The sequence below is a fragment of the Amia ocellicauda genome, chromosome 4, assembly GCF_036373705.1.
Source record: "Amia ocellicauda isolate fAmiCal2 chromosome 4, fAmiCal2.hap1, whole genome shotgun sequence".
Taxonomy (NCBI): Eukaryota; Metazoa; Chordata; class Actinopteri; order Amiiformes; family Amiidae; genus Amia; species Amia ocellicauda.
The window spans coordinates 2,471,162-2,603,738 of NC_089853.1; the positions used below are offsets into that span (position 1 = coordinate 2,471,162).

The following is a 132,577-nucleotide window of genomic DNA, read 5'->3' on the forward strand; positions in this document are numbered from 1 at the left end:
AACACACAGCACACTACAGCACAGCACACTACAGCACAGCACAGCACACAACACACTACAGCACAGCACACTACAGCACAGCACACTACAGCACAGCACAGCACAGCACACAACACAGCACAGCACACTACAGCACAGCACACAACACACAGCACACTACAGCACAGCACACATCAGCACAGCACAGCACACTACAGCACAGCACACAACACAGCACAGCACACTACAGCACACAACACAGCACAGCACACCACACTACAGCACAGCACAGCACACAACACAGCACAGCACAGCACAGCACACAACACACAGCACACTACAGCACAGCACAGCACAGCACACTACAGCACAGCACACTACAGCACACAACACAGCACAGCACACATCAGCACAGCACAGCACACTACAGCACAGCACACTACAGCACACAACACACTACAGCACAGCACAGCACACAACACACAGCACAGCACACTACAGCACACAACATAGCACAGCACAGCACAGCACACAGCAGCACAGCACAGCACACTACAGCACACCGCACACAGCACAGCACACTACAGCACAGCACAGAGCACAGCACACTACAGCACAGCACACAACACACAGCACAGCACAGCACACTACAGCACAGCACACAGCACAGCACACTACAGCACAGCACAGCACACAACACACTACAGCACAGCACAGCACACTACAGCACAGCACAGCACAGCACACAACACAGCACAGCACACTACAGCACAGCACACAACACAGCACAGCACACAACACACAGCACACTACAGCACAGCACACATCAGCACAGCACAGCACACTACAGCACAGCACACAACACAGCACAGCACACTACAGCACACAACACAGCACAGCACACCACACTACAGCACAGCACAGCACACAACACAGCACAGCACAGCACAGCACACAACACACAGCACACTACAGCACAGCACAGCACACTACAGCACAGCACACTACAGCACACAACACAGCACAGCACACATCAGCACAGCACAGCACACTACAGCACACAACACAGTACAGCACAGCACAGCACAGCACACAACACACATCACAGCACACTACAGCACACAACATAGCACAGCACAGCACAGCACACAGCAGCACAGCACAGCACACTACAGCACACCGCACACAGCACAGCACACTACAGCACAGCACAGAGCACAGCACACTACAGCACAGCACACAACACACAGCACAGCACACAACACACAGCACAGCACAGCACAGCACACTACAGCACAGCACACAGCACAGCACACTACAGCACAGCACAGCACACAACACACTACAGCACAGCACAGCACACTACAGCACAGCACACTACAGCACAGCACAGCACAGCACACAACACAGCACAGCACACTACAGCACAGCACACAACACAGCACAGCACACAACACACAGCACACAACACAGCACAGCACACAACACACAGCACAGCACAGCACAGCACACAGCAGCACAGCACAGCACAGCACAGCACACTACAGCACAGCACACAGCACAGCACACTACAGCACAGCACAGCACACAACACACTACAGCACAGCACAGCACACTACAGCACAGCACAGCACAGCACAGCACACTACAGCACACAACACAGCACAGCACACAACACAGCACAGCACACTACAGCACAGCACAGCACAGCACAGCACACTACAGCACACAACACAGCACAGCACACTACAGCACAGCACACTACAGCACACAACACAGCACAGCACACATCAGCACAGCACACTACAGCACACAACACAGCACAGCACAGCACAGCACAGCACACAGCAGCACACAACACACAGCACACCGCACACCGCACACCGCATCCCTGCTCTCATCCCTCAGAGCGGGTGTGTAGGTCTATCAGTGAAGCGTCCTGCGGGAAACCAGCTCTTCCCTCATTACTCGCTTTCTTAGCGCCTGTGTGAAGGACACGCAGTGTCTCACAAGAACTAACAGCGTTTCTGAAATGTACTAAATTAAAGTGCAGTTCATTTGAACTTTTCTGGACACACAGTGAAATGGGTCCCGGCCCGGTGCATCTGCAGTGCTGCTGTAACAGTAACTTCTGTACTGATATCATTCTCAATCAAAAATCATCATCATCATCACCACCACCATCAGTTTTTTCTGTTCGTGAATGTGTTATAGGCTACTGATGTTTGAGGTGTATTTGTTCAGATTTTTGGGCTATTTTAATTGATTCACTCTTCTTCATGCGGAAAAATCAACAAATGCATGAAGGTCAGTTGAACCTGCGGAGCCCATGCGAGCTGCGTGTTTGTGCTGGAGGTGTTCGCCCTGTGAAGGCTGCTCTCCCGAGAGGCTCCCATGCACAGAGACGCCGATCACATGCATGACGGATCGCACAGCTCTTACCCTCGGTGGCCCGAACCGGCTGCAACACAAATAAAAGCATCCCTAAGGACAGGAGACACTTCGTGCGCATCCTGGGACAGACAGGTGCCTCCCCGGTCCTCCGACAGGGACATGCTGGGGCTCTCCGTCCGCGGGCAGGGGCCGGGCAGCGGCGGTGCCAGGAGCAGGGGTAGTTATGCCCACTCCTCAAACTAGAAGCCATTTGTGTATCCAAGAGAGAGAGCGCAGTCCTGGTCCTGAAAAAGGCATGGGCTCAGCCCGCACAGGGACACTGCAGCCAGGCTCCCGGCGCGGCGCGGCGCTTCAGCACAGGCATCGGGGCGGCGGCGCTGACCGCGGGCCGCAGCGCGTCGCTCCGTGTGGCCGCAGCATCGCGCCGGACGAGAAACACTCGCAGAGCTATGGATGCTCCTGCTCTCTGTCCCGGGATTTCTAATGGAGGTGTGGTCAGCCAGTGTTATTGCAGTTAAGAGACGTCATTTCATTAAAAAGAAATCACGTAGCCGACTCCAGGCTTTACTGCGAAAAGAGAGCAGCTAAGGTAGCAGCCGAGGTGCGTTGGACGACCCCTGGTGGGCGCAGGTGCAGCTCCTGAGGTATAATAATTAGATCTACGGATACTTGAAGAAGTCAACAGTAATGTCTACCTTGGACAACAAATCAAGGCAGCCATAACTTTTGACTTCTTCATGTATCCGTTTATCTACTTATTATATCTCAGTATATTTTATTTCAGGAGATGCATCTGCGCCCACCAGGGGCCGATATTATGGAAGAAATCAAAAGAACAGAAAAAATGGGATGGAGAGAATTTACACGAGACAGGAAATCTACCCATGGATCAATGCACACTGATCACTTAATGCAAAAACGCTACAGAAACTGCAGGTGACAAAAAGAAGCATGGAAAGATGTCTGCTTGGAATAACAAGAGTTTGAAAAAGAAAGGAATGGATCCGAGAACAAATTAAAATACGTAGCATCAGTGAAAGAGTAAACCTGTTAGAATGGCAATGGGCCGGACACACACCGCAAGATGGACAGATCAAAGTTGGACCACAGAGGCTACTGAATGAATCCCAAGGGATGAAAAAAGTACCTGTGCAAACTAGATGGCTAAGATGGCAACAGAGCTGGTTTAGTCATTCAGTCCAACGCCTGACACAAGCTAACCCAACAAGTCAGTCACTGGCCGGGCAGGATGCGCTGCAGCTTGGTAAAAAGCTCTTGTTTCGATCAGATCAAATGATGGGAAACAAGAAGTGCCTAAAGACCTTAAGACCTACAGATCTTAAATGTGCCTTTTTAGCCGATACCAGAACGCAGTAGGTGCCTGTGACAGTGAAGAGAAGTGATTTATGATGCCATAGCAGTTTGAAACAAAATGACATCCAGATAACTGATAGGAAATAATATTCTTTAGCTGGAATTAACATTCAGTGTCCTGTGTGCAGAAGACACTCCTATCATATAACATGCTTTACAGTAATAGGAGAGTCCACAACCCAAACTAGCAAATCTGAATCAGACTGTCACCATGGAAAATTGTAATCATATCCTTTGAGATCCACCATTAATACTGAAGGGGACAGATAAGTCCCTGTTATACATGGGACGAGATTCAGCCGCGTGCCTCTCCAGTGTTTCCAGTGTTGTACCAGTGTTTCAGTTTGAATGGTAAACCTGCTCCGAGAGAGAACAGGCACTGTGCTATTTACCTGGAGATGCAGATACATCTCTCGGACTGAGCTCTGGAAGCAGGTCTCACGCATCAACAGCAGAAGGACATTTGGACTTGTGCAGTGAACTGGATGCGCACAGGCCCTGGATTACTGCGGTGGGCTCGGGCGGAGAACAGAAGAGGATTAAGGCGAGCAGATGGGGGTGCTGAGAGTAGGAACAGCACCATCCTCGAGGGTACAGAGCAGAGGACGGGGGAGGCCGCGATCTCAATCTGCAGCATCTCGGAAAGCGCCCAAGAGCCAGGGAGGGGATTGCAACAGACCCCTCACCCCACCCGAAAAGCAAAAATAAAACTTCAGCCGCTGCAGGCAAAAGTGTCCCAAAGAGATGCTTCTGAGTGAAAGACAGCCTAGCATTGATCTGAAATGAGCCTTGTGCCAGAGAGAGGCTCACATCATTCTGGGATCGCAGAGATGAACTCTCGAGAGCATCGAACGCTTGTCCTAGCCCAGGCGACCTGCAGAGGCTGGCTGATATTGTAACTGTGCGGTTAATTTGCTGTGCAAATGGGTTTTACATTGAAATGAATAAATAAATCAGTGATTTGAGAGTCAATAGCAAGACCATCCATATTCAAAACGTGTCTGAAAAACTCCTGCGGCCAATCTTTAGACTTGGAATCTTTTTGGATTTATATAAATGATTAAATAATCCCTGAACAAAAAACATCAGCCTGAGGTGTTGAGAGAAAAATGTGTAACGGGATGCAGGTTGGTACACGTCATTTAAAACAAAAAGGAAATCTTCATTTTGAAATGCTTATTCTATTCTAACACAAATGTTTTCACCACAATATCCACATGATGGCAGTGTTATGTGGAATGGGAGCTCACTATGAATGCAGATTGAGGAGTTGAAAACAAACCAAAAACAACCTCGGCAATATTTCCTGATAAAAGATCAATAAAAACAGCACAATATATATATATATATATATATATATATATATATATATATATATATATATATATATATATATACACACATATATACATACATACATACACACCAATAATTGATTAGAAACAGTTACAGCTAAAAATACAAGACTCTCTTGAACGTAATGAAGCTCCAGCGCTGCCTCCAGCTGTTCCCTCTGTTCTGCTCCATTATGGTTTTAACACTTAGAAAGGGTTATTTGAGGTCATCCCTGAATGGTAACTTATTAATCTAAATGTCAGGCTCTCAAAGCGCTTTAAAGGAATCAGTCAGCATTCTTATCATCTGGACGGAATGTAATTTTGGTTCATTTGTAAGAAACACTTCAGTAACTGCATAATAGGAAGGGATTCATTAAACTTCTGAGATTTTCTACCAGAATATTGGGTTACATGATAAGAGACCGCAATATATGTGTGTCATGTACTGTCCACACACAAAGGAGTACTGGAATCCTTCAACAGCTTTTGTTAAAATAATATAAATGAACTCAATTAGAAATTTCGTATACATAATTTAGAATTACTGACATTAAAACCAGTTTTAATTTGGAGAGGGTGAGTAGAAGGTCAGTCTGTGGGAAACAATCCAGACAAAATGTAATACATATTGGTCACAGTAAGAACTGCATTGTGTATCACATGAAATCAAAAATTGATAAATACAGTACAATTTTCAGTAAAAAAAATATTTAATTCCTATGTTTTGTAAATATTGCGATGATTATTGGCCCTTTACATGTATTACGCTTTAAGATTGCACATTGTAGCTGAATGGAGGCGATTTAAAAATCATTGCATCTATTATATCGAAAATAACGACAATTATTCAGAAAATAATCACAAGCCAATTGCTGCAGCAATAGATATTTTTAATTCAAAGTGAATCTTGACAATAATACACCATAAATTCTTATTTTGACACTCACCAAAATAGTCACCTGGAAAACCCGCTTTTTGTGACAAAGTACAGAAGGCTTGGTCACATTTAAATCACTGAGAACTAGAGAGAAATACTATCGCAAACTGTAAGAGACATTACATCCATAAAATTTAATTTCCCAGTCCTCATATTGTAAATATTGCACAGTGCAATTGCTACATGGCAAACTAGTGTAGCATAAAATCAAAAGCAAAAAAAAGAAAAAGCCACAAAAATCTACAAATATTAAAACAGTAACAGTTCAAACTTATCAAGTCTATTTGCTGTGTAATCTAAACAGATTATTCCATAACTTGCAGCGTGAATTAACTTTTACAAACACAGCTAATTTGAAAATAAAAGGGAAATAATAATAATAATAATAATAATAAAAAAAATCTAAAGCAATCAAACCAAGTAGTTAGGATTTAAGATTAATACAGTAGCACATTGGATTAATACAAAGACCCTGAATTAACTTCTTAAGCATCTCTAAAAGAGTAATACCAATCAGATATATATATATATAAAATAATTTGCAAAATTTAAAATTAAATATTATAATGGAAGTTTAAAAACTGCAGTGTTTGGTTTATTTTTTTATTTTACAAAACTTCACTATGCTTCAAAATAGAAATGTTTAAAAAAATCATTTTTTTTAGATGGTAAAACCGGTAGATTGATGGATTTGTCTGTGCAATCTGAATTATTGACAATTGAACCCACTGCAATCTATATTTCGTTTTGGCTAACATGGAGATTTTGTGCAGGCATATTTGCTGGTAAACACCATTACACAGGAATCGAAATACAGTTAAAATTCCACATGCTTTTTAGACAAGATTGAAAGAAAAAACCCATCGTGTGTCACTACATCATGGTCATGCACTTTTAGATGTGAAATGCCTACATTCAACCGAGACCTCCATTTCTGTTGTTTGGTATGAAGAGCAAGCAGTCATAAACTGAAATGCAATGGTTTTAGAAATAGCAACAGACTGCTTGCTTCCAGTTACAGCTTTGGCCCTTTTTTGATTTAGGCAACAAATGTGGCTTATTAATTACAAACCAGTAAGGTACAACACATCAGTTACAGCCATTCATGTTGTTAGTTTCTATACAGGCGAACGGGTGGGCTTTTTCCTGCAACTACTGTGATCTTAGAAGCACTTTCTGCATGGCAATACACCTCATACGAGCATTTCACCAAATTACCACAGAGCATCCCCCTCCCCCAGAAGTGTTTGGATAATGTTCCTCTATGTTAAGCACTGAGAACAAGTCCACAGACTGTTCTGCATATCTACTTACTTTGCTAGTCATGACAGACCAGAGGAACATTTTTGTTTATTGGTTTGTTTGTTTGCTTTGAGATATCGATTTGGTTCTGCATGTTCAAATTAAGGATAAAATTAGCTCTGGGCACCTACAGGTTCTTTGCTCCAGCAGTAACTAGAAGCATCTCTTGGGAAAGATTTCAGCACAGGCTCTAGAGTGCAGAAATAGTTTGATCAAATGAAGCAAATTTTGTACCTTCCTGTTATTCCAAGAGGCAAAGATGAACCGAGCGAGTGGTGAAAGCAGTTCTTGGTGGGAGGCCATGGTGTAACATGCTGATGGTTTGTGGGTGGGCGATACATTGTGAAACAACAGAGGAAACTGACAATTCCTCAGTGGCAGCATCTTGAGAAGTAGCGTGCTCTTCTCCTACTATAGCTCGGACTGCAGTATTTCGATCCCCGGAATGACTATGAGAAGCATGAAACGGTCATTTTTGGTCAAGCTGCCACTTCCAAGTGGCTGAATACATCACTGTTAATCTCATTAGGTTTCTCTTGCAGACCTTTGATTTTTTTTTCTTTTTTTAGATTTGTGATTTTTAATAATATCCCCTTCTCAAACAATACCACACTGTCAGTGGGGGAGAACAGGCAAGCATCAATTCAGTCATCTGAACCACAGATTCTCAAGGCACAATCGCAGTGTTATACACACTGTCCTCAATGAAATAAGGAGTTGGAGTGGTTAAGAAATCAAACTTACAAAGTTGGGTCGGATATGAAAGCTCTGCACGAACGATCCTTCAACTCTCTATTCAGCAAAGTATGGAGTTGCAATCTGACTGACCAAAAGCATTGTTCCTCACATTTAGTCTTCTGAACAACCTATAGATCAGCAATTACATTAGACAGGTAAAATGGGGTTGTAGAAATGTGCAATATTCTATTGGGATAATAATAAATAATAAAAAGGGGGAAATACAATAGTTAATAAACTTTTCAAGATTGAAACAAACTGCTAGCACAAAATTCATGTCACTGACAATGGGTTTTAACAGAACACTGCAATTTCATTTCCAAGAGGAAAAAAAGGCATTTTATCTTCCCCAAACCCATTCCCCAATTAGCTTATTGACAGTTATACAAGTGCTGTTTAGTGGTGCGTAATATAAAGAAATGTAATATAATGCGTTGGCATTTTATTTTTCTTTACAACTGTACTAGAGTGATATCCATAGTACTGTGTTGCAATAAAACATATCTGCATGTTAGTACATAACTGCCTTACTGAAAAAGTTAACTCAATCCTGCAAGCTACAGCATTACATGTCTACAAAATGCCAATATGAAAACATAAAAAAATTAAGTTACATCAATACATCCATTTATATGCAGTGATGAGCCCAAAAGTTAATGAAGATAGAATACTGATGCAAAAAAACAAAACAAAAAACACCCCCAAAACATAACAAATGCAACTAACTTCCATCATTTGCAATACAGTAGTTACAATGACACTCCAAACATTAAAGCAAAAAATTAAAATCAAAACCCCACTTCTATTTCAGGTAATTAGACCTATACAAAAATAAGAACGCTAAGTAAGAACTAAGTTAATCACCTAATTTCACAGCTATCTGAAGTGGCAATCATTATATAGCAGCTTATCTATGATACATTCAAGATAAATGATACAAATTATTACTCGCCCAAAAGCTAAACATAGCCTCAACCATTTTTTTCTTTTTTAAATACATTTTTAAATTTACCCCCTCGCTATAACTACAGTATACTTGAGGTCTATGCAAGAAAAGTAGCTACCTTGCTCAGGAAATGGATTACAGTCTTTGGTGCTGCAAAAGCAACTTCATTTGAAATTAAAAACAAGAACTTTACGCACATACTAGCAAACAAACAGAAAAAATGCACACAGCATATATATTTTCTCCCTGACGGAATGTATAAAATAAGCAGTCGACACCAACAAGCTTAAACAAATGATATAATAAAAGTAAAAAGAGTAAAATTTGTCACATGCATAAATGAGAAAATTGCACACAAATAACTCACACCTCGTCAAGCTTCTGCACTAAATAGTCTATTTCTATAATATATATCAAATACTGCATGGTTTGCTCAAGCTAAGATGAATCCATATCGTGAATCAAAGAGCGATTTGCATTTTTTTGTCTTTATCTAGTCAAAGCCATGCCCACCACATTTCTAAATATTTCATAAAACCCAACTGATCAAATTTTAAAATAAAATTACAAAACAAATCAACAACTATTTAGATTGTATTGCAGTTTCATTAAACAGTATAAATACTGTTAGTAATAAGTGTATCCTAAATAGAAATTGATTATCAAATATTAAGCAATATTCAACGTTTGCTTTTTATACACTAGTTCATTCGGAAAAAACCTGAACAGCAAACATTTGCTACAGCAACGCATGCCGTCCTTCGCTTAGGAAAAACTCGCCATTTCTCAAATTTACACTGAATCCAAAATAAGCATTGCTCTACCTTTAATTATATATATATATATATATATATATATATATATATATATATATATATATATATATATATATATATATATATATATACACACATACACACACACACACACGTGTGTGTGCGTTTATGTATGTATGTATGTATGTGTGTGTATATATACATATATATATATACACACACACACACACACACACACATTATATATTTAAATATACACACACACACACACACACACACACTTATATATACACATTTATGTCCACACACTGTATATAAACACATACACACACACACACACACGTATATATATGTGTGTGCATCTGTGTGTGCATACATATACACACTCACACAAATACAAACACGCACGCACACTCACGTATGTATATATAAATAATTCAGCAGATTTGAATTTCAAGTGCTGCAGTCCAGTACATCAATATATAAGTAGTAACATTAACAACCTCAAATATTTAAGGCACTATGTGTGGGAACGAGTTACAATGCAGCTGAGATTCTTAGGACAAGAACAATAAGAGCAACGTCTAGGCTTCTCTCCGTTGTTTTTTTTCCCATGCAAGGAGAAGACATGCAGCGTGAAGAACAACCTTTCAGATAAGTGACTCGACACTGAAAACACCAAAGACACAGGAAAAGTACAAATAGTTAACAAGTACACTGCACCGTGGACACATGTGCATCTGTTGCCCTATACTCTTATACTGTATGGCTTTACAAATGTAGACGTGTCTTGCACAAGTTAGAAGGCAATATATAAAAATAGTAGGAGCAAAACTAGACTTCCACTCCCGTTATTCACCTGTGTTTTTTTAAGAGTAACCATATAAGATCCAATGAGAAGATGTATCAAATGTGCAAAACACATTAAAAGTGAGTTTATTTTTATATTTTTTTAAAGCTCAGAGTTTTAATTGCACCCAAGTCTACATGATTCAATTTTTTTATTTCTGTTGTGCCATGGCTAAAATTATAATAATGTTTGTTTTCATTTTTTGTTGTTGTTTGTTTGTTTCGTCTCACACTATTCTGTTTCCTCTCTTCTATACCAATCGTTTGTGAGCCTGAGCGCTCGGCCCGGGCTCAGATGTAAGGGTACTGGCTGAGTTTGGTGGGACTGAGCGGGAATCCGGCATAAGCAGGTGATGCGGCGATGTACGAATGGGTGGGGAATACTGGTTTGAACTGGTTCTGGTGGATGGTGGGGGAAGGCAGCAGGCGGTGGTTGATGCCCACGGTTACTTGATGCACGATGCCGCCGGGGTGAGAGATGCTGTAGGCAGACTGCATGACGGGCCTGGTAGTACATGGGGACGCCAGAATGTGCGCAACGGGCGCGGCGGTGCCCAGCGTGGCAGACGGGGGGTAGGACAAGAGAGCCGGCTGCCCCCCGAGGTGAGTGTTGCCGGGCAGGTGGGGGTGCGCTGTAGTGTGATTGGGGCTCCCGTGGGGCAGGGTGAAGGTGTGCCCGTGGACCGTGGGGGGGATGTAGGCCTGCTGCCGCCGGTGACCGTAGTTCCCGTTCCACTCCTGATGGCAGGATCCGTAGTGCTGGACCTGTTCAACAAAGCCAGGACAGGGGTGTTAAAACCCTTCAAGAGTACTTATCGGCGCAGGCGTGTCAGGGGCACTGTGGCAACAGAACGTACCTGTCCGAAGCCGAGGTGCTGGGGCTGGAATGCGGCGGCCATCTTCTGCTGGCGAGCGATCGGGCCCGAGTGGTGGTTTGGCCTGCCGTGTCCAGAGCGGCCCTTGAACAGCGACTGACATGAGGCATCTAAGACTAGGAAGAGAGCTGGGTTCAGTGTGGAAACGAAGGATCAATCGCTGACTCCCACTCTCTCTTCCTTATGTTGCTGTAGTCAAATTCATAATAAACTACATTCACAACCATTAGAAGCCATTACAAAATGAAGAAAAAAAAAAAAAGTTTAATTTATTAAACTATGATATCTTTTCCCAGAACAACCCTTGAGTGCCAAGTGAAGAGGGTTTGAAATAAACTAAGAAACCAGCTGTCAGCACAAGGCCACAGCTACAGACAGGATTCAGATTCACAGAACAGAATTACTTCATTAAATCAGCTGGCATTTTATTTTTAGATTTAGGTGGCTGTTTTCTATGAATAAGGAACTCCTAAAATAGTTTCACGGGGCATGTATATTCATTTCAGCTGTATCAGAGGGGGCTTGGAGCAGTAGGGTGCAGGGAGGCTTTCCTGAAAATAATATCAGACCCTATCAATTATGAAACACTAGATCTATATCTTTCCTGCAATTCTGAAGCCTTATCTGATGCATCTCAACCTCCCCCAAAGTCAATACCACGAGGAATAAGACGATACCATCAGGTGACTCTCCTCCAGCCGCACTCAAAATGATACACTCCTCACACGGAAACCGCAGTCTCTAAAGAAGTAGTCACCTGTGTTGGCCATCTGGTCCTCAGCCACGGAGTTGTTGTTTCGCACTCTCATCGGTGGCACCACCATGGTGCGCACCACGGGCTTGCTGGGCTCCGTCACCGGCGGCACTCGGGTCTCTCGGTTCTGGTTGGTGTCTGGGAGAAACCTGCTCTCCATGAAAGGACTATCGTTCTGTCCGGAGGAGTCGGACGCCGGCGAGCCATCCACTGTGTCACAGCCGCTCTCTTGCTCGTCGTCCGACATGCTGAGGGAAGAAAAGACAAACACGGTCAAGCTGGTAATTACATCCCTGTGCATCATGTGTAACAAATGTGTGTATATATCATTTCCAGGATTGGTTTCTGATTAGGCTAGGGACAGCTTTCAAATTGAAATTCAGTAGTTATTATTTTTCAGCAATCAGCGATTTAACAGTTTTTGGTATCTGGTTCTTGAGTCAAGTTCACTTGAATTGCATGGTTTTTAGAACTGCACATGTTCGCTGGATATTGAAGAGCCACGTGACTGTTCAAGTGCTCTCACTCATAAACCCAGCAAACAATCAAACACTGTCCTACTGGGCGAGACGGACATCGCACAGGCAGCCTGAAGAGAAACGACGAGGCGTGAACATGACCACGTTAAACCATTGCCAGATTCCACTAAAGCCATGAACCTTTAGAGAGTCTACCTGTTGGGTCTTTTACAGGGGGATGGGCTGGACTGCACAGAGTTGGAGGAGCTGGTGCTGAGAGTGCTGTCAGGACTGCTCAACGAACACACGCGGTCAATGTTCAGCGTGCTCTGACAGGCTTCGCAATCTGGACTGCCCTCACATCTGCAACAAGACAGACAGACATCGTCACGACCTAGTGCTCACATCAGGTACTGGATGCGCATGAAACCCAAGTGAACACCTAGCGTGCTGGCGACTAGATCAGTTCTGCTTCATGAAGATGCGACGTCCTCTGCGAGTCAGATGCTGCCGTAAAGAGTCAAGAGGTGGGGATACTTACTCTCCCAGCGAGTGTCTCTGGGTCGTCTCCTCGTCGTCCGTGTCGCTGCTGATGGTGATGACGCTGACCGCGGGACTGGGGGAGTCTGCGATGATGATGGTGTGGCGCTGCTTGTTGGAAATGGCCAGGTCGCCAGGGTCCTGCCCTGCCTTGCAGCAGCTCCGTGTCTCTCTCTCAGGGTTGCGATTGTCCTGCGTCCTCGCGACGCAGCTCTGCTCCTGCGCGTTTTTAGCATTATCGGCTATCTTTGGGGACATGCGTATCTGGTTCTGCGTGTTGGTGTTGTGTAGGATGTTGTTACTCCTGTTGGGGAAACGCATTCAAAGTTGAACGTAAGCAAAGAAAAAGCATCTGAATAAGGAATGGCGGAGCTTGAAGAATGATTAGGATTTCAGCCATAACTATTTCAGAAATGTTCAAGAAGATGGAACTGTGCAAATCTACATACATTTTAAAATGACTTTAATAATTGAGATGAACTTAAATATCTCTGGCAATGCCAATATATACATGTCAAAACAAACGCAAGCATTTGAACACTGTCAACAAACACACTGTACTTCATGGTGCAGAAAATTAATGTCTAAAGCATAAATTATGGATCTCTTGCAGAGCAGGATTTCTGCAAATACATAATTGTCTTGAAATATTCAAGACCCTCGGGTCGAATCTCACCTGTTCTGGCAGGGCTTGTTTCTCTTGTTAGCAGCTGGCTGGGGCCACACTACATGGGCGATACCTATGCTTATGGGCTGGTGTGCTGACATGGTCATTTGGTTGGTTAGAAGAGGCTGTGGCATCATGGAGCCGTAATGGTTGCCATGTGGCTGCACTTTCCTGCAATCGAGAGTTCTTCTGTCAAAAACACTATAGTGTTAAAAAGGGAAATGGGCGTGTTACAATCCTCTACAAGCAGCAGGGTATCAAAAGTATTCAATATATATTCATTGTATTAGGGAAATAAAGAATGATATACTACATAAACACACACACTCACTAAGTTAACCTAATAGTTGGCAGGTTTCGACTAATATGTACTGTACATGTATGTACTGCTTACCCCCAATCTCCCAGTCTCTGTGGGACGGCCACGGTGTCGGCGGCCAGCGCTGTGGTAGACGGGGCCATGGGAGTTACCTGCTGCCAGGCCGGGACCAGGATCTGCTGGGTCCTGTTTGACCAGGTCTGCTACACAAATTGACAAGAAATACAACAATAAGCGTTACTGAAAAGTCACTAGGAGAACATATATTCTGATCCCAAATAAATATCAGAAAGCATTTTCAAACTCTTTAAAACGTAACAAAAAATCATGGCAGAGCACAAGCTGAGGAGTCTTATTCGAACACCACACAGTAACGCCAGCCCTAATGAGAGGCTGAAAAGCATCCTAGGTGGAAAAAGAGGGAACGTACTCTTACCTGGGTTATAACACCTGGTCGAATCTGCAATGGCTGCATGGGGGGCGCTTGGGTTACTAAAGGCATGGTATTGTCCATTCTTACGGAGTAACCAGCAGGCTTGCTGGGATTAGTGGGAATTCCTGCTTCAACAAGAAAAAATGATCAATGCAGTATTAACTTATCAGCAGTGCTAATTTCACCATACACTCGAGTTGCGTTATTCACTATTAAATAATTTGTGTAAAGTTTAAACAGATCTTTTCCAATTTTTCCTACAAAAATCCTAGAATGCTCCTTATTTTCATAATGATGGAAATCAACTGAAGCTGCTCCATATAAATGTCAATACTATGTAGATGTTAACAGGTATATTAAAATACAGGCTTTTTAACATGCAAGATTAAGTGACCCGGGGAGGCACAGAAAACATCTGATTATGTACACAACATTTTATATGATATCAACAGGAAGAATTTCAATCCAATGATGGCTTTACCTTGAATAGCTGGGGGGCAGAGGATCAATGCTTGCTGAAAAGAATCATTACAACCAAACTGAGCACTTCCTGTCTGCAGTGGTATCCCATGGTGCATCACAGATGGACCAGATGGTGCTAAAGCCTGGAGTTAAAAAAAAAAAAAAAAAAAAAAAAGCAAAATAGATAGTGGTGACTGTGACGGTCTTGGGAACAAGCAGAAAAATGCATCTGCAAGAAATTCCTTATATCTAATAATTTAAAATATTAAAACATTTCTCAATGTACATTCAGTACCACTCAAAACAAGCACACTAATATGAATTTACCTGTAGGGGGCAACATTGTTTCAGTTGAATTAGATTCCATTTCTAAAGCAGCAACAAGCAAATAATAAAAAAACAAACTGATAGGTATTTTGTATAGATCAAAGTTTATCTATACTTGCTTTATGAACTAATAACAGTTGTAAAAGCATGCAAATTACACCTTAGAGCCTAATTAGTTTATACAATCAAAGGTGCGTCTGGTTTTCCCCACCCCCACCTCCCACAAAGAAAAAAGCATGCTTGCAAGATGTTGCCATGGTGTCGAGTTATTTAATTTTCTAACTGGTTGTTTGTTTTCAGCGGCCTTTGTACACTGGAAAAATCCAAGGTGAAAACACACGAGTACGTCTGCTGCTTAAGAAAGTAATAGCAAACCTTTCTTGTACAACAAGCGGACTGTGCTGAATATCCACAGCAACAATACATCAAGAGGGTTTAAGATCTAAAATATTTCAAATAGGTACTAAAATCAAAACCCCAGTCTAACCATGATATTCGTCAACAAAATATAGCCTTTAAAATAAAACAAAATACCTTACAAATACTAATACCACAGTATGTACAAACAATTGTAACTTTCAATGAGGTGAGGATGAAAAATCATTCTAATGTTGGATTGGATACATGTCTTAATGCAGTACCAATTGTCCCATACAGCAATACCCATTGTTGAATAAACAAACATGAACAAACAGATGAAAACTCATAACCCTCCCCCCCAAAAAACTAACACACAAAAAAAAGACAACAGACTCTAATGGATAACACTGCATAGGATATAAAATAGTCTGAAAAACATCTGAACACCTTGTTCTGAACTGAATGATTATAATGAAATTAAACAAATGATGAAAATGGTCAATTATTTTAGTTGAAGAAAATAAATTCCCTGATCTCAAATGTCTTACAAGGCAAATTTAAACCAGAGTAAGAGCTGAGAAATGCTTGGACCTTTTTCTGAACCAAAGTGTGGTATTAAGACATGATCTTCATCAAAAGCATCTCCTAAGGAGTCTGGGATAAAAAAAATCTCCATGATTTTCTACATTTTTGATTTAATGTAAACATCCTAGTTATTTTAATGAGATGTGTAGTGAATGGCAATGTAACATAAAAATGAATTAGAGGTATTTACATTACAGTTTCTGCCTTTAAATTAAGAGCTATGCCATCTGGTGTTCGCATTGTGCTGTAGTGTAAAACAAAACAGAAAATTTAAGAAAACATTTGAGTATTGTTAATGATTCATGTGTTCACAGAGCTGAGTTATTGTATGTTTGCAACATCGTTTCATTCAGTGACAGGTTTGTACCATTTAATTTACCTTAACCTTACTAGTCTGAGCTGAGCTGGTATGAAAATAAAGTACATAAACAATCCCTTTAAATGCAATCACATCATGTAAATTTCCACACAAAGGTAATAAAATCACACAAAAGTGAATAGAAATAACACAAAAGGAGGTGGTTGTAATGTAACCGGTGTTTTGTTAATTCTGTCTCGGCTCTAAAAGTTAAGAAACGCCGCTCTACGGTTTCCATCAACCACTCTAAGCAGGAGATGCATTTTCCCTCTCAGTAGTGTAATTAAACAATCAATGCTTACTTGAGTGTGAACGGTGCCCATCTTATTAAAAGCCACCGTCAGATTCGCTGCATTGCTTGAGGTGACGGGTCTCATGAATGGAGTCTTATTGCGATTGCTTACATCGTAGGTGTTTGACCGTGATCTGCAAACATCCATTATGTGGAAACAGGATTTCACACTGGGGGGGGGGGGAAAATAAGCATCACTTGAGTAAAACAACAAAATGGGGGAAAAAGGGAACAATTTAAAGAAGTTGCCTTAGTCTCATGAATTCAGATATCAACTGTTTGGTCTTGAACAGCAATGTTTTAACCTACCTGAGGAAGGCACTTGGTAAATTGCATCAATACAGGGAGGAAATATTATCTTTCCCTTTTAAATTATGTCATGCATCTTACTGTGCTTTTCTTGCAAATAATACATATCTTGTATTCACAAAACGAGAGAATCCTTTTCCCTTACATTTAATTTCCCATATAGTAATTTATAAAGGTGTTAATCTGTGATTGCAGTTAAATTACTACTTTACATATTAAACACAAATTAATCAAAATCACTGGTAGCCAAAAAGCTAGAAATAACAGTCCTGATTAAAGCTCAGTGGACAGGAGGACAGTTGCACAGCAGAAACGTACTGGTTGCTGTGAGGAAAGTCGAGGAGGTGCTGCATGGTGACAAAGGGATGGCTCATGGTCTCTGCTGGGGTGATTCTTTTATCAGCATCGATCAATAACATTTTCTTCAACAAACTGACAAACTCTCTGCGATCTGCCTTCTCTGCTAACAAGTCACTTCCTTCCAAATCCATTACCATGTTCACCTGGGGGGAAAAAACATGTTCAAACTTCGACAAAGTAGGCTTGGTTTCTCTTCCCTCTTTAGACTTAATGGATTCCAACGCATGTGAAAAACATTTAAAAGAAGTAGGAATGGATACGAACTTCAACGTTAGAGACCCCCAAATTGGCAAACAAACTTAATGCATTTAACAGGAGTAGAACATGGTACCAAATGTAAAATTATTGATTTTAAAAATGTGCCTAGTGAGGGCCTGGAGTAAATCTGAGGGATAAGTGGGAACACTGCCAAAATTTTTACTTACGTGCGCTATATCATCCAAACAGCCGAAGATGTACTTCCTGGCTTCCTTTGACTTCATCCCTGTCTCCGTTTCATGTTCCTCTGTTGTCTAAAGAAACAGGAAAAAAAACAGTTTAACAAGGGAACCTGACAGGCTTTCCTGGAAGAGAACGTATTTTGTAACACCCTGTAGGAAATTGGAAGAAAGTTAGGACTACTTCTTGAGCTCAAATAACTGGAGCTAAAAGCATGAATATATTGTAAGAAGGTGAGTCAAGACCAGCTGTATCATTTTAGATTCCAGCTCTTGCCATTTAAATCAGAAACGATACCAAAGTGTAGATTGTTTTGGATAGAGAAATGCTGTGGAAGTTAAATATGCTTACCTTCAGTCTCCACCCTGCATAGGGGGAATCAGAATCCTTGCAAAAAAACCTTGCAGTTTTTGTCCCCACATTCAGCAAATGCTCCCCAGGTGACCCTTGTGTTTGAGATATGTATCTAATCTGTGAAGGAAGAGAAATAAAAAGGCAAATTATTAAGGGGGACGAGTGTGAGTTTCACAGTATAATCTGTAATATTCTTTTATGATAGTGTAATATAAAGTAATTTCTGCAGGAATTTCTTATTGTGCGGGTCTTTCCACTTCATCTACAGGGTTCATGATGTAACCGTGAAGCCATATGGAAGTAAAGCTTCTAAGTGGGTATGCTAGTGATGTGAAAATAGCAGCTCTGGGTTTATGAGCCAAGCTTAGGGAGTTGTGCCATTTTGACATTTGTTATACTGAAGTGTTAGAATGAACTTCCATTAGCAACATAATGTGAGTGAGGTAACAGTTTTGGTATTCAAGGACTCCTAGCTATCTCGCTGGGACAGAGTCCTCATTTCAACGAATAGTTTTTACAGGTTATCAGTACTGTTTAACAAAACTAGTCAGACTAACTACTTATGAGGATTTCAAACACAAACACACACCAATTAACCATTGCTGCTTCTTTCCATTAATAAGACAAATTTAGAGACATTAAATTTCCCCTTTCCTTGAGCATGCATGTTATACCGCAAGGCACCAACACCAGACAAGGCCTTTATTACTTGACTGGATTCAACTGGGTGAATTCCAGCATTTGAACAAATCGACCGTCCTGAAGTGAGTCAGACAGTTTCTAATGCACATATTCAAATGTTAGAGGAGAATGCTCAGAACTCTGTCTTGAGCACTTTATTATTATTTTTTTCTTTTAAAGAGGACACTTTATATTCAGGTTAATAGAAACAAAATGATAACTTAAGTCATTTAGGAATTGTGGAAGAAGGCCTCAAAGCCAATATTTACTTTTAAAATACTTGACTTGTAAGTCTCTACTAGTCAGCAAATGATGCAATGACTGAACAATTCTGGTATTTCCACAATCTTAAGCGATTATATATCTGTGTTGCCTCTTTCTCCATTACAGCAACAGTTTTCTTGTTTGTTTGCATTTCAAATAATGTGTAGATGTTCTAAATTAGACTTATCAAATTAATGTCAGTTCAAACAACTAAATACTGGGATAATTCACAAAATAGAGCAGATAATATGGAATATGTAGATAAATATTATTAAACCAATAACTGCACGTGGGGTGTGTTCAATGTGTTCTTAAAACTGCTTGTGATGGCAGTAAAACAATCACAAGATCACAGGTTCACTCAGAGGAAACATCTAAAGAGTTAATTTTAACATCTAATGGCACCTGTGGCCCCAGAGCTGAAAGAAAATCTGAAATGACAAACAGTGCATCTTCTGGAAGAATCTTTTAAATCTCTGCTAGAGGGCTCAGCAGGATTTAATGATGACAAAGGTCAAAGTTTAAATATCAGCTGTGCCATTAAGCCTCTTCTGGAGATGAAATGAAAAATCAAAGACGTTAAATGTATGTTAAAGCAACATAATAAGATAACTGGTGGGAGGAGGTTATTTCACTTTGCTGTAAGTGAATCGAACATGCACTCGGATACATTATTCGTCACTTCACATGGTAGTACCCCTTGCTAGCTTTAACATAAAGATGACTATGGAAATCCAAGCCAAGCCTTTAAGGTTAATATAACAGTATTTGATTGCCTATTCAAAGAGGGCTTTGTATTTCAGCGGTTAACGGCAGTGACATTTTTTTTACTTTCGTCTCTAAAGGTTAATACAAATTGGATTAAATAAATATTCTGTAACTGACATTCCTAACTTTTAACTCGCATCAAACACACACTGATGTCACTCCACGTTCAGATCACAATTCAGCATTAAGTGTTAGCAGAGTGTAGTCAACTACTTCTGTTGCTTTTTAAATGCATGACATATATCATTATAGATTGAGAAATCAATAGTTATCTATAGCTTAATTGAGAACTACAATAGCGGAGATAAATGTAATACAGAGCGCACACAAGACTACATGGTAAGATCAGAACAAACCGGAGTGTTTTGCACTGAAACAAAAGTGGGTGCAAACGTCCGGCCACAGCTATAATCCCATTACCTTCAGAAAAGCATGTCATTGCACCACTCGACCAAATTAAACATGTTCTAATGTTCAAAGCAATAAATCAATACTCGGTTAAGCGAGCCGACAAATGAAGAGTCTGCTGCGTTGTTTTTTCTCGGGAACACACCTAGCTTCCATGGCTGCTTTTTAATGCCTTTTAGCCAGTCGGTAATAAGTTTTCATTTATCTGTAAATGAGATCCTGCTGATGAAAGTAGGGCACAACAAGCAAAGCCCTGCTTTGATTTAAAAATATATTCTGCTGGTGTGATGTAATAAGAACCTGTTCTGGCATATGAGTGCCTCGCGGTCAGCAGACCCCAGGTCACTGCACACTTTGCATAGTTCAACTGATGAGAGAAGGGGACACAGAAATGGCATCTCAAACTGATATCGTTGTTGTTTGTTTGTTTTAATCAGACCATTCAGACTCATACATGTGTTTATACATATACACACACACAAAACCATACAAAATATTCAAATATGCACATCAGGACATTTCCAAACAAAGGTACAGCAGGGGTGTTTTGGCGTCAATGGCTTTAGTTAACATTCTCTTCCGTTGCATAATGTATGGCCTGTAAGCAGTAACAGCTAAGCTTTTCAATTGAATTTTAAATTGGGAGCCAGATTTACAGCCCTGGTGTCAAATCTAATAAAGGTAGCAGAGCTAATACACAAGCAGCTGCCTGTCAGATTAGACCCAGCACTGCCCATCCAGACAGACATGCAGCTCTTGCACTATTAGGGGGACAATAAGCTTGAATCTCAACTAATCTCGGGCAGTGTGTGGCGATGTGTCATCAGCACTGTGCTCCCCTGCATCTGCACCGCCAGCACGGGGGCACGGCCAGCTCCATTTTGCACCCGAGCCCGATGTTCAGATCAACCCAGGGAGGTTAGCAGGTAGACGTGGCTCTTATTTGGAAAAGCCTCAGCTGGGATCCCATATTAATTTTGCCGCTTGCAGTCAGAAATTGAAAGATCACTTATTTATTTATTGATACACATGTCTCTGAACGTAACAATCACTCTGGGTCACGTTGTCCCAATCCCAAAGGGAGTCTCACTTTGAGGGCTTTCAACAAAGTACATTCAAAGAAGCTTTTCAGAACAAACTGTCGCTGCTCCCAGTGTCCTTGTCAACTAACAAGAAATCCCCCTGAACAGAGTCGTGCCGTACAAAGTCCCAAGGGAAAAGGCAATCACCCTCCAGTACCTAAACATTTCCAACAATCAGCACCCACGGGGAATTGTGCAAATAAATGGCACACAATCTACTGCTGCTGCTGCCAATCATGGCAACCTACCCCTACAACAAATTCCTCAGGACATTTAAGAAAAATAAATCTGCTTTGGAAACTTACTTGCATTTTTATTTTTTTTATTTTTTTTACAGCACAGCAGGAGAGAAGCAGATGACCCAAAAATCACTCAAAGGGATGGCGTTATTTAGAGCCCGACCGATACAGGTTTTTTGGGTCCGATACCGATAATTGGGAAGCAAATTCCTTGATCACTGATATATCTGCCGATATTTACTTTTTTTTGGTTAGCTTGCAAAACAGACCTTTTCGAACATGGATTTAACATTAATTTTCATCATAAATAACTACAAATCAAACATTGTAAAAATGTATTAAATTACAATAACGGAGAATAAAGGAAAAATATAAAAATATGCATGTTCTATACATTAGAGCAAATAAGATAGTGTTAAGTGCTGGTCTAGATTATATTTGCATTTTACAGGCGTCAGGTTCTCTCAGGTTCACAGTCCTGCTCAGTGCTCAACACTGCCGCTCACACAGGGCAGCACAGCACAGCTGCACGCGTTTTAAAAAATGTTTTTAAAAATGCCCTTGAAAGCGTAACTTATTTAATACGTATGTTAAACGTATTGCAATACAAATCACAGCCAAAACACGACGTAGGATTTGAAATAGTTTTATAAATATAATGTATAGTTTCAGTTTTATAAATACATTGTCTGAGAGATGCATTTTTCACTATTTTTTTATTTTACTGTGATCTGAGCTTCTTCAGCGAACATTTACTGTTTTTCTTTATTTTAATTCCTATTGTGAACTTTTCAGTAAAATGTGCCTCTATGTCATAGTATACAGTAATCTTCAGTCATGATGAAAACAATCAAAACCATGGACACTCAACTGCAGCGCAGCTTTCAAAAACACTTTCTATTGGTTATGAGTGTTTTAGTAAAACACGTGTATTGGTTATGAGCCCTGTGTTTCTCGGTGTGTGTGTGTTTGTTTCAGTAGTGTGCACGGCGCCGCTGTGCATGAGAGTCAGAGCTTCCAGTGCCAACTAAAGCACCATAACTATGATAACATAATGGTAAATTATAATAACGACTGTAAAACCAAATAAACGTATTTATTTGTCTGAAGTCTCACAGGATTTTATGGAAATTTGAAAGAAATATTTAGCCAATAGTTTGAGAAAATAAATTGGTGGAATATGTGCCGATACAGATATTTCTGTAAAAGGCCGATATCGGCCGATAATATCGGTGCTCCGATATATCTGTCGGGCCCTAGTGTTATTTTAGGCTTACAGCAGAACTGCAAAATAAGGATTTTCAGTGTGAAAATCCTTAACTGGGCTCGATGACAATTTATGTCTATTGTTTATGTGGGAAAAATGATACAGCACCATACAGCTCAAAGGGGAACCAAACTCTGACCAGATTTAGCAATTATTACAGGCCAGGAGGAGCCAAGGAGTTGTGAGGAGAGTTTCATTTCAAATGTGAAAATCCCAAAGGTCAGAAACGGTCTTGTGCAGGAATCTAAATACCAGTTTACTAACCAGCTTCCCTGGGAAACAGCGGGGTTAGCGGTGTTATTCTGGGGGGACAACAGCAGTAGGCAGACTTAATCTGTCTGAACAGCAGCTGCCGGTTTACCAAGCCGCTCTAACTGTGGAGGAGAGAGGAAGCGGCCTCACTGCTGTCTGTCTGTGGATTGTAGGCTTGGAGTGATTTACCGTAAGTGGATTATTACCTGATCATACTCCAGAGCCCCAGGGTACAGCGGCCATCCGAGGAACAGCTCTGCAATCACACAGCCCAGTGACCACATGTCTATGGCTTCGCAAAACGGCAACCCCAAAATAATCTCCGGCGCTCTGAAAAATGGAGATGGGAAAAAAAAAAAAAAAAAAAAAAAAAAAAAAAATCAATGAAACAATTCACTCCCTTAGGAAAAAGTACAACAGCAGCCCAAATAGTTACACAGTCAGGACCTAGTTATAATGAACACAAAATACTAAGCTTGCATTATCATTCAAAATCACCAATTCAGTTATTTTTGTGAGTTTCTAGACTTAATTCTAGGTGAACAAAAGGAAGTAACAGAATACGGAGATATATATTTTAATGGGAATAATTAAGTTTATATTTATTTTGTTGGCCAAGAGAATGTGGATTTTGAAAACCATAAATTCTATGTGCAGTACAGTCTTCCAAGATGTTTATTGCAGGTGGTTTTAAAATAAATAAATATTCCTGTGCTAACTAGTGCTACAGTCTAGATAAGTGCTACCTTGGAAACTTCTAAAACACCCTGTGCTTAGCCAAGGATGAATGTAACACCTTGTTGATCAAATTGAGAAGCACTACAGCACAGCATAGGCAAATGCTACAATTAATATAATAAATGAGTTCACCTACTGTACTCGACTACTTCTTAAAGAAAATATCTCTATATATTTTGCTGTATGACGGTAGCTTTTAACAGCAAAGAAAAAATATGCAGAACCCACCTCTTTATACATATATATATATATATATATATATATATATATATATATATATATATATATATATAATTGATTTTAAATTTGAAGTAGTGCCAATTTTGTCTAAATAAAATCTCTCAAGGATACTTTCAGCAACATTTACACCTCATTCAGACTTCTAGGGAATACTGTTTAGCATTCGTCACAATATAAGATTGTGAAAGTTGACATGCTCAACATTTCATTAATCTAAAAATGATGCATCCTCTCAATTTCATTGACAAGATTAAATCATCTAATGCACCAGAAGTACGGCAGCTCTCTGGCGTTAAACACCTGTGCGTTAATGACAACAGCATGTATACCTTGGGGCAGACAACACTGCCTTATAGGCCCAGCTAACCCTGGCAGAGAAAGGAGACCCCTTGAAACAAGATGCTTGAAGTGCAAACAGATGGAGAGCAGAAGAGCAGAAACTTAAACCCTCTCCAGCCCCGCACTGGCTGCCACTGTGCTCAGAGGAAACAGGAATGAAAGAGGTGAAAATGTGGAAAGTCTCTAATCTATTACTCTGGTGCAGACAGTGCCCAGAATAAATTATCAACAGCTGAAGTATCATATACATATATATATAGGGGTCCTAACTGCTATGTGTTATGTTGTATGTCCTTACTTTTGCACAGAAAACAATCAATTAAAATATACAGGCTCAAGGAAGTCAATGGGTTCTTGCTAGACTATAACCACATAATTGCTGTGTGTTTCACGCAGCCTGGATAACTACACCCCTCAGTAACTACTCGGCAGGGAAACATTTCTGGTTTTAAAAAGACTTGAAAAAGGCAGCAAAAGAGAGGAAACAACTGAACTATCAAATCACTCTTAATTTGGGGGGGAATTAACAAGAGATTGAAGGACATCAAACAACTTCAATATGTACCTTTTTCCAGAACACAAAAGAGGGCATCATATTGCAGATGTAAATAAAACTAAAAAAAAATATTTTGCAAACCACCATCTTTTGGGAGTGGACATTTAAATGTAAATGTCCCAGAGCTCCTAACAAATGGAAAACTGTAGCTATCAATCAAGAAGAGGGTTCGTATCTGGTTAAAAACAAAACTGGATCCCACGTCATACTGCACGCAATGTTTACTTTGTGTGAAGTCTTATTCTTTCAGCCACATTAAAAGGCTGTCGCTGGCAGAGGCATTTATACTGCGCAATGGACGAAAAGGGAGTGCATTACCACGAGAAAGAAACATGCGATCACAGACAGGTCTGTTTATGCAACGGGCCACACAAACTTAAACACTACCCCTTCGACTCGGTTTTTATGCAGCATAAAAAAATGTTTCCTCTGAAAGTTCACCTGCCTTTTTTAATTTTCTGTTCCTGACCTTAGAAGGTTAGGAATCATAAATGGCAGTACTTGAAGAGCAGATTTTCAATACCGTGCTAAACAGAAACGTTTACTCCAGCTGCCCTAGGGCAAAAAAAAGACATTCCAGGGTGAACTTGAACATGCCTTACTGTGCTCTCTAAGCTAAACATCTCCATGCTATGTAGTTACAACCAAGAGCCTGAAAGGATAGTGGCCTTGCACTTGTGGCCTGTTAATTATTAAAGGCATAATTCCGTTCACGCACTGAAGGCCAGATATAAATGGTCTCTTAAAAGTGCTGATACACACAGAGCTCGAGGCATGCCTGGCTATGTGCTCACATCTAACGTTCAACAAATAGATTTTTGTGTGTGTGATGCAATACTCCCTGAACAGCATATCATACGTTATGTTCTGCCTGTCTGCACATCTAGGTCTTCAATTGATCATGCTTTCAATATGACAATAAGTGAAGGATCTTGCATTTACTCTCAAGCTGTGAAATTATCAGAACACCACAGGGAAAATTATTTTTATTTTAATATCAGAATTGCCGAGTCTGCAGATAAGATTCTGTCGGGTTGATTTTTATTTACAAGACGTGAGTCGACAAGGAAAGCCATTAACCAGATTGTTTTCCACAATTACAGAGGGATATTGGATAGATTTGTTACACTGATGCTAGCCCATCATATCATGATAGCAGTTCAGGTGAGACACGTTCGTTAGGTCACACAAATTCCTTGCAAGTTACGCTACGCTTCACACAAGAGAAATACCATTAAGTTCTATAGTTGGGAGCTTTTGGTGCTGAAGTCTTATATGGCCTGCTGGTTAGTTTATTCCTCCCCAGGGAAGGGGGAGGCAACAGGAAGACTTGCTGCAATACATAAGGTAAAATCTCAGTAGAGCAAGTGATCACCAGAAAAGATGGAATAACACTGACTACAAAGCAGCTTCAATGGGAGTTAAGCAACAGGAAACAAGCATGTCAGGGGAAAAGGAATTAGCAAAATAAACTGAAAGGGGTCATATTTCAAATCAAGTCAGCTGGCCATACCACAAATGGACTATCCACATGTTTCCCAACGTGCAGCAGAGACCAGCTCGAATTTTCTCACGCAGTCCCTGCAAGCGGCAATGACTCACAAACAAGTGCAACCTACTGCTACTGTGCTCAGCGTAAGCCTGAAATATCATCATCTGCTCAACAAGGTGCAAGTAAATGTCATGTGTAAATATCTGACCATCGAAAAATTCCCTACACAAGTTATGAAGCTTAACATTACAATTTAGTGTCCGTTAGTACGTCTCTCTCACTCGTATCTGTACTAGAAGGAGGCACCCAGTTTCTGAATAAGTTACACCCAAGACCTGGTTATCTTATCCCTTAAAGCAGAATGTACAGTTGTGGACAAACGTTTTCACAACCTCCCATCTGCTAAATGCCAAATGCTTTTACTCACACTTACATTGATTGTCACTATGGAAATGTGGTTATGTATACAGCAATAGCCAGTGGGAAACACATTCAGAAACACCTGTAGTTTGTCATTAAGAGCAATTAAAAATAATTGTCATATAGTAGTTTCCTACATTTCATGTTTACTTTTAGATTAGAAATTATAATTTTTAAATGCATAACTATCTTTGGTGCTCGTTCACCCCTTCCTCTAAACCCCTAAACAACGGAAGTTCAAAATATGAAATGACTGCATACTCTTGATCACAATCATCAATATCAGAAAATTATATCCGGTAGCAAGCAGCATGCAAACCGTCATCAGAGAGAAGGGTGCTTATCCAAAAAGCCAGTCTGCATTAATTGTGTGTTTGGTGGGGCAGCTTGTCTGTAATATTCTCCAGAAAGTTTACAAATAAGCTTCAAAAACAACACAAAGCATTATATTTCACCAGCCAAATTTCCAAGACACATTTAGCTATGTCAATATTTACATTAAAAGCCACTGGATGTTATCATCTCAACGTACCCCCTTGAAAATCATTTAAACAGTTTCATAATGCTGATCTGTACTCTAAATAAATTGTGCTCACTTTAGGCTCATATTTTCAAGTTTAAACTAAATACTAAAAAAAGAGAACTCAATTTCTGGCAAGGCAGAGCATCTGGTAGGCCTATATTTAAAGTGACAAAATCAACCATGTCATTAGATTACAAAATGCCAAAATATCACCGTAACATCATAAACTAAGTAAAGTATCTGAGGGTACTTTGTACTGGCAAACCAAATACCATTATATATATATATATATATATATATATATATATATATATATATATATATATATATAAGCTTTGCAGGCCTATACTCTCTTGCAATCTGCCGTACAATCTACACTACTTTACAACTTATTGAACTTTTATTTTCTTTAATATAAAAAGATTTGATATTATACAGACACATAACCTTAATATTTACAGATATAAAATACTTTAGAAAAGGTTTTCAGTCGACTAAAGTTGGGTTTATATAGTAATGTACTTTACATAGATTCACCTTACGTGCCAGCCTTGCTAAACACAACCGTTACAAAATAATGGCTATGAATGCAGAGCTAACGCTACAAGTATTTAGCTGGCATGTAGCCATGTCCTAATGACAGCAGTGTTAACAGTGAACATTACTCCTTGCCATCGGCGCACTCTCATGTACGCACAGCGCCCAAAGTCCAGCAACACCCAGACTTCCAGACCACAGCAGCGCCTCGAAGCAGGAACCTGTAATGTCAGATTGTTTTCAAACTACCGCCATTCGCAAGGCTTTCAAAACACAGGCTTTCATTTACTGGAGGGACTCAGAGGTGACTAAGAAGGATGTGACAGAAGCAAAACTCACTCTGAATGGTCTCTGCCGAAAATATCTGATCCTTGGCAGACTATTTAAAATAAAATACAAAAAAAAAGAAACTGGCTACTTCCATATTAGTATCATCCATGTATTACTCATTCTACAGTGTGGTTCAGCCTAAAACATTAAGCAAGGACATTCATAAGACTATGAGATTAAGCTCATATCCTGTAGAGCTCTCCTAAATGACTGGAGATTAACAATCCTTAAAGGGAACCGTAATGGACATGTGGAACACACTAAATGTGTTAACTACATATATGCACAGTCTTAATCATGTGGCCAACAAGTCACCATTTTCCACATCATTTCCTATGTAATTACTCATGTGGCATTTTTCAGTTTGTCACGTTTTGTTCATAAAAGAGAAGGGTCATTGACCAGCTACTTCCACATGGTTCTCTGGAGGACTTCACAGTACCGATGTCCCTCGTCCTCGTCCACATAGACATCTCATACTGGGGCCAAGCAATGTCCACACTGTAACAGACTAGCCCTCCTTCTCCATGTGCAGCGCCTGACTCTGAGGAGCCATTCACGGGTAACAATAACCTCGACAACCTCACCTTCATGTTGTAAAATACATGCATTAAAAATACACATTTAATATATTTAATAAATAAACAAAAATCATGACACTACAGGGAGGGAACGGTACTGAATACCAACCTGATCTTTCAGCATTTTGCAGCAACCAAGTAATTAAATGCTCTGTCTTCGGCTTCAGAGAGCTGTGTACATAAAGGATTACAATCCCCAGTCTCTACCATTTAAGCATTTACTTAACTCGGCGCACTGCGAGCGGTACATATTAATGTCAGCTCTGACGGAAGTCTCGGTCACATTACAGAGAGAACACCTGCAATTACTTTATGCATCTGCATTCAACAAATCGAAGCAAGAGCAAGTTTTGTGTTGCTACGGTTTTAGCTGCCCTCGAATCTGACTTGCCAGCAAAAAATATATATTAAAGTGCAGTGAACAAACTAAAAAGGACTCTGCAAGGAATTAAAGTGTATAGATATGAAAATGAGAAATAGCCACTGGGAGACATTTATACATGCAAAACACGTTCTGCTTCTGTTCCCTTTTTCTCTCAGCTTACTCATTTGGCAGTACAATGACAAGGAAGTGAGGAGAAACACGGTCAAAACGATAAGGCGCTGAAGCCATACTTTTACAAAGGCAGTCTACTCGGTTTAGAAAAATAACACCTATAAAAAGTAGTGGAAAAGACCAGCAGGACTGTGTGTAAAACAAATGTCTGCAAGCTCACGAGTCCATGTTGGGGCCTACACAGACATGTGACTTGTGTATTTCTCTCTGACAGGCTCCACACCCTGCAAGGACAGCCTGCCATTCATAACAACATTCCAGCACGAGAATAAAGCCTTCGACAACAGGACTCTGTTTCCAGAACAAGCCCGTAGCGGGACACCACAATATATTTTGATGTAACACAGCACTTTGCAGCGTTGTGAGCGACTATTTACAGCATTAAAATACACTACCCTTTCACAGGGGAACGTTTTATTTAAGGGGGACAAAACACCAGCACTGTTACATGACAAGTTTCACAATCAAAATCGACAAATTCTTCATCCTAAAACAGGGGGGATTTTTTTTTCCTTCTTGAACCAATGTAAATTTAAAGCCAAGTACCCCAGACTGTTTCTACAAACTGGTTTTAACCGACTTTACAGCTTTCACAGTACACAGTGTCCGACCCATTGCAAGTAAGAAGCACTTAATCTTAAAATGTGTGTAAATCAGCACATTCACGATTAAGCAAAGAAATTGCTTGCTTTAGTTTTGTCGTCACTTTGTCAGCCAAGAAACCTAGAAGGGCAGCTAAGGCAATACAAACAACCATATCTGTGACAAAGAACACAAGACAAAAGGTGATGCTTCCATTAGGTTAGGTTACTGTTCTGCACATAATCAGTGTAATCAGGTAACTGGTTTCACCTGGTTATGAACAAAACTTTAAACATTCATGAGAACCCTCGTGGCAATTAAGCACACATTGTTAGATGATGCCTTTTAAAGTTAAAGCGACAAACTAGAGATGTGGTGAGAGGCCAATGTATTCAAAAGGCTCCCAGCAAAAACACTATGACCACGTGACTTGCACACCCTTTTTTGGCACCTCCCTTTCATCCATCTAATATCCAATCAAATCACATTTAAACTCTCCTATTGAAACCAGATGACAAGAGCAAACCTTAGTGGACACGTGAAACCCATTAAAGATATTAATGACATGATCGAATGTTAGTTATCACCGAGCTCACAATTCATTATATATATATTTTTATCAATAAATAAATTGCATACTGTACAAACCAATATATGGGCAATTATTTTACACCAGTTTTGAATTGGCTATTATTAATTGATATTAATCTGCAACCACTAAAGTGAACATGAACATTTCCTTTAAAGCCAACATACACTTTCTGCTGTGTACCAGAAATCATTTAATGGAGGGTTATATACCAGCGTTGCATGAGAACTGGCTCCCCATGTGTGTGTGAGGACACTGCCGAGCTCAATCTCCAGGCTGAAGAATCTGCTATATCATTTGTTTTCTGCTGGCTGACAAACACGGCTGCTCAGGGTTTTTGTGGATTCTCTACAGCCTCTCTTTCCTCATCTTGTCCCATGAGGCCATTTTTTTATGATATGAAAATTGGAGGATAGATAGTTAAAGTAAAAGCACACCCCTGAAAGGAGAGCAAATCTCACACCGACTTGAGTCAGAGATGCAAATTAGGTTGTTTGGTGTAAATTCGTTCTTACTGAGTCACAGACATCATAAAATGAAATTCATATTAAAAAGCATCAAATCGCCTTCAGACATGTAAGACAGTTATTAAATAAAACGTATCCCCTAAAAGTGCACTAGAGGCTCCCAAGTGGATCCCTTGATATAAACCTTTGTCTATAGTGTAAGATGAATCCTAAAATAACTGTAAACAGGTCAAACCTCAGTGTGTTAAGATTACCATCCCAGGTAAAAAAAAAAAAACACAACACTAACAACAGACCATGTAATAGAATAGGCATTTACATGTTAAAATGTCTGAGACCTTTTCATTTTCGCTAAGGTCAATTAAGCAGTAAATGCTCTCAAGCAATCCACTGAAGTGATGTAACGTTTCTCTGCTTCGAAAAATATTGCCCCCACCCACCATGAAAAAAAAGGGGGTAAGGTAAACAAGAACCTGCTACTATGCCTCTTACACACACGCGTGCTGAGATTCTTATCAGTTACGTAAATCCAAAGTACAAATGTACAGGCTAAAGTTTGGCCACTGCATTGATGGTATAGCTTTGTTTTTCTCATTCTCGTGGAAATGTCAAAGTAACGATTAGACCGGCTCTTCAATGGTTGACAGCATGTTAAAGTGGTGCCCTTACGCAACCGAATCCCAGGTTTCAGGTACTATCATTCGTAATCGCATCGCAATTAAAGGTAATGCATACCTCCAGTCAGTCATGTAGCAACCCAATTCAGAGGTCTATTGCTAGGTGTACAAGACAAATATAAAACTCAGGTGACAGCATTACCAAATCGTGCTTGTGAGTGGAAACCCCAGAGATGTCAGGGTCTGTAAATAACAGCAGCCACAACTTTCAACGTGAATGTCAAATATACCACGCAATAGCATTGGTGTGTATGCATTACAAAACACAGTCATTGATTATTTTTTACCATTCTACAATTTTACCACAATTTATATATTACCCTGTTGAGCACCCAGACATTAGACAATGATGTTATCGCAGACAAAACACGGCTCAACATCACAGACTCGGGAGCGATTGGGCTTTCAGACACAATTTGTAATGGATCTGATACAGAGGGTCTGAAGCTGCACGGGCTTTTTCCACCCGCACCAAGAGCAGTGCAGTACATACCGCTGCATGCGTCTCTCTCGACTCAGATTAACTAATGGCACCCTAATGTTATTAACCTTCTATTTGGCACAGTCAGTGCATCAAAGTCAGGACTAATAGGCACTCACTAGCACCCATAACAACATCTTCTCCTCGGGCTGTTCATTACTGAAAAATCCACCCAATTACATTGCCTGAGAGTGACAAAAACAAGCCTCTTATCATAAGCGATCCTGGCTCTCACAGTAGGATGCTTGACTTATGCTTGATTTATTAATCCCTTTATCATGCAGCAAGATCTAGGTATCCATGGCATCTTGAATGGTCAGTAATACAATGTCTTTGGATATCAACAACATCTTTTAAAATGCTACAGCTAACTGTACAGTTAAATGGTGTGACTATCATATCACAATATTTTAAATGTATTTTTTTAAATATGAGTAAGAAAATCAGGTCATATTTTATTATTAATAGATTGGGAACTGTATTCTGAAATCACAATGCACGGCAGATAAAATTACTATAAGCACCTACAGTATAAGACAATAAAACATGCACGGTTAGTAGAGTACTTTAAATTCAAAGCAAACAGCCATTTCAAAATATAAACACTGAGGAAATGTGAAAACAAAGGAAATCTAATGTCATCTTAAATAATGAGATCCTTTATTCTTAGATCAAGTAGGCTATAAAAAGTGTTCTTAATCTACCCATCTCTTCCAAAAACTGTTACAGTAAACAGCATGCAGGAACTTCTGTGTTCGTCATCTGAGTTTTCTATGCCTGTTGCACAAGAAAAATCACTGACCTAGTAGAAAAATAAGTAAGAATTTAAATTTAGGCAACAAAATAACACAATCATCTATTGCTCAGTTGTATTGCACTTCATGCAGCTACAAGCTAGATAAACCTTGGGGAACATTTCATAAGGAGTCCTTGGGAGGAAAAAAACTTTTTTAATTCTTGACAACAGGATCAAAAGGTTCCTCCAAGTAAACTCCAGGCAATAGCGAAACATTGGCATGAAATGAAAATGTAAGTTTCAAGATCCAACTGGAAAAACAAGCACACCTATTGGCTCCTCCCTACAGTTATTTTCAGGTCAAATCAATTTGAGCTTTTCTTTCCCTGTAATTTCGTGTTGAAAAGCACCATGCAAACTTGGGTGCCTTTCTGCCTCTGCATCTGTCTCTTCTGATTGAAATGACAGCATGAGCAACTTAGCATCAGCACAGAATCACTGTCCTTTAGATAGCAGTGCAATCTGCCTAGCAACAAGACTAACATTATGGTCTGAAGACTGTCAGGCCTCATTTAGTGGCAATGACCTGAACAGTTTTATTGTCAGAAAGAGGCAGTCACATAGCGGACTACAACCCAGAGTAAAAGGAGCATTTATATCTGTTCTGTAATGAGAAGTGTGTGGATATCTCCCATCCCCAGAGGAAATCTCCTCCCATCTCTCAGAACGTCTTCGGCCATGGCTAGGCAGTGGTTTATCTTTACAGTGATGAAAAAAGCGCTACAGCATGGCTTTACTAAGCTGGAAATCATTATGCAGGGCTTGCGCGCCGTTCTAAAAATACTGTGATTAAAATATACTGGCCATGCGTTTCTGCAAGGGCAATGAATACTCTGAGCATGCCCAGCAACACAGCAATGACAAGCAAAGCCTACAAATAGACCCAAACTGCTGAGCACAGCACTGGCACATTGATTGTTTGGGGGAGATGTAATAAAGTTTGAGTCCTCAAACCATTGCAACCAGTATGTACCAGATATGTCTTAAACACATGCAATTTTATATGCATGAAGCATACCCTGGCAATTGAAAGATATACAGATTTCCCTGTTGCCAAAAATAATACTCTAAATCAGTAAATGAGGTGCCAACAACACTGTCCAGCCTTTTTCAAAAGACCCGGGAATATAACTGGCAACAACTGGGCAGCTCAGCAGTCCTCTCTAACCTCTAAGGTTACACGGCATTTTTGCAGTCTGGTTTAAGCAATCTGCGTGACACAGAAACTCTCTCATGAGATATTAAAACTTTGATTAGTTATATCACCCATAGTCATCCTTCTTTGTAGTTCAATCCATTTAGATAAAAAAAAAAAATCAGACTTTTTAATCTTTGTTACACTGTTGCTTCACAATCTTGTGCTGATATTACTCCTCAGAACACAGCATTTTAGATGTTCTGATGAGAGTGGACTTCAGTAGTGCATTATACTGTACCCCCCTCAGGGCTTCTCTTGTCTACAGTTACAATTGCTTTCAATCTCCTACATAAAAAGTTAAGCAAACGCAGTTTTAACAAAGTAACAGAGTTATTCCTTAGTCATACCTAGATATTACCTGCATAAGAAACCTCTTGAACATGTTGCAAACTACCCCATAAGAGTATGGATATGAATCTGACCATGTAACTACAGGGAGATCTGAAACTGCATCTCTGTGGAGTTTCTTTCCACAATCACTACGCCATTGCCACTAGAACCAAATACTATTTAATGCAATACCGTCATTCTAGAATGGTGGATAGAAAGAGTCAGTAAGACACATAGAAACATTTTGTTCTCAAAGCAGAGAATTATAAAGAGAATATGTAAGAAAAGACAACATAAAATGGGCATGCTGAGATTGAAAACTATATGGAAGGCATTTTAAAACAAAAGTTTTAACTGTGAAAGAACTTTATAAGCAACTTCTCAAAACCTGTAGATTGATTCTCATTGACCTTATTTTTAGGACAGCCTATAAAAGCCAGGAAGCACAGCACATGGTAACAGGGCAGTATTTTTGCAATGTGCTAGAGGAATGACCCCACTTGATTGCTATTTTGAAACGCCATTAGATAAGCAGTTGACGTGTCAGAATTTCTTCAGTGCGGTGAAGATCAAACAGCGACATCCTTCATTAAATGTGGTAATGTAGCTATCAGAAAGGCATTTTTAAGGGTGATTTAAGCTGTATTTTTTTTTTATTATTAGTTCAATTTCAGGTCATGTATTCTTGTCAAAATACAATTCTAATTTCTGCTTTTGAAACAATTCCACGAAAACATGCGAGGTAAGACTGAGACCTTTGATATTCCTCAGGTCAATTGCATTGGAATGCCCACCCCCCCCCCCAACCAAGATAACCTTATCAAGTGGAAATCGTACAGATCCAGTAGCCTCTCTTTCTCTCCGGATGGATGAAATCATGCAACTACAGCCATCAGTAATGGAATCAATTACATTATGCCCCGTTTCCACTGGCAGACGCGACCGGCCACGGACGCTTAAACGGGTGTTTCCACTGGCTAAGCATCCGGACGCGCCGTGTTTTGTGGCCGGTTAAGTGCTGGACGTGTCCGTAAGCGTCCGTCCCACTGAGGACATGGCTATCAGCAGCGGAGGTGTGTGTTTGACTTGTACAGGGAAGAGATCAAATACATTGTGTCGGAAGATATAATCTCAAGTGCCGAGTGCGATCAAGAAGAAATTACAAGTTTATTAGCAGCATGGAGTGAAATCCACGTACAGAGACAATGAAATGTTTTACTGCTTACAGTTAATATCCGAGTGCATTAAACACTTGGATTTCACAGGACCAGTGCAGTGCCTGACTAGTTACAATAAACTGAAGGATAATAATCAGATCGTAGCAGCCGATGTTATTAATATTGTATGATCAGCTGGCCGGTGTTTCAGGCTGTGTTGTGTGAATGTGTGCAGGACAATCCGCAGAGACAGTCAGTATGAAGGTAAACACGATTCAGTTAACGTGTGTCCATTTACAAGTTATATGAATGTATAAATAAATACAGCAGATCTGGGTTTCCCTCTAAAACATTAAGGACTGGATTAATAAATGCATCCATAAACGCCATGACTAAGACGCGCACTTTGGTTCAATTATAACTGCTATATTGTATCTGGATGATTAATCGTGAAACGTGTGTATTTTGTTTCAACTGTAACTTGCCCTGGTTAAGGACGTCTGATAAGTACATTATAAATAATACGGCAAAAAGTATTGTTTGCAGTTACAAATCTGTAGTAAGTAATAAATTAAGGGAGTCACGCTATGCCTTTTAAAATACATATATACTAGCACAAATGATGACGATAATAATATCAGTACATATTTGCTATTTATTTTATTGTTGCACATGGAACCGTATTCTTATGGGAAAATGCTTGTCTGAATATAATGTTGTCTATACACATTCAGCTCTTCCTAATATCTCTGAACAGAAACGTGCATTTATTACGCTGTTTAAAATCATGTAAAGCACAAATAATAAAACGCACACAAGTCCTCTCCACGTCAGGCTGTGTCACTCGTACTGTTGTTCTCCGTCTCTGTTTTTAACACGAACACAAACCAAACCCACAGTCGCTGCTCCTTCATCAGAGGGATGGACTTCACAGCGGCCTGGTTTTGCAAAAAAAACCTCTGGGACGCGTCTGAGGACGGCATGGTACGACACGGACGCTTAAGCCAGTGAAACCGAGGCATTACAGTCTAGGGTCAGCTGTGGTCTTCAGCATCGAGATAAATATTTCCAAACCACCAGTTATCCCAAGCAGATAGCTTGACAATGGGCAGTCAAACACGTAGGACAGTGGCGATCACACAATGCAACTGCTAAACTGCATAGAGCTCCAACAGGTCAGCTTTCAAGGACAAAGCAGTTTCGCACAGACAAATGCTTAATTAAGGAAAGGCAGATTACCTCTTTCATACAAACCTGACACGCTTAGGTTGTCAATTTATACACATTAAAGCCCATCATGTACGTGGCAGGGGCACCACCCTGTCTCTATTGACATCTTATTGCAATATAAATTGCTGGTTTCTGGAGGACGGTATAGCAGTTAATAAGGAAATGTTGTGGTCAGTGTTGGTCAACATAATTGTGAAACTCTGGTGCTTTGAGCTGAAACTATTGAAGAAGAAAACTAAATAAAGAAACCCAGCTGGAGAACTCATTCACCCCCTGAATGTATAATAAGGCGTATATGCAGAACAAAAAAACAACAGACAAACTTCACTGTCACTTGGAACGCATGGCCTTGCTTTCAGGATCAGCACATAGAGCTTGTTCATTTCAAACAGCTGTCACAATCCTCATCTGATTGGCAACTTGTTTTATTTATTTTTTGACAATTTCATGGCACAAAAAGCAATTTCAATGAAATTATACAATATATAGGCCTATCCATAATATATTGATTATTCAGGGCTAATAACATTAAAGCAATTTTAAGCCGGCATGTTTACATAATTAAATCTGAATTTGTTTTCTTGGAACCTAAATGTAAAACTCATTACACGCTTACACATGAGACTGATTAACCGGTTTTATTGTTTTGTGGCCTCAAGGTAATGCCAACAATATGTGAATCAGATATTTTGTACAAAACATCAGCCCATCCTGATCAAAAGATTGTTTGTCCCCAACAAATACTGCAAAGCTAATTTTAAAAGCCTTAGAAATGGCTTTAAACATACTGGTAAACTCAAGTATTCTATTATTTATAGAGCATTTGTCTTTAGTATAAATATAATAATTTGTTTAAAATTAATTTTATATATGAAAAACATTACAAGGGATTCAGTTCTGTCTACTCTTCTGATAATTACAAAGTGCTAAACATTAAATACTCTGTAACTATTCAATGTGTTGGGAATCTCATTATATAATTGCCAAGAATACTATACATTCAACATAATTATTGTAGTATATGGAAAAGGGATTCTAAAGAGTATACTATACTCTTACACACACACACACAAAGAAACTGACCAAGTTTTGTGTATCTCTTTACAACAGAATATTTATAATATTTAAGACTTCCAAAACTTGAGTCAGTTGTCATGCCAGGCTGAAGCTGAGGTGAAACAAAGCTGGGATTGGGAGGGGACAAGACTTGGATCTAGTACACAAGACATCCTGGAAAACATTTCTTATGTCAAGAAGTTTAAGAACAGCATGTACGCCTTTCTATCCAACTCTGTTGCCAACCAATGTACTTCACAGTGGAAACTGTGGTCATCGAAATATTTTCCTCAAAAACTGAAAATCTTGTATTAAAAAGTGCCTGCCTTGTACAAAGGTACTGATATATAAATACATAAGAACTTTTTGTTGATAGCAACAATAAACCTTGTTTGAAAACCATGTTTAAATGACTACTATAGAAGTATTACAAATATTTATGTAAAACTCATGTCACTATGTTCCAATTACAATGCTAAATGAGCACATATCATTTATGAAGATGAGCTCATGCTCCAAAAATATACTGCTTATGTACATGAAGTACTCAGCAAACTGCAACACAGTTTTAAAGACCATTTAGGTGGTAAGGCATCAGTATTCCAAGATTCCAGTAGACCACAGAATGTCATTTCACAATAGGAAGGCCTTAGCATCACTAATCCAGGCTTGATACTATACAATCAATAGTCAGAGTGCATACACCCTCTTTTGTCATTATCAAACTGTTTGATTCTGTACAGATTCATAATATCTTTGAATAACCCTTTGATAATTTAAAAAAGAGGGTTCTAATTCAAGAGAAGTCTAAACAAAGTATTCTCTACAGCAGGGGCAGAGACTGGTCTATTTTACTGTAGTTCTTTCAGGTCAACATTTTAGTCCACATCACAATATCGTCTATTTAAGGAAAAATAAGTTCCCATGCACCTGAAAGATCACAAACACACATGAATCAAAATCTATGAATTTTCATTGAGTAGAAAATAATGGAAATTAAAGAGCATTCTTTCACTGTATATCACATTAAAGGAAGAGACCCAACATGCATTTCATGGATTAAAGTTTTAAACTTTCTCCACCCCCTTACAAATATCTGGGTAGTGCACACAAACACCTAGACAGGAAAACTGCCCGCAACCCTCTCCCCTCCTGGAAATCTAATCCACACATCCAAGCTACGACCTAAATTATTCACAGGCCATTGTGCTGGCTGAGGCCTGCAGTGTTACACAGTCTCACTCCACTAACAGCATGGAGCGCAGACCAGTGCCAAATGCTAATGAAAACGCTGAACTGTAGACGAAAAAAAAAAAATATATATATATATATATATATATATATATGCACAGTGAACTGAAAAGAGCAGGTGACGACCTGCACCCGAAGCAGTTCTGTGCACAGTGCATGCCAGAGCTACCTTTTCACTTTATTTATGATGTGAGAGTACTGCAAAGCTTCCAGAAATTAATGACATCTTTCAGGCTGATAATGGTTCTAAAGTGCGTCTGAAACCGAATCCTTCAAAACGGCCTAGAAAGAATAAATAAATAAATCTGCCAGAGAGGTTAATTATCTGCATTCTACACAGACATTTTATTTGACTATGTAAGACTAACAGTGCAGATAGTGGACAGAAAATGTAAATTATAAATTTTCTACACTCGCAAGAGTGCAGTGTGTGCCAGCTGTCGTTCTATTCTCATGAACACCTGCCTTCGGTCGATTAACTTGAAAAACAGGGTGACTAGTATGCACCTGCATCACACTCCATCACATCACAGATCTGGTCTCATCTCTGTCGTGCAGTACACTTGCCTTCTAAAAACAAAATAAGGGTGTTCGCAAACTGCCGTATCAGGGAAAAGAGATTGATACTGCATATGTTCTTCAGACACTGGGGGTAGTATATGGACACTAAAGCCATATTTCATTAACTCAAAGCTGTCTCTTGTAACCATGGGTCTCAACCTGCCCAACACACCCCTCCTCAAATAATTTTTGATTTTAGATTTAGGGGAGAAAAGGGGGCAGAAGATCTTCTGACATCTGCCTGCTGTTAGCACTGACACCAGTCATGTGGTTGGAAGGGTATTCTGTCCACTCCAAACACCAAAACTGTAAAGCTAAAACTCCTTTAGGTTGTCCTCTTTCTCTGGGGTTCACCCCGGCATCCAGTTTTTTAATCTTACTTGAGCAAACTGAAGTTTAAATAGAGTTTAAAGAAATAAAAAGGTTTTATGCTTGGCCAGCTTCATAGCCGCAAATGCATGCAAGAAATGCGTAGAACATACTTTCACATGTGCGTTCATCTCATAGTTTTCTACATAACGAGAATACCTTTGCATTAAATATCACTCAATTTGCATAACACAATAAAGATTGTACTGTACTGTGAGTGTTGATCTGAAAATACACAATACAAACACGATGTATAATTCTGAAGTCAAGAGGGAACAGCCACATTCCTATTGTGTAACGCAGTCACAGCTCTGAATATTCCCAGAACACCAAATACAATTGCCATAAAATATGAAAACTTGTGTAAGTGTAAGCAATGTAAGTGATAACATCCTGCAAATACTCCCCAAAAATATCTTCTTGTATCATAAATCTACATTTTTTGAAAATGTATCATGACCAAAAGAACAGAACATAGGCACTACTACTATAGTCTGACAGGGAAACCAAATCACAATAACCCGTTTCAAATCATGTGCCTCAAGATGCAAGTTTCTGTGTTTTCCCCTGTTGTTAATGTGGGGGTATTTTCAAATAAAATAGTCTGTGTTTATTGAAAAAGGCACTCTTCTTGCTTAAAAACAAAAAACAAAACACCTAAAAACAAATGCTTTCCTGTGGCTTTGGAAGTTTTTGGTTTCAGATGTTCTGTATTTTTGAGACAATCACTTCCAACTTATTAAGAAAATCAGTTCCAGATAAAAGACACTTATATGCCGATATTAAACACTTAAAAGGTGACAAAACTAAAGCAAGCATTAAACTTCAATCCTGCTGCAATGACCTGCAGTGTAGACTGGAGGTAACTGAAGAGCCTTCATAATACAAGCTTTATGCCGAAGCCCCAAACATGCTTCTGTCAGTCAGGCTTATTTAAGATCAATGAAAATGCATGGTGATGCATTTAAAGCTCTGGGTGCAGTTGAATTCATTTTGACCCATGTATCATTTCCCAACCAGTTATTTTTAATCTTTTTTTTTTGTAGGGGGCTCTGAACTCAGTTATATTATAGGCCGTGGAAAATGGGCTGTTGGGAAAAGCAGGCCCAGCCCTGGGTTACAGTAGGAGACACTGTGGCCTCACAATACACCACATCCTTAGTCTATGATTTGAATTTCCATCTGGGCTACTTTTAGCAAGTTTCGGTTCAATGTGCCAGCAAAATACTAGCTTTTCAGTACAACCTTTTAAAAACAATATCATGCTACATCTTCTTAAAATGAAAATCCAATCAGGGCTACGTACAAAAGCTACTGGTCCGCCCACTTACTGGAAAACCCCAGGCTGAGACAAATCGGCAGCCATCTCCGTTTCCAGTTTATAAGAGAACAGGAAGTCTGCATTTGAAGAGCTGCACACCAAAGCAATTGTTGAGAAATTTATCACCACTTGTACTCTGTTATTTCCATTGCTTTCCAGTAAAGCTACTGTCCATGCGTGTCAAATCTTTCTTCACTTCCAGTTTAAAGGATGCTGGATACTTAAAAATTGCTCACAATAATTAACAATCTAGATACACTTGATGGACCAAGAAAACATTTCAGATTAAAACATTCAAGAAATAGATTTGCAGAACCAATTGTCTATTTCCCACACTTTAATTATCTAAATGGATTTGAGAGTTGATTTGATCAGATGATGTACAACATCCATATACATAAGCTTCAGATGACTTATTCAGACAAGGGTTTCACTTTTTCTGACAGCTCTAGGAAGGAAGGGGCTGCATGTACATTTGAGAAGTTGTGGCCTGCAGAGCTGTATCTGTAACCGAGGGCTGAGAAGACAGTCGACCTCCCTCTCAGACCACTTTGCACACCTTAAACAATAAAATGAACACAGACTAGCAGTGTATTTCCGAAAACTGCACAGAATATCGAGAAGTGATATTATCTCCTCCGGGCGTGTGGAGTTCCCCAGCTCAGTCACCTCCAGGATGTCCACTCAGAAACCTGATGACAAAACCCAAGCCAGCTCAGAGCTGCATACATTATTAACAGCAATAAATAAAACATTCACAAGCGAATTGTTTCCAAAAACTTTGAACAAAACCACAACGGAACATTATACAGCAAGGTTCAGAGCCTCTTTCAGTTATTGAATATTTCCAACGGTGTTTGTGTGAGTAAAAGATTTAAATGAACAAAAGCAACACGTGCACTAAAATGTTTTTCTTAAGACATTGCCAGGTAGAGACCAAACCAATAAAGATTTGTTTTGCTTTTTAGTATTTATCAAGCTAAAAACCACAGACTATGGTTCTATATTTAACAAAACATTGCTCCGAATTCATTGCAGCATGAATTGCTACTGAATGGAGCCATTATGCAAATTAAACATAGTAAAGGGCACTCTATTGTTAATTTGGAAACTTGATACTGGTTAATGACATGCAGATTCTGTAGAAAAATATAATATGTTGTCAAGATGGAAAGTCAAGAGAACTGAATGAATTTGATCACATGCTTTCAGATACTAACAGAAAGCATTCCACATAGATGGATCCTTAACTTTGAGGTTAAAAGTTAGATTTCAAATAAGTTTTGATCTCAATTCTCAAACTTCTGGACTAGAGAGTAGTTTAGCTCACCAAAATGTGTACATTTAGTAGTTATCCGTCTTATCAATGTCACTCAGTACTTTAAACTCATATGCAGTGTTAAACTCCAGGCATACATCTAGAAACAAATGAAACCGCTTTAATTGCAATGAACAATCCAAAGCTTGGTGTGCATCATAACCTTCAGCAAATTCAGTTATTCATCTTAAATATCACATACAGATTTAAACAAATGGTACTAGATAAGAAAAGCATTCAAAGGGAATAAGAGACATGAGTTCAAAAAAAGTAATCATGTTGCTTCAAAACCATTATTCAGTTTACTGGAGAAATCTCTAAATATTAAACATGGGAAGACCGGCTGACGCTTTGGGGAATTCGGCATAATTAGCTGCAATTTCAGCTCATGACTGACAAGTCTACGTCTCTAATTACTAGGCTGACAAGAAGTATTTTGAAAAATAGTACAAGCGTTTCACAATGATTCAGAGGAAGTTTACAAACACAAAAAACGTTTAAATCTGTCAAAATAACTAGTAGCTGAATTTGCAGAACACGTGTCAACAAAAATGAAAGTTAGAACACGATGGTCTCTCAAACATGAGCACAGCATTGGGGGGGGGAATAAATACATAAAAATACCCCTCAGTTCAATTCCCAATGAGGGAGATCTCAAAAGACTGGAACTGATAAGAGCTTTCCACTACATCATACTGCACATATTCCCCTCTGTAAAGGCAAACACGAAAAACAGCTGACATTGGAACATGCTGACCTTGAACAAGAAAATGACCTGGCTAGCATTTAGTTCTGCCTTATTTCACTCCAACAGCCAGACAGCTTCACCATCTATAGTAGTCTACCAGCTCTGGCCACCTCCCATTGGCTATTTTAAGCAAACCCCCCGTTATGTTTGGGTAATGCACTAAGAAGAGAAGCAGCAGCAACAGCGGCGGCTCAGTATCATATCATGTCATGTACAGAGCTGGGATATGCAGCGCCCTGTGGAATGCTGGGTATTTTCTCATGCAGTGGTATCACCCCATCTAGGCCCGCTTCCCACATGTCTCTGTCTCGTACATCACAGCTCAGGAAACACTTCCTGTTTACAGTCCTTACATTAAAAATCTACAGCCTGAAGATAAAAGACCTTGGTTAAAACTTAGGCCACAAATTCAGATTTAGTACCTGTGTACTTATATTATATATATATATACATATATTCAAAAGACAAAAACAAATCTCCTACTAGTCGAATGTAAAAAGTAAACTTGATTATTAAATTAGTAATCTTGGACACAATCCAAGATCTGCAAAAGGATCTTTTTGTAAGATACAGTTCAGCAAACTCATTTTATTTTGCAAAATGCGATACAGTCTCAATGGCACATTAAAATGTGTAGAACCAAGTAAATTTCCCTAAACCCTCACCAATAATTACACAAGTCTCCTCAGAGTGCTTTTTAAACTTAGACTACAACAAAATATTAATTGTAACATAGATAGTTTGAGCAAGGCTGAAATTCAGAAAATACTGAGACTCCAAAATAACTAATATAATGCACATCATTTATAAGTTATTGTAAATGAGTTACCAATATATCTATGCATTACAGAAGAATGTGAGGCGGACTAAATATAAAAGCCTTTTCGAAAGCCTGTTCAGAGCGGTTCACTCAGCACTCACTCACAGTGTTGTAGCTGCAACCTGGCAGCACAGCAGCTTTTTATAGCTTGCAATGCCAGTCATATTTATTTGGCCCCATCATCACTATTGTTGACAGACTGGGAGTTGCTCAAGAAAACCAGAAATGGAAAAGTGTCCATCTTAATTTTTGTACCAGAAAAAGAAGCCTTTCGGTTTCAAGGTAGAATAGAAATACACAGGCTCCTTTTCCATGTTGCGTCAGACAGCTTAACAAAGAATGGGTTTAATTATATAACACCCAGGCAAGCAAAGTACCAGAAGCTGCCAACCTGCAGGGTACAGAAAAAGAAAAAAACCTTTTATTCAATCATACGACTTCAAATTTTGAAACAGAGCTTTACTTATATAACCGGTCGCCATTTTTATATATAGAGGCATGTAGTTCATGGGAAAGAAATTTAACTTCTAGAAACTTCCACTAAAACCATATTAACTTATGGTTAATATGGTTTTAATACGGCCCTTAAATTAACTTTGTAATAGCCAGCATATTCATATCTGGTATTTCACAATTTATTCAACATTGTGAACCAGGAAAGTTAAACTACCTATGAGCCTAGGTAACAATATTCTTCTCCTACACGAAAGCTTTTTTTAGTATTGACTCATGCTTCAATTAACAAAGACTTCTACATTTGTTTTACAGACAATTACATACGAACACAAGCTTACAACAGCAGTGATAAATTAAGGATTAGTTATTGAAAAACAACTGTGCTCATCACAGAAGTGTATTTCAAACTTCTCTCAAGGAAGTGGATGTTATATTGGCTTTGTCATGTTAAAACTGGGCTGGGCTGCAGTTTCTGATTTCCACTGACAACACAGACAAAGGCAGGAAAGCAGCATGAGCACAAGGTTTCTATAGTTTCTATATTTAAAAGCTACAACACAAGCTAAACCAAACCATCTCCACTTACAATAAGTGAGTGCATTGGCATAGTAGCTTTGAATTAAAAAGCCGGTCAAGGAAGGGAAGTATTTACATATGTTCCCTTCTCAATATTCAGTACTGGGTTGGGGGAGGATAGTGTATCAGGCATTCAAACACAATGTAAATTTTATTTTGACATTATAAATGGTCTTCCAGAAGCAAGAGCCCAATGTGGTTATAATCATTCAGAGGAAAACTGAATCCTTGGATTAATACAGAACATTTTGTTTAAAAATCTTAATTCCAAAACACTGCTTTTAGATTAACAAGCATCCCTTTTTCCCCAGTAGATATGAAATGGAGGCTTTATGAAGTTCTCCATTCTCTGTTTAGTTAGTTATATCAAGTCTCATGATTGATTTTCTCCCCTCCAGGTTTAATGTCATCATTTGCTTTCTGTAATTCAATAAGACAACTTTTATTCACATAAGAGTGTCAGCTTTACTTGGGAAAGCAATCCATAAATCCATCTTTTAACACTATTGCCTTTTAGATTCTCTCAGTTCAGGTTTGAGGTAGCAAAAAGAGAGCAAGCAGGGGGACTGCTAATGAAACCCGCATTCATTTCCCCCAGTTTGACTATGATGGTTACCCATTGTTGTCGACTGCCCATGCTTTGTCTCCATCCGTTTTGGTTTTTGGATCTCATGTGACCGTATAGTCTGGTTTTAGAAAGGAATGTTTCGCCGCACACACACAGGACATTGTATGGCAGGATGACCGGAGGGTTGTTCTTGCCTTCATTTCCTTTGGGCTCCTTGATTTGGCTGGCTCCAAGTGCTTTTTGTCCGTGCTAGGATTAAATCAAAGGTACTATAGTGTAGTCCCTCAGGCACCCAAACCACAAAATGTAGCCATGCAGAGACTCCATATATTTAATAGTTAACTTAACTGCTAGAACACAAGTAAATCAATGTGGTTCCTGAACAAAACTATTAATTTCACGGTTCACAATATATAAAATTAACACAATCCATTCAGATTAACACTATTGCACTGTAGAGTTAATTAAGCAGTTAAATGCTTAATTTAAAGCGAAAGGCTCTATTTCTTCTCAAGAATTTGAAATGACACATATCATATGGTTTCCTTTGGGGGGTGGGAATTGAAAACTTAACAAGTAACATGCACAATAGATGAATCTGTTTAATCTCAAAAGAGGCAAAAGAAGATGTTTGGATTTACATGCTGGCACCCATCAGATTTAAGCACACTGGCGGCATCTCTGTTGCCAAGATTCCAGTATAGCACGTAAATCTTTCACATGCAATACAAAAATGTAATCAAATCAGGGAAATGTCTGCACCCCTCACAGCTCATTGTAGCCAATGTGTTTGTAATCCTGCTGTGCCAAGTCTAAAGAATAAGAGACCACTGAGCCTGATGACAAATATTTTAATGGAAAGAGCACGTGCTGAATAAATGCAGAGGCTCTGTAATTGAGCTCCATGTCTGATGTTATAGACACAAGACTACTTTAACAACACAGTCTTGTCAAGTTAATTTGTGGGGACCAAGAATTTCTTATTCTAAACCCACATGCCCAAGCACAGTATATCTGTATTCTGTACATAATACAAACATCTGTTTCAAAATCTATTAATAACAGAACAGGAACATAAGTTACCATTTCCTACAGTAAACTACATACAAGTGTTATACTTATTGCATTACTTCTTTATAAGACCATTGTGGGATTTAAATTCAAGTGTTCAACAGATACATTCTGGGTCTTGCAGTTACATATTAGACGAGGTAAAATTAGAAATGCCTATTTCAATCGAGTAACACATTTTCGGGGGCGGTGGGGTGATACATCAGACAGGAAAGTCATGCCAAGTTACGATTACTTGTAGCTGGATGACTTGCACACAGCGGTCTTTCTACATGAAAGTTAATAAAATGAGACACTGACAGGACCACTACAATAATAGAAACCCTGCTGCCAGGTGCAGCTTTTCATTTCATCGCAATAGTAATATAACCTACATCATACCCACCTTATCCAGTCTACAGAGTGCACACCTCGGGCTTTCTATTGAATGGGAGGTGACTGAAGGGTGACTGAACAACTGAGAGTTCGTTAAGGTGACACGTGTTCTCCTGCATGGGAACCTCTTTGGTTGACCATGAGAAAACACTGTAAATGTTCATTGACCATACTGAAGTACAGTGAGGATCTCATCTTTAACATAAAACAAAGGACCTTACTTAAACATACAAGACAGAATCTGGGTAAGATTCCCAATTAGTAAACTTTCTGGTTTTCAGCAGTTCTTAAAACTGTGGAAAATCTTAAGCAGACAGGAACTCCACTTCTGAATTGTTTTTTTCCTTCCAGTTCTCTACACGGTGGCTTCTGTCACGTTCTCAACGCTGCTCTGAATCGGTCTGTTCTGAAAGGTGTCGGCACAATGCACTCTGTAAACCGCCGTCTGGCCTGCGGTCAGCGCGATCACAATCTGCACCACATGACCAGGGACCTACATTTTAAATTACAAAGAGACCATTACTATAAACGTGTTTATATGACCAGTGCTGGTGTAATATTCAGAATGCCACAGTTTCAAACATCAAATACGGTTGCAAATACACAGCCTCAACATTTAATATATACAATAATGTATAAGCTAGCTCCTACTTTATTTTGGGATCACAGTTTTGTAATGAAAGCAAACTGAAGTACTCAAATATGAATTATTTTTGGTATAGTATTAATCTACCTCATATTGGTTAATTGGAAATGTGAGATTCTTTGTACTGACTTGCTACCGTAGTTTGAATGCAGAGGAAATGAAAAAAGGACGCAAAGCTTTGCTGTCTGTGTTAACAAACAATCAATCAAACAAGTCTGAACTAGAACATCACGCAAAATCATTCCTTTCACAGCAGAAATCAAATTGAATGGCAACAGAAATCCAAGTACGTGTATTGTTAAAAAAATGCAAAAAACATGGAAGAATTTTTTTTTGTCATAAATCACTAAATGTAACATTAACCTGACTTTTGAAAGAGGGACTGGAAGTGCAGATATTTGTGTTTTAAAACCTATAAAATACTAAAAGGATGAATGGAACCATTACAAATCCCAACCCATCCCACCACCGTGTGTGTAGGTTGTCAACATACCTGTAGTACCGCGACTGTAAATACGTAGAACACACTGCTTTCGAAACATGGCTGGCAGATCCAAAGTCTATTACTTTCACCCGGTACGGCTGCCGCACAGGGTCCACCAGCATGATATTCTCCGGTTTGAGGTCCGCGTGAATGAGGCCAAGGCTCTTCAGTTTTTTCAGTGCAGTGGCCACCTGTTGCAGGATGGGCCGGATTACCTTCAGGGGCAGGGGGCTGAACTTGTTCTGCTTCAAGAAGTCATACAGGTTCTGCTCCAGCATCTCAAACACCAGGCAGGTGTGATTGCGGTGCTGAAAGCATTCGAAAGCCCGTACCAAGTTATTCTCCTCCGCGTTCTCGCTGCTCAGCCGGGCGAGAATACTCACCTCAATCTGCCCTTGCCGTGCATACGAGGGGTGGTTTTTGAGTATTTTAATGGCCACTATTTCATTCGTCCCCCTTTTCCAGCACTTGACTACCTGACCGAAGGTCCCCCTCCCCAGAAAGTCCAGGACCTCATACGTATTCTTCATAGAGCACAACACCTCGTGCTGCACCAGCTGGTAGTCCCCATCCCCGCCGACGCCATTCTGCTTCGAGGCGCCCACCACGGCCACCGGGTTTCCCACATTCGTTTGCAACATCGCAGGCAACATGGACAGTTCCTCCACAATCTGCATGGTGCTACCTCTGTTCTCTAGCTCCTCGCTCTTACGTTTCAGCCCACATCTCTGGGAGCTATCCGCCAAGTTTAAACCTCCCCCGTCGTCGTCGTCTCCTCCTGCTCCACCTCCTCCACTGTTGCCCCCTTTGCCTGTGCCCTGCAAGGGTGCCCCCCCACGCTGCAGAGGCTGCCGCTGCTGCGCCTGCGCCGCTGGTGGCCTGGGCTCCTCCCGTGCAGCTTTTAAGGTAACAGCTTGCAACAAAAAGTTCTGCCCGTGGTGTTTGCCACGCACCAAATCTTGCGTCTGAAATGAATTAACAATGTTTGTCGGTTTAGCGATGCCGAGGTTTCGACCATTCAAATACGTCCGTGGGTAGGCTCTCGCATGGTAAACACAACTGCTTGGCTCTACTTTGAGTTTCTTCACACTACAAAAGGCACTTGTCTGGGTTTGATAAACATGTGGTGGGTAGACCAAGACTTGTGAGGCCATACCTGTAGAAGGGGAGGAAAAAAAAAAAAATCAGAAATCTGAATATTACAATTAAAATTAAAAATTCTAAACCAGCCTGTGTAAAACACATTTTCAGCACACTTCACATTTAAAATTTCTATTAATACATCAATAAATATCTGCAAGACCTAAGCTCTCAGAGTTTACTAGTATACATGATCCACAAAGGCAGTCTGGACTCCCAAGATACATTTTCTAGGGATAATCCCCCTCTTAACGTTCTCTTATGGCCTTCCAACACAGTTTCAGCGGGTAAAGAACTCTGTAATAGTTTAATCCATAAAGATTACACAAGTTTACATTACAAGGACTCATTAAAACATGAGGTCAACAATACGCACTGAAAAGGGGGAGAATCACTTATCCCCAACCAACTGGAACACGGTCAGGAAATTACAGGACATGAACAAGATGCCAAGTGCACATCTGTCACAATTATGGATTAAGCACTAACACAGGGTCACTTTAAATGTAGGATTCTGTATCAACATGCAAGATGTTGAATATTTTCATAGGGGAAAATACTTTTTGATGGAAGGAAAAATGCTTACTAACTATGTGAATCTGTAGGACTTTACCTAATTTCAGAGAAACTTTGAGGTTGAATGCTTTCTCCTTTTATTTATAATATATAATCACACTCTGATTTGATCAGTTATTAATTGTTTCTTTAATAGGTGAAATCATGTCCAGCGATTCATAGGAGAGATACCCAAGACAATGGACACACCAACATTGACACCTACCCCAGTCTGACTCAATTTGTAAACAATTTACAAAGCTTGCATAAGGGTTGCATTTCTTCAGATTTACCTGGTCAGTTTCATGGAGACATTTAAACGTAAAATGCATTTTATAAAAAACTTTTGAGAAGAAGGCTCTGGTGTATTTCAGATCATCCAACTAATACCCCACTGCATCACAGAGACCTGATAATGCGTCAAGGTACAGCTCGGCAACTCCCACAGTCTGACTTTGGTAAGAGCTAAATAGATTACCTATCCACAGTCAATGGAAAAAGATGTGCTTCAATGGAAGGCTGTGCCACCATTTCAAGTCCTGCAAATGACTAATTTCCCAAGGTTCACTTGACCTTATACAGATAGTTTCCTAGCAGCTACTTTTGGGTCTCTAGGCAACTGCCGTTTTAATTTCAGGTTTATAAAAAGGAAAAAATAGAGAATTAGGAAAGGTTGCTTTGGCTAAAACTACAGAATCAGTTTGGGGAATGAGTGCCTCTGAGATACTTCTTTAAAATATGTTCTGGGCTCTTTTTGGCATGCCACAATTCTAGTAAATGGCTGAAACATAAATACCATTTTAAAATACACATTTCTTTAAAAGTTAATTCAGTGGATGTCAACTACTCAACTTGAAAATATTTGTTAGTTAAGAGTGGTCAACTTTAAATACAATGTTTATTGTGATCAAAATGTAGCCATCTATGTTTTGAACATTTACTATGGTATATGGTCATTATCAATATTGGCAGAATACGTTTGATAAGATTCATACTGCATTTTAATTTCAAATCAGCTTACTTGATTAATCTTGTTATTGGTTAAAATTTTCATTCAAGGTATTAATACTGTACTGGCCGTTAACAGCAATCAATCAGAAAAATGCAGTATCCTGTGTTTCTGGGTTGCAAATCACTAGATGAAGGAATCAGTAAATAAATCTAAGAAAGAACATAATTAAATATTATATATAAAAAAAAAAAAAATATCTTGATATGGTCTCTAGTTTATGTGAACTTTATGTGTAACACCTCACATTAAGGCCTACCACCATGTCCTAAAGTGTACATCCATCATACCAAATTCAATATTATAAAAACCTACCTCTCTTTACTCTCACTTCCCTCCATCTTCTGTCTTTTCATCTACATAACTCCCTTCAAAAACAAATCTCTTTAAAAAAAACGTCATAATTAAGTGCTGGTCAAAAACTTCTCATCTTCTCCAGGGGAAGTGAGCGCGTTCGACTGCCTAGCACACTAGCCCAAACAGCAGTACAAGCGAAAGGGAAATAGATAAGACTGCACTAGTCAACAGGCAACCATGTGACACTGACCACAGTGAGACTAAAGAATGCCAATTTCCCCTTTGCAACTCTTAGTTCTAATGAAATTTTACAGCTTTTTTTTTTTTCCCTATAGTATCTTAATGCAAAAGGTTTATTAGAGCAAACCAACTGCCAAGCACAGTATGGGTTTTTTGATTTTGTTGTTACACCAATGTCAGCAGGTAATAAACCACCAAGTTGCACAGTTCCAAACAAATGTTAATGTAACATTAATATAAGGGCGTCTGCTAAGAAATAAATAACAGTAGTGAATAATTTCTGTTGGACCTTGAAGACACTTTACTAGTTAACCTGGTTCCCACCGACACTGCGGTGTACAAGCTGGGGCCTGTGGGAAGGTGTGACCCTGGCAAGCAGACCTACAGAAGGAAAAGTAATTCTGCAGTCACTGACAATTCATTCACCTTATTCATCAACTAACTAACTAACTCACGTTAAACCAAGAGAAACTCTTAAAAGGAACTGGGATTTCCAAGAGTCCTTGATTTACAAAAATAAATTGTACAAATACAGTAACAGAGAAATTCCTAGCCGAGTGTATATTTGAATGTTGCAATTTGTTCTTTCCCAGAACATAAATGACATACGGCGCCTTGTATAAAAATCAAAACTTCTGCCCCCTCCCTACAAATTGTAAGAAAAAGAGAGAAATCTTGTCTGCCAGCTGGACAGAATTCATTACCACGTAGGCTGCTTTGCATGCAGGCCAAAAATAACTGAAAGATTATGCGTATAGCAGTGCTACCACAACAACAGTTGATGCTACACGAAGACAGCTTATTGTGTACGGAAACTACCATTCTGTTTATGAAACTTTGTAAGTACCTCGTATCTCAGGGAAAGGAGGAAATAAGGGTGTTACAATGCCAAAACACAGGTAAATCCACCTTAGCCAAATATAAAGTAATAACTGATTTCACTCATGTGTGCAACGGTGATCTGATTTCAAACAGGTTCAGGTCCCAGCAAATGATGGATATCAAACAAGACTGCTGGCTGATGGTTAAATCACACTCCATGGAGCCTAACCTTCACAATCTCCATGTTAATGAAACACACTAAAACCGACGTGAACAGGAGTTTCTACGGCCCTGTGCAGCATTCCACCTTCTCCGTGTGAATGAGCCGCTCAAAACTAAACACTGACCTGCTCTATGAATCACTCACAGCTGGCACTGTCAACATCAAAGGCACAAACAGGCAGCCAAAGGGTATAGGACAAACCAGTGGATCTATAGAAAACCCAAAACCTGAGAGAATTGGCTTTCTAGCAGTAGAGGATTTCAATTATGGCTTTCACAATGGGATGGATGTTTTGCTTGCACAGGGAACAACACCACCGGTGATTGCCTCATCTCCTGCTTACAACAGTCAGAGGCCATAAACAGTAAGACAAAACCATTTTAAAGAAGAAGAAAAAAAAATACTTCCTAATACCAGCCATTGGCCTCAGATAGTTAATCCCTAACAGGCTTCTTGTTCACTAATCCACAAGAAATAATTGCAGCTAAGCAAACTGTAAAAACAACAACAAAACGTCATGGTGGACCCGTTCTCCTGTTAACAATCAGGCAGCGTCAGAGGCGGTGTCTTGTTTAATGGTTTGCTTAGCAGCCCACACAGAATAAACATTAACTAAACAAGCCATTAAGGCCTCTGTTTATAGAGCAGGTTGACACAAACACTGCTCTCTGCTAAAGTAGCACAAGGCAAAATTAACATAGCCTATTTCATATGGAAATATTTAGGCCTCGGTTTCAAATGACTTTGGGGTAGAATGCATTTTTCCGGAGTCTGTCACAACAATCACGTAGAGTTGGGAGGGGAACATTGAATGAAACTTTGCACATTATTGTGTGAGTTTGCAAATAAGCCCAGAGGAGCAAATTAAAAAATTGAAGTTGATCTTATTCGGTGGCTACAATATACCCATTACATTACACTGCATAAGACCGATTTCTTTCACTTTAATTCCACATTTCAAAAGCTGAGTTGATAAATGCAAGATTGAGCACTCATTGGGCATTCGTTTGCTGTGACAAGAGCAGGTATGTTTGTGCTGCAGAAACTCAAAGTCGCGAAAGGCTTAAAGGAATGGTGGTATAAATAAAACTGTTAATTGCACAGTTCTCCAGGCTCCTTTTATGAATCCCATTTCTTAAACACTGTTTAAAAACAAACTTCAGTAACCTCCATATCAGAAGTTTTTTTTTTTTTTTTTTCCCTATTGGATGAGCGAACAGATCTCTTACCTGTCCTGATAGCAGTGGTTAATCCCAGAATATCTCTACATGAACAACTAGAATGCAGATAATGTTCCCAAGTTGCACAGATCTATTTTTGCTGCATTGCTAACATTCTCTCCTGTACACGTTATGCTTGCTAAAGCATGTCAATCGGGCAGACTAAAAATAAATTAAAAAATAATTTGTATAAATGCATTTGTCCAACATAATTTTCTGGGCTAAAATTGTACGGCAACCATCTCTCAGAAATATATTTGTAGTATATAATAATAGTGGAAGGAGCAAAACTTCAATGGTGCTTTAATATCATTAAGCCAACAAGGTGCCAGCTGCCACCCTGCTACTATTACCACGAGTAGCCTGATACCAAGCTGCACTGTTTGGAGACTTCTGTTGTATTAAATTACATGACTCATAGCTTTGTTTTTAATGGCTACTGGCTGTAAATAATTGCTTGATGATGTTGACCTTTCCCAATGAGGATCAATATGAAAAGGAAAAGAAAAGAAATGGAAAACTCATATCAAGTGACCAAATGCTGGTAAAGAGAAACAACTCAAGCAGTGTCATCTAGAGGGAGGGGAAAAAAAAAAAAAAAAAACTCCACCATGTTTGTACTTGCACAAGCATTCGGCACAAAATGGCACAGAAGTGCAAATGGGGTGCAAAGAATTCTAGACGTATGTGAAATTCTGCCAGTGCATACACAGAAAAATAAAGCTGATACGAAAGTTGGGAAATTCCCAATACTTACTATGAAATTCTCTTCTGTTTTCAAAAAAACTGAAAAAACAGGCTACACTTACCCTCCATTTAAACAGCCTAGTTGCAGGAATTTTCTCTACTTTGACAGCACAAAACTGGGAGTTTCATTTATTTTTAGTCTTTAGTTTTTAAATACTGAAAACAAGCACATGAACAACATCAATACTTACAAAAATATATGATTTCTAATCCTAATGAGACAATGTCAGACTTCTAGTTAAACCATATGACATAAGACAGCTATCCGAGTTCATTCTTAGCTTGTATTTTCCAAGGTATAGGCCTAACTCACAGGCAGTGCCTCCCTAGAGTAAAATGGATAACACTCAGATAGTGTATCAGTAAATGCCATTATAATACAAAGCTGTTTGAGGAGTTTGCAGTGCAAAGGTTCCCTATATAGAATGCCCAAACAGAATGGAAAGTTCCAGTTAAACTGTTTTGAAGTTAAAAAAAGCTCTCTGGGAATACTGTGTAATCGCTTATTTCACATCCAACAAAAGAGGTTAAGAGCAAATTATGCATACAGCACAATAGTATTTTTAATTCCACTTTTAACAAACAGCCCCAGGGCTGAAAAGAGAAGAGAAAACTTGGCAAGGCATTCAGAAAAAAGGGAATTAAATTATTACCCACATGAAAAGCGAACAATACTGGATTTTTTTTTGTCAGAAGAAACACTGTCCTTTTGTATATATTTTTTAATTGAAAAAACAACAGGAGAAAGTCACTTGCAATGTGGAGTAAAATAGCTGAGTATTTCAGTGTAGCATTTAGCATAGCATTTTGGTTCACTGAATAAAATAAAAATAGATTTAAGAAGGTTCCCGAGCGCTCTTTAAGATCGGAATAATTTAACCATTTGATGGGACTTAAGTAGAAACTATGGGAAATACATCATGTACGTTACTCTATGTTTTCTTGAAAAGTCTTGGAAAGTGAGGTTTAATGCCAAAACATAGAAGAATGCAGCATATTATTTTTTATTTTATAAGGGTTAACACATTTACCATAAGTGCTATACATATAAGTTCTGCAAGTTGCCCTGGATAAGGTTGTCTGCCAAGAAATAAATAATAAATAATAAGTAACAAATCAGATTCCAATCATTCCTGTAGTTACATTTCCTGGATTTTGTCAGATTAAGTGTGCAATTCAATTTTTTTAAATATGGCATCAGTTAATGAAGTGATTTGCCATGTATTTGAGCTGTACAGGCAAATAACCAGATTAGGAGGACAATTTCAGAGAGAAATTTTCTTGAACCCAGAACACATCCCAGAATGCTGTTCACCAATTTAACTGCACAGTGGAAGGAACCCTGCCATGAACCAGCACATTTAGTCATACCTAAGTAACTGATCCTCCTACATGTCAGCTTAACTTGAAACATGATGTGACAAAACCATCTGCCACTTGACGTGACGCACATGCTGAGGATCACGGTAACCAGAGCAAGATAACCAAGGGCTTAACAGAAAAAGTGATGACCACCTGAAGAACAGGTACCGCCTGATTACTCTGACCCATCTGGAGTTTTTGCACATTGTTTCAAATCACATACATCACCGTTAGGTCAGCCGTGTTACTTAATTTAATTAAAACAGCAACCTTTATGCCCTTAAGCCTGTTAAAATTATATTTAACTGCAATGAACACATAAATGTAGATCTTTGTATAGACTGATTGTTTTTCCAAGTTGTGGAAAATTTAATTGAGGAAAGTTAAAATAAATCTTGGAAGACATAACAAATCCAATATAGAAGGGCATAAAAAAGCCTTTATAAAAATGACCATCCAGGCCTGTCGCATGGAGAATGTTCTCTTATGAAAGGCCACATGGTGAAACTAAGGGTATCGATCTGGGCGAAAACTAAAATGTTTAAGTGAGTTTTCAATTTAGTCATTTCAGTCTGCCTTCATAGAGCAGTAATTCCCTAGGAAAGTTTAGTTTGACTCACACACATTACATCCCGGCACTTCGAGAATGAACACCGCAGGGTAAGATAAGTAGATTCTGAAAACTTCTCTCTACTGCACTTCTGGACATAGCATTGTAAATGTTTTGTGTCAAGCTATGTACTACTTTATATTTAAAAAAAAAAAATAATCTATTTTAGATAGACTTATTGAGGGCACAGTGAATGGTTGCATAAGAATGTATGTCAAGGTTTAAAAAAAGATAGTTAATTTTGGTAAATACACTAATCACATTAAATGATTAATTTAAGGTCATTTTTTGTTACCTGTTGCTTTGGGTAACTGAATTCCTCTTTCTATTAAGCATTATGAAAAAAGGAAGTACAAAGGCAAGAGCTGAACAAAAATACATCCTGCATACCACAAATAGTGTGTGAGAGTGAGAGTGAGTGTGTGAGAGTGTGCGAGTGTGTGTGAGAGTGTGTATGTGTGTGTGTGTGTGAGAGTGTGTGAGTGAGAGTGAGAGTGTGTGAGAGTGAGAGTGTGTGAGAGAGTGTGAGAGTGAGAGTGAGTGTGTGAGAGAGTGTGAGTGAGAGTGTATGTGAGTGAGAGAGTGAGAGTGTGTGTGTGTGTGAGTGAGAGTGTGTGAGTGAGAGAGTGTGAGTGAGAGAGAGTGTGAGTGTGTGTGTGAGTGAGTGTGAGTGTGTGTGTGTGAGAGTGTGTGAGTGAGAGAGAGTGTGAGTGTGTGTGTGAGTGAGAGAGTGTGAGTGTGTGTGAGTGAGTGAGTGAGTGAGTGTGTGTGTGAGAGAGAGTGAGTGAGAGAGTGTGAGTGTGTGTCTGAGTGAGTGAGAGTGTGAGAGTGTGAGTGAGTGAGAATGTGTGTGTGTGAGTGAGTGAGTGAGTGAGTGAGTGTGTGTGTGTGTGAGAGAGAGTGAGAGAGTGTGAGTGTGTGTCTGAGTGAGTGAGAGTGTGTGAGTGAGAGTGTGTGTGAGTGAGAGAGTGTGAGTGAGTGAGTGAGTGAGAATGTGTGCAAGAGAGAGAGAGAGTGTGTGTGAGTGAGAGAGTGTGTGTGTGTGAGTGAGTGAGAATGTGTGTGTGTGTGAGAGAGAGTGAGAGAGTGTGAGTGTGTGTCTGAGTGAGAGAGTGTGTGTGTGTGAGTGAGTGAGAATGTGTGTGTGTGTGTGAGTGAGAGTGTGTGTGTGTGTGAGTGAGTGAGAATGTGTGTGTGTGTGAGTGAGTGAGTGCGCCAAAGGGAGGAATCTATTGGCTAGCCTACAATCTGAGTGAAATATAATGACTGAGATCTTGTTATCTACTGTTCACATTATACCACAGACTTATTTCAGCCACATCACACACCATGTGAAGCACGCTCAGACATATACTGCCATTGAGAACCGAGTGGGTTAAAAAAATCCCCTTATTTCTATAGGTTTTAAAAACAACTATCAGTATCTGATTGTTACTCAGTCATAGGATATGCCTAACTGTAAGTGTTGGCAGATCAAACTGGTCACATCCTAGGACTTCAAAACGTGAAGGAAAATGAAGGCCATGTTTGTAGATTTTGTTTATCCCACACTGTATCATTTCTCTAATCTGACTCATCTCCATAAATTACCTCTTGAAGTATAAACACCTTATTTTATAATGGCTGGAACACATTTAAATGTGAAATAAAAAAATACAAACATGAGGAGGTTCTCGTTCATTATAAATATTGTTTTAATACATACATGATAAACTAAATCGTTTGTATATCTGTTTTTACCAAATCTAACCAAAGAAGCGTAAAAGCAAAGACAAAATCAACTTCACGATGCTCGAACTACATGTAGCTCTTCGGGTAAAACTGCACCAACAGACCCGTCCACAGCAGGAAGCGTCCGAGGTCAAAGCAAAACCACTGCGATCCGCCAAACACGTTTCAAACAATGACTTCAATTAGAGGGAACTAAAAATAAACGGGCAGCGATACACTCACAGCAATTGCATTACCTATCATATCATAATGCACAATCCGCTTATATGGTGAATACAACTAAATAACATAATACCGCTGTAGCTTTCTTTATTATTACTTTTTACTTGTTTGTTTGTTTTATTTGTACTGTTTTGTTATGCATGGCGAAGAATATATATATATATATATATATATATTCCGTGGAAAAACAATCTTTGGTTCAGAGTACTCATTTTATGCAATATCTATGTCTCAAAGCAACATAACACAATATCCTGGCCTAAAATTACATGTATTTAACCGCAAAGAAATAAGAACCAACATCTATCAACTAAAATGATGTCAGCAGTCAGATCCATGACGTAGGAAACTTTCATATTTAAAAGGGAAATTAAAACAGCAGTTGAGTTTAATATAAATCAACCATTATTTTTCTCATTAACTACAATTACAACTTTAAGAGAACTATAATAACAGCCATATTTCCTAGTTAAACCGAATTAAAATACCATACAAATACAAAATAAAGTGATCTAACCCCAAACAGGGGCTGTGTTTTATAGACAACGAGCCCATGAGACAGTGGGATGTGCAGCGCAGGGCAGAGACCACACCGCCGGACAGGGCACTAAGTTGGCGGTGTTGACCTCCTCCCCGCCGCGGCTCGGTGCGGGAAACACGGCGCCAGAAACAGAAACGAGCGCTTACCTTCACAGAGAGTCGCGGCTGGTCGACTCCGGGGCTGCGGTGAACATGTTATGGAGTTATAATGCACCCATACCATGCCCAGTCTGCCGTGTGCACTGCTGCCATCTTGTCCTGGACAACAGGAGGAAACAAGACCTCTCTGTCGACAAAACCACCACCTCCCTCATTTCAAACTTCAAATAACTCACATATAAAATCACCCAGCGGGGTCAGACCAAGTCCAGTGTGTAGCTAATGAGTTCTGCTTTCGGTGAAGGTCGCTCTGCTCTGGGCTGCGAGAGCGGCAAAGCCCATGTTTTTGCGGTGTAACAGGGACTGGCTGCCCCTCAAGCCCTGCCGATCCTCCCGCTCCTGCTCTGAGTCTAACACGTCTCTCCGAGCTGCGGAGGATGCGTGTGCGCCGCGGCCGAGGCCAGAGCAGTCGAGCGCAGAACTACTGGTGACGTCACGAGCCTATGCTCGGAGTTATGCGCTTCTGAATGAAAGCCTCTGTGCATAGGGAGATTTAGATAGACAGATATTGCACACAGCAGTAAGATATTTAGGAACGTATGCTGTGAAATGACATACATTCAAGTTCACGTTTTCTTTTTCTCCCTTTGTTTCTCCAAGGGTTGATTAACTCAATGGTAGGATTGAGTAGTCCTTTTGTTTTGTAAATTTTGATTATAACAATCAGTAAAACTTTTTTTATATAATAAAATAACGTTTTTAGCAAGTATGTTGTAGAATCTGCACGTTTTATGAAACGCTGGTATAAACAAGCGTTTGCTCTTATTGAGAGACCAAAAGCACATAATTAAGTTCGTTAGATTTTTATTTGCATTCTTTTCTTAGCCACAAATATTTCCCCCTTGTCTTCAACTCTTGTTGTTTGTTCTGGTGAAGAATGGCTCAGTGTTTTCTCTCAGCTGCTCAGCTACCACCGAATGTGTTCGCAGAGCTGCTGGTAATCTGCCTGAACAGAAGAAAACAGGAGGTTTGCACTGCAGAAGAGAAACACTCCCCTATCTGAACAAGTTGTTCATGTCAAGAAAAGGCAATTTAAGCAGACACTTTTATTGCTCACCTGGAGTGTTTTCACATGCTGTTGTCACTTACTGAAACTCAACCCCTGCAGGAAACTACAAGTTTGTTGTTTGGTAAAGCCTGGGTATCCCAGATGAGATATCAGCTGCAGAGGTCTATGCCACATCTTTCTGACTTGAAAATAATAGTCCTTTCATCTGCACAGAACAACTACACACAGCTTAATTCTGTTTCTGACAGTCATTTTACTCCAGAGTCCTTTTGTTTGCTCTTAATTATTTATTTTTGAATCAATAGTTGGGAATATATTTTAGAAAAGGTTTAAACCTTTTTTGTTGAGGGAAATTAGTAAATATATAAATACAGAAAGACAAATGAAAGCCTTAATTTTCTCAGAAATGTTGGTACATAACTACTTGCCGAAATATACTAGCAAGAATGCAGTTACATTGCAACAACCCAGAAAGGTTGCAAAAATGAATCTACCTAGGTAGCAGCTGACTGCAACCTTGCTGTAAGTTAGCAGGAAGGTTGCAAAGAAGATTCTGCTTTACACACGTTTTTATTGTCTTAACGGACACGACCTGACAGGCTCTGACCGAGCGCATGAAAAACAACCACTGTGAGGTGTGGAAGGTGGTGGGAGAGACGATGGCGGAGTACCGAGAGGAGATAAGGCAAAGGCAGAGAGAGAACAAGGCGCTGAGGCGGAGGCTGCAGGAGCTCCAGGCAGCGAGGAGGTGTGAGTGCACATACTCACCAGTCACTGCCCTGTCAGCCTAGCCTGATCTAACGCAACCTAACCTTGGTTACGAGGAGAACTAATTGGGTAACTATATACAATCCCCCCCGCCCTCCTCGGATTGCAGAAGATCCAGGAGTGAGTGGTGGAAAAGAAATGCAGAGAGCTGACGGTGGACAGCATGCTCGAGAGTCTTTGTGAGGAAGGGGAGTAGGGCGACAGGGTGGTAGTTCTGAGGAGAGGTGGGGTCCAGGGTAGGTTTCTTGAGGAGTGGGATGACAGCAGCTTGTTCAAATGCAGAGGGGAAACAGCCAGAGAGGAGTGAGGAGCTAAGGAGGGAGGAGATGAAGGGGAGAAGATCAGGAGCAGTCACTTGGAGGAGGTGAGTGGGGAGAGTGTCCAGGGCACATGTTGTGGGTTTGTGACCTAGGAGGAGAGAAGAAAGTTCAGTCCAAGAGAGGTGAGAATGAAGAGAAGGAAGGTTGATTAGTAGGAGATATAGGCAGGATGGGAGAGGAGGGGGGACTGTTGAAGAGCTTGAGGATGTCTGATCTTGGAGGAGAAGAAGGAGGCAAATTCTTCAACAGAATGAGAGGAAGGAGGAGGAAGGAGAGGGGGAGCGAAGAAGGAGGAGAAGGTGGAGTAGAGTTTGTGGGGGTTGTTAACAGTAGATTCAAAGAGTGATTGCACGTAAGACTTCTTGGCTGAGGTGAGTGAGGAGGAGAATGTGGACAGTAGAGAGCGGTAGAGTTTGGACCTCTTCCACTTTTGTTCAGCGGCGTGCAGAGTGGATCAGGTTGAGCGGAGGACAGAAGAGATCCAAGGCTGTGGAGGTGAGGGAGGAGAACAAAGAAGAGGTAGTACAGTTAACAGAAAGATGGGAAAAACAGTCAATGGAGAGTAAGAGAGTGGGAGCAGTGGAGGCAAGGGTGGAGGGGGAGACGGAGCGGAGATTATGGAAGGTGACCGAAGGAGTGGGTTGGGACGGGAGGGAGGGGAGAGAAAGGGAGAAGGAGATGAAGTGGTGGTCTGAGATGTCCAGGGGTGTCACAGAGAGTGTTGAAGGGGAGCAGCCTCTAGAGAAGATGAGGTCTAGCTGGCGGCCTGCCCTGTGAGTGGGGGGGAGACGGGGAGAGAGAGAAGTTACAAGAGTGGAGGAGTGGAAGAAATCCGGCAGAGTGGGAGGGGTTGGAGAGGTGGATGTTGAAGTCTCCCAGAAGGATGGTAGGTGAGGACAGTGAGGGGAGGGAGGAGAGAAGGAAGTCCAGTTCATCCAAAAAGGAGGCAAGTGGACCAGGTGGACGGTAGATAACTAGAAGGAAGAGGTGAGAGGGAGAGGTGAGGTGGAATTCAAAGCTGTTAGTCGTGATAGAGGAGAGAAAGGGGGGCACAGAAGAGGAGAGAAGGGGAAAGCAGGAGCCCTGTCCCAACTCCCCGCCCGGTAAGATGAGGGGAGTGGGACAGGACAAACAGAGAGGATAGGACAGCAGGGGTGGTTGAGTTCTCAGGGGAGATCCATTTCAGGGGAGTGCTGACCACTAGTGTTGGATGCCCCAAAAGGGCGAGAGCTCTGTCGCAGGAGATCTCTGTGACACGGGAGAAAAGAGCGATATGACTATTGGACAGAGAGAAGGCCCGAGTAGGGTTCTACTCAGGATACTTCCTAGTGCCAAAGGAAGATGGAGGATTCAGGCCCATTCTCGACCTGAGGGGCCTCAGGCCGCATGTTGACTGCACAGCATGTCCTCTAGTCTGTCCGGCCAGGCGACCCGTTCATGTCAGTTGACCTCAGGGACACCTACTTCCACATCCCCATCCTCCCAGCGCTTTGCCTTCCAGGGCCAAGCTTACGAGTTCTGCATGCTGCCGACATTTTCAAAATGCATGGACACAGCGTTGGCTTCCCTCAGAGAGAAGGGGATAGGGATCCTGAACTACATGGACGAGTGGCTGGTGTGCGCAGACTCCAGGCTTCAGGCGGAGGAACACACAGCAGAGGTCATACGTCACGACTTGCCCCGACCTCCGGATTGAGAGCCTCTGGACCCTTCTCCCAGGTAGGAAAGCGCAGCATGGCCCAGCGAACCGCCGGTGTGAGGCGCCATAATGTGGTGCGCTTCAGCCGTGAGGCTGGAGCGAGACCGCGGCCCTCACCCGGCTGGAGTTCAGCAGGTCCGTGCTGGGCCTGGGCTTTGCCCCTTCTGAGCTGAACTGCGTGGTTAAACTGCCTGGACCTAGGGACGTGTTTGAGGTAAGTTTTAAGAACCCTCAAGTGCTGGAGAGTTTTTGGAATCTATACAGAGAAAAAAAAGATAGTATGCCCCTGAGTGACTTTGTGGTCGATGCCCTGACTGATAGAGAGATTAAAATAGTAACTATCCAGTTTTATAATGAAGCAGTGGCAGAGTATGATGTAGAGGTATGGCTGAGGAGACACTGCGAGATCCTGTCTGAAAGCAGGAGAGTTAATGATGAGGACGGGGTCTGGACCGGTGCTCGGCGGTGGCAGGTGCGCCTGCAGGTGGAAGTGGCCGCCATCGGCGGAGTACGCCATCTGCCGAGCACCGTGGTACTAGGAGCAAATAGGGGTCTTGTCTTCTACCATGGCATGCCCAAATTATGCAGGAACTGCGGGGCCCTGGGTCATTTAGCCGCAGCCTGCACTGTTGTTAAGTGCAAGGTCTGCGGCGGAGAACATCTGACCAGGGCCTGCAAGCAGGAGAGGGCCTGCAACCTGTGCGGTGGGGGAGGGCATCTCTTCAGGAATTGTCCCTCCTCCTATGCAAATAGGGCGCGGGCCCTCGGGGGTGGTGGAGAGAGAGAGAATCAAGTGGAGGCTCCTCCAAAGGTGATACCCCAAGATGGGTGTAGAGAGGAAACAGTCCTCAGGAGTCTCATAGACTCCCTCTCTGACTCTGGGTCAGAAGTGGAGGCAGAGGGGGAGTGGACAGTGGTAGCGGGGAAGAGGAGGAGAGCAGAAAAGAGGAGCATGGGTAGGGGGGGTATGATGAATAAAAGGATCCACTCTGCAGATTCTCCCCCCCCTGCCAGCTCCTCCCCCGCTGCAGAGACCTCTCCCTCTAATTTCTACACGCCCCACTCTGACTCCGGAGAGGAGAGCAGTGGGCCTTCTCCACTGCCCCGAGTGGGCAGCCTGGTGGATGAGAGGCCCCCTAGAAATAACATTCCTCCTGCCCCACAACTGAGACGCTCCCAGGGGAGGGGTCAGGTATGCCCTACCGGCAGTAGTGGGAGAGCCACAGGTCCTCAAGAGAGGAGAATCGGCGCCAGTGTCCTTTCCCATAAAGACCTAAGGGACGTAATGGCAAGGTCACTGGCGCTGGGGGAGGAGGCCTGCGGCAGCAGACAGCCGGGAAGGGAGAGACCACCCCCTCCCCCACCATTAGTTAAAAGAACAACTAGCGGGGTCTACCCAGTTCTCTCTCCAGTTGTACACAAAGCCTCTGCCCTGCCATCTGCTCGTCGGGCCTCGGCCACAAAGGAACCAGGGAGAACCTCCAGCACCACGGGCCCTGAGCCCAGTGGAGTTTCGCCAGCCTTACCGGGTGGTGGGAGCCGAGCCCCCCCCATAGTCTTCCTAGAGGATCAAGTGGTGAGGCAAATGATTTAAATGATGGGTGCTAGCGCTAAGCTAGGTGAGGGAGAAGAGAGGAGTGGGGAAGAGAAAGGTTTCTTTACATGATTGTTACGGAGCGGGTAATTGCCCTCACAGCCATTATGGCATTAATTATTATATCAGTAAATGTGAGGAGCATTGCTGAGGTGAAAAAGAGGACCGATGTTTTAAACTCTCTGGCTGGTATGAAGGCGGATATCATCTGTTTGCAGGAGTGTGGCATCCCGTTCCAAAAGGAATATAAAGATCTCCGGGACACTTGGACCCTAGGAGAATCCTTCTGGTCGGGGTCCAATGTGTCCCGAGCGGACGGGATTGCCGTACTCCTGAAAAACCCCTTCATAGAGGTAAAAGCATTTAAGGTTATAGAGGCGGGCAGACTGGCCAGCCTCGATTTTAAATACAAGGGGGCTGTATTGAGGCTGGTCAATGCCTATGCCCCCACCAGCCAGAGAGAGAGAGTCCTCTTTCTCCCTCAGCTACGCCCGCTCCTGATCGGAACCTTACCAGTTATCGTTTCAGGTGATTTCAACTGTGCTCTGAGGGATGTAGACCGGAGTAAGCCCCGCAATGATAGATCCAGCAGGGACCTCGCTGCGTTCGTGGAGGACTTTGAACTCTGCGACGCAGGTCGGGACCTGGTCCCCTTGTTCACCTGGGTGAGTTCTTCTGGCTCCTCCTTCTCCAGGATAGATCTCGTCCTCCTCAGTAAGCCACTGGAGAGGACCGCCATGTCTTCGGAGGCGGTCTTCTTTTCAGACCACAGGCTCCTGACGACAGAGCACACGGGAGTCGGGGCCTGGGGTCTGGAAGCTCAACACCTCCCTGCTCGATGACCCTCGTGTTATTAAGACCTTTAGCAGATGCCTCGAGGAGTGGAGGACCCTGAAGGACCTTTTTGATTCTCCCATAGAGTGGTGGGAGATGGTGAAGAAAAGGACCAAGGGCTACTTCATTCAGCTGGGGAAACGGAAAGCTCGTGAGAGGCGGGCGAGATATTCCCATCTAAACGCCCGCCTCCAGCGCCTGAGTCTTTTACAGCTCAGAGACTTCGACCTAACTGAGGAGGTGGCTCAGGTCAAACTGAGTCTCTCCGCCCTCTATCGGGAGGAGCAAGAGAAGATCAAGGTCCTTTCCAGGGTCCGCATCATGGAGGACGATGAGAAATGCAGCCGCTTCTTCTTCAAGAAAACGAAGGAGAGGCAGCCTGCAATGTCCTCCATGATCGACTCCTCGGGGCAAGAGGTGGAGGGCAGAGAGGCTGTTGAGACAGTGGTGTGGGAGTTGTATGATCAGAAGGTGGTGGATCAAAATCTGATCCATCACTTTCTGTCCCTGTTGGAGTCCCGCAATGAGGGGGACGAGGAGGAGGAGGAGGAGGAGGATCCAGAGATCACCACCACTGAACTCTCCCAGGTGATAAAGAGTCTTAACTCTGGAAGGACACCGGGTCCCGACGGGATCCCTGCTGAGTTCTATAAGATCTTTTGGGAGGTGCTTATAGAAGATCTGGCCCAGGTCTTGGGGTCGATGTACAGAGAGGGCAGATTGGCCCCTTCTATGAAGAAGAGTATCCTCTCCCTTCTTCACAAGAAGGGAGACCAAAAAGATCTGAGGAACTGGCGACCGGTCAGCCTCCTGTGCACCGACTACAAGATACTGGCCAAAGCACTGACGCTCCGGCTGCAGCGGCCACTCCCTCAAGTCGTGGGTCCTGACCAGGTCTGTGGTGCCCGGGGGAGATCGGCGGCCGACAACGCCATGCTGCTCAGGGATGTCGTGGCTTACTCGAACGAGAGAGGGCTTCCCCTGGTCCTAATCAGCTTGGACCAGGAGAAAGCCTTCCATAGAGTGGGCCACGAATACCTGCAGCTCGTCATGGAGAGGATGGGTCTCGCTCTTGGCCTGAGGAAATGGGTTAAGATCATTTACAGCGGTCTAAGCAGCAGGGTCCTTGTGAACCGCCACCTGACCGAACCATTTCTGGTCAGGTCGGGGATCCGGCAGGGTTGTCCCCTGTCGGCCCTGCTGTACGTCCTCTGTCTGGAGCCGTTCATGCAGGCGATCCGCCGGGACGTCCGGGTGACAGGTTTCCATCTCCCGGGTTCCGGCGGAGAGCAACTGAAGGCCCTGGCCTACATGGACGACGTGGCCATGGTTTGCACGGACGCTCCGTCCGTGGCCAGGGTCGAGGAACTGCTGGACAGCTTCTGCAGGGCGACGGGGGCCGCTGTCAACAAGGCCAAGAGCGAGGTCTACCTCTCCAGGGCATGGCCTGTCGGCCGGGGCCCGCCGACCGTGTTCCCTGTGAAGCCGTTTATCAAGGTTCTGGGGATCACGATCGACGGGACCAACACGGGCACCCGGAGCTGGGAGGAGGCCATATCTAAGGTCCAAAAGAAGATCCACGGCTGGAGCACAAGGACCTTGACGATGGCTGGTAAGGTGCTGGTCGTAAAGGCCATCCTCTTCCCGATACTCCTCTACGTAGGAATGATCTTCCCCCCAGACAAGGTCATCGCAAAATTAGTGACCCGAATTATATTTCGGTTTGTCTGGGGAAGCAAAATGGAGAGGCTGAAAAGAGTGCAGATGGTGAAGGGTACCCTGGATGGAGGCAGGGGGGTCCCGGACGTTGTGCGGCAGATAAAGGCGCAGGGGCTGGCCTATGTGGTCAAGAACATCCAGGCAGCAGCCTGAGACCATTCGGCCTCTGCGCAATGGATAACACCAGGCCGCACTCGTGGGATCCCCCGCCATTCTACAGAGCGCTCCGAGCCTTTGCGCTCGAAGTAGGCCTCCATAAAGTCGTGCTGGCCTCCTGGGATTATAAGACCATCTGTAGCCAGATGAGATCTACCCAGGAGACCAGCCGGATAGAAGATTTCCCTCCCGAAACCTGCCGGTTTATCTGGGCTAACGCTACGCACGTTTGCCTCACGAATACGCAGAAAGATGTCTCCTGGATGGCTGTGAGTCGTGTGTCTCCCCACCCGAGTGTTCATGCACAGAAGGGGCATAGCTCCTTATGACACCTGCCCCTATAAGGGTTGCCTGGGGAAGGAGACGGAGGCTCACATCTTTAGAGAGTGCCCCTCCGCCTACAGGGTCTGGCTCCTGTTTTCTCCGTTCCTCCACAGGTTTGCCGTTCCTGCGCGGGCGACCGCCCAGCAGATCTTATACGGTCCTGCCAGGGGATTAACATCTTCCACCCTGAGGTGCTGGTGGCGTGTCGTCTGCGCAGTGAAGCAGGCCCTGTGGGAGGGACAGAATATCTGTCTATTCAATAAGCAGGAGCTGGACCCGATTGTCATCGCGCAGAGGGGCATGGTGCTCGTGAGGGACTACGTCAATCTGGAGGTCCATCAGAGGGGCAAGGAGGAAGCCTATAAGAACTGGCATATACAAGATCTGGGGGAGCTCAGGATCCCATGATGGGACCCACCTCCGGGGACGGTCAGTTCCCCCTGCTGGAGCCCGAGTCCAAGATCTTTTAACCATTTTAAGAATTATTGTTTTTAAAATGATTTTTAAAAATTAATCTTTTTTAACTGTTTTTAAAGATTTAGTTGTTTTTAAATCACTAATTGTTTAGGGTTTTTTTGGTTTAGTTTTGTTCTATTTTTTTGTCAAATACATTGTCCGTTTTGGATTTAATTTTAAATGCATTGGACCGTTTTTGTTTGTTTTTTATTTTTACCTTTTTAATTGTTTTTTTATTTTGTCCAGTGCATTTTCAGTTATTTTCAATGTATTTGACTTTTATGTTGGTAGCAGTTTTGCTTTAATCACATTTGTTTTGTTGTTTTGTGCACTAGTTTATTTGAAATTAAGTATTTTATTTTCGTTAAATCACAAAGATTTTAAAAATTTTAATTGATCTTAAGAATTGTATTTAAAAAAAAAGTTTTTAATCATAAGTATTAAAAATCTGAATTGTTTTTATTTGTTAAATGTAAAATACTCCAAACAATAAAACAGTATTTTAAAGGGTTATTATCATAACCCCGGTTCCCTGAAAAAGAAAGATAGCCATCACCCTTCAGGGGTCGCTCCACCAGACGGCCTTCATGATGAAGAAATTGCACACTGCAGCTGTCAGGAAGAGACTTTTCACAGACACTGGGGGTGGGTCCTCCTCCTGCCAGCAGGGCCCCTATTGGGCAGCTTTGGTCCAAGCTTTAACTGATTGACGAGTCAGAAGGCTCTTCCCATTTGGTAATGGCTGTCTTTCTTTTTTAGGGAACCGTTACTGTTAAAACATCTTCGCTTAGTTCCAAACAAAGTTTAAGGGTAGGCATTTAACACTGGTGGATTGGGACCCTTTTGTATATATTCATCTCTTCCCAGTCAATCTTTTGGCATAAGAATTATAAGAGCAATCGGGTAAATAAATATTATTGAAACTGAGCGTTTTAGTCCCACGTGAAAGAATTAGCGAAACATTTATTTGATCTTGTTGAACTATATTTGTTTTAACTGTGTCAACCTAAATAGTAATCACTGTTAAGACCACCTGACACTGAACCTCACTGGCCCTGGTGCTTCTGTTAGTACAGCTGGCTTCAAGAGAGACGTGTCACAGGGAGTGACTGTTTAGGTAAAACAAAAAGACACAAACATTTAAATACTGCACATCACAGAACATTTATTGCACTTACATACACTGTACATGTTGAAGAAATAGATTTAGTAATAAATACAAATGTAAATATTGCACTGCATACATTGAAATAACAGTAATAACTAATAGCTTAGTTTAGCTAAGCTTAATAACTAACAGTTTAGGTAACAAACACCCACACCAAAAATACTCAGTACTGAAAATAATATATTGCACTTGCACTATATATATATACACAGTATATGCCTATTTTCTTTATATGGTGCAATGTATTTTGCAGGTAGCAACTAATGCATTTTTTAAATATTAATACTTCCACTTCAAAACATTACTTGGAAAGCAGCTTGAAGTGGAAGGAGTTAGGAATAACCTCTACAGTCTGTGATAAGATTTCAGACGGCTGGTTCAAACAGCAGAATAACCCACATAGCCCTCCCAACTGTAAGGTCTCTGGGAGTCCACACTTGCACCTGTGAGCTGTGTGTCCCAGAGGGCCATTTGAGTACCCAGAGCTATAGTGCCAGAGCCTGTTACTGACAAAGAACAAATCACTTCACAACCCTGACATGGCCTTTATCCTACTGTTTGGATAAGGAGAATGATTCTGTACATTTAATGCTTCTGCAAAGCTTTCCGGTGCTTGAGATCCATGAAAAAGCAATATACTGGCAAAGGAGAAGAGTTTCCACAATTTACATTATATAGGCATACACCAATCAGCCATAACATTATGACCACTGACAGGTGACGTGAATAACACTGATAATCTCGTTATCATGGCACCTGTCAGTGTGTGGGATATATTAGCCAGCAAGTGAACATTTTGTCCTCAAAGTTGATGTGTTAGAAGCAGGAAAAATGGGCAGCGTAAGGATCTGAGCGACTTTGACAAGGGCCAAATTGTGATGGCTAGACGACTGGGTCAGAGCATCTCCAAAACTGCAGCTCTTGTGGGGTGTTCCCGGTCTACAGTGGTCAGTACCTATCAAAAGTGCTCCAAGGAAGGAAAAGCAGTGAACCGGCAACAGGGTCATGGGCGGCCAAGGCTCACTGATGCACGTGGGGAGCAAAGGCTGGACCATGTGGTCCGATCCAACAGACGAGCTACTATAGCTCAAATTGCTGAAAAAGTGAATGTTGGTTCTGATAGAAAGGTGTCAGAACACACAGTGCATCGCAGTTTGTTGCATATGGGGCTGCGTAGCCGCAGACCAGTCAGGGTGCCCATGCTGACCCCTGTCCACTGTCGAAAGCGCCTACAATGGGCACGTGAGCATCATAACTGGACCACGGAGCAATGGAAGAAGGTGACCTGGTCTGATGAATCACAAGTTCAGGGTGTTGACTTGGCCTCCAAATTCCCCAGATCCCAATCCAATCGAGCACCTGTGGGATGTGCTGGACTAACAAGTCCGATCCATGGAGGCCCCACCTCGTAACTTACAGGACTTAAAGGATCTGCTGCTAATGTCTTGGTGCCAGATACCACAGCACACCTTCAGAGCTCTAGTGGAGTCCATGCCTCGACGGGTCAGGGCTGTTTTGGCGGCAAAAGGGGGACCACCATAATACTAGGCAGGTGGTCATAATGTTATGGCTGATCGGTGTACATGTTTTGGTTCTGATATATATTCTTCACTGCACTGATATTTTAGTAACAACTTAAATTTAGTTAAGTGTTTACTAAGTGTTGAGTATTTTTATTTTAAATGAGCAGTGATCAATACCTGCAGAGTTTTGACCATACACTGCTGTGAGAGAATAAAGATCAGATAAGGAATTAATTAAATTCCAAATTTTGTACTGAGGTTTTAGTATTGTGGTTTAACCAAGGAGAACTTAGTCATGCAGTGCTGCTACACACAATGCTTATGCAGACAGAAACTAGTCAAATGAAACAGATTTAATCAGAACTACAGAGCTCATGAGAAAGGAAATCTGTGCTGTGTTCAGTGAAAATAAGGTACAGTAGCTCATTAGCTAGCAATAGTCTATATCTGAATTAGGTCAAAATACAAGAACTATGGTACAGCGTTATTGGGTTTGTCTCTGTTGTCATTGTTTTCCCTCAACTTTTCTTACAACCGAGTGGAGTTGGATTTTGCAGCAGCTGCGAAGTACTAGTGAGTACAATCACAAACTTCTTAATTTCTAATGAAGAGATTTTGCAAGTAATTTACAAGAGTGAGTGAGTAATGCGAGTAACTGGATGAATAGAAAAAGAGTACTGATAATGTCATGTTCTACACTAAATAGAAAACACATATGCAGCCTTTTATGTAAGCATTCAACACAACATGAGGAGAAATGTATATTAAGTTTTTTTGTTGTACCACACATTAGTAATCTTGTAGGGGTTTATTTATGTGTATCAGAAACTACTATAAAACCTGCATTGAAAGTATATTTTTTCAATACTACAATGCAGGCAAAACACAAAAACAGACCATCAGCTTATTGAATATGTTTTGATTGTATGCTTTGGTCAAATACCTGTTTTAGGAAGCAGGCAAAATGTTATGGAAAGCAGCACTGCTTGCTGATCTTATACACAACCTAAACAGCAAACATGCAGGGAGCACTGGCCAATAACACATTTCTGTAAGGCTTCCATTTGAAGTATAATATTAATATGCAAGTTGCCAAGGAAACTACATATTTTTTTCTCAAGAAATCCTTCAATAGAATCTGTGATGTAGTGCAGTAAAGAGCCCTTGTTTAAAGTACAGAGCACCTGATGACAACAGTTTAAATGAGTAATGTTGGCAAATATAAACAGGAACAATAAGAGACACCCCTTTTTCCAAGAAACCATGACGAAAGCAGTTTTTGAGTGCTTGCATGAGTCACAAAGAAGAGGCATGAATAAATTACGATTTGCCTTGACCCCTGCTCCCCAATCTAGGTTTTAAACTATGATCAGAGTGAAGATATTGAAATAAGGTGTTATTTGCAACATGTATAAATAACTTGCCCTTCACGCTATTAAATCTATGCATATTTAAAGTGGTTTTTTTTTTTAATGGCATTTCAATTCAGGCAAGATCACTAAACATGTTGTGGTTGATTACTGGGTCATAAAATAAGAGTTATGACCAGTTTCGGGGGAGGGGGGAGGGACGCAGGCTCTAGGGTGCTTGTGTTACCTTATTAATGATGCAGTGGATAGTGCACACGAATGCAGATTATGTGGTTTGCAGAAAGGGGCTATGGCTCATCCTTTTTCCTGGCAGAGAGGGAAAGCTATGGGTCTGCTGTGTTTCTTGTTTTGGAGAAGACTGGAAGAACATTGCAAATTTAATGAATCAGTGAAAGACAAGCTTTTGCTTAAACAAAACAAAAACAGAATAACAAAAACTTTTTAATTATCATACAGAACCTGCAGGTAAACATATAAAATGTAGTAACTGGAGATATTGGCTCTTTTAATAATTTTTGATAGTCTGTGCTTCTGGCTCCACCTTATACTAAACTGGTGTATACTATGATTCTTATGTAAGAGCTCAGACATGTAATCCCAAGTTACATATTTCAAATTGGTCAACATAGCCTAATTGTCATAATATTGCCTTCAGCCTTTCAATTTAAGTCACCAGTAACTTAAACTTGAATTAGAATAATGTACAATTTATTGATTCAATGTATAAACTAAACTCTTTTAGTTTATGAGTTAATTACTAGTTATAAATGTTTGGTTTATGTCATAATATACTGGTATATTTTATATGAAATAGATTTTTACAATTGAAAGAATAAATATACATTCTGCTTAAGCGATGTTCTATTACTTTTTAAATATTATTATATTAATAATATAAAGTATTTGGGCTCTAAATAATATTAGTACTGTACAATTGTGTACCAATGCCATGTCAGATAGTAGGGAACATTGTGTGTGCAATTCCTTCTATCAGGCTTTCATCCAAATATTGGTATATGTATATGTTTTATGTGGCACCATTAATCTAGTCCAATTAATCTCTGTTCACTATTTGCATTTTTAAAGGTTGTGCACAGTCCTCTGATGGCTTATATTGACATTCTGTTGGAAACAAATCAACGTGAAAAAGTCCAGACTCAAAACCTGACTGTAATCCCCGTACGTAATGCTCTTTAGATTTGTATATGATATCATTAAATGTGTTGAGGCCTGCTCTGAGTGTTCCTGTTGTAACACATCAATTCAAACAAATCTAAAAGCAGGGAAATGCAAGCTCGATTTAAAAAAAAGAAAAAAGCACAACCACACAGAACTTAAAAATATCAAATAAAGACCCTCGAAAATGACACACTTCTGAAATATTTATTGCTATGACAACTACAAAACTTTCTGTCCCCAACATATAATTGCAACAAACTGCGGTAATGCCAGTGTTGTTCTAGCAGCAACTTAAAAACTGCTTACTATTTCATAGGCACACATCCCACCCTGTAATCCATTTTCACTGAACTCATCTGCCCACTGAAAACCACTGCGGCTCGAAGCTCATGTCATCTGACAGGCCTGCAATTAGAATGTATGTTGATGCACACCAAACATACAGAATACACATATATATCATGGACCAGTTCTGTTTAATGTTGGTTTACGGATTGTGTGCTTCTGCTTAGACATAAACATATACCAATGGTAAACCCAATCTTACTATTATAAAATAATATAAAGTATCTGATTTTAATATGTCTCGCATATGAACACAGTTCTTTAGACCTATCGCAAGTCTAGTGCAAAATGTCATCAATCATAAAGGTGCAAGATAAATCTTAGGGAAGTATGGCATGACGTACAGACTGAAAGAAACAGCCGTTATAAATCACAGCTACAGCATGAGGAAAGCTTGGGGACAGGAAACTTACTGTGAAGCCAACTGAGCATGTCTTATCAGGGGTATTTGATTTTACCTGCAGATGATCAGGAAAGTCAATGTTCCTTTATCCTGTGAAGGTTTTGGCCTTAGGGAAGAGACCCAATTTCCATGTTCCTTTTTTGCCTGAGTTATAAAAAGCATTTATTCCCTTCATCAAAAATCATTGTTTTTTTTGTCACTTGCTCAGTTATTTTACTTGATTTTACTTTTCTTTGGCTGGGAAATATCTTTAAAACTAACCAGGATGGCCAGAAAATACACAGAAATCTCTTGGAATTTAGGAGATATAACTAATTAATAAAGGACTCGGGAACAGGCTGTCTGTTTGATCAATCTATAAGTAATTCCTTAATACCATACACTATGCTCAGGGAACTAAAGGTATTATTCATTACTATCTTTTAAAAGCTGCAACACCTACAAATAAATCTTCTCATAACACTAAAAATCACCTACATGTGTTTCTCTTAGCTTTGGTTATAAAGTACAGGTAAGTGGAAGTATTTTTCATAAAGAATGCTTTTTAAAACAATCGCACAACAAGACTTTCCCCCTTTAGAAGCATCACCTATCCCATTGAATGCTGCCTATACAAACAAAAAGAATCAAAAAATGAGGTGTGGGCAGGGGGGGAGAAAGACAAGTAGGGTAAGGGAATGAGTGGGACTTCTGTTTGTAACCTTTAAATGTGACATTTCAAATGTGTTCCTGCTTTGATTCCAAGTCCAAGTGGAACAGAACAGAGCCACATTCTATTCACTTTTATGTTTGAATCCTGGCACCTCTTGGTAGAACAGATCCCCGAATGAATGAGCAGGGACAGTTTTGAACTTTTCACCCACACAGAAGATGGTCCGTCCAAAGTAAGGTTGACTCATCTAGGGTAACAGCACAGCAATAGAGTGTGTCACTGTGTCTTTGTGTACTCTTCATAGCCTGTGGATGAAAGGAGACAATCTCCTTTCTTTGTTTCTTCTCTTTCTTTTTTTTTTCTTTTTTAAACTGCATTGATGTTCATCGCTAGACCACATATATACCTAAAACCTTTCAGTTGGATCCTGCTGAAAGACGCCTCAAACACAGAGACCTTTCTTGGAAGAAAAAAAACTAACAAATGTGAAGTAAAATGCAGCACCATGAAATACAAACAGATGGAAAAACATTGATCAAACTAAGACTGTATTTTGGTTTGGCTTGGGATTAGTATTAGACCTCTGATCAGGGTTAGACCTCTGTTAGGTTTAGGGTTGCATTTCTATTCATTTGGCATAGCTTCCAAGTTTGGTATTGAGTGTGTGGGGTTCTGGTTATTTTGGCTACAGTATTTACACTATGATCACAAATATATGAACAGGAGGTCATAAAATAATTGTATGCGTAGCTGTGTTTCAAATAAACCAATTATCTCTTAACTTATCTGTATAATTGATTTGAAAGGGACTTCTAAGGAGTAAAAACTGTAATGCAGAATTACTGTTGAGCTTTGTAAACATACTTTTCATTGCCAAAAGTGGTATCAAACTGTTAACATGCGCTTGAGAAAATGAGTCTGAATTTCACTTATACTTTACCAGCCTTCTAATATTACCTTTTTCAGAAGCAAGTGCCATTCCACAGACACTCCAACTTGCATATCCCCCTATTCTCTTAAGACGACATGAAGCTTGTGAGATGAGTATTGAGTTTGTTATAGCAAACCCATTATTACTGGAATTGTATGTTCTTTTGATTCAGCAGGATGAAATAAACAATTACCACATTGAATATTGTAAAGAAACTGCACTCCTTTTAATAACACTGATACAGCCAGGCTTAGACATATTCATTATTTTGTGTTAGTATATCACACACAGAGATAGAAGATGTTTCTATTCAGTTAGTAGAGCACACAGGGGGACAAAATCTGATTAACATCTTACTTCATACATTTGCAGTTTTGAGTTACAGTACGAGGGTATCTGGTTTAGGATCGCAACATACCTTTCGAAACTATATTTAAAGTGAATCAGAAAGGGTTACTAGCTTCATCCCCAAGGTTTAAATTAAGAAGACACACACATTTGCAGACTGCCTGGAGGCACAAAACTAACAAAAGGAACAGATTTGGAGTGTCATAAGCCATAACTTGCCCAGGGTAGCCAACTGTCATTTAATCCAACTAGCAACTGTCAGTCCCAACTAGATATAAACAAGGACTGGATTCAGTTGGTGAGCCAACAGGTGCAACCCCGATACTTTTTCTCCCAGTAAGCCCCCAGTCTGCACAGCAGGTTTATTGTTAGGTCTCTACAGGGAATTAACTATATTCTGTGAGTGGAGACTCTAATGGGATCGGCCTGTGAGTGCGTATGTCGTTGGGACTTTGAGCTAATGTCTTCTTAACTGACATCTCTTTAAGCAGGATCATTTCAAAATCAGCAAGATGTTTAGTTACTGTATTGTGGCAGCAAGAGCAGGGAAGTGGACTGCCCTTATTGTAGACCCCTTTCATGATTTATATTCTTGGGCCACTGTCACAAAATACCAAATGACATATCATCACTTCTGGCTATGATGACATTTAAAAACAACGCCTTAAATCTGCATGCTTCTAACATAATGGACTTCACACGTGTGCTGAAACCTATTCGCAAATACAGGGCGGCCTGGTACACCTGTGCCATCGCTCACTGCCTACAGGAGCAGTGCCCGGCTCCCCTCTCAATAACAGCTGGCTGCTGAAATAGCTCGATTAGTCGCGCCTGCGCGGTATTCTGTGCCGCTGTCCGCCGCCCTCTGCTGGTCAGAGCGAGTACTAGCAGCCCGGCCTGACTTTCGATGCGCTCAGCGGCGGTTTGCACAGGCTGCCGCAATTAAAACGCTTGCGTGAATAAGCCCCCCAAATAAATAAATATAGAGACTTATTACTAGTTTAGACTAAGTTTGAATCCCCAATTTATAACATTTAGTCTTTACACAACCCTCAGTGTTCAAAGTTGATTTAGTATTTCGTGGAATACATAACCATCCTAGTTTATGTACATGCGTCTTTATTTTGTTCCAAACAAAACATAAGCATCGTTTTAGCTAAAAACGTCTACGCTTACTGACACAAGGAAAACGTCATAATTTATTATCATGTACACTATCTGAATAACGTCAATTACTCGACTACTAAAATATATTCAATCGGAACTTCAAATTCAAACAGGTTACTTGTAGGCTATAAATCGTTTGTAGGTAAGATCGTCATGAAAGCTCCATGGGTTTCTTTTTTTCCCAATAAACGATTGATTTATTGAGGATTTCCATTGCATTAATGAGTCGAATGGCCCCCTCTCGTTTGTAAACTTTCTTATGTTCTTATGATGGAAAATCACAACTCTGAAAACCAAATGGAAAGACTAAATGAAAGAGAAGGGGGAGACCCTCCATCACACTCCGCTCCTTCCGTGTCTGAGTCGCGCTGCATTGTGGGACTGCCCGGAGGTCCGGCGGCGCTTTTCGCCCCGTCTGTCTGCCGGAAAACTGCCTCATTTCATATTCAGCGTCTTGTCTTCTAAGAACAATGGCATTTTAACGCGATGCGCCGAGCCTGCATTACATACAGCCCTCATTAGCATCGCTATGCTTTCAGCGCACAGCACGCCCGGCCGCAGCGCTTCATCCGCGCCGCTCATGAATATTCATGACGCAGAGCCGCCGCAGCCGGAAGAGGCTCGCAGACGCCATTTTAGCGGAGCGGCAGCAGCGGCGGGACCGAGGGAGAGGCATCCGAGCCATGCAAACGCCGTTTTTATTATTTTTTTAATTTTAAAAAATAAGCATCCTGTAGATTTTTGGCTGTCGAAACCCCTTTTAAAGTTAGAGATCATGTCTGTGGAAGGAATATCGGACCAGGTGAGTGTCTGCGCTGCTTTCATGACAATGCAGGACGAGGCCTGTGGCGAACGGCAGCAATGCGCCCCAACCCCGACGCGTCCTCTCCGTCCTATGACGGGGTTTAATGGTCAGAGGAGGCTTTAGTTTGGTTCGTTGCCTCCTATTAAATGGGAAGTGTTTGTAGAGCAATCGAAATAATAATTGGGCATCGCCAGTATCAACGCAGGGCACCATCTTCGTGTTTGTGATACGTAAGGCTTTCTGCTCTGGTTCAGAAGCGCGGGCGCGGGTGTAGTAGTGTTGGTGTAACGTGTGAGTAGCGGCGGTGTAGTCACAGACGGCGTGGACGTGATTCTCCTGTCAGTCTCTGGTCAGCCTATAGACGTGCTGCTTGGCTTAAACGGTCATAAAGTGTTGTAAAATATCGCTATATAGATGTGTGTAAATAGTATATATTAATATAAAAGTAGGCCCCGTCTCCATGCCAACACGCCCCTACCTGCCGTGCGCGCGCAGGCTTTGTTCTCGTGCCCCGGGCGCGCGCTTCGCCCTCTCGGGGACGCGCAGGCTCGGGGACGCGCACGGCACCTGGCGGGTTTACACGAGTGAACATGAGCCAGAGGTCCAGCTCCTACAGGCCCATCTGCTTTTACATAAACCCAGCTGTGGGCCTGATGGTGCACAGTTAGTCATCACTAAAGTCCCCCATGAACAGTCAGTGTGTCACAAACCGTTCACACTTTCGGCCTTAATGAGTGACACCCAGGTATCAGCCTTCATAGACGAGTCTTGAGGAGAACTAATCACAGTAATGGTTGTAACAGTACATCAAAATGCAGTGTACTCTTTCCAATACCTGTTGCTAAGGACACATTAACGTGTAATTCACCTGAAATGAATCTTGAAGATGAAAACTCCAGCTGTGAGTAGTAGAGCACGCAGTAATTAGCGTTGTCGTTGCATCTCTTGCAGGCGGCAGAGTACATCCCAGAGAAGGTGAAGAAAGCTGAAAAGAAGCTGGAAGAAAATCCGTACGACCTCGACGCTTGGAGCATTCTGATACGAGAAGCACAGGTTTAGTGACCCGGGATTACGTTTCCTTATAACCGGGGTAATGGGGATGATGGTGGGGTGGGGCTTCAAGGAACCACTGAAGCTGACACATGTGCGGGTGGGAAGTGTGCTTCCACACTGTACAGATCGCATGATAGGATTGTGCAATTATTCATGGAAAAAATGTAAATGTTTCAATGGTTTCTACTTTTTAGAACCAACCTATAGACAAAGCAAGGAAGACCTATGAGCGACTTGTCGCCCAGTTCCCAAGTTCTGGCCGATTCTGGAAACTTTACATTGAAGCCGAGGTTAAGAAGTTTTAATATTCTTTCACTTTCTACATGTGTGCGTGTGTGTGTATCAAAACAGCATCAGCATTCTGAATTTCACACTGCAGTTACCAGTGCATATCATGGGTTTCTAGCCCACAAACCGGGAAAACAAACCTAACCTTTTCCTTTCAGCAGCGGACTGTAAATGTTCCACAGGTTATTTATATATATAAATATATATATATAATTTATTTTTTTCACCAGTCTATTGGGGGAAATGCACATCAATGTTGCATGTTGGATCTGCAACAGCATTAAAACTATTTTAATGGTATCGGAGTGCTTTAGCCTTTTATTTACTTGTCGTCTCAATTTATTGCCTCCTGTGTCATTTCTTTGAGCTCATTTTGTTTTTGTCCATACTGTACTTGATGCTCAGATTAGTCAGTGTTCTACTATATATGCCTAATTTATTTTTAAATGTCCATATGTATATATACATTTTTAGCCCCCCCCCTTATCAAAACCAAACACATTTGCAGGTTACAGGCTTAAAACATTTACACGAGTCACATTAAACAAGTGCTTGGTTTTCTGTAATTTTCTCTTTTCTCACAAGATTCTGTTTACCAGGGTCCAAAAAACGTTCCTTTCCCTGTAGCTGTTTAGCATTTTAAATGAGCTTTATTGTATTACTTTGTATCGGCAGTACAGTCTTCCTCCCAAGTATGTTTTCAACTAACTTGTCAATTTCTGAATCTCCTGAATCTCTAGATACAATACAAGTTCCTGTGAAATGTCATGGAGTGTTTTTATTTCCACTGTAACAGATTAAGAACTCACTGAGTCTTTGACTTTTGTTTTGGGGGTTCAAAGCACCTTGGTTTAGCACATTCGTCTTGTTGGGAATAAGGGGATGATGGGTAACATTTTACACAGTGAAAACTTTTAATGTGCAAAAGGAAATGGTTTAGTTACCAATTCACTAAAAACAAATGTGCTCACCCAAGGTCTAGTAAAAATGTTGGTGCATCCCCATAAAGGCAAAAACACCCCAGAAAATACAAAGACACCCCCCCATTTTTTTCCCTTGTTGGAAGGAATCTCATACAGCCTAAAATGTTTATAATGTATTTCTGTATGCAGAGCACTAGAATCCCCTAGTCACCCTGATGCATATGTGAAGGCACATGAATACACTATCTGAAGGGATGCCCAGGTTTTAATAATGGCATGTCCTTAAGTTTGCATACACTGAATTTCTCAAGGACAGCACAAAGGAAAAACCTCCTTAGTGTATAATTTATTAAGGTGAGTGAGTTTTAAACTAAGATTGTTTAGTGGTGCTTCTAGTAGTAGCTTGTCTTTCACAGGAGTATTTTATTATGTATTAATTGTATCTTTAAAGTTGTTTGTGATCTTTGAAGTGGGCTTGTGGTGGAGAGTTAACCATTAGTATTGTAGTGCAAAAGTTACAGCAAACCAATATGACTTTTTGTTTTTATATGAGCATGCAGTATATTTAATGCTTATGTAACTTGTAGTTACTTTGTTCACATTTAGACTGAACTCATTTTCTGGATTGGCATTTTGTCATTATGTTATCATTCTGTACTGACAATTTAATATACTATTCCATTTAGCAGTGACTAAATGTAAAGGGTTAATCAACATTTCTTCAATTTAATCCATCAGGTTTGCATCATTTACATTGCACCACAGATTTGAAGTTTTTAAATCAGTTTGACCTGTCTTAGTACCACATTTGGAAGATTTACAGCAGTTAAATTCTGGACATTATTTTTTGTGGAACAGTGTCTTATTGGAAGAACTGAATCAGTTGTCCCTCTTTCTGTAACTAAAAAGAATCCAGTTTAACTCGCAGCACTAGCTTGTAGACTCATGTTTGTAGATCAGCTTTTCTAAAGAACTACTTAATATTTACTATGTTTTCAGTTTTTTTTTTATTTTTTTTATTTTGCTAAATGATTCTAAAATTAGCAATCTAATAGCGAAACTAAATTGGAACTACAGACCCATGCATTTGTAGTTCTTTATTTTATGCTGATGTTTCATATTTGTAATGTATACTAAATATTCAATTTTAAAGTGGCATGTTTTTCTAACCTGATATGAAAAAAAAAAAAAAATTACATGCTGCTGCTGGGCAGTTTGAGGGGGTGATAATTGGATTGCAGAATGTTATTGCAATTCTTTCTGGCATGTGAAAAGGCAGTGCAATCTTATGACCTTGTTACTGATCATCTAGTGGTAACTAACATTTTAGCTTTGCGAGTGCTCTGGTTTCTGATTTTTATTGACAAAAGCAAAGCTTGTGCTGCTACATACACAAATATAGGTTATAACTACAACTGGTCGTAACTGTGCTGTCGTGGGTTTTGGGCTGTGTGAACCCCTGCTCAGCCATACCATTAAGAATTCTTATTGCTTGAAAAGCCATACTTCATGCTCCTAATCTGAAGCGCCTGTTTCAAGTTTTGCTGCAGCCCACCAGGAGCTACAGTGGTTAGACAACTTCTTGGATATCATTGTCTATGTAGCTTCTTCACCCACTCATTGCAGTGTAGTCCAGTGTAGCTTTTGGCTGCATGTAGCTCTGCTCTGATCTCTTCCTGGAATAAGTGGACAGCTGCTTAACAGAGGAAGAGGCAATAGGCTTCAGTCTCTGGACCCTGTGGTAACCCCAAGGCCGACATTGTTTCCTTGAGATTCAAACCTTTAGATTGTTGCCAACTGGGACTCGAAAGATTAAAGCGATTTCCTGGAAATGCAACTAATGCTAATCGTGGCTAAATATCAGTGCAACAAACTAAGCCTTTATTCCTGTATTATTCATGAGCCCTTGACATTCTTCTCCACTGTTAATCTAGAACTGGTGCAGGAACATTTTATTTGATTACATATTTTAATATAAGGATACATTTTGTGTTCATGGGTATTTCATATGATGTTATCGAGGATGTGAAACTTATTTTGCAACTGGTCTTCCCTCCTATAACAGTTCAAACTTTTGAACAACTGGAAAACTCTTCAATGTCTATCATAATCGGGACTGCTAATCAAAGTCTGCCTTTAGGATTGTATTCCTGTAGTACACACACTTTAAATCCCCAAGAAATATTGATCCAGTAACAATTTGTCATAAATTAATGTATTCTGTATTCTTTCCTCTTTGCTTGAGCAGTGAAGCAGGGAGGGATAACATACTATAATAAAATGTCTCTGATTGAATTCTGTATTTGTATCTCTTACATTGTCTTTTTTGACTTTCAGAAGTGGTAATTTCTAGGTAGTTACCCATCTGTGTATTGACTATTGTATTTAGTTTTGTCCACCTGCAACCATCCTGCCCTCATTCCCATAACCCCACCTCACAGTGAATAAAAATCCATCTGTGCCTTATATCTGCCCTGTTTAGCCTTAGCCATAACTTCATTCAGATATGTGTGTAGTAATGAAGGAAAGGTGATATTGTACACTGCAATTTGTATATGTATGTGATCTTTTTACTTTCCTATAAGCGGTAAACCTTTTTATGAATCAATAATAACAATCTACCAAGTTTTTATTTTTATTACCTGCTTGGTAAACAAACTTTTTTGCAACTTACTAAACAAGGTGCTGCCATTTTAAATAATAGTAGAATTTTCTGCCCATCAGTTGAATTAGGATTTAAATAGTAGCTACAGCATGCATTATTGCTTCATTCCTGTCCAGAATGAAATTATGCATTCATAGACATTAACATAAAGGTTGTTTTATTTTCCTATATGTAAAATTACTTTGCAAAATCATGAGCAGGTATTACAAATTAATCTCCTGTAGTGTATGTTCTGTTTTTCAAATGTGTATATATATATATTAAAAAAAAAAGAGATGTTGACTATACACTTAAGGCACAAAAGCTGCACATGTTAAGCATATTCCTTATTTTAATCTGTTCCTTGGTAAGTATGACAAGGATGTAAAACTATACTTATACAGGCTCACTGTTACTGCTCACTAAAACCTACTTACAAAATAATGTACTATAATAGGTCTTGATAGTTTTTTTTTTTTTTTTTTTTCCTAAACCTATGGAGCACAATTTAAGATGCTTTCAAGCAAATAAGTAAGGGTTTTCATTTTCAACCATACAGTGAGCTTGTAAGCAAAGCACTGGTTCATCTGTATTTTCTTATGTAGACCTGCTCATTATACAGTATTAATTACACGGTGTAACTTTTTTTTTTTTTTGTTCCTAGGTAGTAAGTGTTATTTCCTAATTGCTTATGCCTCAAAAGTATAGAAAATGGCTATTATTCCCCACAAACTTTGCTTTTGTGACCAGGACAGTGATATTTTGAAATGTAATTATTTCCAAGGAGAAAACTGACAAATTTGTGTCTTTTCCTTCACATAGTCAGAAAAAAACTACATATGAATCCAAATTAACATGCATTTATACTGATGTAATAGTATTTACAGTATAAATCTCGAAAAACTACTCGCTTCTAAATCTTTTGTAGTCATTTTAGTATTACTTTAGTATAAATGTTAATTTGGATTCATATGTTTTTTTTTTTCTGACTTTATGTGAACGAAAAGACACATTTGCCTGTTTTCTCATTGGAAATGGGTCAGTTTCAGAATATCACTGTCCTGGTCACAAAAGCAAAGTTTGTGTTGAATAATAGATATTTTCTATACTTTACTATAAGCAATTAGGAAATAACACTTACTACCCAGGAACAAAAATTGTTACATAGTGTTATAACTGCTACCCATGGCATCTGTTAATCTAAACTGATTTATTTTGCAAGAATTCAAGATTTTTGTTTTGGAAGTGTAATATTTGTTCTCATTCATAATTTTATTTAAATAATGAATACAATTTTAATGTAAGATCTATTCTGAAGAATGTAAAGTATTTTAAATGGTTGCACATTTACTTCTTACTTCTAATTTCTTACAATAAAACTTCACTTTTTGTGGAATCACAAATGGCGCCTCTAACGTTTTTTGAAGTCTCTCTTAAGCCAACCTCTCCATATTAAAATGTTACCATTGTTCATTCCTTAATTTTAAAGAATACGATCAACACACAATATGGTGTTGGATTAAATTCATTACCAGTGCATTAAATAAGTGTAGAATGTCCATTTCCTCGGCTGCTTTTTAGGTACAGCCCACTAAGAATTATTAATGTAATTATTCGCTTAAAACACTTTTCTTGTATGCTTGTAACCAGTCTGGGTCTTGCATGTTTGAAGTTGTGTGTAATTCCGAATAAATTAAACAATTCTCGGTAAGTGTGATTGGTTACGTTAAATGTATTTCTCAATGCTGTTGGAATATTTATTCTGTTTATTGCTATCCACACATTTATCTGCCCTTTTTAAATACTTCAACCCTCATCAACACAAATATTATATGGGCTAAATGCTAAAAGCATTTATAAAATATATTTGTTAATTGTGACAAAATATAGTCTCCGGTCTCTTTACTGAATGTGCTCCTAGTCTTCATTTATTCAAAGCTCAGGGAGCAGCACGCTAACCCCATCAGTCATACTCATGTGTTAGTCATCTGGTTTTCCACAACATTGGGTTATTCATTTGGAAAGCAAATGCTCTCTGTGTTTTCCTGTAGGATGTAAAGTGTTTGTACTTTTGTTTGGACTGCTTTGCCATGCTGATGCAATTAAACACTGCCACAGACACTTGCCTCTTAAAATTTGATCTTTCTTTGAGTACATTATTATTATTTTTTAAACCCTATATAACAGCAGTACAGCAGAGAAACGTCATTCTCTATGAATTCCTCGTTCAGGTCTCTAATACCATGGTCGCAGGGTTGCTTTCCCAGCTGTAGTGTATATCGCTGTCAAGATTAAAGGCGTATCGATTTCAGCATTATGATCGAAGATGCAATCAAATTGAGCTAAATTAAGTTAAAGAAGTCGATCATGTTATGGTATATGCTCTAGCCAGCATGATTGTGATTTGAAAAGTGACCTTTGTGATATCAGCACTCTAGAACGTCTGTTGTACCATATTAGATTTAATGAATTTGTCTCTTTAAAGTTCCCTATTCTGTAGGTCATCGGACTGTGTAATCTTTGTAGTCCCATAACTCTGTGGAACATTAATTCTCTTGGCGGAAGTAGTGTTTGTATACAGCGATATGTCACTTGCTTTTTCAGGCTTTCGCAGTGGGTGCCCTTCCTTTTAGCATTTCTGTGTTGCACACCGCTCTAGGGTTTAGACAGTCTGGTGCTACCTATGCCAACAAGTCCTTTTCCTGGTTAAACAACCAGTTTAATTGATTTACATTTGCAAAACAAAGGATGTTCTCTTTTTTTAAACCTCAGTTTAGATGCATTTCAATAAGGAAGTTAGCAAAAAATACCTCAAGATGGAGCTTTTAAGAATTTAAGTTTTATTTTTTATTAGTTTTTACTCAAATGCTTGGCAGGCCCCCTTTTTAATACAGGGTACATGATTGATTATAATTGCAGCTTCAGAGTTTATTGCTCTTGGCCAGAATTTACCTTTCCATCCCTGTTGTGGAGACAGGTGACCATGGTCACCAAGGTAAGCGTTCACTCCAAATCGTGTCTCTATCAGAAGACGTCTGTTAAATCCAGTATGGGCCAAATACCGTATCTTTATTTGGGCCAATTTTGTTGATGCCTTGGACATACGGGTTTTGATATGAGTACCACTTTCTTTTCATTAATGCATTTAATTTTCACCATTTGATTTTATTTTTGATAATGTTTTATTTATATGTACACTTAGTTCTCTCTCTAACAAAAATGTAAATATCCATATTTTAACCTATTTCACAGTGATGGTAGAACTAATTAATTTATGCATTCTGAATACAATGACAGAGCTTTGACCTGATTTATGGACCACCAGTGAAAGAGATGACTTCTCTTTTTCTGCATTATTGAACACATCTTAAAGGAAATACTGAATCCACAAAACCATCTCCAATGCAGCTGTAGATGCAGTGCAGTATTTGATAAAATTAATTTGCTTGACCTTTATGTATTGTGACTACTCAAACCTTGTGTATATTTTTGGTTTATAAATGATTAGCAAATTGAACCACTATCTGTGGTCAGGGTCTGTTGTGCTTTAGTTTTTGCAATTTAGGAAGAAATCCTATTAACTGGTTTTGGGAATAAATAGTAATCTTTGTAATGTACACTTCTTCTCGAATGGGCTGGTGTCTGCTATCCCAAACACGAGTATCTCTGGGGTTGAGAGATTGCTGCAGGAACCTGGCTGTAGCTGAAAGAAGCAAAAAGTTTAGATCTAAAGGAAGAGCAGGAAACTTTCAGATGACCAATCTTGTGCCTGTAGCTGCCGCGGGCCAAGTTCCCGTGGATATCACTGGGGTGAAGGCATCTCCAGCCAGGACCGCATGCTTCCTGAGCTGAAGCACAATACTCCAAGTGCAGGGTGAGATGGAGGCTATTCCATCAGACTTTCAACTCATGAGGTCGTTAGTTGTTAATAATAGACATCTCAGAAGACTTGTTTTCTGACGTGAGGAAATTAAATGGGGAATTTGGTTAGTTGTATCCAACCCTGATCCTTACAGAGCGCTGGGAAGCGTTCTTGGAGTGATTGGTGATGCCTGAAAATTGTATTAAAAGAAAATGCAATCTCAAATTCCCTACTGATTTTTTTTCTGAAATGTAATTCAGCAACAAATGTCAGACCCTTTTTACAGAACCCCCAGCAAAAGCAAAAATTAGAAAGTACTGCATCTGCGATTTCCTTGGTTTATTTATGCTGAAAGTAAATTTCTTACCAATTACCATTACCAGAATCTGCTCGAACAACTGTCATGTGGCAAGAGTTTAAACCCTAATGGTGAATAAGAATTTGGATTAAAAAATAAATACAATTTCAAACGTTGAGAAAAACAAGCCACGTCTCATTCTTGTAAGTTACATTTTGTTCCGTGACCACAGAATAGATTACATTCCTAAGAGATCAATCTATTGTGTTTTTAGCCGTATTTATGTCTAGCAGGGTGATTGTTCCTTGCCCAATCTTAATATTGATTGAACATATTCAGTTGAGTGCACAGGCCAAATTGAAGAACTTTATTCACCAAATGTATGTGAATAATTGGGTGTGGATCTCTCGTGCATTGACAAAGCTCAAATCCCCCCCCTTCCCCAACACACACTTTTATACATGCAGCTGATACAGTATATAATACAGGTTTCAGGTTTTATACTATTGCCATCAGTCATTACACCTCTACCATGAATGAGACATCATATTCAAGGTGTGAGGTTTTTTATTTTTCTGTACAAAATTGAGCCAAAGATTTGTCACTGTATGCAATAACTACATGACTGTAAATTCCAGATCAAATCTGTATCAACAATACATTGAGGTATTTATTTACTTCCCTTTGACTTTACGATTTTGTTAAATCGTGTGTAGGAATAGAGATCTGGAATGGATTTGTACTGAAATAAACATTAGTTTTTACCTTGAAAATAAAAAAAAAAACTATTAACTGTCTTTGTGTGAACTTCACTTTGTTGATCTTGTTGATTGCGTGAGTGTGTGTGTGCGTGTGTGTTTTTCATTCATTTTAAAATTATTCTTGCTGAATTAACAATACATTATCTGTTTACAGATCAAGGCTAAAAACTATGACAAAGTTGAAAAGGTGAGTCACCAACCTAGGTAAAGGGTTAACAACACGACACAGGTTTAATCAAAAGTGTGTTTTGAAAAAGGAGGCTCAAACTTTCACCTGAGGTTCTGCTAATGAAAGCTTGATGACATTTGAATAAATTAACTGATTCATACACCACCTGAATTCACAAACCAAGTTGCCAGTGCTTTATAGCCCAGCTGCTCCCACACTGGTAGTTGAACAACGAGATGAACCAGCCAGACAGATAATGTAGCTATTCATGTGTTCTGTGGGAAATGGTTGTAATGCTAACATCTATTGCATGTTTAGTTTATATGTACAGAACATGCCCAGTCCAGGACTAGATAGATGGTCCTTTTACCTGGGAGGTGCATAGCAGCAAACTATAGGAAAGACCGCTGCAAAAGCATTCTAAGTTCAGTTGGGCAATATTTCAAGTATTTTCATAACCTTCACTAGAAGATGGTATTCTGCGAGTGCTGTCGTGTGGGACGCTCCTAGTCGAGTGGAAAAAGCTCCGGTGTGTCGACGCTGGCTGAGGTGCCGTCATGGCTGGCTTCCAGATCGCTGATGCTCATCTCTGCTCAATCGGCACCTGACATACGGCCGAATCAGCTCTTATTTATTGCCATGCCTGTGAGCACTCTCCCCGTCATTCCCGCTTTGAATGCATCAAGCCCCCAAGGATTTACATCTGGCAATTAGGTTGCTATTCTGTGTCACTCGGTATGGTTCACACGCTACCCACCACAGGAATATCAACTGAGAGAGTTGGTCTTCAGTGTTGTACTACACCAGTCATTCAGCTATTTTCTGTGGCCGTTTGTGTACTTGCCACATTATGGCTGGCATTAAGTAAATCTAAATAGGATGAAGACTAGTATAAATACACTGGTAGTGTTTGAGATTGGCCCATGTGTATTACTTTGAGACCACCTAAGAAATTAGTTCTGAAGCAAGGTGTCGGTTATTATTATTATTATATTGTTATGTGTCAGTATGACGTTTCAAAGATTTTCCCAAGAGTGTATTCACAACTTTTTTCTTTTTATTTTATATAAAGCTTTTTCAAAGATGTCTTATGAAAGTGTTACACATCGATCTCTGGAAATGCTACCTTTCATATGTTCGAGAAACTAAAGGAAAGCTGCCAAGTTACAAGTAAGAGCAGTTCCTTCCTATTCCAGTTATAACATTGTGTATGTTTTTGTTTTATAGGCAAGATGGTCAGCTTTTAAATTATCCAAATTTAAAATATGTATTCCCTTTATTATGTATTCACTTTCTCCAAAAATGAGTAGCTTTGTTGTGTGGCTTGATTAGCCCAAACCTCATAATGTAATGTATGTCAGGAAAACCGAAAAGTAGTTATTTGCAGCCAAGTTAAAACACTTAAAATTTATTAAATGTTTGTTTTAATAAACCACAGGAAGAAATTCTTCAAAAGTATGTTGTCTGTCAGATTACAAAGAACACTGTATTTCTTCTTCAAATCAATGTCTATTTGTGTGTTTTAGGGAGAAAATGGCACAAGCTTATGACTTTGCCTTGGATAAAATTGGAATGGAGATCATGTCATATCAGGTAATGGACAGAACATCTTGCAGACTGGTTTGGTTAACGTGTACACTGAATCTCATGAGTGAAATGTCTCCTTGGCTTTCAGATATGGGTGGATTATATCAACTTCTTAAAAGGAGTGTAAGTATACCTGAGCTATCTATAAAATTGTATTTCTAATCTCGGTTAAAGATAAACTTGAGTTTGACACGCTTCCTTACCCTGTGTCTAGTGAAGCTGTGGGGTCTTACGCAGAGAACCAGAGAATCACAGCCGTGCGCCGTGTCTACCAGCGAGGCTGCGTCAATCCCATGATCAACATTGAGCAGCTCTGGAGAGACTACAACAAATACGAAGAGGCAAGTCGATGTGTAACACAGCTAACAACAGAGTTTAAATAACAATAAAAGCTTTTTCTGCACACAGGCCCTTGACCGTTCTATTGTATTTCATGTACAAAATCTTCTGAATGAAAGGATAATTTACATGTGCCTTTTCAAGTTCAGTGTTTCTAGGATAGAATTGATCATGAATAGAACTTGCAGAAATGGTTTTATGAAGCTGTTAGTTTTGTGTTTACAAGATCATGTTGTTAGGTTAAGCAGCTGTTTAACAAATTGTTTAACAGATTTTTTTTTAATAGGGCATCAATGTACATTTGGCCAAAAAAATGATCGAAGACCGCAGCAGGGATTATATGAATGCAAGAAGAGTAGCAAAGGTAAGTCCTCCTGCCACAGGGAAGAGAACTTTGAAAAGGTGGTTGATCTTGCATGTATTACTGAGATTTTTTAATCTGTTATTAAAATAATCCCATTGTGATTTATATTTAAAGACAAAGGGTGCCTTTATTATTTATTTTACAACTTGATCTCTATGGGGCAGAAAAATGCCCCTCCAGGTTTCAATGGAAAACGTTCTGGATGAAGATTGAAATATTCGTGTTTCTGTATTACTACATTGATAAATGCTCCAGAGCTCGAATGTCTGCCGTGACGTTACAGTCTGTCCCGGAGCCGCTTCTCAATCGGTCTTGGTCCGTACTAAGTGAGGCCTGTTAACGCGGTTCCTGTTGGGTCTGTAGGAGTACGAGACTGTGATGAAGGGCCTGGACCGCAATGCCCCCTCGGTACCGCCGCAGAACTCCCCGCAGGAGGCGCAGCAGGTGGAGATGTGGAAGAAGTACATCCAGTGGGAGAAGAGCAACCCCCTGCGCACCGAAGACCAAACGCTCATCACCAAGAGAGGTGGGAGCCCCGGCATGACGGCGCATTCGAGCACCGAGGGACCGGCTGCGCTAGGCCCGCTCTGTCACGGCCGTTTCTTGGAGCAGAGAAACCCGTGACATGTGGTTTCAAACTAATTCTTTAAATCAGGTGTCAGTTAAATCAGGGCTTTGAATCAAACTCAGTTCCTGGAGGGCCATGTGTATGCTGGTTTTCGTTCCAACCGAGTCCTCAATTACTTAATTTGTCCAATTAAGTAATTGAGGACTCTGTTGTGGGCCAGCATCATACACATGGCCCTCCAGGGATTGAGTTTGAGACCACTGCTTTAAATCATACTTTTTTTTTGCCTATCAGATTTAATTCTAACCTGATGTACATGTCAACACTGTGATGTGGTGTGAATGATGATCATAAAAATTGTAGTCCAGTGGATGATTTTGTAAGCAGACACAGGCCTGGCAGCGCACTGTGGCGTGGGGGCGGTGTGTGAGTGAGCGTGCCGTTCTCTCTGTCTCTCGCAGTGATGTTCGCCTATGAGCAGTGTCTGCTGGTCCTGGGACACCACCCCGACATTTGGTATGAAGCGGCTCAGTACCTGGAGCAGTCCAGCAAGCTGCTGGCGGAGAAGGGGGTAAGAGCTGGCGTTTCTGTCCCGCCGTGTTTAGGGTTGTGATGCCAGTGACACTTGTTGTTTTAAAAAATATTTCTCTACTGACATCTGTATTACTTGCTATAGCCAAGTATGACTTGAAACAAATATTTTACAAATGTGTATGATCATTAAAATGGTGTTAATGGTGCCATTTTGATAATGTACTTAACTATAATTTGTCAAGACAATAATAATGGTCTTTATCGTTGGCTGTGCAGGTCTGTCACATTGTGTGATGTGCGATAGGCAGGGCTCTTATTTACTGGCAGCACTACACAGCATCCCATTGTAGCCGCTTGCAGATAAATCCCAATGCTGTATGTTGGCTGGAAATAATCCTTGGACTGCCATTCTGTATAAATAATAGTTTTTAAGTTCCTGTTTTCTAACTCTACATAATGCCAGTTGATTTATAACTATTGTTGAGTTGTTGTTTGGCTTCAGTTTTATTAGTGTGTTAAATCAAGACCATTTCCCTGCCCGAACTCTCCTACAGGACATGAACAATGCAAAGCTCTTCAGTGACGAGGCTGCTAATATTTATGAGAGGGCAATTGGTTCTTTGTTGAAGAAGAACATGCTGCTCTACTTCTCGTTTGCAGATTACGAGGAGGTGAGAGGTTTATATAATTTCACTTCAAAAAGAAACACATTTCTTTCTTTACCTCTCTTAGTGGTTTGCATTGCTATAATGAATATCCTCTGTGGATGCCTTTTCTCTCTTTCCAGAGTCGAATGAAGTATGAAAAGGTGCACAGCATATACAACCGCCTACTGGCAATAGAGGATATTGATCCAACGCTGGTAAGAGGTTTATTTCTCATACAACAGAGCTCTTAATCAATGTGTTCTGGTTGCTTTAAAAAAAAGTTTTAATCAGTATTATAATTTATCCTTGGAAATATGTGATACACTCCCCTGTAGTGAGAGCCCTGTGCTTTAGGTTTTTTTTTTTTTTTTTTTTTTTTTAACAGATCAGAATACATTTTGATAAATGAAGTTATGCAAAGCACAGGGCTTGACTTTAAATATATTTTGCATCCTTTGTGCTTTAAAGAATAGTCCTGGATAATCAAGATATTTTTAATGCAGTAAATCTTGGTAGGTAAGAGCTGTCAGCTATGCTTTTGAATCCTGCAGTCTTTGCTCCCTGTACCACTCTGAACGTCTTCTCTGATACGAGTGTTTTCGGGGTTTTTTCGCTGTAGGTTTACATTCAGTATATGAAGTTTGCAAGGAGGGCAGAAGGTATAAAATCGGGCAGAATGATCTTTAAGAAAGCACGAGAGGACCTCCGGACACGGCACCATGTATACGTGTCTGCTGCGCTGATGGAGTACTACTGCAGTAAGGTAACTCGCATCCTTCATTGAGACGTTCCTCAGAAAGCCTGTGGCCATTGATAGCTGTGGTCTATTACTGCGCTGTGCCCACTTTGCTCCCAGTATATTTCTTGGCAAAGGAAAAAAAGACCAGACAAACCTGAACTTTCTCCTCATTTCCTGTTGAACTTTACATACATTTTACAATTTGAAGACAAGTCATTTAATCAGAACTGAGCTGTGCTGCATTAAGTTTTGTTGTTACAGTAGCAAATATACCATCTTTACAGTAACTTTGTATTTCTGTCTGTGTATCCTTTTGTTCAAGCTCTTCTGTTTATATTGATTTTTTTTTTCCGCACAGGACAAATCCGTGGCCTTTAAAATATTTGAACTAGGTTTAAAAAAATATGGAGACATACCAGAGTACATCTTGGCCTATATTGATTATCTCTCTCACCTCAATGGTAAGTGCAGAATGATAAAAGAGTTTGTCTACTTTGTTTATCTCTGAAGCAACACTAAAGACTCCTAATCAGACAGCAAACATATTTCTGTGTGAAAGATATTTTTCACATAGTGCTGTTATTATTCCAGTGTGTTAGTTCTGCAGAGTAAAGACCATTAATATGGAGCCCACAGCACACTTCTTAACTTGTGCATGGAGAGATCAGATTTAATTTAGTACTCTTGGCCCAAGGAATGTTATAGTGGAGTTGCCAAACAAAGAGATCTGTCTTTGGGCTCAAACTTATTTTATCTGCTCATGACAGCCGTAAAAATTAAAAACCAAACGTTGCATTTCTTTTCCATTTTGCAGAGGATAACAACACCCGAGTTTTGTTTGAGCGCGTTTTAACGTCGGGAAGCTTGTCACCCGAGAAGTCTGGGTAAGGTGGTGTGTTTTCTCCTTGTGGAATATGTGCATCATGCCTGCATTGTCAGGCAGCTTTCCATAACGCCTCCCTTCATCTGTTACGTGTGTGTGTTGCAGAGAGATCTGGGCTCGGTTTTTGGCTTTCGAGAGCAACATTGGGGATTTAGCCAGTATCCTGAAGGTGGAGAGGAGGAGGTTTACCGCCTTCAAGGAGGAATACGAAGGAAAAGAGACCGCCCTGCTGGTGGACAGATACAAGTTCATGGATCTGTATCCCTGCTCCTCCAGTGAACTGAAAGCTCTGGGTTACAAGGTGTGGATTCAGGTTTATGTGTTTATTTATCACCCAGGCAGGTTATGTTTCTCACTTGTATATATTTGGATTTCATATAAGCATGCATTTTCAACTGTACTGTTACAGTCTTGTGTCTTCAGGAAAGACTCCTTCATTTGAAAGAGAAAAAACAAGAAGAAAGCGCTTCATCGAATACCTTCTGAGAGAACAACCATAAGAAACGTTTGCCTTCTGTTGCAGGATGTATCCCGTGCCAAATTGTCCCTGATTCCCGAAACCGTCGTGGCTCCCTCCATTGTGCCCGTTCTGAAGGATGAAGCCGACCGCAAACCCGAGTATCCTAAACCAGACACGAACCAGATGATCCCGTTTCAGCCCAGACATCTGGCCCGTGAGTGCGAATTCACTCCAGTAACGCGACTGAAAACACACTCGTATAATGCACCCTCTCGGCAGCCCAGAAGCTTGACTAGTCCGATTATGCATAGGAACGGGTATTTCTTCTACTTAGAATACACTTTTAAATAAACAGAAATAACCCAGCTGCCAGGTTCTGCACATATTGTCATCACTGCTGTCCTGTGAGGTGTGCTGTTCCGGCAATCTGTTCGAGTCACGCTCACCTCTGAATGCGTGTCACCCCCGCAGCTCCAGGACTTCACCCCGTGCCCGGAGGCGTGTTCCCGGTGCCCCCCGCCGCTGTGATTCTCATGAAGCTGCTGCCCCCCCCGACCTGCTTCACGGTCAGTGGCATTTCTACCCTGAATGGCAAATGTGTGAACTCCATCCCTGGTTACTCTTTTTTGACAGCAGAGCCAAATGTGAAGGGATCCATCTTGATACAAAGGAATTGCACCCCCGTGCTTGAGAACTGTATCCTAAAGTTGAAGTTTGATTGTCTATAGATGCAGTATGAGCCCATCAGCACCCTGCTGTCACTGGTGTTGACCTGTCTTCTGTTTCACAGGGTCCATTTGTGCAAGTAGATGAACTGATGGAGACGTTCCGAAGATGCAAGCTTCCAGAAAGTAAGTTTCACCCTGTTGCGCTGCGTTCACTGTCAGCCCAGTTAATGTGTGTGGCGGATAACATGCAGTCATTTCATGGCTATTTATTTCAGCTCGACAATGTGTTACTAGGTCTTGTCAAGCTCGGGTGGTTTACTTGAGTTTTTGTTTAAGGAAGCCTTAAAAACCGCTCGCTTTCTTACTGCTGTCACTCGGAACCACGCGAGTCCTGTACGAGGACGACTCCCACACGCGTGGGCCGGGCAGTAATGTAGCACATGTAAACTGTGTTTTTGTGCCCCCCCCCCACTCCCTTAGCGGTTGATGCTGCAGTGGAGATCATCACGGGCCGGCAGCCTGAGTTAGTGTCCGAGGGGAACGGGCCGGTGGAGAACAACGCAGTGGTCAACAAAGCGCTGAAGAGGCCGAACGCCGACTCTGACGAGGAGGAGGAGAAAGGGGCCATCGCCCCTCCCCTACACGACATCTACAGGGCACGGCAGCAGAAGAGGATCCGATGAGCAGCCCAGCCAGGGATCTGGAGCGAGAGACTCTTGTGCACTGAAGGATACGTCATTCTCTCGTGTAATGTGCTAAAAGGACCTTCCTTCGACCCCCCCACCACCCCCGGAGGACTGTAGGGAGACAAGGCTGTGCCTCTTCCAAAAGCACAGTTCAGCGCAGACGCGCACGAGGGATACCTTGTGCTGAGAGTGTCACTGTACAACCGCCCCTCTGAGCGCGTTCCTCGGGGTCTGGAGGCGCTGACGAGAACACGGATTAAGCTTCATTCTGTCTGCTGTTTGACGCATCTCGAGTCTTGTGTTTTGTTATGTTTTTTTTTTTTTTTTTGAACAGTTTTATTTTAAAAACTGGGTGGCTTATACTGTATAAAGTTTTTAATTACCAACCTTAATTTGACACAACGTTCTGAGTTTGCCATGACTAGTTGCAATATTTATGGCAAAGTTGAGTAATTCTGTTTTGTAGTCAAAAGAAGCAAAGCAATTTCCTTCAAATAAAAAAGAAAAATCAAGCTCTGGTTGGAACTATTTTATTTGTGTAAAGCTGCTGATTTGAACGAAGCCACATGGTTATTACATAAGCAAAACAGCATATCTGTTCCCAGTAAATGATAACTATCAAATTGCAAACTTCACCTACATTGTAGGAGAACACACTCTCACTCTAAAATAAAATAAATGGGCCAAAATCTTGAATGTACCTAAAATGGCACACATCACTTTTCTGTTCTAAAAATAAAACAGATTTCTACTCCTTAAGTGACACTATTTAATTAAAAAAAAAAAAAAAAAATGTACCAATGTACACAAAATAATGTATTTAAAAAAAACAATTTTTAAATCAAACATTCAGTTCATGTAATAAACTGGATACACTCCACAGCCAAATAAAATAAAATATCTGCATATAGACTATTTTCAAAATATTAACCAGATAAATAAAATGTATTGCCTAAACACTGAATTTAATACATATAAAAAAAAAAAAAAAAACAGCATTTGGGGGAGTGGCAAATTCAGATCTTAAAATGCACAATAAATAGTTTTCGTAATTAGAATAAACCATGAACATCTAGGTAGGTGTGTATATGGGTGACTGCTAGGATGCAGGTTCTGTTTCAATGCAGGCCAGATATGATGCATCAATTACACACTTGCCAAATACTGGTTGCATAACATTTGTTTATACAGTGAATATAAAGGTCTGCCAGGCTTACTGAGCAGACGACTGAATGTGGTTTCCATTCGCGGATTCACTGGAATATCATTTTGCAGAGCAGGAGAAATGCAACGTGCAGTAAGCAGTGAATACTGTGATCGCTGTAGTTCTCTACATTTTTTTTTAACCATCAGAACACATTTGAACCCCCATTTTGTTTTTAACAAGCTTTTAACATTCAGATACTTGGAGGCTTTAGAATATACAGAGTTGACATCGTGGTAGAGCCTGAAATGTTAGAAATTACTGATCTAATTTGGAGATAGTCAACATGGGTTTAGACGAGGCAGATCATGTCTTACTGATTTATTGGAATTTGTTGAACATGCAACTGCAGCTGTAGATCATGTGAAACCATATGATATGATATACTTAGATTTCCAAAAAGCTTTTGATAAGGTTCCACACCAAAGACTGATCCTCAAATTGGAAGCTGTAGGCATTCAGGGTAATGTAAGTAGATGGATTATGAACTGGTTGATGTCTAGGAAACAGAGGGTGTTGATTAGAGGAGTCGCTTCTAACTGGAGTGAGGTTGTTAGTGGAGTTCCACAGGGATCAGTACTAGGGCCTGTGCTTTTTCTAATCTATATTAATGATCTGGACTCTGGGATAGTTAGCAAACTTGTCAAATTTGCAGATGATACTAAAATAGGCGACTCAGCAGATACAATCTTGGCAGCACAGGCTATTCAAAGGGACTTAGATAATATTCAGTTGTGGGCCGACACCTGGCAGATGAAACTCAATGTGGACAAGTGCAAGGTAATACATGCAGGTAACAAAAATGTCCACTATAATTACACTATGTGAGGAACAGAACTAGATGAAGTAACGCATGAGAAAGACCTAGGAGTCTATGAGGACTCCTCACTTTCTCCATCCAAACAATGTGGGGAAGCAATAAAAAAGGCAAACACAATGCTAGGGTATATTGTCAAAAGTGTAGAATTGAGAACAAGGGCAGTGATGTTCAGACTGTACAATGCACTAGTTAGAGCTCATCTGGATACTGTGGACAGTTCTGGGCTCCACACTTCAAGAAAGATATCGCTGCTCTAGAGGCAGTTCAGAGGAGAGCAACCAGACTTATTCCAGGTCTGAAGGGAAAGTCCTACTGAGAGACTGAGGACCTGAACCTTTTCACCCTGGAACAGAGGAGACTACGTGGGGACTTGATCCAAGTCTTCAAAATCATGAAAGGCATCGACCACATCAAACCAGAGGAGCTTTTCCAGATCAGCAGGGACACACGCACCCGGGGACACAAATGGAAATTGGGCTTCAAGGCATTCAAGACAGAAAACAGGAGACACTTCTTCACACAGAGAGGCGTCACAATCTGAACAAACTCCCCAGCGATGTGGCTGAAGAGACAATTTGGGAACATTCAAAAACATACTGGATAGGATCCTTGATCACTTAGTTATTAATGGACACCAAACGAGCACGATGGGGCGAATGGCCTCCTCTCGCTTGGACACGTTCTTATGTACTTATTTTCTAAAGTTTAGATACTTTCTATCATTTCAGGCTCTACCACGACATGAGCTCTTAAAATTGTTATCCTAGCAGTTGTTCATTTTATCAACATTTGTATAGTTCTGTGCCCTTTCTCCCCTTGTTGCAACATTCCCCCAGTTGCTAACTGCTAATCGAAAATTCAGTTCAGACTCATGTTGTAATATTGATTGAATAAAATGACCATTATAGAAATTAAAAAACAGATTCTACTGCTTTGCTGTACAGCTGACAATTAATCGCTGCTCCGTGTAAGGAGGCTCATATGGTATACTAAGCGCGTCACCAGTGATGTCACCCTCAGAAACAACCCGTAGTGTCAAGCCTCCCACGGCAGGAGAGCCGGTCTTTTGGGCGCTCGGAGTAGGGAGCTCCCACACCGGCTACACACGCATACGTCAATTGTGACACCATGAACAGTACCATGCCAGGATACTCACTACACCAGTGTCAGACAGGTAAAGGTGGTAAAAATACCCCTACTGAAACCCAGGATCATTTATTTAACTGTTCTAAACCTACTGAGCTTTATATGTGTTTTATTATGTTGAGAGCTATTTGTTTAACAGGTTTATGGCATTTCCAGTCAAATTAAATGAATCCATGTGGGCGGCTTGATTTTATTTTACAATGACCAGATACTGAAAACGTGTTGTGCAAGTCTGAGATCTATGGTCCTACGTCAGGGATAGTTTAAAAGATCCGCTGGTCTTCGTCCTTGTCCAGCTTTTTTTCCTGCTGCTCTCCCTCGCTGAGAATCTCCTTGAGGATTTGCTCGTAGTACGGGGAAAAGACCATTTTGTTGTAGTTGACCAGGCGGCTGAATTTGACTGCAATCTCCTCCAGTTCTCTCTGAATGGGAACCAGACCCCCTGGTACTGCAGTGCTGGGTTTCTGGTGGCTGGAGTCAAGGTAGCCCATTAGAAAGGTTTGAATGCGAGAATCTGACGAAAGACAAAAGCTATATTAACTGTGAGAGCAGGGCTGGAAAAACACAAGTATAGAGAAGCTGAAAGTTCACCCCCCCACTAGCTGCCAGCACATATCGATCCTGCGAACTCCCTGCCACGTACAGTACATCGTCACACTTCCAGATAGACTTAGTGTCTGATTTATTGTCAAGGTCCCTGTTCTAGGCAGTACAGTTTTAACTAGGCATGAATTCACTTTATATCTGAGATGGCAATACGTGGTGGAGATTCGAGTCCTTTAACCAATATAGAAGAACTGGGTATTACCAATATCATTATTTACCACATGACTGTAAAGATATCACGTACAGATGAGCAGACTGTCTGTAAGTAACAGATTAACAGCCTAAAACTAAATCTTTTGTCTAGAATTAAACTTAACTGCACATAGTGTTCAGAAACAACAGCAATCAAATGTATTTGATTTCCTAAAAAGCCTGGCATATTATGGTGTTTTGGGGGGAAATGAAACTGTTACCGATGAGTTTGCGGATGGAATTGTCTGAATTTTTCACTGCGTCAATCTGTCCTTTCAACACAGCCTCTTTGTCAGCAGAAAACGGCGTGAACCCATGTTGCGATAGGCAGCTATTGACTTCCACACATATCTTCTCGCTAATTGTAGCAAAGGCCTCGCTGGTGTTAAAGGAGCTGGGAACAAAGGGAAACATTATTCATTATTTTTAGGTAAAATTCTCCTTTTTAGAGTGAAAGACGAAAGTTGGCTTTCATTTGGTTTGTTTCCACCACAGTACTGTCAGCCTCAGAGACCAGCATCTGCTGTACATTGTATTCTGCATCCAAAACCTTGACAGGTTCTTGTTTAGAGCCATGAATTGTTATGTGCAATTATTTTAGCAACCACTGCGGAGCATTGCTGGATTACAGGGAACAAAGGCGAAGTTTAACATCCTTCAATACAAGAAACTGGAAGTTCAAAAATCACCAGTGCTCCAATGGGCAATACTATTAAACAACATCAAGGGGTTTTTAATAGGGTTGTGACGGAGCTGACAGAAATCTGAGTCTGTCGAATGCAGATTTTAAAGCATTAAATCTGTCGAATGTGAATGTTGATGTGGAGATAGCATATTTAGTTGTAGGTTGAGGGGGATTTTGTATTTGCCAGTATTACTGTAAAATCTGTTTGCTACAGTTTTTATTAAAAATAAAAAAAGTAATATTTAACACATTTGATTGAAATGCTGTAAATGTGAAATAGAGCTGAAAAACATCAGCTCATATTCCTAAAATTGAATGTAATGCAGTACTTGTATTACTATTATTTCTCTGTTCAAATGAACAATTGCATGAGTCTTCAGACATTCTTAATTACCTGTTCAGATGTAAAAGTTACAATTCAACATGGTTTCTTAAGTTCTTAACATGCATCTAATACTACTATTACTAGTCACTTTACTATTTACATGTAGTTTAGGCTAGTAGCTGTACATTACATTTCAGAAACACAAGCCGCTCTGCTTGGTTGGGCAGTAGCTGCTGTGATAAGCATCACAGGGGGGTGACATGCAGGTTTAACTGTGAAGTGATGATGCGCGGCACGTTGGCCATCAGTTATGTGGTCAAGAAAAAACGCCCAGAAAAAATGCCCAGAGAAGGACAGGGTCAAACCCAAATACTCGAGTAAATGATGTAAAAATGAGGAAAAACGAAAAAGCACACCCATTCCAAATATAAACAGTGTTAATCCTATATATCCTTAAATGACTGCATTATAGAAGTGTAAGATTTTAAGGTAAAGCAAGTTGCTGATGGGTTTCATTGTTAGCAATGTTGTATTTTATGTTAATAATGTGCAAATGTTGTGGGTCTGTTGCACTGTTAGATACTTTACATTGCGTTGTAATCCTACCTTTAAAATACTAGTACAAAGTATTAAAGCCGCAGACACCTGCTACGGGTTTAATTTGAACACGCAGTCACATGGCCACCAGGGACTCTGGGATGGAAGTGTTGTGTTTTATTCTCACGCGTGTAAACCAGCCTTTCTGGCATTTTCCTGTAAAACCCGCCCGAGAGCCACACTAGAGCTGCTGTGTGAGGGAGTTAAACACACACGGCAACTCCCTCCGCCATAGATGCACCAACACTGAAACTACACTTCAGCCTATCTTGCAATGACAGGTAGTCGATACTGGCTCATTTTCCACAACAACAGGCTTTCCTTTCGTTCAATTATAGTTTCACCAAAATATGTCATCACCTCCAGTAGTGTAGTTGTAGAATAAAAAGGAGCGGGTGCTGCACGCACTGTTTCATATGAATTGTTACGTTAATAATCGGGCTTTATTACTTATTCTCATCATATTATTTCATACCAATACACCTCACAAGGAAATGTTTAAAAAAATGTATTAATAATTTTAAATATTTAGAATTGAGAAGCAAGGGGTTGAAAGAGTGGCGCCGCTCTGTCCGGCTCCTCTACACCCCTGTGTCAGAGGGGCAGCTCCGCCTTAATGGATTTTAAAGTGCCAGAGTGGCGCTCTGGTCTGGTGCGCTCCGACAGCATTACTGCCCTATCTGTACAATCACATCATACATTCTTTCTGTGAAACAGCATCTGGACCGGACTGAGTGAATGAGCGGACTGAACTCATGCCTGTGCGTGTTACAATGGTAGACAAAAATATTTTGCTACAAATTCGAACTCGTTTGCTTTAGTATTCGACGGAGTTCGGATTATCTAAACGTGCGAAATTCAACATCTGCGAATGCGGATTCGAACTTCGTCACAACCCTAGTTTGTAATATTCAAACCTTTAGTATCAGTCACAAAAAGATTTTGGACAATCAGTGTAAGTCAACATTAAAAAAGAAATCCTAAGTGTGTTTGCTTTGTGTATGAAATCCTTTCAGATTTTGATAAAGGCCCTCAGTGAAGTGGAAGTTCGACTCTCACTGACACTTCAACAGCCTCATAACACCAGTGATGGGACATATTTCAGCCCTCCACTGCAGTCATTATATTCTTGGCATGAATACTGATTTGTTCAGTTTATAAGGACTCCAGATTTCGGAGTGTTTGGAGATCGGTCATTCATTTCACATAACTGGTTAATGGCACACATTATTTCTTTTTGTGGGTTTCCACAGTCATTCAGTGTATACACTAATGACGATTTAATGTATGCTGCATTTGCAGTGTAGCACAATGTAGGCAATATATCTGCTAGAGGAAGTGTATAATGTAAATTGAACGAGAGATTAAAAGTCAATGTTTCAATGTGAAATGAGTCAGTGTGTAAACTGGGAAACCACACTCTCTTTGAGGTAAAGGGCACTGATAACAATTTGTGCAAAGTGTTGATATAATCCTTTAACTATACAGCCCTTATGTTTTGTTAAACACACTGAAACACAGCACTACTGGAAAAAAACATCTGCATAAAGTCACTTACGGATGATGCATTCCCGTCAACAACACCTTGATTGTGTTCTTGAGTTTCTCAGCGAACCCCGAGAGGCCGGAGATCGCTGCCCCGGTGATGTTGTACGTGATCAACAGCACTGCGGCTATGACCGTCAGCTGCTCCAGCTCCATGTGCATTTCTTGAAACCGAGTCTCGTCCATTAGCAGAGTCTGGAGAGGAGAAGGGGTTTATTTCCACTGAGGATGAAAACCACAACAAAGCCCAACAACGCAAGCCACGGATGCTATTTCCTGCTCGTATAATATAGTACATCCTTTCACTAAGATGGTATGTGCCAACATGAGGATAAGGGTATGGCAATGCAAGGGTCTGTTTAGAGAACTGAAACATCTATTCATGAAAGAATATCGGCAATGTCCCACAGTGCACCTCAGTGTCGTATGTATTTCTTGTGTTGTGTCACTGCGGTGAAATTCCCAGCAAGTAAGTGGGGAGGCATGTGGGTGGGTGCAGATCACCTACTTCGGGGAAGGGGGCGCTGGTGTGGTCCCACTGCAGCAGGTTCAGGTAGGCACGGTTGTGCAGGGAGGTAGGACAGAGCGCCGGGGGGCTGCAGGTGGCGCCGGCACCAGAGGGGCTGACCTCCACGTCTGCGTTGAGCAGAGCATTCGCCGTGTTGTGGAGCCACGCTCGAGTGAAGTCCAAGGCATCTGTGGAAAGCTGCACTTATTACTGCAAACAGCACCGAGTGCCAGCATCTCTATCTCTCAGCCATCCGCTCAGGGCCACAGCAAACCACTCCAGCACTGCGCAATACTGATTTTGGTTTATTCTCCTAAGTTAGTTTTGTCCTCTTTGCAGATATCACTTAAATTAGCTACTTCCGTTGATTAAAGCTCCCCCTTTGAATAAACCAAGATCAGGCAGTACATGCAATCGATCTACATACCCAACACTTTTATGTAATGTGTGTTTGAGAACATTTATTATGTGAGTTTATCATTGCTTGTGGAAACTGCAAGTCGCCCTGGCTAAGGGCATCTGCCAAGAAATAAACAATAGTGATGACATTTTACAATAAGGGAATTTACTTACTGGGTTGTTTTTCAATAAATTCCTGGAACTTATTCCTCTCGTACTCGATTGACTGCTGCATCAAATGCGGCCTGATGCTGCTTACTGCAAAATTAGCCATGTCAATCTTCATTAAATCCATTACTGAGAAGATTGCCCTGGAAGACACAGAATAACACTTTTGCTTCAGCATTTGGTTTTATGAATCCCCTAATGTAGAGAATACCAGGAACACTGCAGCACAATATCTTCAACAGCATTGCAAATTTAACACTGTCCTTTACTGTGCCAAACTAAACAAACGACACACATCTTTAAAGGAAGGGTGCAGTTTAATCTTCCTGACATTAAAAGATTTTTCAAATTTAAGCTACTCAGTAGGTTCCCATGCTCAGACATCTCTCCCCTCTGCTTACTGAATAATATGAGTCGTATGCTTCACAAATCCCTTAAATCTGAACTAGTTAAGGCAGCCCGATATGCCGGATCAGAACAATGCCCGAGCAGTTACAGCTTTTTGATATCAAACCTCCGACCCTTTTAATTCAACTCCCGCGCGTACTTGAACAGCGGCACGATGACGGTGATGCTGCGCAGCTTCTTGATCTCCTGGTCCCGGGACGGCGCGCACAGCGTCCCCATCATGCCGATGACAAACTCTGCAAGCTTGTTGATATCTAGCGCCCCGTTCTCCGCCTCCTGTCGGATCAGCTCCAGATCCAGAACCTCGTTGATCTGGTTCCGCAGACGAGTGTGTCCCGGAAGCAAGAATGACAGCAGCGTCTGGGAACAGAGAGAGAGACCATGAGAGCGATCCGGGCTGGACGAACAGCAGGAGAGTGAAGAAGGATAATGGCCCTTCATTCGTAACAGATTGAGGTCTGTGTCAGTGTTAAGTGCTTTTGTGGGTATATCTCTTAAGCAATATATCTATTGAAACCAAAAAATAAATTAAATACCAGGGTCCCATGAACTTAACAATTTGTCTGATGTAGTCACAACAACTTCTTCCTGGTTTGTGATAAATACCTTTTATTCAATCCAGAAATCCAATTATTTGTTTTACTTCTTCCCTAACCTTCTGACTTTCAACCAACAATCAAACTTATACTTAAACCTCTTTGTCCTCAATATGGAGTACACTCAAAGATCAAACACATATTTTCTATATGATAAGGGGAATTACGTGATTTATAATCTCAGCACATGAATATATTCATGCACACTGAACACGGTGTACTGTACTCACACTTCTAAAAACATGCCATAACTAATCCTGACAGGTGCGACTTCTGCAACAACACGTCTGTTTAGAAACACAATGCTCAATACACATGGAGAATGTATTGCCTTCTGAATTAATTACTGAAGACTAGTGTGACGACAGATTTACAGTTTACATGCCAACGCACACCACAGACATTTATATTTAAGGTGAGTCCAGGGGCAATGCAGGGAAGAAGAGGACAGAGACTGAAAGGTATTAGTATGTAATACACATAAGCCATGAAAAGGCAGCACAAATCTTCTCAAGTCTCTTGCTGACTTGACTGTAAACAATTTAATTACCACCTGATTGGAAACACTTTCCAATCTGTAAAAACAACACCTGACTTGTAGTGCTACACTTTCATGTCACAATGTTGTTGATGCACTTGATTCATAACTGTAACTATAAGGGCCTAAAAAAAATATGTACTAGGAATTTCTAATCTGAGAGTGGGAAAAAGGTTCGGGGAGTTTCTCCTCTCTTGTCTGTCTGATGAAGACCTCACCTCCTTGATCTCTCCCAGCAGCTTGATTGCATGATCGTATGTTGGAGGGTCTTCACTCAGCTGTGCATCCAGGCAATCCCAGAATGCTTTGTGCACAATATCCCGCACTGTTTTTTCCAAACTAAGCGATGCAAACAAGAAACATTTTCAGCTGCCTCTGTTAAACCAAGTTATTTGTTTAAAATAAATTGCAAAATACTGCATTATCTTCATGCATACTGTTTTAACTCAACAGTATAAATTAGTGAAACAACTTTAATACTATATTACAAAATGGGCTCAAATCAAATCCATTGTTCAAGATTTAAAGGTGGCAGTAGACAGTGGTTTATATACGGTCATACATAAAAGTAATTTCCAAAATAAAACTATGCCTATATAGGCTTCATTTTATAGATACAACAGTTTTTTACAATAAGCAGTGTTGTGTATTCCTGTATGAATCAGCCGAGTGTTTTACCTGCCGTCTGCCAAGTTGGTGGGTTTCACCTTGAAGCCCCCGTTCACCACAATCTCGTGCGCCAGCGCCATGTTGGTCACACCCTTGGCCGTCTCCATCAGCTCCTCCACTGACACAAATCTGGGAGGACTGGCTGTGAGCAGAGAAAGGCCAGTTTGTTGGAGGATTTTTATTTGTGACCTGTTTGATGTGACCTAAATACATATTTAAATAATGGAAGCATGCTCTAAACTAGGTTGGCCACCTCTAAATAACCACGGACAACAAATTATTTTAAAGGGAACTTCTTATTTTCTTCTTGTTTGCATTTCAAAGACACATGGTTGAAAAAGGAAGTCATGTCAGCGAGTGGCAGCTGATCCGCACTTACACTGCGGTGTGTTGGCCCTTTGAGGGCTGGGGGTACTCTGGCGACTCCTCTTCCTCAGAGACTGCTCCGACGTTTCAACGCTGTCGGCTCTGGTGTTCCTGGTGTCGCTGGCATCACTCAGCTTGTCCTCACTGGACGTGGGTTTGTCTGAATCCTGAGGCATGACTTTCTTCTTTACTCTCCAGACAATCAACTGATATACAGCTATGGAAAAAATTTAAGAGACCACTGCAAAATCATCAGTTTTTCTGGTTTTACTATTTATAGGTATGTGTGAAAAATAACATTTTTGTTTTATTCTATGAACTACTGACAACATTTCTATGGAATGCCATTTAATATTAAATAAATAAATACATAAATAAATATGGCTATGAAATAAATAAATGTAAATATAAATATATAAATGAGTCAATATATAAATAAATAGGTTTTTTTTTTTCAAAATGTTTTTCAAAGGACTTTTTAATTATTTCAAGGACTTTTATTTCATAATGGCACATTTCCATTTGGTATATTGAAATGAATGGGGCATGGTTTCTCACAGATTCAGACCAAAGCAACAGCACCAGAACAGCATTGGCTCTGTATGCAACTTGTGCGGACAATGCACGGTGGCTCCGAGATATCATGCTATTCTTGGCACATCAAACTGATCAACATGGTTTATCAGCACATACTATTTTGGCCCGTATTGAAGACTTGTTTGAAATACTCGGGCGGATAAGTGCTCTTCAAGACACAGACATGGATGTAGAAGTTGTAAATGGTTTGGGAGTGATTGAGCATGGTGTTGGTGTGGGAGATGTCCAGTTCCTCTGGATAACCAGGCGATGTGCTCGCTGCTGCCTGGTGTCTGGGCTGTCAACCCGAGAAACCGCGGATCTGTTTGGTGCATCACCCAGCGAATGCAAAATCAATGCGCTGTTGAGCTAATGCCACAATGATGAGACTGGTGCCAAAAACACTTATAATACAAGTAGACGCCTGAAGACGCGACGGTCAGTAAACACAATTGGAACACGATTATCGCACATTGCATATTTTATCCTTATAGTGCAGCCATAATCATAACATTGCTCCTGGATCAACTCGCCACATTGATGCCTTAACTCGATGCCCCGATTGAAAAAGGAGATTTGTGGAATTATAAATGTGGCATTATGAAATAAAAGTCCCTTGACATAAATACATGTGGAATATTAAATAAAAGTACCCTGAAATAAATAAAAGTAGTTCTTTGAAAAACATAATTTTGAAACAAAAACATATTTATTTATATATTGACTCATTTATATATTTATTGCCTCATTTATTTATTTCATAGCCATATTTATTTAATTAATAGTGACTTAAATGGCATTCCATACATTTCTCCCAATACTAATTTTCTAACTTAGGAAGAGTTCAGAAATCAATATTTGGTGGAATAACCCTGATTTTCAATCACAGCTGTCATGCATCTTGGCATGCTCTCCACCAGTCTTTCACATTGATGTTGGGTGACTTTATGCCACTCCTGGCGCAACAATTCAAGCAGCTCGGCTTTGTTTGATGGCTTGTGACCATCCATCTTCCTCTTGATCACATTCCAGAGGTTTTCAATGGGGTTCAGGTGTGGAAATTGGGCTGGCCATGACAGGGTCTTGATCCGGTGGTACTCCAGCCACACCTTGATTGACCTGGCTAAGTGAAGCAACCCGATGCTCACTGTATTCCTCTGCCAGTAATACCAGAAATGAAACCTTCTTTTCCTCACTCAAAACTTCCCTTTTCAACTCTTTTGGCATGTTCTACAGTTATTTTTTTTAAATTCAAATTACTAGCACTGCTAGCACTGTTTTTGCCATCCAGCTAGTCCTAATACAAGAGGATAGATTTATACTTTTCCTCGTTAAATAAGATTTGGTTCAGGTGATCACCTAATCAGTAGCTCATTCAGGACAATGAGGTGTGCCTGTGCTGGAATTCAACAGACACTGGAATGGCAGAGATGCTGATTTAAGAAATATTTGCAGTAATCTCTTAATTTTTTCCAGAGCTGTATAAATGACCCTATAGTACAGCCAAATCAATCAATCAAATTGGGCATGTTTTCTTAAAGCCAGTTTGGAATAATATAAAATAACACATAAAATGTTACAATTTCTAAGAATGGCCAACAAACATAAGAGCTTAATTTTTACACTTGTATACTTCATTAAAGATTTCAGCCTCTTGGTTAAATAAAAATGTAATTAGATGTGTCAAGAATGGGTAAAAAAATGAAAATGAAGCAGGTCAGTTCTCTATATTAACATAGAGAAGGAAGAAATATATTAGGACCTGCAGCGCTTTTCAATAGATTCATAAGGTTGTGCCCCTGGTCATCTGGGCTCCAAAGAACAGTGACTAACAGCTCGCAGATGAAACGTCTATTGTCCGGGTTTATTATCTCATGCCGGATGTTGAGGCTTGCTAATGTTTCCTTGCTGCAGTCGGCCTATAAATAGCTGACATTGAATGATTTGGAAATAACATTTTTATGAACATCTGGAAGCCAAGTGCCCGATGCATATGAGCTGTGCATGACTTTTTGTGAGCCTTTTCATCACATATGACAAAAGCTTCTTGCTACCTGTATTGTGTTTGGGAATATTTAAACCAAACAGGTCCAACCCTTACTTTTTAAGGGACACCAAACAGCTGCTAATGGGCACAATGTTTAAATGTAGAACACTGCAATGTATTTAGTCAGTGAATATCATTGTAACTTATACATCCAATAGGAGAATGTAGGGAAATGCCATGTAAACCCTGATCAGGGTCTAAGGAGATAGGGGGGAGGGGGACTTGTGAATGTTAATGCTGTGACTTGTGTAAAATGACATTATCTAGCAGCACGATTTGTTGACAAGTTTTAGAACAATGGACTTCTGGGTTTTCCTGAATGTTTGCCATTGTGTACAACTGAAGTGTCTGCTTAATACACCGGCTACAAATCAGTGACAATACAGCCTCGATCTACAACACAAACTGTCGTAATACACAAACATTTAGCAAATGTATGGCTGATATAATTAGTCATATAAATATTACCATTAGATTCAGCACAAAGAAGGCAGACAAAACCGTGAAATACGTTAATCGAAATTGACAATTTTCAAATGCAATTGATGTAATAGTCTGCATTAAAAAATACAAAAGTAAAACAAAACTGATTATTGAATGTGTCATACAAACAGCGTCTTGTTTCTATCCCAGTAAAACGCTGCATTTGGACATAAATTCTTGCTCAAATGAGACGATTATTTTTCGTGCAATAAAATAGAAGGCAAAGTTTCTGTAGCCTATAGGTCCTTGTTTAGGAAAAAGACGATGCTCTAGCGGACTGGTGTAAATGGGCCGATGACTGAACTAAATAAATCAATGACTTCATCATTCATGACATTATCATTCTGTCAACACGGGGAAAACAAATCCTTAAATCACCCTGACCTCGCTGAACAGAAACTAAAGCTAAAGTCCACTCACCTGCAATGCTTTTAATTTTTTTTCCTTTTTTGTTCTTTGAGTGAAAGATTGCGTTTATATATAATTAAATGAGCTGAGAATTTAAAATACGCAACAGTTTCGACGTAGCAGTTTTATCCTGTGACTTTGCGGTTAAATAGTCAAGTCCTCCTTCATATGCGTTTCTCCAACACTCCCAATATCACATTGAACAAGTGAATTAAAATACACGATGATTCCAGTAACGCCAGAAGAAATATCGTGCTGCACCTCCCTGTTCATTCACAATGCAGCCATCTGTTTACGGAAGTGATGTCAGCAGAGCCACATGGGAACTGTAGTTCTCTAGCCCTTCGCCCGGGTCCACTAGCGCACCCTGTGCTTTCAAAAGGACTACAACTACCAGACGCCCGCTCGGCTCAAGCCAGACCGTTGCCTAGAATGGTTGCATCAACAGGGTTGGCAGGGTTCGTGTTTTTTTGCTACGCAGTAACAAAATAAACTGTAGTTTTATTTTTCTGTAGGCTACATTAAGTGAAATAATTATTCCCTTGCATGAGATTAAAGGCTAGGAAACCTATGCAGTATTAAACACGTAAGGTTCATAAAATGTATAATTATATATAGGCTATATACAAATATATTAAGAATAATGAACAGTTTTCCATTAATCCAGCGACACCAGGCGGCAAATCGCATGTAGCATTTAAAACCAATTGCAAACTGCATAGAAATGCCTAGTGGTTTACTTTTTGTATTCATTAGTTTATATGCTTTAAAAAGCAGTTTAATTGTGATGTGCCAGCGAAAACTTTTCCAACGTGGCAGTTAAAATAAAAATAATTGTACATCTTTGTGGACATGTATCAGTCAGCTCCTCAGTTCTCCAATGCACTACAGTAGGAAGTAGGAAATGTGGAACTTTTGACCTTTGTAATGATCTGGAGACATGCAGTGGTCACCTCCAGGGTGAGTGTGGACATTTGGTCTCCAACCCCATTTAAAAAAAAAGGAACTAGGGAAATGAGTTTAACAAATCTAAAATGAACGTCTTCCTTTAGTTTTACAGACCAACATTGATGAGGCCCTAATGATAATGACTAAGTGTAAAAGTAATGACATTTCAAAATATACATCAACTTAAAAGATAATAAAAAGCATTTAATAATTCACCTTTACACATGTACATACAGTAAATACAAGACATTTATACAATTTTACAACATATACAGTAGTTTTATAGTTACACATAGATATTAGATGTTCGGTTTCCAAAATATTGTATAAAAATGTCAGGGTGGCTCTTATAGAACTGGCCAAGCAAGCGTTTCTTTTCTTTTGTAGAAAGCTTTGGGTTCTCGTGGATTGTCCTGAGCAAGGCCCACAGCTCCTCTTTTGTGGTTTTCTTTGCACTTTCGGAGTAGTCCTGGCTAGATACCCTCTGACAGAAAGTGGAGCCTAGGAAAAGGCAGGGTAAAGTGATTCAATTAGATTCAAGTGCCATCATTAAAGTTTGTTGATTTTATACACATTTGCTTAGAAGTATTTTAACTGCACTCCGCATAAATCCCTCCATAACTCTCCTCTTCAGGCTTAAGCACAATGCAGAACTGAACATCTCATTTTATATCCCATCATGTGTTGGGTTTACGATAAATACCTGCAGCCAAGTCGGGGTCATTCCCACGTATAATGTACGCCAACTTATCACTGACAAGTTTATGCAAAGATCCTGGGATCTACAAAAATAAACAATAAATCAATTGTAAGGATTGATTTGGCATTACAATCTCCATATGGGCATTTGTTCAACAAAAATCAAGGTAAGCAATTAAAACTAAGGGCTGTTGATTAACTGAAGTAGTACTGTAGTTCATTACAATAAATGGCACTCATATTTAAATCCATCTCCAGCAGAAGTGGGAAGTTGCTTGGTTTCCATTTGTACTATGGTTCTACCAACACGGCAAACATTCTAGATAGGAGCATTAGAAGAATGTCCTTTGAATTCCCTTTCAAGTTCAAGCACACTGTTTACCTTCACGTATATGCAGCTACCAATTTAAACAAGCTGTTTAAACAGTCATGCTTTGCAAGCGATTTCCCCCCCCCATAGATATTAGCCACAAGCTGGAACAGGGAATACCTTGAACACATCTTTTTGGTTGTCAAGTAGAAAAAGCACAAGAAGATCCACCTTTCCTTTTGCTAGATTCTTACTGAGGACAATCGCTTTGCTGAACGACCTTTTAACAGCCATTCTGTTCTCGATCTGGGGAAGGAAAGAAAAGTCAGTTTAGTTCAATTACTGAGAGATTGAACTCTTCCGATACTTATTTAAGAGAAGGGGGAAAAGGGTGACAATCCACAAGAACATAGTATAAAATAACTTCAGCCCAAAATGTTATAATTTTCCTCAGATAATTTAGAATCCCCACCTTAAAATTCTACATTTGCAATATACAGGAAGTGAATGGCCATCTGCCCAAGCATTTTCAACTTTAACACTGCTCTCCAGTAATGTAGTTCTGTAAACATTTTTGCTAGGCAATTTCACCCTAAATTGTTCCACTATCTGTAAGAATGGCAACAATAGCACATTATACGTCCCTGTAGCAGGACAGTCTGGCAATTTTAGACCCAGACAAGTTATGCAGACTAGGCCTGGTGTATGGTCTGCCCACACACTTGTACCTCTTTGTGCAGTTTGACTTCACCAGACTTTGCAGCTGCCGCCATGAAGCACAGCAGCCTGCGCAACTCCTCTCTGCTCCGGGAGTCCAGCAGCTTCAAGCACAGCTGTAGCGCTTCCAGGGCCTGTTCCAGCTTCCCATTCACTGAAGACACAGGACAATTCATTCCAGCGGTGCACAAAGATCATGTGTACAATTTCCATTTCTGCACGGCGGACAGAGGGGCTTGGGTGGATGTCTGTAAATATCCTGCTAACTCGCCATGAGAATTGAATTACTGTTGGCCTTGTCCATACACGCAATTTTCCATGCTGAAGTCTGGACAGAGCACATTTTATGAGCACGACCTAGACACAGCATCTCTCAGCAAATTGGGCCAGCGAAGGACAGCAGCCACAACAATAACCAACAGGCTACCATACACAAAAAAATTTCAATAGACTTTAAACCTCACCGGTCAACTAAACGTACATCATTTATATCACAATTTAAGATGGGGGGGAAAAAGTAAGAACACTTTTTGGATCCAAGGCATGCCAGTATTGGAGTAATAACTGTCCTTAAGATTAATAAGAATTATGTATAAAAGTACAAAAATATGCACATCTTCCTTAACACCTAGATGCATGCAACCAGAGATCATGTCTCAGGCCAGGGCAGAAGACTAATGCTTACCAAGGAGCTCAGCAATTCCAGTGTGTATATCGAACAAATGGTTGGTGAGGAGAGGCTCCCGGTTTTGGCTGTAGTGTTTGACAATCGTGTCGTACAGCAGCCTCTTGCACTGCTGTGACTCATCGGAGCATTTGGGCAGACTCCGGCTCACTTCCACAACCATCTGGTCCGGCAGGAACTCCAGACAGTCCACGGCTGCAGACAGCCAGGCATCAGCCCTGGGACAGGCAGAGCACGACACATTCACAAACTTCAAAAGGAAACCACACTTTCAATTTCAGCACATCAGTCCTTCATAAACCTGCACGCATGAGGGTACATTTGAATGGCTTACATACAGTGTCTGGCTGCAGTAAGCGTGCTTATTCACAGATTATCCTCTTGGCAGAGAATGTTACATTCGCCTGCTTACTTTTATGGTAATTGTATTTATCTACACAGAAGTGGATATGGGGCAATGAAAATAGGAGCTGGGAAAGATAAGGTCAGACAGCAAGCACACTTCCCGACATCTGATCTACGTACTGAGAGTCACCGAAGGCCTTGAGGATCTCTCGGTCCAGGTAGTTGCTGGTTAGGAGCAGATCAGGGTCGCTGTCAACACTCCTCAGTGGTGGCTCAGCTTCTCTCCCCTCCAGCAAGGTATCAAGCAAGGGGAGCTCGACCAGCTGTAGCAGGCGCAGGACAGTTTGCTCATGCCACACTTCATTAACAACTGGAAAGCGGGCATAGTGGGGGTGTAGATGTTACAGCAAAACAATTCACATAAGTACACTTGAGATCTCAAATCAGTGTATGAAATGCACTTCCAGGAATCAAAGGTAAATATCATAAAACTCACTTTATTTTTAACCCTTTAACGGTGACCACTTGGAATTAATACAAAACAGCTTCACGACAGCTTGCCACATCAAAATAACCTTTTCAAAATTCCCCAAAGTCAATATAACAGCACCCTAAGGCACTTTCAGCTCCGTTTCAGCAAATGTGCAAAATTACAGCTAGATATCCATAGGTAACCAAGTGCATTATTCTTCTTCATTTAAAAGTTCAAAGATTTAAAGCCCAATAATGACTTTCAAGGTTCGTTGAACAGGTAACCAGGTTTCAGGTTTTAAAGTAACCATTCCAGTTTTCTTGTTGTTAGGTTCTGCACGGGTATGCAGATTGCACTCCATGCAAAATATGATGTGCATTTTCCACAAGGCATTAGGACACATTTAGTCTTCGATTTATTAAAATGCAGTTTTTGCTCTTCAGGATAACGACAAAGTAAGTTTACCACACTTAATGCAACAAAGGCATAACACTTACGGTTCTCGGGCAATCCTGGATTTACTTTCAGTTGAGATGCATTTGTAGGATTCAGATTTAAGTTATCCAAAAGATCTTCTAAAGACTGGTCTGTTTTGCCAGGGGTGGCAGAGGAATACTCAATTTCTTCTTGTCTGTACAGATGTAAAAAACATTTATTCACATCAGGGTGTTTGGTCTTAAGTTCCAAAAATGTACTGAAGCAACAAAATAAGTCAAATTTGTATACATTTCATATTCTAGGCGTTGACAGAAATTCCCATTTACACTGCCAAGCCCTAGCTGTACTGGAAATTGAACCCTCTGTGAAAATGAGCATTCAACATCTCTTCATCTTAACAGAGCACAGAGTAATTTGTCCAGTGTGATTTGTAAAGAATAATTGTGGATATTCAAGGCCCCAATGGTCTTTTATATAACAAACAAAGGGTCTATGTCTATTAGAACAATGTCAATATTACATCTATCCACTAAAGGCAGGGTAAACCTTGATCTATATTAAAAGGCCCAGAAAAATGTTTGCTTGCCAGTGACATTCAATTCCAGCCCTGCAACGGCACTGAAAAGGTATCAGGTATAGCCAGGATACAGAATTATCAGAACAAACAATTCTATCACAAGGGTTTATAATTAAGTTCGGGGTGGGAAGTGTAAGTCTGCTACAGATACAATTTCTGTCTAGTGAAAAATTCAAGACTTGGGTACCAGCAACTTCTGAGGTGGGACAAGAAAATAAAATAGCATACCTTCTGCAAGTCCTACTGTATACAGTTCGTTGATAACTTGGGGAAGCACTTCCATTATCAAGATTGTTTGCCGTTGGGGGTGACGCATTCAGGAACCTATACAAGCTGCAACTGCTGTCCTCAAACGCCGCCCGCTTCTTCTCTTTGCCAAACACCTTGGTGCCAACCGCTTCAAACACCTTATATTCCATGAGGGCTTGACAGACGCGCACCACTTTGGCCCTGGGAATGTCTGCGTCGCCGAAGAACTTGTTCTGTATGACGTGAGCCAAGATGACGTCCACGGCTTCGGAGCCGACGAAGCAGTCATTGTGGTATTTCAGGTTGTGCCGTCGCCTTTTCACCTCCACTTGCGTCTCGAGGTGGTTGATGATGCTGCTCCAAATAAACGTGGCTCTGAATGGCTTATGTGCCATGCTGTGCTCTGCTGTGGAAAAAAGGAAAAGGACTGAGTGAAGGAGAAGCCATGTTTAAAACTTTGGCCTGTTTTCAGCATGCTGAAAGTGAAACGAAGCAATGAATAAAATGTCCTATACCAATAGTGTTCACATTTAAAGCATTATACTTTAGGAGCTAATCATTTTCAAAAGGCAATCTTCTCCACAGGCAGTCCAACACAATGATTAAATTGTGTGGATATCTCTCAGGCTTCATCTGGGTATTCAACGGGGTGGGCTGCATCCCACATCAGAAACGCTCACAGCACATGCAGATATAATTACCCAGACCCACCCTCCTCATCAATGGGTGGCTTGAATTCAAGTTTACAATTGTTGGCCGGCTCATGAAAGAACTAACTTCTGTTAGCCACTAAAAACAAAAGTTGAAGGCTGTGCATCTCTCAATGCGGAAGAGGTATCCACCCGTCATTTGGGGAGGAAATCTTGTTTACCATTCGCATAATGTAATCCTTACAGTCTGGAAAACAAATGCTTGCACAAACTCTTTAGACAATGCGAGAAGACTTCAAGTTTAAGAGAATTAAAATATCACCTCCCTTGCTCCAGTAACACCAGCCAGAAGGAAGAAAATCTATATTAAGGTTTTTCCTTAATTGATTGATACCAGAAAACATTTGGGTTCTAAAATAAGATTTAAATACACTGGGAAATTACACTATACAGAAGTCCAAACTCCAGCTGCACTTTGCAAGCATTTGATGTGGTGCATTACATTACTCGACTTGAGTACACAAGGCATTGGATCCCTTTAAAACCCAAAAGGAGCACAATAAACTGATAAGTATGCAAAACTAAACTGGGCTAAAGTTCAATACCATTGCTGTACTGAATCTTCTTGGCATTTGGAGCCCAGGTACAGAAGAGTCCGTTACTGGCTGAAGGTTAGCATCAGGTCTGAGTGCTGTAGAATCACTTTTGTATTGCCACAAAATCAGACTGAGAAGTTAGCCTTTTTCAAAGTAAAAAAAAAAAAAAAAAAGAAAAAAAAGTAGCCTAACAGGTCAGTGTAGTTCAGTGAACGTTTCACTCGGCACGCAAACTTGTTGCGTTTATGCAAAACTAACCAGGTTACTTGACTAATCAGCCAAGTATTTGAAATGTCCACAATGCATTTAAGAATAAGTGGGAGAGAGAGGAGAACACAATCCTATATAACATTATCCTGACAGAGACCATTATTCAGTAGACTAAATTATGTTTAATTTTGAATATACAAGTTTGACATTTAGTCAGTGCACTGCAAATGTATAAAAGTGAACATTATCGAAACAGAAGATGGCATAATGTTAATATTTAAAAGCCCCCTAAAACAGTGAGGTGCGATTATCTATTTCATGTGTTAATAAGCCACATGAACAACAATTAGAGGGGGAAGGGGGGAGTATGTGGGGGTTTAAAAAGACAGCCCCACCCTGTCCAGACAGTAACTGGGAGACAGATGGAATCACAATCTGGGAGCTGAAAATCCACACTCTAATCTGGACTTTAACAGCCTGGACAGTGACTGGTTTTACGGACCTTGATTAGCACTAGCCTGGGACTACTCTACACAAAATACCTTTGGGTAGTTTGGCACAGTGGAGCCAGCCCTAGGTCTTACATTTATTAACTACATTACATCAACACAAAATGACTCCTCAGGGAATGGAAGGTCTTCCCAGCGTCTTGTTTTTGTTCACAGAATGCAGTATGCACCATCTACAGAATAGTCTCCACAGAGATGGATCTGACATGATCCGAGCCACTAGGGTAAAGGTCTACCCGGGCAGCATGTACTGTGTTGGCACAACAAGAGTAAATAATCACTAAGGGAACAGTTTCAAAACGGTCTCAATCCCCACGCTGACGCAGCACTCACTGGTAGTCACCTTGCCAGCTGCATTTTGGAGAATAAAATATGAAGTTGTGATGGCAGACATGACCACAAACCCCAGTTTAGCAGGGTGGGGTAATGAGTGGATCCACAGCTTTGTATAAAACCATTGTGCTGGAAGAGGCAGGGTGGGAAGAAGTTGGTATACATATACACACACACACAAGGTGCCACAAAAACAAACCTTAGGTGACCTAGCCGGCTTCCAGTTTATTCTCCCTTGCACACAACTGGGAATGCAGTTTAAACCTGCAGGCTTTACTACATAGCACTTTTTAACCTTTGGACACACTGGCCGCCCCATTAACCCATTAAAGAGATCACATTTGGTCTACATTTTAAAATGTAACTTAAGAGGGCTGTAATAAAACAATGTTCATCTAAGCACATACAGCTTTCTTACAACCAGTACTGGAAACCTGGCAGGTCGTTTTCAATCTAATATTCATCGCCTGGAAACATGACAGCATCATATAAACGTCAAATCAGTGGTATAAAAGCACCCTAGGTTATTATATTATCCAAGATCAATTAAAGTAGGGCATCTGATATTCAACAATAAGCCTATTATGAGGTGTCGGCATCAAGTGGCATTTGTTTAAGAAATGGCATGACAGCGAATTAGAAGTATGGAAGCAAATGGGATCTTCCGAAAGCATTGCACCATGACATTGACAAACTAGATCAGGGGTGACGATACTGCCGACTCCTGTCCAGGTGCATTTACACACGGTTTTGACCTCCCGCATCTTAAATCACTAGATGAACTTCTAAGGTCGGACTTCAGGAGCGTCCGCGTACATTCAATTTTAAACCGAATGAAACGCTTACATTTGAGCTGCAGCTCTAACTGTTTAAGCGATAATCCCGCTTACGGAAACACTTACGAGGACGTACAGCTACACGCAGCCAGCAGAGCCAACCAACTCCGCACTGCTCAGATCTCACCGCGACGCACACGCGTGTAACACGTTCGCCGCCAGCCTGACCCGCCGACCACACAGCACATAAAAACGGCTTCATTACAATGAGACGATATTGAGCAGAAGCACACCGATCACCCGGCAATCTGAGCAGTTTGGGAACTCAATTAAAACCAAGGCTCGTCGCTTCTGGGACGCAGGACGTGATGAAGCCCAAAGTAAGGCACGGTCAGGTGCTCTGGACGGGACTTACCCGGGGGTCTGTGCATCGGGCTGTAAAGAGTCCCGCAGAGATTCAAAGCCGCCGCTCTCTCCCGCACTGTGGCCATAATAGCGCCGCGCTGACGTCAGCGGCCGGCCCGGCCCTCTTATACCGGCAGGTGCCGCGGGCTCCAGTGAGCGACCAGCAGCGCTGCCATTCATTGGCATTTCACCGGCACCCACCATACACTGAGGAATTGCCAATTATCTAACGTCGCCAGATAGTAGCGAAAAAGAATTGCAAAGAGAACATCTAATTAGTTTCTTGAGGCGCGAGGACCCCAATTACATGATTGCATCGTTTTATTTGTATGCCTGTAGGTTAATGTCATTTGGCCCATGAAACAGTTTTCAGCTATGTATGTGCCATGCCTTCATTAGATTCTTGGAGGAAGCATGCTGACGCCTTTAAACATTGCTCTGACACCAGATGATGTGGCAGTTTACTATTCTGCACAGGTGGCAGTATTTGGTTGTCTACCCTCTAGTGATGCGCTGCCACAGGTCTGCTCCTGCACCTGCTGCTCAGAGCATTTTATACCAAATTCCTGTCATTCTTTTGATGTTGTTTTCTTTTAAATTAAAGCGAAATTATGCAGCTTCATCCAACATGAGTTCAGATCATAGCAGCAAAAACCGGAGTGTTTTTTTTTTTTAAATGAGAGGAATTATATTGTTGAAATTGCCCGATAGTGCTGAGAGCAACCTTTTCTAAAGAGTGCTTAGGAGAAGTCATCTAAATGCTTCTTAACTAGTGATTTAGTGGTCGTTTTTCTGCATTGTATTAGCTTCTTAGTAGTTGCATAGATTGGTGTTTGAAATGGTTGTGTGTTTTGATCATCTTATTGCTGATATATAGCCCATCTTCTATCACCACTTCTATCAGGCAAAGATACTAACTGTGTCTGAACGGGACAGGGTTCCCACCAGGGATACACTCAAAGGCTTTGGGTAGGTTTCCCAGAAACCTCAGACTTCCTTGATCCTTTCTACTGGATAAAGTAAGATGGGCTGAGTTTAGAAAGATTAGGCGTAGCTTCGAGTCTGGGTGTTGGCAAGGGTCAGGGCTATCAGTGGGATGGGTGTTTTTGTCATCATCCCCACACCAAAGATGGTATCTGTAGTGACAAGTATTTTCTTATGATTGCAGACTTATGTAATAATAATAATAATAATAATAATAATAATAATAATAATAATCACAGTGTTACAGTTTACATTTCCATAATTTAAATAAAATATTACACTTATTGCCTAATTATCTTCACTCCTGGGGGCCACGGACAGTATAGTTCATAATGTGCTTGGACTACATTTTCTACTGCCTGGTAAACATGAACCAGAGGCATGGGGTAGAATCCATTGCAATGTTTATGCAGAGATGTTTCTTCAGAAGTGTGAGAAGGTAGGATTTTATTGGTGCAGTTAAGGTGAAATATGAGTTAAATATGAGGCAAAGGTCACACAGCGCAGCATCTGATCGAGCACACGTTCCTTTATATTTTAATTGGCTGGGAAAAGAACATTGTGTGCATTCCTTTCTTTTATCACTGTACATTACCAGCAATTCCTAACATCCCTGCTATCTCCCTGTCAGTTACTTTTAGAATGTATCTCATAAATCCAAAATATGAAAACATATCAAAACAAATGCTGAAAGGCTTTCTACCATCCAAACGGTAGGAAGGTCAAGTAATCGTGTGTATGTCAGTCTATGAGTCAATAAATTATGTTTTGAGGGAGAAATGCAGAGAAAGATGCATAGAACTGTCTGACTCCACATATATACACATATGGTTATTCCTGCGAGTGTAATTCATCCCATTGACCAAAGATGGACACCTCTCAAATGTATTAAAGAAAATGCTGTGGCTGTGAAACAAAACATATTTATTTAACTTACTGTTGTAATGCTAACATAATCAGGATAGAGAAGAGGTTTTATAAAGAAAAGCAGTTTCATCCTTGCAAAGACCTTTAGCAAACCTGTCCGACTGGATGAGCCATTTCACAGGCTTCCTGATAGATTCTTAACTTACTTTCATTTGCATAGAAATTCTTTGCCCTAAAAATGCCTGTGAAAAAGTGTGTATCATGCTTTGTAATATACACTGCCACACCTTCAGGGAAGAAAGAGGTACTGAAAGGATACACAATGACCGAGACAAAAACACGTATCCACCTGCGTCACAAACTATGCCTGCTGTTTACTCTGAAATGCATTTGGAGGTGTGTGTGCGTGGCGTTTTGACAAGTATATTTAAAGAGGAAATCTGTTAACTTATCACAAAAGAAAAAGAAAATCTGTGTTTACTCTTAATTTGTAGTATGTGTGCATATCTCTTTCTATCCATCTAACTATCTATCTATATTGGTATAATTGAGAGCAATGCAGCTAATTTCAAAATGTATTAATAGTCCTGGGCATTTATAGAATTAAAATATTTTAAAGAGGTTTAGGAGTCTGAAATGTGATAAGTCTCAGCTCTATGGGTACAACTTCCTTTAGTGAAGAAAGTCACCTAATAAACTTGATCTACAACTTTCATAGGATTCGGAGATGTTGTGCTTTTCAATCAGCATAACTCTGTCTTCGGACACTGTCAACACTTTCAGACACTGCATTTTAAAGGTCATCATAAAGGCCCTTCACTGAAAACAGGGATATTTAGAGCTCTGTGTATAGATTGTCACGGTCAAAATAAAAGACACAAAATTCCTATAATCTCTAATTTGATGGAGAATTTAAACTGAAAGAGGATGGGTGCTACAGTAGATTGCTGTTTTATTTGTCGACATGCTGACAGAAATTCGAAACCTTCAATGTTGTAATTTAAAATGTGTTTATATTAGAAATTTATGTTATTCATATGTTTGTTTTTGGGGGTCAAAAGAAAAATAGTGTTATCATTATGTCACACTGTTTCACAATGTTTTACACCAGTAAAAAATACAATAAAAGACAAAAGTAATATGAAATATGTTGTCTCATCAAGGAAGATGAGATCTGGATGCTTTTTGATTATTATTGCTGAAGAATATAAATGGTGGTGGCCTTTTAGGAATGTGCAAATATGATATAATTACCTTATGGCATAACTAATAAGTTAATTCTCAATAAAACTAACAGAGAACTTAACGAACTAAGCAAAATATGCCTTGAGTCTTAGAACTATTATTTCTTAATTCAACAAAGGGTAGTATTTTCAGGGAACATGTCAACAAAATTCCACTTCAGTTAACCAAAAAAAAAAGGGTTTTCAGACAGCTATTCAAATGAAACCCACAATGGGATTCTCAGAAGCCCACTTGCAAAGCAATGTGAAATTTATTAATATTCATGTATCTTTTCCGCCATAACCCAGACATTTGTGTTGAACAAATATCCAGTGATTTTGTTCCCCAGTAATATACAGACTGGAATTCTTAACTCTTACTTAAATGGAAATTATGATAAACTATGAACAGTACTTTCATTTATTCATGAGTGTTAGATAACAGAAGTGCTTTTGTGCACAGAATCTCTAACGTCTACCACATTGTGCTGCGCAACATATTTTATTCAACAGTTCACTGCCATTCAAGAATGAAATTGAGAACAATGTACATTTTGAGCACACTGAACCCCGATCCATCCATTAACAGAATATGATTTGATCATAATTTCAAATTGGCGATGATAGCCAGATTTTCTAAACTGGGATATTTCCTGTCTTTAATCCAGGCAAATACCTGCATGGGCTTGAAAACAAATACACATTTAAAGAACACGGAAACAATAACTTGACACTGTCAACCTGCTTCATGCTAGATCAGTTAGGGACTTTTATATGAAGCTGTTATATAAGTGATTATGGTAACAAGTCATAAAATGTAAAAATGGATCATTCATAACAAAAGTGTAATAAATCACTGTGCTATGAAGCCTAAAAAGAGGAAATCCACAGCCTTAAATAGCAAAGAACAGGATATAGAAAAATATAGCATTTTACAACACCATGCGCTGCTCAGCTGTTTAGGTAACAGCTCTGTTATTTAACGATTCATTGTTCACATGCTGGTATGTTTTCAAGCTGATGATGAAGGTGTCAGCCTGCAATGGCGTGCGGGTGTGTTCTCGATAGTGCTGATTAATATCAGTGGCAGTTCTCGTTTGCTTTGCTGCCAGTTTCTGTTTTCATCTTTTGAGCTCACATTCAGGTGAACTAAATTATATTATTCTATGACATTAACTTGTATGATTAACTTAGATTTCTACAATGGAAAAATAATAATCTCCCATTTTAATGTATTAAAAAAACAACACAAAATCAACAACCACTGATTCTATTTATATATGAAATTGCCAACCTCAGTTTATGTATCAAAATTCCTCAGCATAACTGTCATGCAGAAATATTTCTGGATTATGTGGTTATGAATGTAACAGATTAGCACTTTGTTATTCAAATACTGAAACATCACAATCACAATGATGTATGTCTCTATTGCACTGAAATACAACAGTCCAATGTTGCACTTTCTTAGTGTTGGTGTACCCGTGGTGTGGTCTTTTATTAACCATAACTGCAGAATACGGATGAGACCTCGTACACCATTGGAAGATCTTTGAAATCAGTTATCAAAGCACTGTGTGTTTTGGACGTACCACTGCAGTGTTTGACGTTTGCAAACAAACTGAAGGCCATCGTATGCGCACACATTGTTCACGTGATCTCAGCTGCATCACAGGCCATCTTTAAATGGAAACATTTATTTGATGTTGAGCTTCCAAAGCATATTCTTTTCATTATTCAGTCATTTTACGTTTGGTAATCAATAGCCAAGACAGAAAAAAAGTAATACTCCTGTTATAAGTCAATTGTTATAGAGAAATTATTATTATTATTTTTACAATTTAAGTAATAATAACCTTGTTAATGTATTACTTTGTAATATGAATTAACTTTATTATGATGTTAAAATAAAACATTTAAATGTATACACTCACCTAAAGGATTATGAGGAACACCTGTTCAATTTCTCATTAATGCAATTATCTAACCAACCAATCACATGGCAGTTGCTTCAATGCATTTAGGGGTATGGTCCTGGTCAAGACAATCTCCTGAACTCCAAACTGAATGTCTGAATGGGAAAGAAAGGTGATTTAAGCAATTTTGAGCGTGGCATGGTTGTTGGTACCAGACGGGCCGGTCTGAGTATTTCACAATCTGCTCAGTTACTGGGATTTTCACGCACAACCATTTCTAGGGTTTACAAAGAATGGTGTGAAAAGGGAAAAACATCCAGTATGCGGCAGTCCTGTGGGCGAAAATGCCTTGTTGATGCTAGAGGTCAGAGGAGAATGGGCCGACTGATTCAAGCTGATAGAAGAGCAACTTTGACTGAAATAACCACTCGTTACAACCGAGGTATGCAGCAAAGCATTTGTGAAGCCACAACACGTACAACCTTGAGGCGGATGGGCTACAACAGCAGAAGACCCCACCGGGTACCACTCATCTCCACTACAAATAGGAAAAAGAGGCTACAATTTGCACAAGCTCACCAAAATTGGACAGTTGAAGACTGGAAAAATGTTGCCTGGTCTGATGAGTCTCGATTTCTGTTGAGACATTCAGATGGTAGAGTCAGAATTTGGCGTAAACAGAATGAGAACATGGATCCATCATGCCTTGTTACCACTGTGCAGGCTGGTGGTGGTGGTGTAATGGTGTGGGGGATGTTTTCTTGGCACACTTTAGGCCCCTTAGTGCCAATTGGGCATCGTTTAAATGCCACGGCCTACCTGAGCATTGTTTCTGACCATGTCCATCCCTTTATGACCACCATGTACCCATCCTCTGATGGCTACTTCCAGCAGGATAATGCACCATGTCACAAAGGTCGAATCATTTCAAATTGGTTTCTTGAACATGACAATGAGTTCACTGTACTAAACTGGCCCCCACAGTCACCAGATCTCAACCCAATAGAGCATCTTTGGGATGTGGTGGAACGGGAGCTTCGTGCCCTGGATGTGCATCCCACAAATCTCCATCAACTGCAAGATGCTATCCTATCAAATTGGGCCAACATTTCTAAAGAATGCTTTCAGCACCTTGTTGAATCAATGCCACGTAGAATTAAGGCAGTTCTGAAGGCGAAAGGGGGTCAAACACAGTATTAGTATGGTGTTCCTAATAATCCTTTAGGTGAGTGTATATTATACGAATATTAACAGCTATTATGACTACATGACTAATACATGACTAGTATAAACTGCTATGAACTGCCAGAACTGCTTGCTTCACTCACCATCTGTATGACTGACTGTATGTTGTATAGTGATGTGTTCATATTCTTGGCCTTGCCATGGTGGCTGCCCCCCTCGACGATCTGACCCGCAAGGGCACTCCCTTCGAGTGGACAGCAGCACGCCAGGAGGCCTTCGACACCCTGAAGCAGGGCCTCTGCTCCCCTCCAGCAGCACGTGGTCCTGGCACCCATGGACCGGGTGGCGCTGGGCCATTTCCACCCCCCACGGGGGAAACAGGTATATGCTGGTGGCCCTTGACTATTTTACTAAGTGCCCTGAAGCTTATGCCCCTCCTGACCAGGAGGCCGAGCCAGTGGCTGCCGCACTGATAGAGGGCTTCTTCAAATGGTTTGGGGTCCCCACATGTCTCCACTTGACCAGGTGGAGGATATTCGAGTCTCTTATATTTATACTTTCATACTTAGAAGGAAAAACTAAAGCAAAGAGAGATCACCAGCTACGCACATAATTTTCATTTCCCACAGAGTAGTTTGAACTGTTTTCATTATAACTCATCATTAACCTGTACTATGAAGATGTAAGCTTGCAAAATCCATTAGTACATTTGAGGACGGCTAGATAGATTTGACAAAAAGAGTGAAATTAAAACAACAGTACTGTTTATTTTGTGAAGTCGTCGTAGGTATTTTCTTTTGCCTTGCAGCGTTTACTGTTCAGCAGTACATTATTCTGTACTCTATCGCAGGCTGATTTAGACTGAGTTGTTGTAGATTTACATGCAGTCATTTCCTACTGATTTCTGTATATTTTTGTGATTCTGGCACCATAAGCGTCCAGTTACTGATTTATAATTTTAGGCTTTTGTGGGAACTAATAGCTGAAGACCACTGTGCACTGTATTGGTGATGAATCTGATTTATATTGTAGTGAGCGGCATCTCCTTTCTCTTTTTAATAACAGAAGGGCAGGAAGGTTTATTGCCCTTAAAAACACAGTCTAAGGGTCCCTATCGGCCGAGATCCACACCAAAACAATACCCAGTAACCCTGTCTATCTCTATGCCGCTCTAATCTTGTATTTTGTTTTTTAATGTGCACTGTGCAATATAGTGCAAGTGCAATACAATATTTCTAGTATTGAGTATTTTTAGTTTGGATGTTCCTTACATAAACTGTTTATTAGTTATTGCTGTTATTTCAGTGTGCACAGTACACTATTTACATTATTATTTACAGTATTTATTACAAAAATAATTGTAAATGTTTTCTGAATCCTGCTATTTTATGTACAAATGCTTTATCACTGGAAAACAATTTAATCACATTTACAATAAAAGTGTGTGGTTTTATTTTTTAGGTGACTCATTATTAATATCATTGGATTATTATATTATTATTTACTATATTATTATTATTATTATTATTATTATTATTATTATTATTATTATTATTATTATTATTATTATTATTATTATTATATCTACACTACCGGTCAAAAGTTTTAGAACACCCCCATTTTTCCAGTTTTGATTGAAATTTAAGCAGTTCAAGTCCAGTGAATAACCTGAAATGGTACAAAGGTAAGCGGTAAACTGACAGAGGTTAAAAAAAAAAGTTTAGGTTACCAAAAACTGAAAAATAAGTCATATAAGTCATGAAAAATAACAAGTAATGGGTTAACAACTTACAGCTGTTCTGCAGCAATGGGAGTAAATTAAGCATTGAAAGTTGATGCTAACAATTCCTAATTCCTTATTATTTTTACTATTTATTTATTAGCAGACATCCTTGTACGGGGCGACTTACAAAATATAAGAACAATACAAAGTGATTACTTTGTACAAACCCTCTGTCTGTGTAAAAGCAGTGTTGGAACAGACTGTGTTACTACACCCTCTTAAACATTATTTGGACAGTATTGTATTGCAAGAAGTAGTATATTGCTATCATAATGGCGAGAAAAAGGTAATTAACAAAGGAAGACAGACAGACCATTATAACCCTTAAAAGTGTAGGTCTTTCCTTTAGAGAAATTGCAAAGAAAGCCAAGGTGTCAGTGAGTACAGTTTCCTACACCATCAAAAGGCACTTGGAAACTGGAGGAAACTCTGACAGGAAGAGGTCTGGCAGATTCAAAGCCACAACAGAATCATAAGACAAGTTTCTGAGAGTCAACAGCTTGCATGATAGGCGGCTCACAGGACAACAGCTTCAAGCACAGCTGAACACTGGTCGAAGTAAAAGTCTCAGTTTCAACTGTGAAGAGAAGACTTTGAGTTGCTGGTGTGACAGGTCAATGGCAGTAAGAAAGCCATTGCTAAGAGGGCAAAATAAGAAAAAGAGGCTTGCCTGGGCCATGAAGCACCGCCAGTGGACTACTGAAGACTGGAAGAAGGTCTTATGTGCTGGATCCAGAGTCGGTGACTTGCACAGAGTGAGTGGCACCCTGAACCAAAATGGCTACCACAGCACATTGCATCCTACAGCAAGATAATGACCCAAAACATACCTCCAGGCTATGTCAGAACTACCTTAGAAGAAAAGAACAAGACGGTAGGCTTCAAATCATGGAGTGGCCAAAGTCTCCAGACTTAAACCCCATTGAGCTGGTTTGGAATGAACTGGACAGAAGGGTGAAAGCAAAGCATCCTACAAGTGCAACACGTTTGTGGGAATTTCTGCAACAGTGCTGGGAAGAACTTTCCGAACAATATTTGATTTCCATTGTAGAAAGAAAGCCACGAGTGTGTTTGGCTGTTATATCTGCAAAAGGTGGCTACTTTGATGAGTCATTTAGATGTGTGATCCCTGTCTTGGCGTTTTCAGATTCAGGAGCAGCACCAACAGGGAGCTAGGTAATGCAGTCCCGGGCTGAGGTCCGTGTACTTGGCTGCGATGGTGTGCAGTAACACATGGTCCCTGGTTGAACTGGTATGGTGTTGACACAGCTGCTTGGGTGTATATGGAAGAAAAAAATGAATAATATTGCCTAATCAGTATTTTAAAAATTAGAATTGCCTTCTAGTTCAAAAAATATTTGTAATATAAAGCAAACTAATTGAACTGTATTAATGGAATACCAAACTATACATGTTCTCCACTGCTTTTGAATCATTACAAATATTGAGTTAATTCCAAGTTATTGAGCTGCTTCACATCAAGAGAATCCAAATAAACAACCTCTTGTTAGTTATACACAATTAAAGTATTCTATACCTCAGTAAAAAATGAGTACAGGTGACAGAAACCACAAGTGGGTAGATTAAAGTAAGTATCTGTCCCTTGTTTCAAAATCATATAACTTAAATCAGCAATTTCTACATGTACTTTACACAGCATGCTCTATGTATGTATTTCAATTGCTATTATATAATGATATATTCAATAATGTTATTTCAGATACAATACACAGAACAGAAAACTAATTAGATAAGTTTATGTAGGATAATGTATCTTGGCCTCTTTTTTCACAGAGTGCTCTGCAGCCCCTGTAGGACATGTCTGTATCGACACCATATCGCCCTTGGGACAGACTTCAGCAGCATGCCTGGAGACACCATGCCGTCTCTTCCTCTGGTTCTTTGCATGCTACGGACATGGGTACGAACTCTTCTCCATTGTCAGATTCTTCCTCATGGAAATACTTCGCCCAGAGTTTAACTGTCAGCACAATCATTTCAAACACAAAAGATATAATCGACAAAAAAACACATACCATGTCATACTGGGCCACACCGCTCCATGTGTTTAAACATCCATGTGAAATCTGCCATGAATTCCTTGCATGAGCGTATGCAATTACATTGATACTCCCCTATCAAGAATAGCACAGACATATACTTAAACGGAGGATTAGAATCAAGGTCGACAACAGAGTACTTCTTGTTATGTCTATTATGTATACCAAATGTTCTTGTTGCATGTATCTGTACTAAATGAATGTCTATTCTGCTTTTTACTGATGCTCTGACTGCTGGAATGATCTGCGTAACATAAAGACAAAAAACTCACCCTTGAACATGGATATATATTTCTCTGCATCCATGGAACATCCACTGGAAAGAAAAAGGTTTACGTCTAATAAACTCATTTAATTACAACAGCCGCTCCATGCATTTATGGCATTGTAATTTGAAATTATTATTTTTTTCTTCTTATGTGGACACTTTTGAACAGCACGAAACACAAAAAGCAAAATTAATCAATTAAGCATGATATTTGTCAAAAAATCTATTATTTCTCAAAAGAAGACATACTAAGTGTAGGTCATTCTGTCACATGGAGATACATGTAAAGTGAGAAGAGTTTCATTACAATACATTATTTTCTCACATACCACATCATACTGTAATGGCCTACCAGGTACGATGTGCCTTGTCCGTTTCTTTAATCTCCTCAGGTCAAGATGTGTCTGCTCCTGCCCAGTTTGCCAGGGCCCTTTCTTTTGGTAACGTGAATCAAAGTTACACAATGAGAGCCACATATTTGGTGATAAGAACTATCTCAGTATTCCCCTAAAATGTTTTATTTACCTTCACTTTCGGTGTCTGCATCAGTAACCATGGATGATTCCTGTGAGTCTCGAAGGCTTTTTCCTGTCTCCTCTTTTTCCTGGACAACAGAAACAGTTTGTCTTATTAACACCAATGTGTGATTGTACAAACCTCTGGATTGTCTGAAGTATACTGAGAGGACCAAAAGAAAGATTATTCTCCAGATTACATACTTTAAGGAAAACTGCATAACACTTAAAATCTCCCATACTCAAACAGGAAACTATTTAACTGAATATGACAGGGACATTAGAACAAGTGTAATATTGAATCCACCCAGGTTTTGCTGATGCTTTTCCTGAATACTCTCAGACCACAGCCTCATATAATACAAAACCACCTCTCTGGAGAAGCACACATTTCAAGAAAATACATTTCACAAATGCTGATTCTAAAGGCAAATCAACACTTAGACAAAAACTATCTGTATGGCGTCTGATTTGGCATCGACCAAACTCCATTGTAATTGATTTACCTTTTGAGGAAGTACAAACTCAGGGATCATGTTGGACAGTCTTGTGTAGAGCTTCTGCTCTTTCTCACAATTGCTCCCCTTGAATTGAGTTGCCAGATTCCTTCAGTCTTCCAGCATCTCACACACAAGGGACTAAGATCCCTGACTCCCCGCTGAAAGTGACAAGAGTAAAATTATTACATATCTCCACACACAATATATATATACTCAACGGTACCCAAGGAAGCCACAAAAAAGAAACCAATAATTTGCATTTTCTAGATTAGGTTTTAGAATGGAAATCATCTATACTTATTACTTGCACCAGATCTTCCAATGTCACCATCTTCAAGGTCCTGGCAGGCCTTATTGCTCTTACATTTTGTCCTAGAATTCAATGAAATTGTGGTATTATTGTTAATATACAGACGGGTGACAAATTAAATGAAAAATACACATTGATCAGCCATAACATTATGAGCACTGACAGGTGAAGTGAATAACACTGATAATTTCGTTGTCATGGTACCTGTCAGTGGGTGGGATATATTAGGCAGCAAGTGAGCATTTTGTCCTCAAAGTTGATGTGTTAGAAGCAGGAAAAATGGTAAAGCGTAAGGATCTGAGCGACTTTGACAAGGGCCAAATTGTGATGGCTAGACGACTGGGTCAGAGCATCTCCAAAACTGCAGCTCTTGTGGGGTGTTCCCGGTCTGCAGTGGTCAGTACCTATCAAAAGTGTCCAAGGAAGGAAAAGCGGTGAACCGGCGACAGGGTCATGGGCGGCCAAGGCTCATTGATGCACGTGGGGAGCGAAGGCTGGCCCGTGTGGTCCGATCCAACAGACGAGCTACTGTAGCTCAAATTGCTGAAAAAGTGAATGCTGGTTCTGATAGAAAGGTGTCAGAACACACAGTGCGTCGCAGTTTGTTGCGTATGGGGCTGCGTAGCCGCAGACCAGTCAGGGTGCCCATGCTGACCCCTGTCCACTGCCGAAAGTGCCTACAATGGACACGTGAGCATCAGAACTGGACCATGGAGCAATGGAAGAAGGTGGCTTGGTCTGATGAATCACAAGTTCAAGGTGATGACTTGGCCTCCAAATTCCCCAGATCTCAATCCAATCGAGCATCTGTGGGATGTGCTGGACAAACAAGTCCAATCCATGGAGGCCCCACCTCGCAACTTACAGGACTTAAAGGATCTGCTGCTAATGTCTTGGTGCCAGATACCACAGCACACCTTCAGAGGTCTAGTGGAGTCCATGCCTCGACGGGTCAGGGCTGTTTTGGGACCTACACAATATTAGGCAGGTAGTCATAATGTTGGCTGATCGGTGTATATATAAAGTGTCTCAGTAAGGTGTTGGGCCACCAAGGCATAGATTGTACGAGTCTCTGGACTCTACAGGAGAGATGAACACCATTCTTCCAAAAGATATTCCCTCATGTGGGGTTTTGATGATTGTGGTGGAGAGCGCTGTCTGACACGTCGTTCCACAATCTCCCATAGGTGTTCAATTGGGTTGAGATCTGGTGACTGTGAAAGCCATAGCATGTGATTCACATCATTTTCATACTTATCAGACCATTCAGTGACCCTCGTGCCCTGTGGATGGGGCGTTGTCATCCTGGAAGAGACCACTCCTGTCAGGATAGAAATGTGTCACCACAGGATAAAGTTGATCACTCAGAATAACTTTCTCATGATTTGCAGTGACCCTTCCCTCTAAGGGGACAAGTGGACCCAAACCATGCCAGGAAAATGACCCCCCCCCAGCATAACAAAGCCTCCAGACCCCCTCACTGTAGGGGTCCAGCAGTCAGGCCTGTACCGTTCTCTTGGTGTCGCCTCACACGCACTCGCCCACTTGTCCAGAATATGGTGAAGGATGACTCATCTGACCAGATACATTTTTTACACATCTCTGTAGACCAGTGCCTATGGTTTTTCCACCACTGAACTCTCAGATGTGCATTTGTCTTTGTAATGAGGGGTTTATGCACTGTCATGTTGATCCAAAATCGAGGTCAACTGGGCCTG

The 132,577-nt window shown here is 40.5% G+C and overlaps 4 protein-coding genes across 10 annotated transcripts; 1 reads left to right on the plus strand and 3 right to left on the minus strand.

The window, feature by feature from the left end:
- Nucleotides 1–5,957: 5,957 nt before the first annotated feature.
- Nucleotides 5,958–60,182, minus strand: hipk3a (homeodomain interacting protein kinase 3a). 6 transcript variants are annotated; one of them, XM_066700487.1, is made up of 16 exons: nucleotides 59,977–60,182; nucleotides 48,933–50,079; nucleotides 23,691–23,814; nucleotides 18,521–18,640; nucleotides 18,157–18,243; nucleotides 17,690–17,874; nucleotides 17,073–17,232; nucleotides 15,160–15,283; nucleotides 14,682–14,803; nucleotides 14,321–14,448; nucleotides 13,936–14,127; nucleotides 13,261–13,563; nucleotides 12,936–13,082; nucleotides 12,265–12,509; nucleotides 11,490–11,623; nucleotides 5,958–11,397 (listed from the first exon to the last, which is right to left on the minus strand). In XM_066700487.1, exons 2-16 carry the CDS (start codon nucleotides 50,075–50,077, stop codon nucleotides 10,924–10,926), a joined length of 3,690 nt encoding a protein of 1,229 aa, XP_066556584.1. In that variant the 5' UTR covers nucleotides 50,078–50,079; nucleotides 59,977–60,182; the 3' UTR covers nucleotides 5,958–10,923. The 6 variants fall into 6 exon arrangements, with proteins under 6 accessions (XP_066556584.1, XP_066556583.1, XP_066556580.1 ...); XM_066700486.1 differs by having other exon boundaries at nucleotides 13,936–14,097; nucleotides 14,321–14,445; nucleotides 59,789–60,182; XM_066700483.1 differs by having other exon boundaries at nucleotides 14,321–14,445; nucleotides 59,789–60,182.
- An 18,008-nt stretch (nucleotides 60,183–78,190) lies between these two features.
- Nucleotides 78,191–96,555, plus strand: cstf3 (cleavage stimulation factor, 3' pre-RNA, subunit 3). Its single transcript, XM_066700489.1, has 21 exons — nucleotides 78,191–78,567; nucleotides 79,522–79,623; nucleotides 79,818–79,913; nucleotides 88,554–88,586; nucleotides 89,641–89,738; nucleotides 90,095–90,161; nucleotides 90,244–90,278; nucleotides 90,370–90,496; nucleotides 90,781–90,858; nucleotides 91,222–91,384; nucleotides 91,888–91,997; nucleotides 92,515–92,631; nucleotides 92,748–92,822; nucleotides 93,227–93,370; nucleotides 93,705–93,807; nucleotides 94,161–94,230; nucleotides 94,335–94,530; nucleotides 94,753–94,903; nucleotides 95,161–95,255; nucleotides 95,480–95,540; nucleotides 95,838–96,555. Exons 1-21 carry the CDS (start codon nucleotides 78,295–78,297, stop codon nucleotides 96,038–96,040), a joined length of 2,397 nt encoding a protein of 798 aa, XP_066556586.1. The 5' UTR covers nucleotides 78,191–78,294; the 3' UTR covers nucleotides 96,041–96,555.
- A 2-nt stretch (nucleotides 96,556–96,557) lies between these two features.
- tcp11l1 (t-complex 11, testis-specific-like 1) lies at nucleotides 96,558–110,617 on the minus strand. The gene is made up of 10 exons (XM_066700492.1): nucleotides 110,342–110,617; nucleotides 106,829–107,032; nucleotides 106,459–106,591; nucleotides 105,999–106,119; nucleotides 104,786–105,006; nucleotides 104,245–104,381; nucleotides 103,672–103,859; nucleotides 103,177–103,358; nucleotides 100,233–100,405; nucleotides 96,558–99,727 (listed from the first exon to the last, which is right to left on the minus strand). Exons 2-10 carry the CDS (start codon nucleotides 106,989–106,991, stop codon nucleotides 99,477–99,479), a joined length of 1,569 nt encoding a protein of 522 aa, XP_066556589.1. The 5' UTR covers nucleotides 106,992–107,032; nucleotides 110,342–110,617; the 3' UTR covers nucleotides 96,558–99,476.
- Nucleotides 110,618–111,460: 843 nt separating this feature from the next.
- depdc7a (DEP domain containing 7, paralog a) lies at nucleotides 111,461–119,365 on the minus strand. Of its 2 annotated transcripts, none has more exons than XM_066700490.1 (9): nucleotides 119,259–119,365; nucleotides 115,749–116,175; nucleotides 115,003–115,136; nucleotides 114,214–114,403; nucleotides 113,689–113,906; nucleotides 113,015–113,157; nucleotides 112,467–112,592; nucleotides 111,981–112,059; nucleotides 111,461–111,778 (listed from the first exon to the last, which is right to left on the minus strand). In XM_066700490.1, the coding sequence occupies exons 1-9, from the start codon at nucleotides 119,332–119,334 to the stop codon at nucleotides 111,564–111,566; spliced, it is 1,608 nt and encodes a 535-aa protein (XP_066556587.1). In that variant the 5' UTR covers nucleotides 119,335–119,365; the 3' UTR covers nucleotides 111,461–111,563. The 2 variants fall into 2 exon arrangements, with proteins under 2 accessions (XP_066556587.1, XP_066556588.1); XM_066700491.1 differs by having other exon boundaries at nucleotides 115,749–116,172; nucleotides 119,259–119,361.
- Nucleotides 119,366–132,577: the final 13,212 nt, after the last annotated feature.

What these genes read in the sequence shown, in the direction of transcription:
- hipk3a (XM_066700482.1), bottom strand. Translation starts at nt 59,864, where the DNA reads ATGGTATGGGTGCATTATAACTCCATAACATGTTCACCGCAGCCCCGG. An exon ending in AGCCGCGACTCTCTGTGAAG is followed by an intron (nt 50,080 to 59,788) that starts GTAAGCGCTCGT and finishes CCCCTTCTACAG; the next exon opens with GTATGGCCTCACAAGTCTTG. An exon ending in CTGCCCCCCAGCTATTCAAG is followed by an intron (nt 14,804 to 15,159) that starts GTAAAGCCATCA and finishes TTGTTGAAGCAG; the next exon opens with GAATTCCCACTAATCCCAGC.
- cstf3 (XM_066700489.1), top strand. Translation starts at nt 78,295, where the DNA reads ATGCTTTCAGCGCACAGCACGCCCGGCCGCAGCGCTTCATCCGCGCCG. An exon ending in ATCAACTTCTTAAAAGGAGT is followed by an intron (nt 90,279 to 90,369) that starts GTAAGTATACCT and finishes CCCTGTGTCTAG; the next exon opens with TGAAGCTGTGGGGTCTTACG. An exon ending in AGCTGCTGGCGGAGAAGGGG is followed by an intron (nt 91,998 to 92,514) that starts GTAAGAGCTGGC and finishes ACTCTCCTACAG; the next exon opens with GACATGAACAATGCAAAGCT.
- tcp11l1 (XM_066700492.1), bottom strand. Translation starts at nt 106,991, where the DNA reads ATGCCTCAGGATTCAGACAAACCCACGTCCAGTGAGGACAAGCTGAGT. An exon ending in GTCATCGTGCCGCTGTTCAA is followed by an intron (nt 104,382 to 104,785) that starts GTACGCGCGGGA and finishes TGTGTCTTCCAG; the next exon opens with GGCAATCTTCTCAGTAATGG. An exon ending in CCAGCGCCCCCTTCCCCGAA is followed by an intron (nt 103,359 to 103,671) that starts GTAGGTGATCTG and finishes TCTCCTCTCCAG; the next exon opens with ACTCTGCTAATGGACGAGAC.
- depdc7a (XM_066700490.1), bottom strand. Translation starts at nt 119,334, where the DNA reads ATGGCCACAGTGCGGGAGAGAGCGGCGGCTTTGAATCTCTGCGGGACT. An exon ending in AAGGCCTTCGGTGACTCTCA is followed by an intron (nt 113,907 to 114,213) that starts GTACGTAGATCA and finishes TGCCTGTCCCAG; the next exon opens with GGCTGATGCCTGGCTGTCTG. An exon ending in ACCAAAAAGATGTGTTCAAG is followed by an intron (nt 112,060 to 112,466) that starts GTATTCCCTGTT and finishes TTATTTTTGTAG; the next exon opens with ATCCCAGGATCTTTGCATAA.